Source organism: Tursiops truncatus, chromosome 20 (assembly GCF_011762595.2).
Source record: "Tursiops truncatus isolate mTurTru1 chromosome 20, mTurTru1.mat.Y, whole genome shotgun sequence".
NCBI lineage: Eukaryota > Metazoa > Chordata > Mammalia > Artiodactyla > Delphinidae > Tursiops > Tursiops truncatus.
In genome coordinates, this window is record NC_047053.1 from 39,220,451 (window position 1) to 39,342,670 (window position 122,220).

Here is a 122,220-nt window from a genome sequence, read left to right on the forward strand (position 1 = left end):
AGTCCATGGGATAACTTGGCAGCCTTCCCATATAAGGTCCTTTTTGCTCTTTTGGCCAATGTTCTTTTCTTATGCTTTCAACCAAATAACATTAACCAGTGCAATCGTATACGAGACACTGTTAGGCTCTGGTGACACAAAAATCAAGTAAAATATGGTCTCTGCCCTTCAGCAACAAGTATTTGAAATCTTACCCTGTGTTAAGGATTGTAACTCAAAAGCCCCCTTTCTCCTTAAGTTTCCCCATGTGCCCCAAGCGGATGAATCTGTCTTCGATGTACTGATGTTGCATTTTGTTTTACCTCTCTTACAATCATCACTTGGAGTTATTTTGAATATCTGCCTCTCCCACTAATTGCAAACTGTTTCAGATCAAGAGCTAGATATGTCGTCTTTGTAGTCTCTCAGCTCCTAGCACAACATCACAAACAGATCATCGGGAAAGAACACCTGTCGCTTTGTTGGCCCCTTGGCCTCTCTCCTTCCTCTGACAGCAACCCAATTTTCCTTTGGGAAATGAGCCTTCCTCCACTCTCAGTTCCACCTTGCAAGTGGGTTCTAGAAATGGTACATGACCTAGATTTGGTCAGGAGGCACAGTGATTTGAATATGTGACCTATCAGGGCCATATCTGAGATTCTGGAAAGATTTGGAAAGAAACCCTCTTAACTGAGGTTGTTGAGCTGTTAAGCCATAAGCCTGCAGCTATGGATGGTCATCTTTGCCAACACATGTGGAAAATCTGACTGTTAATGAAACAACCACAGCAGAGAAGAGGAGGCAGGAAGAGAGAGAAATTCCTAAAGACATTACATCAGAACTTGCAACCAGACACCCCTGGACCTATCACTGGGAACTTTTTCAATTACATTAATTCCCTCTATGCTTGTTTTCCACTTTGGTTTGTTTGTATGTTTGTTTGTTTTGTTTTAACATCTTTATTGGAGTATAACTGCTTTACAATGATGTGTTAGTTACTGATTCATAACAAAGTGAATCACCTATACATATACATATATTCCCATATCCCCTCCCTCTTGCGTCTCCCTCCCACCCTCCCTATCCCACCCCTCTAGGTGGTCACAAAGCACAGAGCTGATCTCCCTGTGCTATGTGGCTGCTTCCCACTAGCTAGCTATTTTACATTTGGTAGTGTATATATGTCCATGCCACTCTCTCACTTCGTCCCAGCTTACCCTTCCCCCTCCCCGTGTCCTCAAGCCCATTCTCTACATCTGCGTCTTTATTCCTTTCCTGCCCCTAGGTTCTTCAGAACCATTTTTTCTTTTTAGATTCCATATATATGTGTTAGCATACGGTATTTGTTTTTCTCTTTCCGACTTCCTTCACTCTGTATGACAGACTCTAGGTCCATCCACCTCACTACAAATAACTCAATTTTGTTTCTTTTTACGGCTGAGTAATATTCCATTGTATATATGTGCCACGTATTCTTTATCTATTCATCTGTCGATGGACACTTAGGTTGCTTCCATGTCCTGGCTATTGTAAATAGAGCTGCAATGAGCATTGTGGTACATAACTCTTTATGAATTATGGTTTTCTCAGGGTATATGCCCAGTAGTGGGCTTGCTGGGTCATATGGTAATTCTATTTTTAGTTTTTTGAAACTCCATACTGTTCTCCATAGTGGCTGTATCAATTTACATTCCCACCAACAGTGCAAGAGGGTTCTCTTTTCTCCACACCCTCTCCAGCATTGTTTGTAAATTTTTTGACGATGGCCATTCTGACTGGTGTGGGGTGATACCTCATTGTAGTTTTGATTTGCATTTCTCTAATGATTAGTGATGTTGAGCGTCCTTTCATGTGTTTGTTGGCAATGTGTGTATCTTCTTTGGAGAAATGTCTATTTAGGTCTTCTGCCCATTTTTGGATTGGGTTTTTTTTTTTGATATTGAGCTGTATGTAAATTTTGGAGATTAATCCTTTGTCAGTTGCTTCATTTGCAAATATTTTCTCCCATTCTGAGGGTTGTATTTTTGTCTTGTTTATGTTTTCCTTTGCTGTGCAAAAGCTTCTAAGTTTCATTAGGTCCCATTTGTTTATTTTTGTTTTTATTTCCATTTCTCTAAGAGGTGGGTCAAAAAGGATCTTGCTGTGATTTATGTCATAGAGTGTTCTGCTTATGTTTTCCTCTAAGAGTTTTATAGTGTCTGGCCTTACATTTAGGTCTTTAATCCATTTTGAGTTTATTTTTGTGTATGGTGTTAGGGAGTGTTCTAATTTCATTCTCTTACATGTAGCTGTCCGATTTTCCCAGCACCACTTATTGAAGAGGCTATCTTTTCTCCATTGTATATTCTTGCCTCCTTTATCAAAAATAAGGTGACCAGGGCTTCCCTGGTGGCGCAGTGGTTGAGAGTCCGCCTGCCGATGCAGGGGACACGAGTTTGTGCCCCGGTCCGGGAAGATCCCACATGCCGCGGAGCGGCTGGGCCCGTGAGCCATGGCCGCTGAACCTGCGCGTCCGGAGCCTGTACTCTGCAACGGGAGAAGCCCGGGAGAAGCAACAGTGAAAGGCCCGCGTACTGCAAAAAAATTTAAAAAATAAGGTGACCATATGTACTGTTTGTTTTGTTTCATTTTGTTTTTTCTGCTGAAGCCAGTTTGAGGTGAGTTTATGACACTTGCAATAAAGTCTTATAATTCATTCAACAAATGTTTATTGACATAGAGTTCTATGGAAGCCCTGAGAAGGAAATGATCAGTTTGGCTTGGGTGGAGCTGGGGAAGAGGTTGGTTTACGCAGGGACATGGAAAGAGGGAGGCCATTCCAGAGAGCGGTAACAACCTGAGCCAAGGCCCACGGGCCTCAAAGCGTGTGGTCCATTTCCTTCTTTTCTTTTTCTTTTTTTTTTGCCCATGCCACGCGGCTTATGGAATCTTAGTTCCCCAACCAGGGATTGAACCCAGGCCCTCGGCAGTGAAGTGTGGAGTCCTAACCACTGGAGGGCCAGGGAAGTAAGTCCCTGTGGTCCGTTTCTGACCAGCAGACTCCTAACGAGTATATTGAAGAACAAACAGTAAGGCAGGGACCAAACTCTCAAGGGATCCTGTGAGCCATGCCAAGGAGTTTAACCCTTTGGTCAAAGGAAGACATTTAAACCGTAAAGTATGTTTTCATTTAAAAAAATCTATATAAATATCTATATCTATATTTATATCTGTATCTATCTCTATCTCCATCTCTAACTAGCAGTAATGTGGGGAATGGATTGGAAAGAGCATCTAAAGTCATTTCAAATACTCCAGGTGAGAGCAAATGAGGTCTGGACCAGTCCAAGATTGGCTGCAGCTGTCTTCTCCTGACCCCAATGGAAAATTACCTCTTAGGGATAAGGACTTTGGAGGCACCATTTAGAGACCTGATAACTCAATCTGAGGCTGCAGAGGAACGTCCTTAGATCCCAGGCGTGACCTAAGAATGCTGCCTGCCATTATCAGTAAACAAAGGATGTTGCAGCCATCTAGCCACCATATTACAACTGCTCCAACAGTGAGCCCTGAGGGAACTCAGGATAGAAACAAAGAATGCCCGCCATCCCGCAGTCAACTGCTGCAGCCACCCCCAATGGTGCACCCTGAGGAGACTCAGGATGAGAAAACTCAGGATACTGGCCCCAATAGCTGAGGTGCATATCAAAGGAATGATTTTAATGAGCCCAGATTTTGCATCTTCCCATAGGCAAAACAGCTCTAATTTCATTAACTTGAGATGCCTGGATTTCTTTAATTAACAATAATCTTTTGATGTTCCAACTACCTGGCCTTTTTGCAAAACTCCTATATATCTTGGCTCTCCCTCTCGCCTCTTCGGAACAGTCTCTCAGTGTTATCTGAGATGCTGTGTCCCAGGCTTGAAGCCCTCATGTCTGCCGAATAAAACATAACTCAACTTTTAGGTTGTGCTTTTTTTTTTTTTTTTTTTTGGTCAACACAGGTAACATTTGATGGGATCCTTTGAGAGAAAATACCCCTAGTTTATTGTCTGATTCTAACCCATGGAAATAGTGTTAATGATGGATGGGCAAGCTCATGACCGGTTGGTAAAAAAGATGCTTCGTGGGAGTGCGACCTTGTAACGTTCATCGGTGGGCAGCTGTTTCTTTAAAGCCTCCTAACTCCCTTCAGTCGCAAGAGAAGAAAAGGAATAATTTCTGATGTGGGGAGAGCTTCTGGGGCTGCGGCCCCACGCTGTGACATAGAACTGCGTAGGGAAGTTACAGCAAAGTAACTTGGCTGGTATTGAAAGTGTGGTGGACCAGTGAGGGGGGTAGCTTGTAGAAACAAAGCGGGAGGGGCCAGGAACCTTGTTGCTGTGGGTAAGAGAAGTAAACAACGGCTTGCTATCCCAGGGCCCTTCCTCGTTTCCCTCAGGCTTATCTCTCCGCTGCTGGGGTGCTGACGTCATTCCCTGCTTCTCACAGCTGCACCTCTACATCCCAGAGGAAGGAGGATCCTTAGTGGGTTTCTCCTGGCTTTCCTGGCTCCCAGGCTCTGAATTTTCAGCCTCAATTTTCATTTCTTTAATTAATTTTTATCAGAGTAGAGTATAATTTCATTTCTTTTTTTAAATTAATTTTTATCAGAGTATAGCTGCTTTACGATGTTGTGTTAGTGGCCATGTTTTTTGGAGGAAAGCCGACTCTTTCTGGGGGATTTAGAACTCGAGACTGCTGTGCCTGCTGCTGGGGGCGGAGGCAGGGGAGTCCAAAGGAAACGTATGGCCCCTGAGGAAGGACTCAGCTTGTTTGAGGTAGCAGCAGGAGGCGGGGATACAGCCCCAGAAATGACATTGTTTTTATTAGGGACACCACTCCCCCAGGTGATTCTGATGCTGGCAGAACCCACATGATGATTTGTGTCCATTGCTCTAGGAAATCCATAACTTGTGGGCAGGTAGGGCAGGCTGCTCATGGGGAAGACAGGCTGTACAGACAATGAAAGAGGTGCCCAGGGACTTCTGGGGTGGTCCAGTGGTAAAGAATCCGCCTTACAATGCAGGCGACGCAGCTTTGATCGCTGCTCAGGGAATTAAGATCCCACATGTCGCAGGGCAACTAAGCCCGCACGCCACAACTACTGAGCCCACGCGCCCTGGAGCCTACACGCTACAACTAGAGAAGACAAAAAACCCGCACGCCACAACTAGAGAGAAGCCCACGCACCACAACAACGAGCCCGTGCGCCACAACGAAAAAGATCCTGCATGCCTTGACAAAGATCCTGTGTGCCGCAACTAAGACCCAACACAGCCAAAAATAAATAATAAAATAAATCTTTAAAAAAAAGTGGTGCCCATCCCAGGGCTGTGGGGAGAATTAAATATGCTGTGTGGTTATGACTGGCATCTATACCATGCACTGGAATCCCTTCTCTATGACATTCAGGCCTCTGAGTCAGCGCCTCTGACTTTTCCTCTCCCCTAGACTGCCTCCTCTAGGTCTGATTTGGCAGCGTGAATCTGAGGGAAGCTCAGGCTGAGTAGAGTTAACTGGGTGGGTCTGGAGGACTAAAGCTCTGACAGTGAGAAGCGCATCTAGACAGTACAAGATTACAGACACAGTTAAACAGACTAGAGCCAGGCTGCCTTAGAATCCCAGCTTCACAACTTACCAGCTACGTGGCCTTAGACCAGTCACTGTGTGTGTGTGTGTTTTTCCATTTCTAAATGGGGATGATAACAATACCCCACCCCCACTCCCCACCCAGGTAAGTGAGGCCCGTTTAAACCCAAGGTCCTCTCTCTCTCTTTCCCTCCCTGGTTCCCTCCTGTCCTCCTGGAACTCATCCTATGTGACTGCCTTCGGAGAATACAATCCAACACAGATCCTTTTAGAAAAGCAGGTTTATTGGTCGGGCTGCTCACCAGGACACAGCAACACGAGAGGCTCCCCAGAGCCCACAGGAAACTCTATCTGCCCACAACTCAGGCCCCTTCAGCCCATCAGCACCAAGGGACCTCGTCCCACAATCCCCATCCTCCCTCAGCCAACGTGTCTCCAACCATCCAGAAGAAAGAAGGGAACCAACAGGAAAAAAAAAAAAAAAAAAAGCAAAGCTTTGTATTGTAAAAAAGATGTGTCCCCAGGCTCCCTCCCTCCACCCCTTAAAAACAATTTGCTGCAATTCTATAATGCAGAGCAGAGAAGATAAAGCACAGGAGGTAGGGGGCGAACGAGGGAGCCTTCAGCCCTCCTCTTCCGACTGTGAGTTGGGGGTGAGGGGGGTCTGTCCTTGCTTCTGACAAGCCACCGTTACTGGGGAGGAACAGGGGGACTAAAGTGTCCTGAGGAGAACCTGATCAGAAGTCAGGCTTTTGGACTGGAAGCAGCACCCCTCTCAACCCAAAGAGTCAGGAGAGGAACCCACAAGGAAGTCCTGGCAAGTTCTGCAGCTTTATTATAACTAGCTCTAGGGAAGGATCTTGAGAAGAAGCTGCCAGGAGTGGGCCAAGTCTGGGCTGCTCTACACACAGGAATTCTATACTCTCCTCCCCTCCCCTCCAGCTCTCAGCTTGGTGGCCTGGCCTTTAGCACCTCGTTCTTTTCCCCATCCGTCTCCCTCCTACCTTGCAGCTCTCCGCAGCCTGGTGCTGCCCTCTTCTGGGACCCTAATTTTCTAGGCTTTGAGAAACGGGCTGCCCCTGGAGCACCATACCCAGTGGAGGCATGGGGTGGGGCTTACCTCTCTCTTCTTTGGATCGCGGATTTCTCACATTGCCCTCCCTTCTTATCCTGAAAATGGTCCTGCTGTCCTCGGAGAACCCCAGTAAGATGGGATTCTTGTGCTGTGTTTCTCACGCTGCTAATGGACATTCTCCTTTCACCCGTTTCCACCTTCTACTATTTCCTGTTCTCTTTCAAAGCCAGAGCCACGTGCTCCTGGGTGCAGATGCATAAACAGTAAGTGCCCCCCGCCCCCGCTCCCCAAGGGCTCTGCCTGGCTCCAGCCTTCCTTATTGGCACCTTTTGCAGATACAGCCTGTGCTAGACCGTCCTCCTGGGTCACGGCTCACTCTGCCCTCTCTCCCCCGACACTGCCCCAGATGCTCCCCAAAGCTGCTTTCACATCCTTCCAGTATGGGGTCTCCCATGTGAGCAAGGGGCCTCTTCAAGATTCACTCTTCCCTTTCACGGTAATTTTGGCTTTGAAGCCGCCAGGGATCAGGATGAGAAAGAAGAGCTCAGTGAGCAGGAATGACAGCAGCTGGGTGTGAGTGTTACGGAGAAGTGCGGGGAAGGCAGCCTGCCCAAGGGGGGCCCAATCATGGAAACGACAGCAAGTTCCTCTAGAATCCCCGACTTGGATCCCCAGGACGTGCATCACCGCCCTCTGCATTTCCACCCAGCATATGCCTAAACTGGGGCTGTCCATGGGGCAGGCTGCCTCCCCCTCCCGTCTTAACAGCCGTAAGACTCGGAGGGGTGCTACTTGAGGGGAGGTGTTCTCAATTTAGAAATATCCCAGCCCGTTTGGGGCAGAGAGAGAATGCGAAAGAGAAAGTTCGGAGAGAGAAAGGAATCGGGGGCGGGGGCGGGGAGAGGCGGGGCGGCGCGGCCTCCCGGGCACAGCCCCGCGCCCCGCTCAGTCGCTGTCGCTCTTGTCCACCAGCACGGCGTCCGACTCCTCGGTGATCTCCAGCAGCGTGTGCACGTCGGGGCTGCTCCCGCGCAGCAGGTTGGCCGCCTCGCCGCGCTCCGCGCCGCCCTCCTCTTCGTCGGCGCCTACCTCCACCATCTCGGTGGCCTTCAGCACCTCTACCTCGCCCTCGCGGATCTTCTTGACGTGGAAGGTAAATGGCGGCACCCTGTAGACCGCCGTCTTGGAGCGCGCGTAGACCACGTGATCGGGCGTGAAGGACTTCCGCAGCTTGTCTCGCGAGGTCTTGAGCTTCTCCCGCCGTTCGGCGGGGACGAGGCGCGTGCCCAGCTTGTTCATGCGCTTCTCCAGAGTGTGCCGCGTCTTCTCCAGGTTCTCCTTGGTCTTGAGGCGGGTCCTCTCCAGGTTCTCGCGGGTGCGCACCTTGGTCTTCTCCATCTTCTCCTTGGAGAAGGCCTTCTTGAAGTCGTCCACGCGCCGCAGGCCGCTGCGCTTGATGCGCTCGGCGCGCGACTCCTCGATGACCTCCTCCACCTCCACCGCCTCGTCCGAGGACAGCTCGAGCACCGCCGCGTCGTCCTCGGGCCGCTCGCCCTCGGCCAGCTCGTCGCCTTCCTTCTCGGGCAGCGCCTCCGACTCTTTCAGCGACTTGCCGATGCTCACTTTGGCCGGCAGTTTCACTTCATCCTAAAGGGAGATCAGAGCGAACAGATGAGGGGGCAGAGCCGGAGAACTGGGCGGGGACTTGGGGGGACGCCGGGCGAACCCGGGGCTGGGCGGTGGCACCCGTGATCCTGTGGAGTGCGTGGTACCCGTGAAATCGGCCTGGACTTGCTCGCCGTTGTATCCCCAGCGCCTGGCACAGAGCTGGACACCTCGTGGGCGCTCAAGAAATATGTATTGAATGAATAGTAACTATACAGACAGGGCGAGGAGGGAACCGAGCTTCGGATCGGAGTCTGGCCTATGTTTTCGCACTTCAGTTAAGTATCTCTGCGGCCCTCCAACCGTCTCCTTGAGCCCTGCGACTGCCCATTTTAAACCAGTCCTTACCCTTTGCGTCCCAGGGACCACAACTTAACTTTGGAAATGGGCAGAGCGCCCTCTGGTGCACTGAGCCCCACACTGCCCAAGCCAGGCCCAAAACCAAAGGGCAGAGTCGGTTTAGGTTGAGGGGTGCGGGTAGGGGGACGAGCTCACAGTCAATCTCAGGCGGCCCCCAAGTAGGGTAACTTGAAGGCAAGTTTACCATAAAGGGAGTGCGTGTCCCAGACTTCGTATCATTTCAGAAGAACCAGTATTAGGGAAGCAGAGCTGTGGCCCTATCTCCCTCCCCCGCCTCATACTGTTTGGCTCCACCAGTGGACATTCTCCACCCTCATGAAGAAATTGAGGAAAGAGGAGGAAGCTGGCTGGGAGCCAAGGACATGTTTTCTTCCCAACCTGGACGTTTCTTCTGGTTCTGACGTCCCTGCCTTGGAATGGAAGGGAGAGATTGCTTTTCCATTCTTGCTTTTTTCCCCCCAAACAGGAGCTCAAGGGACCAGGAGTAGGAGGGCAAGAGATCCTGGAGCTCAGAGCCAGTTCTTCCCTCTTGCCCTGGGAACACCTAGCACCAGCACTGCTTTCCATTCCGGGAAGATTTTCCAAGATCCTGACTCTGGACCAACATTTCAGAATCTCAGGATCACCTCTCACCAGAAGGTAGGGGAGATTGAGCACAGACAGGAAAAGGGGACATAACCCAGAATGTAAACAGGCTCTCCTCTTTGGCCCAGACTCTCTTTAGGGACTTCCTACAAAGGAATGATAGGCAGTACTTTTTCTAAAGGGTTTTCTAAAGATTGTTTCGCAGAATTGTAAGAAAACCCCATCTGAGAAAAATGAGGCAACACGAGCTGACCCGTCCCATGAACACACACACACACACGCACGCACATACACGTATACGTTGACTGCTTGGTATCTCTGTACCACCTGCTACAGAAATTCCTTCCCCAGCCCCCAACCTCTTTCCTCTTCCCTCCCATCCACATCCCCACAGAGTTTCCTGGTTTACATTGAAAACTAGGAACACCTCCTCCCAACTTCCTTCCCTCCCTGTCAATATTATTAGCAGGGACAAAGAGGGAATGCTGTCTCTACCTCTTCTCCCAAACTGGGCACCGGCTCTGCTGGGCACCAAGCCACCTCAACCTCTCGTTACTCAACTACATCTCCCAGCAGGCAAGGTGACCAGGGCTCAGGGCATGCTGGGACTTGTAGTCTCCACCTGCCACAGCTGGCTGGGTACTATCATGGGCATCCTGTGGCAGTCCGTCCATCCTCTGTTTCTTATCACTCATGGAGGCATTGAAGGGGTGTTTTCCTTGCTCTGAGTGTAGGAGGGTCCCAATCTCTCTTAGCAGTCCCTCTGATTCCCAGTTGTACCCTTTGGGTCTCCCTTTTGCAATCACTTCTCCCTGCCTGCTACCCGAGTGCTCTCTCTTACACACCATGTTAGGACTCTCTATCATCTAAACTCCCGGCTACTTCTTCATCCATCTCCACCCAGAATTTACCGGCAGCCCTAGTATCAAAAAATGTCAGCTCTGATCTCTCCTTCACAGCCTCCTAGTCTAAAAACCCACCCACGCTCCCCGACGTTTGAAGGAGAATGCCTCGTTTCACTAAGCTCAGACTATGTGGATGAATTAAGGGAAGGATTAAGCTTGATGGGTGGGAAGTAGTCAGGAAACAGTCCCTGCTGCTGGAAAACAGATCCACATTGTCTCCCTGCCCCACACCAGCACCCCTGATTCTCCCCTCTGCTCCACTCCAACCCATAAAGGCTGAGCTGGCTGGTTTTCCTGGCCTCTGGCTTCCTAGATAAAGGTCTTTGCCAGCTGAGTTTGAACGTGAACAAGGCTGGGGAGAGAGTTCCAGACTTCTTGTAGCCAATCGTGTCTTCCTAGTGCCTGATGAAAGGTCTCAAATACAACATCAGGGAGCAATCCCAGTGAGGGGAGGTTTATTCCTGGATCTGGGGTTGTCTCCCCCCAGTCCACAAAGGTACTTGGAAGCCATTCATTGTAGGCTTCCTCCAGAGTGATGGCTTACACCAGAGGAGCTGCCTTCTTGGTGGAAGGTCAGGGGATAGGGGAAGAAACTGTTTGACCTAAGTCCCGGATAATATCCAGTGGATTGGCGCTGGAGAGGATATACCACCATGACTTTAGCTTTTTGCCTCCATTAATGGATTTTGTCTTTTCTCCCCGTTTCCAAGCCAGGTTTTCCCTATGACTCACAGCTTTGGAGTGCTGTCTTGGGCCCACCCAGTTGGCCTGTTGCTACAACAACCAGCAACACAATCCCAAAACACCTCCCCCAACCCTGGGCACAGAGGCTGGGCACCCCTGTGCCACCCCTATTTCCCTGGCAGAGCTCCTAAGCTAAAGGAGGGGCCTCAGGGTGGCAAGGAGAGAGAGCTCTGTTTGTTCTGTTTCTACATTTTTATTAAACAAAACCACCAGTCCCAACAGGCTTAGTTTCCAGAGTTACCTTTAATGACCAGGTCTGAACAAAAGCATGCACAGCTTCCCCTGCCCCCCACCAAGCACACACAGCTCCCCAACCCAGGAAAGTGCCAGTCCAGGACGAATTTTAGAGGAGCCCCAGGATGGCTTCCAGCCCCTTCCTCTCCACTCCCTAACCCTGCTATATGAACTTAAGATCCTCTGACTTAGGAAGATTTTTATATTATTATAATTTAATTGAGCACCTACTATTTGCCTGGTCCTTGGCCAGGCACTTCACATTTGTCAGGGAGAAGGGACAGGTGTCATATGGCTCTGGGTAGAGCCTCTCTTGACTTAGTTCTGTACCCAGCCACTGCCTGTGAATGGCCAGAGAAGACATTGCAGAGGTCATTCAGAGACCCAGGATCTGGATCTGCTCAGAGACCATGTTAGAGGAAGGTGCAGATGGGGAGAGGTGAAAGAGAGGGCAGTCTTAAAAACTCAGGACCTCCACTTTAGGTTGCCAGGACAAGGGGGTGAAAGACACTAAAGGTAGAAGGGTCCTTCTTTTCTGCTATAGCATGATTCTCAACAGGGGGCATGTTGCCCCCAAGTGGGTGGAAATTGGTTCTTGCGGGGGAGGGCACAAATCTTAGATATTGCAATAGTTTGTGGGGCTCCAAAGAGTCCTGATATATAGTATATCTGTAGTGTTAAAATTTCATGGGAAATAGATAAGTAATGAGAACCTGTTGTATAAAATAAATAAAGTAAAAGAAAATTCAAATAAAAAAAAATTTCATGGGGGAGAGGACAATTAGGGGAAAAAAATGTCTAAAAGGACTCCTTAGGAGAATGCTATTAAACAAACAAACAAAAAGGTTGAGAAACACTGTGCCATAGGGAGGCCAGAGCCAATGAAAATGTGCCCCCTTCTGGCCTCCTGATTGGCAGCTTTTGGGTGCCCCACCCAAGGCAGGATCTGGCAAACATAAGGGATCGCTTTGCAAAACACTTGCTAAAAAAAACTGGAAAAAAATAAGCGTCAGTGTTTTCCCGAACTGTAGAGAGCGGCTAGAGAGGGCACAGAACAGACCCCAGGCCTGGGCTTCATGAGGGCCCTCTCCAAAGAGGCTTTGAGCCAAACTGGTCTGTCCCTGAGGAGGAGGCAGAGGGGGAGGGGAGGGGAGGGGGCATCAGAAGTGTGGGCAGTTGCAGGCTATCTCATGCAGGCAGCCGTGGGTGCAGCTCAGGTGTGGTGTCTGGAGCATCGACCGTTAAGACAGAAACCAAGACGTAGGGGATGGCCCTTCCCATCACCTCCCACCCCATTGCCTGAACTCCCCATAATGAGAGAGTGTTTTCACAATACCCATCACCCAGTCACAAGGGGCAGTGGCTTGGAAGAGACCAGCCACCCTGGACTGGCCACTGCTAAGCAGTGAGCTGGGGGTGGACTGGGTGTGTGACACCCCATGCCCACGGCCCCATGTGACCCAGGAGACCCTAAGTACCCCCACCGGCTGTTGGCTCCTCTGGGGTGGGCAGAGGCCCAGGCTCTGGGTAATAGGGCAGGGTCCTAGGTGTCTGGTCAAAGGGTGGGAGCTCAGGCACTGTCTCAGGCTTCAGGTCAAAAGGCTCAGTCTCAGGCAGAAGGTCAAAAGGCACGATCTTGGATGTGGCCAGGTCTGAGGGTACATTCAGCTTCTTCTTGGGCTAAGATGAGGAAAAGGGGTTTAAGTGGCGCTTGGGATGGGTGTGGACAGAGTTGGGGGAAGGAAGCCTTGGTTGGCATGCAGAGTTGGGGCTGGTGAGTAGAGGGGAGGGGAGCACACAAGGATTAGGATGGAAAGACACCACAGTTTAAATGCTTCAACAAGAGGGCCCCAGGGCCGAAAGGGGAGGGACAAACCCAGGCCCATGAATTAATAACCACAGTTTAATCAGAACCACCTCCCTGCCTCCCTCTAGAATCTTCCCCAGTCCCATCCTTGGCCTCCTACCTTCTACCCCGACCCTGCTGTGGTCGTGGGATGATGCTGTTGGAGGTTGCAGTGATGGGGGAAAGAAGCTGCTGGGGGCGGGGAAGGAGTTTTCTAAGAGGCCACTTGCTAGACTCCAACTGGGGAGTCTCCAAGGAGTAAAAGAGAAGGCAAACAACTTCACTGTCTTGAGTCAGATGCTGCTGATCCCAGTTATTCCCCAGGGCAGGGTGGGCGCGGGTGCCGCCCCGGATAAGGAGAGGGAGAGGCATGGACGAGGGACATCCTGGCTATTTCCCTTTGGCCACATCCCCACCTCCTGCCTCCCTTGCCACCCATCCCCCCCACCCACTTATGGGCCATCAGACACCCAGATGCACAGAGAAATCAGGATCAAAAACAAAGCTATTGATATTTTGGGGAATTCCCTGGCAGTCCAGTGATTAGGGCTCTGCACTTCCATTGCAGGGGGCATGGGTTCGATCCCTGGTTGGGGAATTAAGATCCTGCATGCTGCGCGGTACGGCCAAAAAAAACCCCCCCAAACCAAGCTATTTTTACAACCAGTGGGCCTATGTCCTGAGGCACCCAGCAGCAGCTCCCAACTCTCCCTCCTGAGTGGCTGAGGTGCCACTCTTGCTTTGGACAATCAGGAGAAGTCAGGGGAGAGGGATATTTAGGGGCACTACCAGACTCCAGCGACAACAGTGTTGAGTAAGGCGTGCAGCCACAAATACCCAAAGAAGCAGGTGCCTACCTTCCCTGTGGGATACAGGGAGAAGGCGTGAGTGGCAGGGAGGCTGAGGAGAAAGGAGCCAATGTGGTCCTCTCTTAGCCAGGGGACACCCCTGCTGGCCAGGGAGCTCCACTCCTTATACCCAGCACCCCTCTCCTCCACTGCCATTGGTGACCACACATTGCCTCTGCTTCAGCACCATGAGGCTGAGCAGCTAATGACCACCACCCGTAGCCACTCAGCTCACACTGCACGTGCGCGCGCACGCACGCACGCACGCACACACAGCAGCCCCGGTGCCAGGACTGTGCAACTATCTCCCTCAGAGAATGAAGGAGCCAGAACTAGCTTAGGGCTAGCCTCCTCCCTGATTTCTTCTGCACAGCCCGGGAACAGAAGGGGGAGGCCGGGAGCAGAAAGTGTAGCAGAAGAAGGGGTACACCTGGGCTCTTGCCCCAGCTTTGACCCCCAATCACTTGAATGACAGTAGGCAAGTGACTTCCCCTCTCTGGGCCTCAGCTTCCTCCACTACAAAATAAAAGAGCTGAAGTTGATTATCTCCAAGGCATCTTCCAGCTCAAAAAGTCTACAGTGACAGAATGATGAAATATTCACAATGGTATGGTTCAAAATAATAGCACAAACCACCACTCATCTCTGCAGTTGGTTGCCTAGCAACAATATTCCCTTTCCCTATCAGTTGCGCACTCTGTGCTATCTCCTCCCTTTTTGATTTTGACCTTTACAATAGTCAGACTTTACTTGCTTTAAAAAAAAAAATCAGAGAGAAGAATATGATTTCCTTTGGTCTTAGGAATACGTCTAAGAATATGCTCCCGTGCTCCCTGCTTTGGATCCAGTGACCAGGAAAAACAAACCAAAGCTAGCTCTTTGGAGGAAGGGTATGGTAAACACTCTCTCCATTAGGCCACCGGGGTACGGGGTGAGAGGGACCAGAGCCCCAAGTTGGGAAGAATTTTGGACAAAAGTGTGGGGTTCTTCTGGAACCAGATAGCCCTGATTTGCTTTGAGTCCAGGAAGGAGCTATAGGTTGGGTTAGGATTTGAGGAGGAGAAGCCAGCAGGCCCTCATTCCAGTCCTGGTATCCTCCCCTTTAATGCCCATGAGCCACCTAAGCCCTTAAATGCTTCCTGGTCCTGTCCTCAAGCACTTGGAGCAGGTCTGATGGGTCCATGGGTAGGACCCATGCCTCATCAAAACTACTTCGGAAAATGTTTAGCCTCCCTTTCTGGATTCTAGAAGAACTCTAACAATATCCAAATTAGTCGTCGTCTGGGAGAATTGGCTTCTTAATGACCACAGCTCCTCCTATTGCATGGTGCCCACAGTCGGCCTGATCTTCCCAGCGGTTCTCAGTCCACTACCCCTAGCTACTAGTAGAATTCACTTCTCTCATTCACTAGCTGTTGCCTAATGAGGTGTCACCTGACAGGATGGGATGCCAACTGCTAGTTTTTGTTTGGGAGACAGGAAGGGAAATGCCAAAGAAGGACAGTAATGACTCAGAAGTGGGTTCAAGGTGAGGGCCCTGATATCCTGTGATGGGAAGGGCTGAATTTCGTGTGTGTCTGTGTCTGTGTAGGGAGGTGTCAAATGCAAACATAACCCGTGAAATCATTATGTCTAGCAGTTCCCTGAATCTGGGTGGGGTCACACAAGGGATTCCCTCCTTTATTCCCCAGGAAGAAGGTGTGGGAGGCCAGGTGGCTTGATCCCACAGCTGAGGCCTTCCCACCCTTTCATGCTCCCTCCACCTTACCCCTCCTTGCCACATCACCACCTCCCACATCTGCAGTGGGGAATACCATACCACTTCCCCTGCTCCCACACTGGAAAACTCACATCATCCCAGGAGGCCTTTTTCCAAATCTCTCTGCCTGGCCACCCAAACATCCTACCCCCTCAGCCTGAGTTTATCGTAAATGTTGCTGCCCCCAATCTTCCCTATTAGGTCTGCCAAGGCCCAGAGCTATTTTTACCTCATTCTCTTCCCGGGCCTGCAGATCTCAGGGAGGAGCAGCCTCCAACTTCCTCCAGAAGCTGAGTACTCCACCCCCTCGCCCCCACCTGGAACATCTGCTCTGCAACTCAGGGAAGATTCCCTGTTGCTGGAATCTTTTCCTTACCTCTGAGCTCCTCTGTGGGTCGGGACCACTTTAGGTATTAGTTATTTCTCCTGTGGTTTGGGGGCTCAGGGTCCCCAGCTTGAGCTATTCCTTCTCCCTCAACTCTCTGTCCCCCACTGACCTTGATGCAGTCAAAGCCACCCTGTGATTAGACACCCTCCCCACGGCACATACACAATATACAGACACACAGTCCGTGCCAACTGCCGAGAGGCAGTAACAGAGACACGCCATTGGCCTCTGCACAGAAGTCTCTCTCCATACCTGTCCTCTCAGAATCTCCATCTTTGACATAAGGAGGTTTACCTCCAGGCTGAGAATTTTCCCAGGTTCTGCGGTCTGGGACATTTCAAGTGAGAAGGGTCACCCATCCAAGCCCTACATGGCTCCTCTCTACCACACCAGGCTCTGGAGAAAAGACAGAGCTGGCTTGCTGCCCCACACCCCTGCCCTGTTCTCCTTGCTTTGATGTACCCCAGCACTAGGCAGTTCTCTTTAAAAGTCACACACCACACACACACACACACACACACACACACACACCCCATCCTACTTCCTCGGAGCAGTTAAATTAAGTAGAAACAATTCTGGGCAAATATTTTCTATCAGATAGTGCTATATGGGGGAAGCAAACTGCGTAAAGGCCAAGTACCTCTCAGGAGGAGTCCCTGGGCGCTGGTGGGTTGGGGGAGCGCCACTTCAGCCTCTGTCCCACCACCACCTCCTCAGATAAGTGTCAGCTCACGTATGTCTACTGCCCCCAAACTTGTCCCAGTCTGCATTTCTCTTAGCTCCACCACACTGACCAAGCCAAGGACCTCACCACATCCCTGATGGTCACTCAGAACCCAGCGTACCAGGGCCTCTGGGCAGTCAGTGAAACCACAGCTTCCTGACAGAAGTCCTCTCCCTGGGGGGATGTGGGAAATCTGGCCTTCTTTTCTTTCCATTCCCTTCGGTAGGGGCAGGAAGGGGAAGAGGGGACATAGACTAACCCTTCCACCCCCACGATCTCACCTCCTTGGGTGGGAACATCAACCAGGCCCGCGGGAAGCAGAGAGGAGGCAAGGCTGGGCACATTCCCACGCCATCAAAGATCACAGAGCGCTCGGCTCAGACCCACCCCTAATGGGATTGGAGAGGCAGAGTGGAGAGGAATAGCAATGCCGAGATTCCCAGGTTTACATGGGGTTAGGATACAAAAACTCCATTTTCATCCAGGCGGGAGGAATGGGGAGAGGTGCAAAGGAAGCAACAAGCTGTCTGGGCGGAGCCTGGGGCGCGCCAGCCTCCAGCCGCCTGTCCTCCAGCTCCTCGGCCGCCCCCGCAGGCATGCGGGGTGACTCACCGCGCCCAGATCGCGGGGCCCCGGGTGTGGGGAGCTGTCCCCTCCCCTCCACCAGACCCTCTAGCACTCCTCAGGCCGCGGGCCACCCTCCCGCCGGCTGCTTCCAACAGACTGAGGGTACACGCACGCCGCGGGCTAGGGTGTCCACAAGGGCCGAAAGTGCCGCGAGGCGGGAGCAGATCGCAGCGAGGGGGCGGCGTGGGCGGCCTAGGCTGATGCGGGGTCCGCGGGGGCGTGCTGGCAGTCGCGTCCCTCGCCTGGCGCAGCCCCCGCGGTGCGTGCCTGAGCCCTGAATCACCCGCTATATCGGGCGGGCAGCGCCGGAGGCCCCAAACACGGGCCGCGCCGCCAGTGTCCGTTTACAGGGGGCCCCAACGGCCGCCAGGCACCGCGGCTCTCCCCAAAACTTCCTCCAAGTAGGAAGACTTTTGACAGAGCCGTGTCGGGAGCGATCTGCGAGGGGCAGTGTCCCCGAGTCCAGCCCCCTAACTCGGTTCCGCTACGCGTTTGACACCAGAGGGAGGGGCTGGGTGAGGGAGCGCAGGATGCAGAGCGCGCCCCTCTGCGCTCCAGGAGCCCGCCGCCCATCCCACTCCACCCCAGGAACGCTCGCTGGAAGGAGGGCGGGTCCCCCGAGCCGGGCCAGGCTGGCGGGAGAGCCGCGCCTCGGGTAGGTCCCCCCACCCCAAGCCCCGGGCGGGGGACGGCGGGCCTCTGGGCGGGGTCCGCCCGCCAGCTCACCTGGTAGATCATGACTTTAAAGTTGCGGCGCCGCAGCAGCTCGGCCTCGTTGACCTCCAGCTTCTTGATCTGGCCGGCCTGGCGTTCCAGGCTGCCGCGCACGGTCTTCACGTTGACGCTGACCTTGCGCACCTTCTCTAGCAACTTGCTCACGGTGTTGCTGGTGGTAGCGTGTGCCTTGCCCAGCTTGCTTAACTCCCCCTGTATGCTCTGCACGGCGCCCTCCATCTCCGCTTGCCGCTCCTCCAGCTGGGCTTGGGTCAGCTGGATCTGGTCGACGGCGCCAATGATTTTGTCCAGAAGGCTCAGTACCATCACGCCGTTCACCTGGTCGGATTTGATCAGCTCCTCAGAGCCGGCCCCCGACGGCTCCTCCGCCGCCGGAGCCCCCATGGTGGAGGACCCCTGGTCCCCGGCGTCGGGGTACCCGGGAAGCGGCTGCTCGATGATGTGGAGCTGGGTGTCCTCCATGGCTGCCCGGAGCCGTGCGGGGCCGGCCGGGTGGATCTGGAGCTGAAGCGGGAGACCCGGAGAAGAGGAAGAGCGGGAGGGGGCAGAGCGAGAGAGAGCGGATAGCGGAGGAAATTCGAGCCGCGTCCGTGCGCACCGGGATGGCGGCCAGAACTGTGGGGCGGGGGATCGGTGAGTTGCCCGGCTCCCAGGCCAAATCCCGGAGTCTCGTCCCCCATTGGTTGGCTCGGCCCCAGAAAGGGAGGGACCGGGGCAGAAGGGGAGACCGATGCTAGGGAAGGGGGGGCGACCCAGGGGGACCCAAGAGCCGAGCGCCCCACCCTTCCCAGGATGGTTGGAATAGTTGGAGCGGGAGACTAGGGCCTCCGCTGTTAGCGGAGGCGGCGGGAGCGGGACTGGGGCGGAGGAATGTGAGCTGCGGTAGGAAAACAGGTCCTAGAGTGTTGCTCTACTATTCCCTCTCGCTCTTTTCGCTCACCGGCTAACACACCTCCCCCCTTTTTAAGTTCTAGATTAGGTCGTCAGGTGGGACAGGATATCCTGAAGTTACGTGCAAAATATTGTAGTATTTGCCTGTGTCCAGTTTTTGAGAGGGAAAGGACCCATGGCTTCCACAATCTTTTCGAAGGGGCCTCTAACTACCCATCCCACAAAGTTACCCACCACTGTTCTAAAAGGTTGGGGGTCGTTTGTGGAAGGGAAGGGAGAACTTAAGTTAGAGTCACAGCGGTGGTAAGGGGCCACCAAGCTCCTCTAGGTTCCTCTTAGAATTATTCTAACAGAGGAAGATTAAGATGGGCAATAAAGTAAAAACTAAAGCTTTTTACTCACTAAAAATCACCTTTCCCTGTGTTTCCGCCTGCCCCAGAGCCCTGGCTGACACTCACCTCAGAGAGCAGGATTGGGAGTCATCCATCTCTCTGGAGCCCAGAGACTCGCACTCAGCAATCTGAGATATCAAAGGCCACCTGCTCACTTGACGGACCAGAAACGGAGGGCAGGTGACTTACCAGGAGGTTACCAGCAGGTTAGCGTTGGCTTGGCACTCAAACCAGGTGTCAGGACTCCTCTCTTGCACTTTCCACCTTAGCAGGCTGTATCTTTCACTGGGTCAGGGAGGAGCAGACGCTCACCCGAATGTGCCGCCAACCTGTTGGCCTAAGCCTTAACTACAAACATATTTTCAACCATGATGGGTACCGAGGAGCAGGCAGTTCTGAGCAGGATCAAGAAAGGCCCTTAGCTCAGAAGTCCGGGGGAGAGAGAGTGCCAATTCTCCCCCATTTTGCTCTCTCCCACAGCACTGGAGCAGTGAGTTCCCTGAAGTAGCACCAGCCCCCTTTCCCCCAGAAAAGCTGCAAACCTTTTCCCTGGTTAGGAAACCAACCTTGGGTTTCCCCAGCTGGGTAGATGATGGTCTTGGCAAAAGGTCAGTTCTAGTCTGGCATGCGTCATCATTAGGCAGAGTGAAAAACTGCTTGGTGGGGACCCTGGGCCCTATTAATCCAGTCAGAGAAGCCACCAACCCAGAAAGGTGCTGAAGAGCTCACTGCCTGGGATAGCGTGGGATCATCCGGAATAGTCCCAACAGCTATTGAACAAAATATTTCCCCTGACACTTCAATAGCTGTTTCCACAGAAACAGGTGGCTTTCGTATCTGAGATTCAAATAGAATGAACTGGTGTATAAATCACATGTATTTATATACTAGAACTGACAGATTGCCAATTTATTTTAGAATTTGAGAGAAAATGTGTTTTAGCAGTTTAAGTTCCTTCCACTGAGGATTGAAAAGACTTCTAGAGAGGAAGAAGAGTGACCGTAGAGAACCTTACTGGACCTTCATAAGGTTCTTTTTAAAATTGATTAGATTATTTTCATAGGTGACACGTAAGGTACAAATTGCAAATAGCACACAAAGAAATATAGTGAAAAGAAGTTTTCTTTCTATCCCTGCCTGCAGCAAACTAATTTCTGGCCAAGGAGACAACAGTTGTTATATTTTCTTGTGGAATCTTCTATAGAAAGTCTCTGCACACCATATATATATATATATATATATATATATATATATGTATATGTATATATATCAGCACTTTGCTTTCTGTCAGTTACTAATATATCTTGGTGATTGTTCCATATCAGTGCATGCAGAGCTGCCTTGTTTTCCAATGTAGGGATGAATTGATACTATACTTATTTAACCAGTTCTCTATCAGTGGACATATACACATTACAATTTAAACCTCACTTGGTGGGGGAGGGGTCCTGAAGTTTTAGTGGTTGATTTGTTTTTGTGGTTGCATGCTTGCTAAAAGGAATCAAGTCCATGCCATCTGATTTTCCCATCAGGAAAGTATTTCTATTCTTCAAAAAGGAATGTCCGTATTTGTGGAGTCTCTGACTCATTTGATGCCTCTTTAACAGAGAAGAATTTCGCAGAAAGAGCCCTACCCTCCCTGTTTGCCTATGTCCAAGAGAAGTATTTGCACCAGACAAAGTTTCTCTCCTGTTCCTCTTCTTACTAAATGCCAGCTAAATCCGACAGGGGGCGTGCTGAGCCTTGGTGCACCAGCTTTATCAACACCGACACCCAGAACTGGAGCCAAACAATCCTTCCCAGAGGACTCCACTCCATTTCAGTGAAAATAAGCAGTTTCTCTTCATTTGGAATTGTGTTCAGCATGCCGTAGCTTGTATTCAGGGTTGATGCTTTGCATTTTCCATTGCTCACTCTATCTGCTGAAAGGCACAGTGTTCCACTGTGTGCTTTCAGCTGGTGAGGCAGGGTCTGTAAAAGGGACAGAGAGATGGAAACAAACAACCCTTTGGCCCAGAAAAAGAACACCAGGATGCAACCCTGTCAGCAGCTGGAATCTCACAGCTCTCTATCGTGTTCCTCTATCCATCCATTTGTTCAGCAAAGTGTGACTATTTACCAGGAGCCAGCTACTGGGCTGGGGACTTCAATAAAGCCCAGTCCCTCCTGTTGAGAAGCTCATAGCGTAGCATGAGGAGACAGATGCACAAATAGTTTCTGATACAAAGGGGAAGGTGCTCTGGGAAGGTTCCCACTACTTCCTGGGAGAATAGGGAAGGGTTCACAGGGTACAGCCTTCCTCCCCACCCCACCCCCTACCCTTCCTGCAGTGACGTGAGGCGTGAAAGTACAGGCCGGGTGGGTGGGAGAGCAGCCAGGCATTCTCATCTCTTATCGAGGTTCTGCCTTAAATCTTACCAGCTTACACTGAGGGAGCCCACAACAAGGTGTGAGGGGTGCAGCGTGCAGTATATTCCATTCAGTTTGGGGTCGTGCTGGAAGAGACCCTAGGGAGACAGTGTGTTTTGTTAACAATAAATGCTTGGGATGAATGATGTGTTGTCACATCAGAGAAGCCATCCCGAATGGAAAACCAGTCTTCAGCAGCTGGCTTACAGCTGCCAAAGACAGCAGAGATGTTTTTCTCCCCAGATTTATAAGCACTATTCTTGCTTCTCTGACATATAGGAAAAGTGCCTATAATATTTATATATTTCTCTTCCTCAAAAATCCCTTCCTTTCTTCTCCTTCAAACATTAATATATAGGGTAGCTTTCCTGAACCAGAAAGCAATGAGAATTATTTATTAAGTGCTAATTTATGCATAGCATGGTGCTTGAAAACATTCAAAGAACACAGGGAATTTGCTGCAGGGTGAGAATTTTCGTCTCAGGGAAGCAGTGAGTCTGGCTGATAAACAGAAAAGTCACGAAAATAAGGGAATGGAAATGCCATCAAATCTCTTTTCCTCCTCTGCCTTCAGCATGCACTGGTCTCTTATCCTAAAAATAAAAAACAAACATAAACCAAAACTACAGTCTTAATTGGTTTTACCTTCCTGCCTTCCCAAGGCTGGGTCCGTCCATTTTCTCCTGTTCAGATTCATTGTTTTCTAGAACTGCTGCTACATATCCCTTACCCTCAATTCAGTCCTTAAATTTCTGCAGTTAAGCCAAAAAGGTGGCTTCCTTTCTACTAAAAGAGCACTTAAAAATCACCAATAAACTCCACATTCTACCAATTATCTCTCCTTTTCTAACGTTACTTGAACTCTCCACAGGATTTAGCACTGCTGACCAGTTTATTCTTGAGACTCTCCCTCTTGGCCTTTGTGAGGTTGTATTATTTTTATTTACAGTATTTCTCATCCCGCTTGCTAACATTTTTTTTTCTTTCTTTCATAGTCTTAAAAAAACCCAGCTTTTGAAACCACTCAAAAAATAAAAATAAAAACGACAACCACTAGCTTTACTGACATACAGCTCACATACCATACAATTCACCTATGTAAAGTGTACAGTTCAATGGTTTTTAGTACGAAGAGGTGGCAATCATAATCGATTTTAGAACAGTTTCATAACCCCCCAAATAAACAACCTGTCAAATAAAGAACAAATCCAGAGTTAGTAAAGAGAGACTTTATTAGAAAGGATTATTGCAGGGGAAGAAAGGGACTATGGCAGTCAGGGGAGGGGGTCTAATATAATAAAGAGAATGCTGTGACCATAAGATCTGCAGGTGTCTCAAGGGGTAGGCAAAAAAGGGTTTTCTTTTATAGAGAGGAGTAAACAAGGCTAGAAAGAACGAGGATCAGGGAATGGGATGAAAGGGTGGCATGATGAGAGAGCAGAGCAGAGAACGCTTTTCTCTGAAGCCAGCCTATCCTCAGGATGGGTTGTGTGTTGGCTCAGGCTAAGAGTGGGCCAAAGGTCAGGGGCCTGGAAGGAGATAAGTTTAAGCAAAGTTTTGATAATAAGCATTTTGTTCCGAGTGATCCGTGGGGACAAGCAGTGTTTATCAGTACACAATGGTTGCATAAAATCCTATTGTATAGTTATGCTACATGTCTGTATGGACAGTTGGATTGTTTCCTTTTTTTTTTTTTTGGCTCTTATGAAAAAGTCTATGAACATTCATGCTATTTTCTTTTCTATTTTTATTCATAATGCTATTTTCTTTCTTTTAAATTTTATTTATTTTTTTGGCTGCGTTGGGTCTTCATTGCTGCGTTCAGTCTTTCTCTAGTTGCGGCGAGTATGGACTACTCTTCGTTGCGGTGCACAGGCTTCTCATTGCAGTGGCTTCTCTTGCTGCAGAGCATGGGCTGTAGGCATGTGGGCTTCAGTAGTTGTGGCATGAGGGCTCAGTAGTTGTGGCTCACGGGCTTAGTCGCTCCACGGCATATGCGATCTTCCCGGACCAGGGATCAAACCGTGTCCCCTGCATTGGCAGGTGGATTCTTCTCTTTTTATTCTTTTTAAATTTTATTTATTTATTTTTGGCTTTGTTGGGTCTTCGTTGCTGCGTGTGGGCCCTCTCTAGTTGCAGAGAGTGGGGACTACTCTTTGTTGCGGTATGCAGGCTTCTCATTGTGGTGGTGTCTCTTGTTGCAGAGCATGGCCTCTAGGTGCGCGGGCTTCAGTAGTTGTGGCTCACGGGCTTTAGAGCGCAGGCTCAGTAGTTGTAGTGCATAGGCTTAGCTGCTCCGCGGCATGTGGGATCTTCCCGGACCAGGGCTCGAACCCGTGTCCCCTGCATTGACAGGCAGATTCCTAACCACTGCGCCACCAGCGAAGCCCATGTCATTTCCATTTCTTTGTCTCTAATCTCTTCCCTCCAATTCACCCGGCATGCACAGCGCTGCCTATTAATCTCCCTAAAAAGTTACTTTGATTGTTGTCTTCCCTCTGCAAAAAAAAAAAAAAGCCTTATGGGGAATTCCCTGGCAGTCCAGTGGTTAGGAGTTGGACCTTTCACTGCTGGGGCCAGGTTCAATCCCTGGCCGGGAACTAAGAACCCGCAAGCCCTGTGGCATGGCAAAAAACCAATCACCTTCTGTGGCTCCACTCAGTATAGTGGAGATTTATTCGTTTTTGGCTGCCGGATTTTGTACGATTTAATACAAGTTGATTATTATTGTTAATTCGTTCTATTCCTTTACATTAACTTCCTGCTATTCCAGTTTGCCTGATAGACCCTATTCCAAAGACATGCCATGAGCAACATCCCCTCAGACATCTCTTGCATTAGTATTTCTTTCTGTGTCTGTTTGCTCTCTTCAACTAAATTCTTATAGGCTTGGACTTTTCTGAAATCTATACAGCACCTATCACATTTTGTTATATTCAGAAGGCACTCAGTTTAGAATTATGGCTTGAAATCAGTGAATTATGGAATGTTGGCTCAGTAAGGGATCTCAGTAGTACAATGTTCTTTCAGGATCGTGAATTACCTTAGGGATCATCTGATTAAATGTTTTTCAGATGAGGAAACTAAGGCCTGAAGGGGTGGGGTACATAAATGGAAACTTGCTTCAATGTGAATCATTTTAGAAAATGAATTAGTAGAGTTTAAATTATGGAATAGTACACAATTTTGAAAAGAAATTCAACTTTATTATTTCCTGCTGTGTATAATTACTCTGATCGCAGAAGTTTTCCTAGTAGAGATTATGCTTAACCCTTCTATGATAAACAAATAGATGGAATTTGAAATTAGAACTATCTATTTGCGTAACAGCAATACTTAGCACAAATCCTTCTATAAAAAAGTTTTTTTTTTAATTTTTATTTTATATTGGAGTATCACTGATTGACAATGTTGTGTTAGTTTCAGGTGTACAGCGAAGTGATTCAGTTATACAAATATTTACATATATCTGTTCTTTTTCAAATTCTTTTTCCATTTAGGTTATTACACAATATTGAGCAGAGTTCCCTGTGCTATACAGTAGGTCCTTGTTGGTTATCTATTTTAAATATAGCAGTATGTACAGGTCAATCTCAAACTCCCAAGCTATCCCTCCCCTCACCCTTCTACCCGGTAACCATAAATTTGTTCTCTAAGTCTGTTTCTGTTTTGTAAATAAGTTCATTTGTATCATTTTTTTTAGATTCCGCATGTAAGTGATATCATATGATATTTGTCTTTCTCTGTCTGACTTACTTCACTTAGTATGATAATCTCCAGGTCCATCCATGTTGTTGCAAATGGCATTATTTCATTCTTTTTACTGGCTGAGTAATATTCCACTGTATATAGGTACCACATCTTCTTTATCCATCGTCTCTTGGTGGACATTTAGCCTGCTTCCATGTTCTGGCTATTGTAAACAGTGCTGAGATGAACACCAAGGTGCATGTATCCTTTCGAACCATGTTTTTTTTCCAGATATATGCCCAGGAGTGGGATTGCTGGATTATATAGATCTATTTTTAGTTTTTTAAGGAACCTCCATATTATTCTCCATAGTGGCTGTACCAATTTACATTCCCACCAACAGTTTAGGAGGGTTGCCTTTTCTTCACACTCTCTCCAGCATTTATTGTTTGTAGACTTTTATAATTTTATGTTATTATTTTTTTTATTTTTTTGCAGTACGCAGGCCTCTCACTTCTGTGGCCTCTCCCGTTGCGGAGCACAGGCTCCGGATGCGCAGGCTCAGCGGCCATGGCTCACGGGCCCAGCCGCTCCGCGGCATGTGGGATCTTCCCGGACCGGGGCACGAACCCGTGTCCCCTGCATCGGCAGGCGGACTCCCAACCACTGCGCCACCAGGGAAGCCCGTTTGTAGACTTTTTGATGATGGCCATTCTGACTGGTGCGAGGTGATATCTCTGATTTGCATTTCTCTAATAATTAGCATGGTTGAGCATCTTTTCATGTGCCTCTTGGCCATCTGTATGTCTTCTTTGGAGAAATGTCTATTTAGGTCTTCTGCCCAGGTTTAATTTTTTTAATGCGCCCAGTGTCACCTATAGGCAGAACTGATGGTAATAATGAGTTTCTCCTAAATAACTTGGAAATATAGCTATCCTTCGAGGGTTTAACAAATTTAATTAACACGCAGTATGAGTATCTCCTAGACTCTGGAGATAATGACTTGCTCCAGTTCAATCTGAGCTACCAGCACGTTAAAGAAAATAAACCTTGGGCTTCCCTGGTGGCGCAGTGGTTGAGGGTCCGCCTGCCGATGCAGGGGACACGGGTTTGTGCCCCGGTCCGGGAAGATCCCACATGCCGCGGAGCGGCTGGGCCCGTGAGCCATGGCCGCTGAGCCTGCGCATCCGTAGCCTGTGCCCCGCAACGGGAGGGGCCACAACACTGAGAGGCCCGCGTCCGCAAAAAAAAAAAAAAAGCCTCCCTGACCATGATAACAGCAAAACTTTATTCCAGTTCAAACTGAATTATAATAAACAGTCCACTTATCCAAAAAAGAGGAGGGCTCTTGTTAATTTAATAATTGGTTAATTGAATGTATAATCTGATTAGAATAGATTGTACATAATCTATTAGACTAGGAGAAATCCATTTTACACTACACATCTGATGAACAGAATATTTATTCACATCTGTCTCCAAATTGGTGTGATTTCAAGCGAATGACTTTCCTTCTCTTAGCTTTTCACCTCTCTCTTAGTTCTTAGTTTTTTCATCTACAAATGAAAAAAATAGGAGTATCTATTAGGATACCATATAGGATATCTGTATAGGAGTTCTAAGATTCCTTCCAGTTCTGATATTCTATGACTCTATGATTCTAATCTCTGATAACTCAGAAAGCCCTTTGGGATCTTATAGTACTTTAGAAAAAGTTCATTTTGAACATCATTAATTCAAGCAAACATTTAGCGACTAGTTACCAAGTACCTGTAAATTGCTAGTTCTAGTGCTACGAGTTGGGGACTCAAAGATGGAAAGACATGGTCTTCGCCATCAGGAGCTTATAGTGTAACATGGGGGCTAGATATGTAGCTCAACAATTACAATTTAGTGGGATAACTGCCATAAAAGGCAACATATACAAGGAGCAATGGAAGCTTAATTTCATATTAAGCTCCCATTGATATCACCTCGCACCAGTCAGGGGAGTGATTACGTTTGCCTCAGGGACACAGGAGACATTTCAGAGGAGTTGAGCTGTAGCTTGAAGAATGAATAGGCATTTGCTGAGCAGAAAAAGGGAGCTGGGGGTTGGGATTCTAAGCAGAGGAAAGATCTTGGTAAAGACATTAGGACGTCTGAGCCTATGGAAAATAGCTTATTGAGGCTGGAGCATGAGGTATTTGGAGGCAGAGAGGCTAAAGGTGAGGCTGAACAGGAAATGTTGTCCAATCACAGAGCATCCTGAAATCATGCTAAGAGGTCTGGACTTTATCCTCAAGGTTATAAGGCACAATTTAAGGACTTTAACCTAAAGAGGGAGAGGAACTGATTTTCATTTTAGGAAGAAAATTGATTTGAGGAAATGTAAATGATAGTTTGGAAGGGGCTGAGACTAGAAGCAGGGAGATCCATCAGGAGGCTACTGCAATAGTCCCAATAAGAGAAGATGATCATTTGAACTAAAGCAGTACAATGTTCATAGAGGGAAGAGGTCTGATGGGAGAACTCTATAGGAGGGAAAATCAATAGGGCTTGGTGACTGATTACATGTAGAGAATGAAGGAAAGGGAGAAGTCTAAAATATTACAGTTTTCATTATTTAGGAGTACAGATGTAGAAACTATAGAAGATTGGATTATGTATGTATTAAGCCTGTGCTATTCTGTGGAAATTTATTTTTTTATTGAGGTATAGTTGATGTACAATATTATATAAGTTTCAGGTATACAACATAGTGATTCACAATTTTTTTTCTTTTTCTTTTTTTTTTTTTTTGCGATACGCGGGCCTCTTACTGTTGTGGCCTCTCCCGTTGCGGAGCACAGTCTCCGGACGCGCAGGCTCAGCGGCCATGGCTCACGGGCCCAGCCGCTCCACGGCATGTGGGATCTTCCCGGACCGGGGCAGGAACCCGTGTCCCCTGCATCGGCAGGCGGACTCTCAACCACTGCGCCACCAGGGAAGCCCGTGATTCACAATTTTTAAAGGTTATATTCCATGTATAGTAATTATAAAACATTGGCTAAAATGTTGGAGAGAGTGTGGAGAAAAGGGAACCCTCTTGCACTGTTGGTGGGAATGTAAATTGGTACAGCCTCTATGGAGAACAGTATGGAGGTTCCTTAAAAATCTAAAAATAGAACTACCATACGACCCAGCAATCCCACTACTGGGCATATACCCTGAGAAAACCATAATTCAAAAAGAGTCATGTACCACAATGTTCATTGCAGCACTGTTTACAATAGCCAGGACATGGAAGCAACCTAAGTGTCCATCGACAGAGGAATGGATAAAGAAGATGTGGTACATATATACAATAGAATATTACTCAGCCGTAAAAAGAAACGAAATTGAGTTATTTATAGTGAGGTGGATGGACCTAGAGTCCGTCATACAGAATGAAGTAAGTCAGAAACAGAAAAACAAATACCATATGCTAACACATATATATGGAATCTAAAAAAAAAAAAGAAGTTTCGGAAGAACCTAGGGTCAGGACAGGAATAAAGACGCACACAGAGAGAATGGGCTTGAGGACACAGGGAGGGGGAAGGGTAAGCTGGGACGAAGTGAGAGAGTGGCATGGACTTATATATACTAGCAAATGTAAAATAGATAGCTAGTGGGAAGCAGCCGCATAGCACAGGGAGACCAGCTTGGTGCTTTGTGACCACCTAGAGGGGTGGGATACGGAGGGTGGGAGGGAGACGCAAGAGGTTGGGGATATGGGGATATATGTATACGTATAGCTGATTCACTTTGTTATACAACAGAAACTAACACAACAATGTAAAACAATTATACTTCAATAAAGATGTTAAAAAAATAAATAATAGGACTTCCCCGGTGGCGCAGTGGTTAAGAATTCGCCTACCAATGCAGGGGACACGGGTCCGAGCCCTGGTCCGGGAAGATCCCACATGCCGCGGAGCAACTAAGGCCGCGGGCCACAGCTAGTGAGCCTGCACTGTAGAGCCTGCAAACCACAACTACTGAGCCCACGAGCCACAGCTACTGAAGCCTGCTCGCCTAGAGCCCATGCTCCGCAATAAGAGAAGCCACCGCAATGAGAAGCCCGCGCTCCGCAACGAGGAGTAGCCCCCACTCGCCGCAACTAGAGAAAGCCCACACGCAGCAACGAAGACCCAACGCAGCCAAAAAGAAAAAAAAATTAAAAAAAAAAAAGAAACAAAAAACCCCCTATTCTGTTGCACACGATAGGACCCCTCTTCCTTTAAACTTTGCAGTTGGAACAAAGTCTAAATCTATAAAACAAGACACTCTCAATAAGCACAGTAAGTGCTTAGCAGCTGTGCACAGTTAGGCAAAACCATTTCATTTGTGGAATCTGGCTCTTTTCCCAGAAAACAATGTTTCCGTTTCACAATGTAACAGAACAGGAAGAGTGTGAACTCCTGTTACATGTAGATCCCTTGTGCTCCACTCAGATTTCCACATTTCCATTGTGGTCTGGTGTGAGAGTCCAGCTGTGCGTTGGTGGAGTGACTCATTTTTCCACCAAGATGCATATTTCTTTGAATCCCAGGGGCCATTGATTGGTGTGAAAGAGCAGTCAGCACAGACTTGGTTCCTGGATCCATCATATGACTTAAGAGATATGATTTAGTTTTTTTGCATGGGCTTAAATTGAAAGAGGCAATTCAACTATTCAGATAATTCATGCTCCAAAACCTTTAGTGTTTACAAGTGGTTATTAAGAGCAGCTACTTGATACCACAAGGAAATATAAAGGAAACAGAGGCAAAATTATGTCCTTTGGGTGTTTAATAATCTCATGAAGGAAACAGATGCATAAGAAGTATAAAGATTTCCAAATGAGTAGATGATATCCAGCACAAGCGTAAGTAAAATATATCCATCAATGTTTAGGAGCCCTAGAATAATAGAGTGATCAAAATGGAAAGAGGCTGTCTGGAAACTTTTTTTCTGTAATTTACAAAAAAAAATTTTTTTTAAATTAATTAATTTATTTGTTTATTTTTGGCTGCATTGGGTATTCATTTCTGTACGCAGGCTTTTCTCTAGTTGCGACGAGCGGGGGCTACTCTTCGTTGCGGTGCGCGGGCTTCTCATTGTGGTGGTTTCTCTTGTTGTGGAGCACGCACAGGCTTAGCAGTTGTGGCTCACGGGCTTCAGCAGTTGTGGCTCACGGGCTCTAGAGCGCAGGCTCAGTAGTTGTGGCACACAGGCTTAGTTGCTCCGCGGCACGTGGAATCTTCCCTGACCAGGGCTCTAACCCGTGTACCCTGCATTGGCAGGCGGATTCTTAACCACTGCGCCTCCAGGGAAGTCCTACAAAATTTTTAAATTATTTAAAATTTACAGAAAAGTTTCTTTTAAGTACAAAAAGATTATTTTTTTCTGAACCATTTGAGAGTAAATTGGCATCCTGATGTTCCATCACCCCCCAAATACTTTAGTGTGAATTTTCTACAAACAAGGACATTCGGATACATAACCACAGTACAACCATCAAAATTAGGAAATTGATATTGATGCATACCACCGTCTGGTTTTCAGCAACCTATCAAATTTCATCATTTGTCCCAGTAGTGTCCTTTATAGCTTAATGATCCAATCTAGGATCACGCTTTGAATTTAGTTGTCACATCTCTTTTGTCTCCTTCAATCACGAGAATAGTTCCTCATTTTCTCTTTGACTTTCATAACATTGATGTTTTTGAAGATTACAGGACAATTATTTTGTACAAGATTATTCAATTTGGGCTTTCTGATTTTTTTTTTTTTTTCATGATTGGATTTTGGATTTTACCTTTGGCAGGAATAGCATGAAAGAGAGGCTGTGCTCTTTTCATTGTATCCTATCAGATGGTACAAAATTTTGATTTGCCTTTTGCTAGTACCGTTAACTTTGATCAGTTAAGGTGATGTCTTTCAGACTTTTCCAGTATAAAGTTACTCTTTTCTTCTTTGTCATGTGTATTTTGTAGCGTGGTATTTTGAGATTAAGTAAATATTCCATAATCCAATTTCTCAAATAGTACCAACTACCAGAACTCACTCTATATGAAATAGTTCGGATAATTCTATAACTGTAAAGAAATTTATTTTGTAAAAGTCTGAAAAAAAGGTAATATCCAGGTCCATATGGTTTTGGTGGAGACTCTACCAAACATATAAAGAAGAATTAACACCAATTCTACATAATCTTTCCCAGAAATTAGAAGAGAATCCTTCCCAACCCATTTTATGAGACCAGTATAACGCTGATATAGAAAACCAGACAGGGACTTCCCTGGTGGTCCAGTGGTTAAAAATCCCCCTTCCAATGCAGGGGACGCGAGTTCAATCCCTGGTCGGGGAACTAAGAGCCCACATGCCGTGGGGTAGCCAAGTCCGCACGCCACAAGTAGAGAGAAACCCACGCTCCACAATGAAGAGTAGCCCCTGGACTTCCCTGGTGGCGCAGTGGTTGAGAATCTGCCTGCTAACGCAGGGGACACAGGTTCGAGCCCTGGTCTGGGAAGATCCCGCATGCCGCGGAGCAACTAGGCCTATGAGCCACAGCTACTGAGCCTGTGCGTCTGGAGCCTGTGCTCCGCAGCAAGAGAGGCCGCGATAGTGAGAGGCCCGCGCACCGCGATGAAGAGTGGCCCTCGCTTGCCACAACTAGAGAAAGCCCTCGCACAGAAACGAAAACCCAACACAGCCAAAAAAGAAAAAAAAAAAAAAAAAAAGAGTAGCCCCCGCTCGTCGCAACTAGAGAAAGCCCGCGTGCAGCAATGAAGACCCAACACAGCCAAATAATTAATTAATTAATTTAAAAAACATGAGAGGGGAGTGGCCAAGATGGCAGAGTAGGAAGACCCTGAGTTCACCTCTTCTCATGGGTGGACCAAAATTATAACGATTTACAGAACAACTATTGATGAGAAAGACCAGAAGACTAGTAGAAAAGATCTTCTACAATTAAAGATATAAAGAAAGAATCACAGTGAGACGGGTAGGAGGGGCAGAGACACAATATAGTCAAGACCCATACACCTGGGTGGGTGACCCACAAATGGGAGGGTAGTTACAATTGCAGAGGTTCTCTCCAAGGAGCGAGGGGTCCAGACCCCACATTGGGCTCCCCAGTCCAGGGTTCCTGCACTGGGAAGATGAGCCCCTGGAACTTTCGGCTTTGAAGACCAACGGGGCTTACTTTTGGGAGAGCCAGAGGACTGTAGGAAATAGAGTCGCCACTCTTAAAGGGTGCACACAAAATCTCACACCCTCCAAGACACAGGGAAGAAGCAGTAATTTGAAAGGAGCTTGGGTAGGAACCACCTGCTGATCCTGGAGAGCCTCCCAGAGAAGCAGGAGGCATCTGTAACTCACCCCGTGGACATAGACACTGGCGGCAGCCATTTTGGGAACTCATTCTCCCATGAGGACCCCAGTGCTGGCAAGATACATTTTGGAATCCTCTCTCTAGCTAATTAGCACTAGAACCTCGACCCAGCCATCAGCGCGTCCACACCAGTACTGGGACAACTCAGACCAAACAGCTAGCCAGAAGAAGACATACAGCCACCCACCAGCAGGCCAGCTTCCTTAAGACCCTCTGACGCCCAGATGCCCCAGGACCCAACCCTGACACCGGTGGGCTGGCACTAGCCCCAGGACCAGCCTCATCCACCAATGAGCAGGCACCAGCCCCAGGACCCCTGGGCCCTGGCCCCACCCACCAGTGGGCCAACACCAACTCTGGGACCCACAGGGCCCTGCAGTCAGAGACCCCAGGACCAGCTCCACACACCAGCAGGCTGACAGTAGCCCAGTACCCCCGGGCTGATGCTCAAAGCTGCTCAAAGAACTCAGGAGGAGGACTTCCCTGATGGTTCAGTGGCTAAGACTCTGAGCTCCCAATGCAGGGGGCACGGGTTTGATCCTGGGTCAGGAGACTAGATCCCACATGCATGCCGTAACTAAGAGTTCACATGCCACAACTAAAGATCCCACACTCAGCAACGAAGATCCCACGTGCTGCAGCTAAGAACTCGCACAGCCAAATAAAACAAAAAGAATTCAGGAGAAGAAAGGATGAACAGAGTGAGAAGTTAGAAATTTTTAACAAAGAGTTAGAAAATATAAAGAAGAACCAACTAGAGATGAAGAAAACAATAACTGAAATTTTAAAAATATGCCAGAAGGAATCAACAGTAGATTAGATGATACAGAGGAATGAATCAGCAAACTGGAAGACAGAGTACTGGAAGTCACTTAAACTGAACAGAAAAAAGAATTTTTAATAAATGAGGGCAGATTAAGAGATCTCTGGGACCATAGCAAGCCTACTAACATTCACATTATAGGGGTCCCAGAAGGAGAAGAGAGAGAAAGGGTCAGAACATATTTGCTCAGCTTACTAATCATCAGGGAAATGCAAAGCAAAAGCACAATGAAATATCATGTCACACCTGTGAGAATGACTATTATCCAAAAGGCAACAGATAACAAGTGTTGGTGAGAATGTGGAGAAAAGAGAACCCTCGTGCACTGCTGGTGGAAATGTAAATGTAAATGCAGCCACCATGGAAAACAGTGTGGAGATTCCTCAAAAAGTTAAAAAATAGGGACTTCCCTGGCTGTCCCGTGGTTAAGACTCCAAGCTTCCACTGCAGGGGGCACAGGATCAATCTCTGGTCAGGGAAATAAGATCCCACATGCCGCGCAGTGTGGCCAAAAAAAAAAAAGAAGGACTACCACACAATCCAGCAATTCCTCTCCTGGATATTTATCTGAAAAAAATGAAAACACTAGTTAGCAAAGATCACACCCCCTACGTTCATTGGAGCATTATTCACAATAGCCGAGATATGGAAGTGCCCATCAATAGATGAATGGATAAAGAAGATGTGAGATATATATATATATATGTCAATCATATTTGATATCTCTATATAGATATATATAGATACATAGCTCAGCCATAAAAAAGAACGAAACCTTGCCTATTTGCCACAGCATGGATGGACATAGAGGGTATTATGCTAAGTGAAATAAGTCAGACAGAGAAAGACAAATACTGTATGATTTCACTGATACGTGGAATCTGAAAAACAAAACAAATGAACAGACATAATATAATGGAAGCAGAGTCACAGATACAGAGAACAAACAGGTGGTTTCCAGAGAGGTGGACGGTATGGGGAGGGAAGAAATCGGTGAAGGAGATTAAGAGGAACAAACTTTCAGTTGCAATATAAATGAGTCACGGCTATGAAATGTAGCGTGGGGAATATAGTCAGTAATGATGTGACATCTTTGTATGGTGACAGATCCTAACTAGACTTATCGTGGTGATGATTTTGAAATATACTAAGCTATCGAACCATTGTGTTGTGTAACAGGAACTAACAGAGTGTTGTAGGTCAGTTATATTTCAAAAACAAACAAACTTATAGAACCACAAAAATAATTTGTGGTTACCAGAGGTGGGGGGGGGTGAAAGGAGGGGGAACTGGATGAAGGCAGTCAAAAGTATAAACTTTCAGTTATAGGATAAATAAGTGCTAGGGATGTAATGTACAACAGGATGAATTTAGTTAACACTGCTGTATGCTATATATGAAAAAAAAAAAAAAAGATTGATCTTTTTGTGACCTTGAAGGAAACAATTTGCAGAGAAGTGGTGGAATCACTACCAATGCAGGCAGAGAACAGACCAGGTTCATAGTCTGTTCACAGGCAAACACGTGCTCATCCTTTAAGACAACTCAAATTTCATCTCCTCTGTAAAGGTTTTTTTTTTTTTTTTTTTTTTTGCGGTACGCGGGCCTCTCACTGTTGTGGCCTCTCCCGTTGCGGAGCACAGTCTCCGGACGCGCAGGCTCAGCGGCCATGGCTCACGGTCCCAGCCGCTCTGCGGCATGTGGGATCTTCCCGGACCGGGGCACGAACCCGTGTCCCCTGCATCGTCAGGCGGACTCTCAACCACTGTGCCACCAGGGAAGGGAAGCCCTCCTCTGTAAAGGTTTCAAAGCATACTTAGTGATACCTTTATCAGTGCATCCATAGGACTATCTATATATTACTAATAAAATCCGTATTGTATTACAGATTATGAGCTCCTTCAGGTTAGGGCCTTGTCCAATTTCCTATATCTAGGCCTGGGTCATATCAAGCACAAAACCTTGTATTGAATGAAAAAATAGAAGAGAGGCATATAGAAGTTGACTGAAAAGCTCCTAAACTTCACTTACTTCGCAGATTTTACTCAAATGCAGTGTTGTCAATAGCTATTCATATTGCCAGAAAATTTTAAGGGCCCAAAGTATATTTTTTTAAACAGGAATAATTGTTCACTTGTATTCAGAATCTCTAAAACTCTAAGCAAAAAGAAACTTGTAATGGAAATACAGCTCAAGGCAATATCCAACTGAAGGTTCCCTCTTGGATAACTTTCTGCTTCCCCTAAAAAAAATTTCTCCTCTGAAGATGACTCCCTTATACATCCTCCCTACAAATTTCCTGCAGGCTTCCTTCCCCACCATTCTCCCTCCTTGAAAATACCACAAAAGCCTGGTAAGCTGCTTTTATAAAACAAAAACAACTGAAGTGTAAAGCATAGCAATCTCCAGCCTTAAAGAAGTACGTGATTGCAAATAACCTGCACCAGTTTGTCACAAGTTAAGATATTCCACAGTATGGAGGTTCCTTAAAAAAACTAAACATAGAACTACCATACGACCCAGCAATCCCACTACCGGGCATATACCCTGAGAAAACCATAATTCAAAAAGAGTCACGTACCACAGTGTTCATTGCAGTGCTATTTACAATAGCCAGGACATGGAAGCAACCCGTGTCCATCGACAGATGAATGGATAAAGAAGATGTGGCACATATATACAATGGAATATTACTCAGCCATAAAAAGAAACGAAATTGAGTTATTTGTAGTGAGGTGGATGGAACTAGAGACTGTCATACAGAGTGAAGTCAGAAAGAGAAAAATAAATACCGTATGCTAACACTTATATATGGAATCTAAAAAAAAAAGTTCTGAAGAACCTCGGGGCAGGACAGGAATAAAGACACAGACGTAGAGAATGGACTTGAGGACATGGAGAGGGGGAAGGGTAAACTGGGACTAAGTGAGAGAGTGGCATGGACATATATACACTACCAAATGTAGAATAGATAGCTAGTGGGAAGCAGCCACATAGCACAAGGAGACCAGCTTGGTGCTTTGTGACCACCTAGAGGGGTGGGATACAGAGGGTGGGAGGGAGACGCAAGAGGTAGGGGATATGGGGATATATGTATACGTATAGCTGATTCACTTTGTGATGCAGCAGAAACTAACACACCATTGTAAAGCAATTATACTCCAGCAAAGATGTTAAAAAAATATAAATAAATGAATAGAAAAGAAATTCCCAGTTTTGCTTTCTTTCTTTCAAAAATATTAAGTGTAGGGGCTTCCTGGTGGGTCAGTGGTTAAAACTCCGCCTGCCAATGCAGGGGACACGGGTTCGAGCCCTGGTCCAGGAAGATCCCACATGCTATGGAGCAACTAAGCCACACGCCATGGAGCAACTAAGCCCGTGTGCCACAGCTACTGAGCCTGCACTCTAGAGCCCACAAGCCACAACTACTGAACCAGCGTGCCACAACTACTGAAGCCCGTGTGCCTAGAGCCCGTGCTCTGCAACAGGAGGAACCACCGCAATGAAGCCCATGCACCCTAAGGAACAGTAGCCCCCGCTTGCCGCAACTAGAGAAAGCCCACGCGCAGCAACGAAGACCCAACGCAGCCAAAAGTAAATAAATAAATAAATTTATGTATTTTTTAAAATTTCATTTATAAAAAAATATATTAAGTGTATATCGAAGCCATGCACCAAGATAAGCAGTGAGAATACAAAAGTTCAAGGTGAATCTATCCCTTGACCATTAAATCAACCGGATTCAATGAACCTACTGGAATTTTCCCATGTATTTCTTTACTACAGATCTCACCTCCTATCTCCAAGTCACTAGAAACTCAATACAGAAGCATTTGCTAGATTCTCCACTTCAGAAATCTTGAGCTAGTTTCTTGTTTACCTGGGCAAATACTTCAGGTCTAATGTCACAGAGAGGTGTCTCTGCTCTCTGACACTCAATCCTTCCCATCTCCAGTTTTCTCAATTTGATTTCTTTAAGAAGTCTCTTTCCATGGCATTCTTTTTTTTTTTTTTTTTGACTCGTGAATTTGTTTTTATTTTTATTGGGCTATAGGGGATGGGTTGGGAAATATCTCTGTAATTTATGCCCTACTAGGGAAATGTCCATTCTGATTTTCCTGGGATAGCTTTCGGAGCTTTTTCTTTTTCTTGGAGCTGCTACTCTTACTGGCAGCAGCCTCTTCAGGTCCATTGCTGAGAGGCTCCTCCTTGGAATAGAATTTCCTCTTTTTCTTGGGGACCCTCTTGTTTCCTGACTCTTCAGGGTCACTATCTGGTTCCTCTTTGGGGAAAGATTTCTTCCTCTTGGTAAGACTTCCACTGCCAGCTGTCTCTTCAAGATCGCTACTAACCAGCTCCTCCTTGGAAAAAGATTTCTTTTTTTGGGGTTTGGAGGAGACAGATGGGTCTTCCATTCCATTCTCCGGAGGAGCCTCCTGGGGCTTTTGCTTTTTCTTCTTTTTGGGTCTTTCACTTGTCTCCTCACATTCCTCCGGGGTCCTACTGCTGTTTTCTGAAGACACCAGGGCAATCGCAGCCAGCCTTTTCTTTTCCTTCTTCAAGCGTTTCTTCTCCTGTTTCTCCAGCTTCCTAGTAATCTCAGCAGCCGCTTCCTCTGCCTGAACCATTGCCTCCTTCATGACATCCAGATTCTTTCGTGGAATCTCTCCAGTCTCATAGAAGGACAGCCGCTCCTCAACTTGTTGTCGAAGCTTCTCCCCAAATACACTGGTAGGTACCTCTGAGAAGCAATCAGTTCGTGAGGCAATACTGCATTTGTTTGCCAGGTATCGGGAGATGCGGCCTCTGTTCTTGGAAGCTGCTCAGCCAATGAAGGTAGAGTGGAAAATGAGTCCATATTTTGGGGTGTTGTCTTCAGGGCTCTGGAAAGTTGGTCCCTGTGCTGGGCCCAGGGAATCACTCAGACACCAGGACTGGCCATCCATGGCATTCTTAACTCCCACAAGTTAAGAGGCTTTTTGCCTCGTGTGGGTCACAAGAGTCTTAAGGGTTGCATAAAATGTCACATGCCTTAGTCTCATTCATATCCCCTCGTGGATGTAATCATTACCAGAGCTAAAGGAAGCTGACATTGCCTGAGCTTCAAAGGGAGCCTCAAGATCTATTATGAATGGATTTTTACTTAAAGACTTTTATTTGAAACATTGACAGGCTTTGCAAGTAAAACCACAGTGTTATGTTGAGGAACTCAGAGTGAAGCTGCAAAAGTAATTAACATGTTTCTGTGGAGACAAACTGCTAATCAGTATTTCAAGAACAATGGTCAAGGTCATGCCGGGTCACCTAAAGGTTGTGCAGGAGAAATCTCTCAACCAACACTCAAATCAGATCTTTGGTAGAATAGTTTAAGAATTAGAGTTCATTTTGATATAAAAGGGAAAAACAAAAAAATTATTTGACGGGACACATATGATCATTACACTGCACTGCTGTCACCTCAATGAATGTAGACAAGCAGAATTAACTTTTATTTATTTATTTTTAATTTTTAAAATAAATTTATTTTATTTATTTATTTTTGGCTGTGTTGGGTCTTCGTTGTTGCGTGTGGGCTTTCTCTAGTTGCAGCAAATTGGGGCTACTCTTTGTTGCAGTGCGCGGGCTTCTCATTGCTGTGGAGCACAGGCTCTAGGCACGCGGGCTTCAGTAGTTGTGGCTCGCAGGCTCTAGAGCACAGGCTCAGTAGCTGTGGCACATGGGCTTCGTTGCTCCTCGGCATGTGGGCTCTTCCTGGACCAGGGGTCGAACCCATGTCTCCTGCATTGGCAGGCAGATTCTTAACCACTGCGCCACCAGGGAAGCCCAGAATTAACTTTTAAATCAAAATTTTAGCTGCTAACTGCTTGCACTATTATGCAGAGCAAAATTTCCTTCCCCAAATTGGTAAGGGAAGTGTACTGGGTTAAATAGTACTCCCCCCAAATTTATGTCCACCTGGAATAGGTGAATATGTCCTTATTTGGAAACAGTATATTTGCAGATATGGGCAAGTTAAGATGAAGTCGTACTGGATTAAGGTGGGCACTGATCCAATGACTGGTGTCCTTATCAGAAGAGGGAAATGTGGATGCAGATACAGACACACAGAAGGAAAAATGCCATGTGAAGTTGAAGGCGGCCATTGGAGTGATGTATCCCTAAGCCAAAGAATGCCAAGGATTTTGCACAACCACCAGAAGCTAGGTAGAGGGAATGAAGGATTCTTCCCTAGAGCCTTTAGAAATATCATGGCCCTGTGGACACCTTGATTTCAGACTGCTGTCCTCCAGAACTATGAGAGAATACATTTCTGTTGTTTTAGGCTACTCGGTTTGTGGTAATGCATATGGCCGTTCTAGGAAATTAATACAGGAAGCGTATGGCAGAAAAAGACATGAGCAAATATGTTTTTCAAAACACTTGGTTTAACTTTAACACTCCCATCTAGGAATCTAAGTTGGATGAGCAAACATGAGGTGACCTTTCACTGGTGGAAATTTAGACAATTGCTGTGCATTCATTCAAACTAAAAAAGGAAGGAAGAAAAAGGAGGAAAAAACCATTTGTTTTAGTCATGTCACTACAGTGACAATTCTTGTAACTTTTTGAGACTCGGTTAGATCATTGCCTCTGTTCTCTCTTTTGTCTTGGTAGTAGAACTGGTTTTTGTAACTATTGTTTAGACATTTTCACAGATGCTAAGAAATAGCTCAGTTTAGACACCCAGAATTGTATTAGAGGCTACGCCTCGTATGGAATTTCTCACGTCTTCTGGGGCTGTGTGGTAACAACCTGTTTATACTGGATCTTGTTGGACATATGCTGTACTTGTTCAAATTACAGAAAAGCGTAAGCACAAGTTATTTCTTCCCTAGAGAAGCATACAGGTAACTCTAGATAAAATCAACATAAATGCCTGATTATTCTGTATCAAAATATTTTAGTCAGTTTTGGGCTAAGTTGATGTATTTGCTGACTGTGATGAAGACAACATCTGAATTTAGTTTGATATTAGTACTATTTCTGTTCTGTTAGCCTTTGCCTCCTCCTCTGAACAAACTTCTATTAATCCCTTAATACCCATCGCAAATGTCACGTCTTCTTAAAGCCTCCTGCAAGGCCAAACAGGATTAGTAACTCTTTTCTCTGGGCTTACATAGACTTCTACTTCAATTGCTGCTATATCATGTATGTTATACCACAGTTAGTTGTTTGTCTGTCTCTCCTGATAGACTGTGAGCTCCTTGCTCCTCTTTGCATTTCCAGTTTCTAACATTATGCCTGGTATAAAGTGTGCACTTAATAGATGTTTGCTGAAGGAATGATGGATTTTTGATGACTGAAAGCTATTTATTAAAGTAGCCATCATTGGGGAATTCCCTGCTGGTCCAGCGGTAAAGCCTTGGCACTTTCACTGCCGTGGATCTGGGTTCGATCCCTGATCGGGGAACTAAGATCCCGCATGCCACAGGATGAGCCCCACCCCCCCAAAAAGTGCTCATCATTGAAGTTAGAGTATTTTCCTTATAGAAATGTTCCAATGTAGAATAACTTTGGGAACTGTACATGGAATACAAGCATCAGCAGTATTAGTGTACTGAACTTGATGACTCTGTAAAAGTTTTCACTGACTTCACACACAGTTTCTGATTGTAGATTCTGCTTGGAAACTTTCCCTCATATCTCTGTCACAAGCATACAAGCATCTGTCACGAACTCTGTTCCCCACAGATAATGAAGTCCATAAAACAAAGGGGACAGAAAAAATGCAGGATGTGATCATATTCCTTTTTGTCTGATAGCTGTGTTCTTTTGTTGATAGTAGATTTCTATTAGGAGGTCCCCGTTTCTTTCAGGATCATCTACCCATTCACTATTCATTCAAGAAATGGTACTTACCATTGAATGAGTAGGCTCAATGCTAGGGGAGAAAAATCAGGTAGAAACTACTGTGTTTGGGGGAATCCCCTGGCAGTCCAGTGGTTAGGACTCTGCTCTTCTACTGCAGGGGGCACGGGTTCGATCCCTGGATGGGGAACTAAGATCCCGCATGGTGAAGGGCACGGCCAAAACAAAACAAAACCAAAAAAACTCAGTGCTCTGTAGTGACCTAAAGGGAAGCAAATCCCAAACAGAGGGGATATATGTATACATATGGCTGATTCACTTTGCTGTACAGCAGAAACTGACACAGCAGTGTAAAGCAACTATACTCCAATTTTAAAAAAAAAAGGAGAACACACTGCCACAAGGACCTCACTACTGACCCTGTACAAACCTTCTAGGCCTCTGTACAAACCTCAGAAGACAGACTTAGGGCAGATTTATTTTTAAGCTTAATATCTATTCTTACTTATTTAAAGTTTTATACTCTCTATACAAATTTTGTTCAAGAGAAAACTCAAGGGCTTCCCTGTGGCACAGTGCTTAAGAATCCACCTGCCAATGCAGGGGACACGGGTTTGGGCCCTGGTCCGGGAAGATCCCACGTGCCGCGGAGCAACAAAGCCTGTGTGCCACAACTACTGAGCCTGTGCTCTAGACGTCGCAAGCCACAACTTCTGAGCCTGCGTGCCTAGAGTCTGTGCTCTGCAGTGAGCCCGTGCTCCACAACAAGAGAAGCCACCTCAATGAGAAGCCTGTGCACCGCAATGAAGAGTAGCCCCCGCTCGCCGCAGCTAGAGAAAGCCCACGTGCAGCAACGAAGACCCAACGCAGCCCAAAATAAATAAATAAATTTAAAAAAAAGAGAAAACTCAACACATAATGTTGACCAATTAGACATTCTTAGACAATTATTAGAAGAAAACATTCAACTGAAAGTGAAATTTTTACAAATTATAGAGTGGTTGCTTGATTTTTCACAATATAAATAGTAGAAATTGTTCTCAGAGATATTTTAATATCCAACTTGTGTTAATTTAGCTTGTGTTAAAGTAAACAATGTTAGATAGAAAAAAAAGGATGGCTTAAACTTGGAGCCTGGGTAACTAGGAAAACAATGATGCCATTAGCAGGATTAAGGATCTCAGAGGAAGAGACAGTTTTTATTCAGTGAGAGCTCTAAGTCTTCAAAACTCGTGTCACCACCTCCCTGTAAACTTTTCTGATGTCCTCAGGCCCAATACTGAGATATAGTGTTTTGTATCTCGACAATAATAATGATGATGATGATGGCTAACAGTTTTTAAATGCAGACTGAGTGCCAAGCGTGTACTAAGTTCCTTTTCTTCCTTACAATAAACATATAAGGCAAGTACTATTATTAACTATTTTATAGAAGAGGAAACTAGGGCTTAGAGAGTCGTAAAGTGAGAGATATTAAATGACAGACCAAGATTTGAATTCGGGTTGGACTCAGAGACAGCACTCTTAGCAGAGTCAGAACAGTGCAGTACTCGAGAGCACAAGAAATGGGGCCTAACTGGCTGAGTCTGAATCCTGCTCTGCTATTCATTAGCTGAGTGACTTTTGGCAGATTAGTGTACCTCAATTTCACCATAACATCTGTTAAATGAAGACAATAATAGTGTCTGCCTCCTAGTACTGTTGTGAGGATTAAATGAGTTCATATTTATAAAGCACTTAGAAGAGTGCCTGGCACATGGGAAGTATTAATCTCATCTCACCTTTCTCTCTCTCTCTCTCTCTCTCATAATTGTTGGAACTTTATTTCTCACTGAGCTGTGAGCTCCTCTAGGGTAGGAAGAGTGTCTGTTTCATTTTACTATCTCCAGCACCTAGCACCATTTCTCCGATATAGCAGACTGCCTCAGCAAACGTTTATTGCCTGAATGGCATTATTCAGGCAGCTTGAAATTCCATTTCTGAGCCTTGGAGGAATGAGGTGGGTAGAAAAATAGGTATGTCTTACACATAGACATTTAAGCCTGACAATAGGCAAGACTTCCAAGGAAGAGAGCATGGAGGGAAAAGAAATAGAACACTGGAGAAAGATTGATGGTGGGAAATGAAAGGAGACAGAAAAGGAGCTCCGAGAGAAGATACTTTCAAGGAAGCCGTGAAAAAAGGGAATTCAAGGGCACCGATATGAGTCCAGATGAAAGGCTGTCTTAAAGGTAAGAGTATGAAAATTTGTGGTTAGCGAGCAGCTGACCCTGAGGTTAAAAAGTAACTTTCTTTTAAGTCTCAAAGGAAGGAAATGAGTCATTGTGTAATAGTTTATAAAACTTGGCAGGCTTTCTAATGTGGAACCCTATCAGCCTTGCGGGGAAAGTTGAGAGAACTAGGGAGCAATTAAGCTCACAGGGAAAGGGAGGGCCTGGGGCTCTCCAAGGTGCTACTTCTCAACAAAATCATAATGAAGTCGTTATATCTTCATTCACAATGTGAGATGAAAAATGCAAATTAAACGTCGGTATTTGCCCTTTATTATTTCCTTTAGGCTGGTAAAGCAAGATTGATGATGTTTTTGCCAGGTAGACATATCTCCGTCATTACATTTGAATCTCAGTAGGGTTCCACCACCCATGAAGTATGAATAACCAGTTTTCTGAGTTTTCCTGATATGGTTCTGGTTATGACAAACAACTTGGGATCCCCACTCTTCCTTAAAAGAAGGGCAAGAAAAGGGAATCGACATCAATAGTTGAGAAAGGCGTTTTTATAAATAATAGGTAGACGTCACTTAACGCGTTTTTAAAAACTTATTCTTTTACAAATTTTGAGGAATAGAAAACTTTTAAGTGGTCAAATGGGCGCACAGGAAGCCATCAAACAAGATTCGAAATTAACTTTCACAACACCTGGTCTAATAAGGTTCCTGACGAGGTCCGAACGCGGGTTGGGAAAGAATTTCCAGACACAAGGCAGAATGTAAGGAAGATAGAATTTATTAGAGGGAAGGGTCACTGCCAGAACAGCGGCCAACTTCCTAATAGCCTGGGAGAGTCAAGCCCCAACATGTGCTATTGATCAGTTTTTATAGCCAGAAAACAAAAGAAATAGTCCGAGGTGAAAATTCCCTTTACTGATTGGTCGAGGCACACATACCTTCCTTCTTAGGGTGGGAGTGGGACAGGGCATATGCCTTTCATTACTTGGGACAGGTCCCGTTGCCCAGGTAGGCATCGCCCAGGTGGTCTCACAAATTTCGTAACCATCGCAACATGGTGAGGAGGGCGATTAGGAGTCCAGTAGGGGGTGTAACGCTGACACTTTTTCACGCAGGGTCGTTCTTTGTCCTTGAAGCACCATTGTCCTTGAAGCACCACAGTTTCTCCCACTGTTAACTGGAGAAAAATAGAACCTGGACAGTTGCTGGAAGGACTGAAGCAAATACCTTTTTAAAGAGGGGTTCTCTATTCTTAAATGAATGAGCCCCCTGATCAAGGCTCCTCTACAGGATCTAGTACCTTTAGCAAGTCGTTCTCCACTCTAGGGCTCAAATTTTCTCCCCTGCATAATAAGGAAAAAGGGTGTGTGTGTGCGCGCGCGCGCAGAGCAGATTGCTCCGCTCGAGCTCCGCTCGAGCTCTCCAGTCATTTCATAATAATTTCTCTCCTTCTTGCTACTTCCCTCGAGGAGGAAGAAGTTGTGAATTAATTCCTCGGGTATGAAAATAAAGAAAGCAGGCAGTCTGGCCTCAAGGATACATATTAGTGAGAAAGGATTCTGAAGGGCTCAAGGACTTAAGGCCTAGAGCACCTGCACCGCCCGCCCCACACACCCGCCCTCCTGGGGCCGGCAGCCGAGGCTGCGGGAACAAGATGGCGTCAGCACGCAGGGTCTCGCCCACGCCCCCGCGACTCCGCAATGAGGCCTCCGGCCGAGTCCTCACCCCATTGGCCAACGGCAATGAGGTCATCGTGGGGGAGGAGGCCGGCGGCAGCGCGGGGGCGGGGCTTTGCGGACGCAAGCACGTCGAGGTGCCGCTGCTGGGAGCTGAGGAGGCTGCGGCGTTGGTCTGCGGCGGTTGCTTTGGCGGCGGCCTTCCCGCGGCCGGAGGTGAGCTGGGGCTGTAGGTACAGCGCGGCAGGGAGCGGCCTCCGAGGGGCACAGCAAACCCTTCTAACGGCCCCCTCGGTTGTCAAAGGAATTAGCAGGGGCTTCAGGTCTCAGAGGAAATGGGGGTTCACCCCTCTTCGGGCACCCCTCCTCTGGGCAGAGAAACAGGAGGTTCACTCCCTTTTGGAGGCTCCGATCCCTTACCCCATCTAAGTGGAAGGTGGAGGAACTGAAGGTTATTGGGTAGGCTGAAGAATCGGGGGGCTTCCTAAAGGGGCTCCCCATTTGAGGATTATCACCTTTTATTCCCCACTCCGGGAGGTAGGTGTGCCTGGGCTCGGAGAATTTCTCCTTCTCACTAGGTAGACAGGAAACGAGGCAGGTGAATTTGAACAGCTCGTTAGGAGGCGAGGACTGGATGACAGTCGTGAGGCAGGGCTCGGGAACACTTTATTTGGACTCCTCTTGCGCAGGATTACTGTTTCTTCATATTTTTTTTTGCGACCCCCACGCGCCCGAAGTGCTGTGGCCTTTTTAGTTTTCTCTTTGGTTCCAGTGGGATAGAGATGTTCTAGGGAGACTTGTAATCGTTAAAGAACAGAAACAGGGAGGCAACTCATTGGAGGCTGTCATTATCGGCAGCCTCTGAACTATGCTGGTCTGGCATAATTTTATGTGTTTAGAGGTTGTGGAATCTATTCTTGTTGAGGATAGTGTGGGATCTGTTAACAGCTGTTCTGGATGATTCAGGTGTAGGCAGTCTTAAAGACAAGCTACATGATCTCTTGAGAAATTCTTGCTTATATCTGAATGCGTGGTTTTGCTGCCTTGAACGTCAAATGCACAAAGGTTTTGTCATTCAGATTTCTCAAAATGTCTCCCAGGCTTCCGGAAGAATAGCTCTTCCTTTGATGCCAGTTTCACCTATCATTAGGGATGCCCTCATGATACTAAAAATACCTTACATTTTGTTGAGTTTAGATTCTGTACAGCCTGTGCCTTACAATAGCTGATTGAGAATAAATAATTGCAGTTTCAGGACCACTGATAGCGCCAATTGTCTTTCCTACCCGGTAACGGTAAGACCGACTGAAAAGGAAATCTTTATTGGCTTATTCATGCGAAGCTTTAACAGATGGAAGAATGTAGTTAATCTTGAAGGTGGGGATAAGAAACAGAAAGCTGCGGAGGTCCAAAGCTTATTCTCTGTGACTTAAAATTGCTTTGTCATTACCATGTATTCCTGTCATGCTTGACTTGAAATTGAGCTTAATGTGTAAGCTGTTTCTGTGTTTTTCTGTTTTTGTTTTTTAAGTTAATGCTTATGTGTTTAGATTCTTTTGGGAGAAAATGGTGTTTTCCGAGGAGTTTGGAAAGTTAAACCCTTTAAGGTAGCCGTACCTTTAGGGCAGTCCTGGGACTTTGACTGTTAGAAATTAGCAGTAGAGGATAGAAAACTAGATGCAGCGGAGACATGCTTTATGACAGGGTAACCGAGGTCTCTTCTGTTTGTTTCCTGACACAGGAAAAAAAAAATGTCAGCTGCCTCATAATATTGTGTCCAAGGTATTTAAAGAGCTGTTTCGGATTCCCAGTTTCTGTTTTTAATCTTAATACATTCTTATGTATTGAGATGTCCCAAATTATTGTCATTCAATCCTGACCTCGAGTGCAAAGGAAGTGACTGTTCATCAGACACTCTTTGGGAGAAGATTCAGTAACAGCCGTTGCAATTTCTCCTTTCTGTCTTTCTAAGAAGGATGTCAAAACAGTTGTTAAAGACCTGTCAGCATGGAGTGGAAGAAATGAAATGCAAAACGGAAGAGGCTTCCTGGGGTGTTGTTTGCTCTCAGTCCTCTTGATAATTCCAAGGTCATATAATTTTCTCTTTTTGCCTTAGGTTGGAGAGAAATCCAGGTACTCAGTTGACCGGTCCTTTCTGCTGCCATGGGGGAGCTTTTCCGGAGTGAGGAGATGACCCTGGCCCAGCTTTTTCTACAGTCAGAAGCTGCTTATTGTTGTGTCAGTGAATTAGGAGAACTCGGAAAGGTTCAGTTTCGTGATGTAAGTAGTTATGGGGCTGCTTCTTGATTACCGCTGAACTCTATTTTTCCTGTCATATCATGGCCAATTTGCCTTAAGACGAACGTTTTGCTTTTTATTTTCAAAAATAACATTATAGCACTGGCTTCTATTGGAAGAATGTACATTTCAAGTTGTCTTTGTAGAGATGAGAATGTTTTGTGCCAATCCTTCCATACTTTCACTAGCTACCGCTTTGAGAATAATCTTAAGCATTCTCAAGGTAATTGCTTGGGATGCAGGTGGAGGACACCAGACTAACCTGTTCAAGGCTTGCACTTTGCTTTTGGGCTCCTTAACACCCACAGTACAGTATTTTAAAAAAAGTGTCATAGCTCTTCCATACAATAGGACATATTTATTACAAAATCTGAAGCATCCAGTTACAGATATATAGTATATAAGTAAGCGTATACTGAATACCCATTGTTCTGAAGCATTATGCTGGGCACTTGGAGGAGATATCAGAAGAAAATGGGCAGTCTAAGAATATAAAAAAAGTATGACCTATGGGGCTTGCAATCTGAAGGCACAATCTACGCTGCTGAAAGGAGGGGGCAGGTAACAGTTCCTCGTGATGCAGTCTCAAAGCTCCATGTACCTCTCATTTATAACAGTCATCATAGTCGTGATTTTCCATTCATCGGTGCGACTGGCTGATTAAAGGATCTCTCTTCTACTGTGATCTAAACACCAGGAAGACAGAGACATTCGTTATTATATCCTTAGTGCCCACATAAAAGATAATCAATATTTGTTGGAATGAATGGATGGATGAAAGAGGAGTGGTCAGAAAGGGGTGGAATTAATCAGTTTTGGCTTCCTGGAATTGGCAAGCTTTCAGGAAGTTCTCAGTCTGAGCCGAAATTGCACAAATATAATCCAGTGATGTGGTCTTATTCCCTATTCGCTTTGAACTCTTTTATATCAACTCTCTTCAAATGTTCTCCTCCCTGACTCTGGTTCCTTTTCTTACCTTTCTGAAAACTCATTGTTATCTTCCACCAACCACTCTCTTATGTTCCTTACTCCTGCCATAGGTGTCAGTGTTCCCAAATCTCTTTTCTTTGCTCTCTCTGGCTAAGCTCTGTACCCACATCTTCCCTATCACTTTTTTTTTTTTTTTTCTTTTGGTGATCTCATCTATCCTCAAATCTTCCATCTTTACTCAGCAAGTCCCAAATCTGTGTCTCTGGTCCTGACCTCCGAAACACCATCCCTGAATTAACAACTCTCTAAGATTTCTGTCTAACACTACATTGTAAATTAACTGTACTTCAATTAAAAAGAATAAAATAAAATAGCTCAGAAGGCCTTTGTCCCCCCATCCCACCTCCCCCCAAAAAAGATTTTTGTCATCTCTGCTTCTCAAGCTTGTTATGTCTAAATCCCAGCACCTTGCCTTTTAACAAACTATTTCTTCATCCTGACTTTCTAAAGATGAGCTAATGCATCAATATTCTTCCAGTTTTCTAGACTTGAAACCTGAATCAAACCTAAGTCATCCTTAATTTGCAATCCTTTGTCTGGTACTATGGTGTCTCCCTACCTAACACCCATTGTGTCTATTCAGTGTTCTTAACTTTTACTTATGTTGTATTTCAGTCATACAAAACATTATAGGGACTAATACAATGAATATTTATTTTAGTTCCAGACCACTACAGTAAAGTGAGTATCTCAGTAAAGCTAGTCACACAAATTTTTTGGTTTCCCAGTGCATGTAAAAGTTATTTTGGGAATTCCCTGGTGGTCCAGTGGTTAGGACTCCACGCTTTCACTGCCGAGGGTACAGGTTCAATCCCTGGTCGGGGAACTAAGATTCCCACAAGTTATGTTTATACTGTAGGCTATAGACTAAACTGTAGTGTATTAAGTGTGCAGTAGCATTATGTCTTAAAAAAATGTACATATATTAATTAAAAAATAGTTCGTTGCTAAAAAATGCTAACCATCATCTGAGTCTTCAGCAAGTCGTAATTTTTTTGTAATCAAAAGATCACTGATCACCATAACAGATATAATACTGGAAAAGTTTGAAATACTCAGGGAATTACCAAAATGTGACACAGAGACACGAAGTGAGCAAATGCTGTTGGAATAATGGTGCTGATCAACCTTCCTCAATGCAGGGTTGCCACAAATCTTCAATTTGTAAAACAAAGTGATATCTGCAAAGAAATACAGTAAAATGAGTTATGCCTGTAACTATGTTTCTACTATCTGCAAAGAAATACAGTAAAACGAGTTATGCCTGTAACTATGTTTCTACTATCTAATTAAGAGAAACATTCCACAAATAATTGAAAGCTCCTGTGTATCCTTCTTCCCTGCCATTCATGTCTCTCTCCTCCCTCACAAAGGTAATCTCTACAATCTTTGCTTTTATCATTCCTTGTTGTTTTTTTCCACTTTTGCTGTGTATGTATGTATGTATGTATCACTAAATAATATATAGTATAATTTTATGTTTTAAAACTATGTATATGGTTTCATGTTGTGTGTATCCTTCAGCAAGTACTTTTTAAATTTAATGTTTGTAAGATTTAACCACGTTGATACAGATAGTGCTAGTTCATTCCTTTAAATTGCTATATAGTTATTGTAAGAATATACAGTTTATCATTTTTTCCTTTTAATGAACATTTTGGTTGATTGCAATTCTTTGCTCAACAGTGCTGCAAGGAAGATTCATATATATGTCTTGTGGTATACACGTGTGATAGTTTCTCCAGGGCAGTGGTTCTCAAACTTTTTGGTCTAAGGACCTCTTTAGACTCTTAAAAAATTGAGGACCCCAGAGGGCTTTTATAAGAGTTACAGTTAGCGATATTATTGTACTGGAAATTAAAACTGAGAAGTGTTTGAAGTATTTACTTATTAAATCATTTAAAAATTATAATAATAAACCTACTACATGTTATCATAACATTTTTATGAAAAATAGCTATGTTTTCCAAAACAAAAAAATAGTTTCGAGAAGAGGGATATTGCTTTTACACTTTTGAAAATCTTTTAGTGTCTGAATTAGCAGAAAGCTGGATTCTCATTTGCTTCTGCAGTCAGTCTGCTGTGATGTATCTCATGAGCCTCTGGAAAACTTCACTGAAACACTCATGAGAGAATGAGAATGAAAAAGGCAGATGATGTCCTAGTGTTACAAGAAAAGGGTATTGATTCCATGGACCTGCTGCTGCTCCAGGGATTATAACCAGGAGGCGTACTGCTGATGCATCCCTAACTGTTAGATGTTATCAGAGTGAACTTCAGAGTGAATGTACCTGTTCATGCTCCCATCGCTGGCAGAAAGAAATTTGCCAGTCTGATGGTTGTGAAGTGGTATCTTGTTTTAATTTGCATTTTCTAGATTAGTACATTTAGTATCTTGTTTGTTTATTGGACATAATGGGTTTCATTTTCCATGAATGTCTGTCTATATTATCTGCCTGAAGTTTTTCTATTGGGTTTGCTTGTCTTCTGTATTGACCTGTAGGATTTTTTTTTCAAGTTCTTCATGTACTCTGGAAGCTAATCTTTTTTCTAATCCTCTACTGATAACTTCTTCCAGGCTGTGGCTTGTCTTTTCCCTCTGTTTTTGGTATATTTTGTCATATATATAAAGTTTATTTTTCTTTTTTTGTTATCAGTATTTTCTGTTTTCCTAAATTTTTCTTTTTTCATTTATTTTTGGCTGTGTTGAGTCTTTGTTGCTGTGCACAGGCTTTCTATAGTTGTGGCGAGCAGGGGCTACTCTTTGTTGCAGTACGCAGGCTTCTCATTGTGGTGGCTTCTCTTGGTGCAGAGCACAGGCTGTAGACGCATGGGCTTCAGTAGTTGCGGCACGTGGGCTCAGTAGTTGTGGCTCGCGGGCTCTAGAGCGCAGGCTCAGTAGTTGGGGCGCATGGGCTTAGTTGCTCTGTGGCATGTGGGATCTTCCTGGACAAGGGATGGAACCCACATCCCCTGCATTAGCAGGTGGATTCTTAACCACTGCACCACCAGGGAAGTCCCTCCTAAATTTTTTTTTTTTGCGGTACACGGGCCTCTCACTGTTGTGGCCTTTCCCGTCGCGGAGCACAGGCTCCGGATGCGCAGGCTCAGCGGTCATGGCTCACAGGCCCAGCTGCTCCGCGGCATGTGGGATCTTTCCGGACCGGGGCACGAACCCATGTCCCCTGCATCAGCAGGCGGACTTTCAACCACTGCGTCACCAGGGAAGCCCCCTCCTAAATGTTTATCTTGAAAAATTTCAAGCCTAAATACTCTAATGTAGACTCACCAGTTGTTAACATTTTGCTACCTTTGATATAATCTTTTTTACTGCACTGTCAGAGAGTGAACTGTTTCTTTCAAATCCTTTTCCTTTTCTTTCTCTTATTTTACTGTATCCATTGGGACCTCTAATAACATAACTTTTTTTAAATTTATTTTTTAATATTTATTTGTTTATTTTGTCTGCGCCAAGTCTCAGTTGTGGCATGCGGTGGGATCTTCCTTGTGGCATGCGGGATTTTTAGTTGTGACATGTAGGCTCATAGTTGCAGCATGCAGCCTTCTTAGTTGCAGCATGCAGACTCTTAGTTGTGGCCCATATGCAGGATCCAGTTCCCCGACCAGGGATTGAACCTGGGCCCCCTGCATTGGGAGCTCGGAGTCTTACCCACTGGACCACCAGAGAAGTCCCAATAACATAACGTGTGGATGAAGAGTAAGAGCAAGCTAATACTGGTTAGGATTGTGTTTAGCTGTATGTAACTGAAGACCCAAATGTTAGGGGTGTACTCTTCTCATGTAACATGATGCCCAGCTTCACGCTGTCATCAGTGTCCTAAGATCATTCTGTGTTTCTTTTTGGCCATCCTTGATCATTTGGCCTTTGTCCTTATAGACGACCACCACAGCTCCCAGCATTTCTTCCATATTCTAGACAGGAAGAAAGAAGTGCAAGGAGGAGGGGGAAGTACTTACATACGGAGGAAAACAACTTTCCCAGAAATCCTCAGCAGACTTTGCTAATTTATCATTGGCCAAAATTATGGCATACTGTAGCTGCAGGAGAGTCTGGGAAATGTGGTAGTTTTCTTTTTTTTTCAGCTGAGCAGTTGCTGCTCTAAACAAAATTGGGATTATTGTTAATAAGGAAATAGGGCAAAGATGACCGGGGCACGAACCGTGTCCCCTGCATCGGCAGGCAGACTCTCAACCACTGCGCCACCAGGGAAGCCCTCACAGTGGTTTTGCTTTGCATTTCCCTCATGGCTAATGATGTGGAGCCTTTTTCATATGCTTACAGACCATTTGTATAGTTTTTTTTAAACGTAAAATCATCCTTGTATGCCTGGGAAACTTGGTCATGAGGTGTATTCAAAAGAATTTTAGGGTTCAATTTCCTAATAATTTTATTAGGATTTTTTCATTTATATTTATAAATGATATTGGTCTGTAATTGTCCTTTCTCAAACTATTCCTATCTTATTTTGGTATAAAGATTATACTAGCCGATCTCACTTATTGGTTGAGGAATGTTCCTTTCATTTGTCTCCTCATTGGAATAGTTTTTCTTAGCTTTGGGCTTATCTAGTCTTTGAAAGAACCTATCTTTAAACCTTCTAGGCCTGGTGTTTCTAGATGGGTATATTTTAACTATTGAAATTTCTATCTGTAGTGAACTTTTTCTATTCTTATGTTTATTTATGCCTTCTCTCAGTCTTATAAAAATTTGGTCCATTTTGTCTTTTTAAATAACCAGCTTTTAAGAAAAAATGATAACAAATAAAATGATAAAGAGGAATAAAAGAAAAAAGTCAGCTTTTGACTTTGTTTTGTTCAGGAACTTTTATTCATTTCTGCTCTTTTTTTAAATTTTTTTAAGTCTTTTTATTGAATTTGTTACAATATTGCTTCTGTTTTATGTTTTTTGGTTTTTTGGCCCAAGGCATGTGGGATCTTAGCTCCCCAACCAGGGATCAAATCTGCACCCCCTGCATTGGAAGGTGGAGTCTTAACCACTGGACCACCAGGGAAGTCCCAATTTCTGCTCTTTGTTGTTTTCTACTTCCTGTTATGTTTTTTTTAACTTCTTGAACACTTGACACATTAATTTTTTAGTCTTTTCTATTTGCATCTAAGTCTATAAAGTTCCCTTTAAATACCATTTTAACTGCATCCTACAAAGTTTGATCTCTAGCATTTTCTTTATCATTCCATTCTAAATATTTTAAGATATTTCAGGGAATTCCCTGGCAGTCCAGTGATTAGGACTGTGTGCTCTCACTGCCGAGGGCCTGGGTTTGATCCCTGGCCGGGGAACTAAGATCCCGCAAGCCACGTGGCATGGCCACAGGAAAAAAAAAAGAGAGATTGATTTTCGTTATGACTTCTTCTTTGTGCTGTGAATTACTTAGAGCTATTTTAGAATTTCCAAATATGTTAAGTTGTATTTTTGATATGGATTTCTAACTTAATTGCATGATAGAGAACATTTTATGGTACCAATTCTATACTGAGACTTGCTGTGTGACCTATTTTGTGGTCAGTTTTTTTAAAAGAACTCTTGAAGAGAGAACTATTGGATGCAGTGTTAGAAAATGTGTGTGTGTGTGTTAGATTAAGCTGATTACGTTGTTCAAATTTTCTCTGTCCTTTTATAATATTTAGTGGACTTGATGTATCAATAGTTTTAAAATTGTATTAAAATTTCTCACTACGTAGACAGATTTGTCAGTTTTTTCTTGTAGTTCTGTTAATGTTTGTTTGAAATATTTTGAGAATGCCTTGCCCACATATTTCAGGACTTCTTACCCAAAGCAGGCCATGGTGTGGCTACAGTTGAGCCTTGACTCTTGATTATGAAACCAGTAAAGTTACCATGAGTCTTGTGGCTACTTTCACTTCAGAATGTCTTGTTTATTGAAGTGGAAATTTCTGAATGAGAGGCTGAGTAGTGCCTGCTCAGTGAAAAAAACCAAAGCAAAACAAAAACAAATAAGCACTTTATTAGAGACACACAAGTTTGGAATTGTTTCCTTTTCCTGGGAATTGTTCTTATTATCATTATGTAGTGATTCTCTTAATCTCTAATAATGGTTTTTACCGTAGATTCCATCTGTCTAATATTAATGTAATACATAATACCAATAATTTACTTGCTAGGTTCTCTGTTACCAGTCTGTCTCTCTCTCTCTTACAGTTCATTCTTTTTTAAAACATTTATTTATTTATTTATGGCTGCATTGTCTTTTTTTTGAATTTTATTTTATTTATTTTTTATAACTTTATTTATTTTATTTATTTATTTTTGGCTGTGTTGGGTCCTCGTTGCTGCGCGTGGGCTCTCCCCAGCTGCGGCGAGCGGGGGCCACTCCTCGCCGCGGTGCGCAGGCCTCCCACTGTGGTGGCCTCTCCTGTTGTGGAGCATGGGCTCTAGGCTTGTGGGCTCAGTAGTTGTAGCACATGGGCTCAGCAGTTGTGGCTTACGGGCTCTAGAGCGCAGGCTCAGTAGTTGTGGAGCATGGGCTCAGCCGCTCCGTGGCACATGGGATCCTCCTGGACCAGGGCTTGAACCCGTGTCCCCTGCATTGGCAGGTGGACTCTCCACCACTGCATCACCAGGGAAGCCCTATTTATTTTTTTATACAGCAGGTTCTTATTAGTCATCCATTTTATACACATCAGTGTATACGTGTCAATCCCAATCTCCCAATTCATACCACCACCACCACCACCACCCGCCGCTGCTTTTCCCCCTTGGTGTCCATACGTTTGTTCTCTACTTCTGTGTCTCAATTTCTGCCCTGCAAACCGGTTCATCTGTACCATTTTTCTAGGTTCCACATATATGCGTTAATATGCGATATGTTTTTCTTTTTCTGACTTACTTCACTCTGTATGACAGTCTCTAGATTCATCCACGTCTCTACAAATGACCCAATTTTGTTCCTTTTTATGGCTGGGTAATATTCCATTGTATATATGTACCACATCTTCTTTATCCGTTTGTCTGTCGATGGGCATTTAGTTTGTTCCATGACCTGGCTATTGTAAATAGTGCTGCAATGAACATTGGGGTGCATGTGTCTTTTTGAATTATGGTTTTCTCTGGGTATATGCCCAGTAGTGGGATTGCTGAGTCATATGGTAACTCTAATTCTAATTCTTCATTGCCGCACTCGGCTTTCTCTAGTTGCGGTGAGTGGGGGCTACTCTTCGTTGCTGTGCATGGGCTTCTCATTGTGGTGGCTTCTCTTGCTGCAGAGCACAGGCTCAAGAGCGCAGGCTCAGTAGTTGTGGCTCATGGGCTTAGTTGCTCCACGGCATGTGGGATCTTCCCGGACCAGGGCTCAAACCCACGTCTCCTGCATTGGCAGGCAGGTTTTTAACCACTGCGCCACCAGGGAAGCCCCCCTCTTCTTTTTTATGGAGGTAAACTTTATATTCAGTGAAATGCATAGATCTTAGGAGTACAGGTTGATGATTTTGGTAAATTTATATACCCTTATAACCACCACCCGACTCAAGGTATAGAATATTTCCAGCAGCCCAGAAAGCTATCTTGTGCACACTTCTGGTCAGCCCCTACCCATCATAGGTAACCACTGTTTTGATTTCTACCATCATAGATTAGTTTTGCCTGTTCTTGAACTTCATGTAAATGAATGATACATTACAGACTCTTATGTCTGACTTCTTTCACTCAACCTCGTATTTTTGAGATTTAATCTTATTTATATATATATATATCTGTAGTTGATTCTTTTTTATTACTGGATAGCATTCTATGGTACGAACATATCACAGTGTCTTTATCCAGTCTCCTGTTGATGGCATTTGGATCATTGCCAGTTTGGGTCGATTATGAATAAAGCTGCTGTAAACATTCTTTTACAAATTTCTGTGGACATGTTTTCATTCCCTTTAAGCGGGTACCTAGCAGTAGAATGCTCAGTCATGAGGTAGGTAGATATATGTTTAACTGTATAGGAAACTGCCAGCAATATTTTGCTTACTCTTTAATAACGTTTATCACAAAAGTTGTATTGATTGGTTTGTGTCTCTCTTCTGTGGGGCTGATAGCTCTTCAAAGCTAGGTTATCTCTTATTCTTTATATTTATGCCAGTGCCTAATACAGTGTCTGGGACATATATGGTGCTCCACAAATGTTGAGTAACTAATTCTTTCTTTGTATTGCTTTTATGGAATTTATCACATGCTCTCTTATTGGTTGTATTCATCTTCTCTATTAGTTTGCAAGCTTCTTAATGAGTAGGAACTTGTTTTATTCTTATTTGCATTTCCCAGAATATCTGCCACATTGCTTTGAAAATTACTTGTGATGTATGATTGAATAAACCAGCCTATCACCTAGAAGGTGAAGACCCTGGGTCAAAAGAACAAGAGAAGTTTGCCTTCTGTCTCTTCTGATTGGGAAGAAGGAGAGAAGGAAAACCAGGCAGAGCTTCTATTATATCCATTGCCCAAATGTGGGAGGTGGTTGTGCTCACTGAGACTTTTGGCCCGGGAAGAACATTTTGTGCCACTGTGCTTGTCTAATCTGCCTCCATTCCAGGGATATGTTGCAGCAGTGAGGGAGGGGATTTTACTTTTCATTGGTGAGACTGGTCCCAAAGCAGGTTGTGTGGATCAGTAGAAAGTTTTAATTAGTGTCGCATCATACACTGACACTAAATTAGGTTTTCACTTTGCAGGATGTGTTGCTTATGAAAGAGAGGAAATGTAACATTTGAATATTTGGTATTCTGTTCTTATTTTGCAGTTAAATCCAGATGTGAACGTTTTCCAGCGGAAATTTGTGAATGAAGTTAGAAGATGTGAAGAAATGGATCGAAAGCTTCGTATGTGCATTTTGGCCTTGTCTGATGTTCCTCTAGTGAGCCATTTGTCTTAAATTAGAGTCCTCTTAATAAAGGAAGAAACTACGACAGGAGGAAAAGAAAAGAGGATGTAAAGATGAATTTCTTGTGCACGAGTAGACGTGTGGTGTTTGGGCTAGGTGGGGCTTAATAGAAACTTGGTTTGAGATGACAAGGCTGCAAGCTGAAACTGGGTTTTCTTTATGGGAAGGCTTTTATGGCAGTACTACACTGTAGAATTCTGAGAGGTAGAACCCAGAACACCATCAATTTTAGATGTCAGCAGAGCCCCCTTTTAAATTTTTTATTTTATTTTATTTATTTTTCCGGTACACGGGCCTCTCACTGTCATGGCCCCTCCTGCTGCGGAGCACAGGATCCGGATGCGCAGGCCCAGCGGCCATGGCCCACGGGCCCAGCCACTCCACAGCACGTGGGATCCTCCCGGACCGGGGCACGAACCCGTGTCCCCTGCATCGGCAGGCGGACTCCCAACCACTGCACCACCAGGGAAGCCCCAGAGCCGCCTTTTAATTTGAGCTATTTATGAGGGAAGAATCTAACATTTATTAAGGTCCTATTGAGAGTTAAGGTGTTCATATACTTTATTTTGTTCATTCCCCACAGCATTCCTTCAGGATGGGTGATTTAGTACCCATATTTAGTAAATGAAGAAACCAAAGATTAGAGAGGTTAAGTGACTTGCCCAAGAACGTAAGCTGTCATGATGGGATCGGTGTTTGAATCCAGGTTGTCTGTCTTCAAAATCCAAGATCTTGCTACTATACTATGCCAGCTTTCAGTTAGCTGTTAGGTGAATTTAGTCCCTGTGCTAAAAACTAAGTCAGTAATTATCACCTGACACACTTTTGTCTTCTGGTGTTTTGGGGCCTTATTCTGTGCTTTGTTTTTTTGTATTTCTTAAGTCAAAACTGACCTGTTTTCAAATTTAATGAAACCCATGTAGGCTGGAGTTGTCTCACTAGGGTGCTAAGTTTCAGCTATTCTACTGAATCGCACTCTTCTGTAGCTCCTCTCTGCCAACAGTATCTGTGCCCAGAACCATCATACAGTAGAAGTCACAAAGGGTAGAGAGCTGACACAGATGAGGACCAGTTTTAATATCAGAAGAGGGAAAGAAGACAGTAGTGGGATGATAAACCTGTTTGGGGTAGCTATGCTTTAGAGACAGTAGGGTAGGAGGAAGAGGAATGTGGAGAAAAAAGGATTTATACGATCTGCCTTTTTTATGTAAAAGTGTCTTTCTTAGAACGAAGCTCTTTTTAGCCAGGTTTGGGGTCTTATTATTTTTTTCCTCAAGTATTGGCAATTCCAGACATGTGCAGCTAGACATGAATGTTTCGATTCTGTCTTTCTAGGATTTGTTGAGAAAGAGATAAGGAAAGCCAATATCCCAATTATGGACACTGGCGAAAACCCGGAGGTGCCCTTCCCCCGGGACATGATTGACTTAGAGGTAAACAATTCTTCTGAGGAAGCCAGATAAGTTTCTTTCTATTTAAATGCAGAAAGTAATTTCCTGAGTAGTTGGAGAGTAGAATAATTCTTGCTGTCCTTGTCTGTTGATTGCAACAGCATTGTCTATTGATTGCAAGTTTCTTGTGGATGGGACTTAAATGAATTTGCTTTTTTATGGTATAAAAACCACTGTGGTATCTCAAATACTATCACATGCGACTAAATAAATGTTTATTGGCTTATTGAAACTTTATTGGATCAATGTTAATTTATCCAGTAATTTATTAATCTCATAGACTAAATGAATAGCCTTTCATTAACTTTTCAATAATTATTTTATCTATCCCAAGTCCCCTGAGGAATTTAACCAAGTGTACAACAGAATCTATAGACAAAGAAAGACCATTTTAAGCCAAAAAGTTTTCATGAAGAAAATTGCCCTGGTAAAAACACAATACAGTTGTCCTTCAGTATCTGAGGGGGATTGGTTCCAGGCCGTCCCTCGGATACCAAAATCTGCTGATGCTCAAGTCCCTTATATAAAATAGCTGTAGTATTTGCATTAAACCTATGTACATCCTCCCGTATACTTTAAATCATCTCTGGATTACTTATAATACCTAATACAATGTAAATGCTATGTAAGTAGTTGTAAATACAATGTAGATGCTAGGTAAATAGTTGCTTGTGGGCAGCAGATTCAAGTTTTGCTCTTTGGAACTTTCTGGAAAATGTTTTTCCCCAAATATTTTCGAACCATGGTTAGTTGAATCTGCAGGTATGGAACCCAAGGGTATGGAGGGCTGACTGTACTTGCTGTGTTGTTCAAAGATACTTTTGAACCATCTGGCTGGCGAGTGTTCTGTGGGATGGATGAATTCATCTGTCTTTCAGAGCAAGCATTTTGAGCTTCCTTTGAGTAAATTGGTTTTGTTATTGTTGTTGTTGTCTCTGTAGGCCAATTTTGAGAAGATTGAAAATGAACTGAAGGAAATCAACACAAACCAGGAAGCTCTGAAGAGAAATTTCTTGGAACTGACTGAATTAAAATTTATACTTCGCAAAACTCAGCAGTTTTTCGATGAGGTCAGACTATTGTTTCTTTTAATATTTGAGCAGCTGATATTACACCAGCAAAGTGGGCCATATTTTTATTCCAATAATTATTTTAATTTGCTAGTTTGAAAGCAGTACCATTTCTGCACCCTGTTTTATTTGAAGAAATGTCAGATTATGTTCCATTTTTCATGCAGTACACAGCCAGCCATGGTTTTGTATAATTTTGCATTTTCAGCAATTTTTCATCTCAAGATGGGGAAAGGAACCCTAAAATAGTTGTATAAACATAGTTAGATGAAATTTTTACATTTTAAGGTAAGTATATGCTTAAAGTTGAAGCAACAGGAAACAGTTATACATGAAATTATAACAAAGGTTTAATCTCCAAACCTTTTGTCGTTAAATTTAAATTTTTATCCTCTATGTTTGCTTGTCAACCTTTGAGCACATTTTTAAGTACTCCAGATTGCTCATCACACTTAATTTTTCAAGAGCTTTTCTTTATGTTGTTTGGAAAATTGGTAGGATGCCTTTTTGAAATTCCTGGATTTTCATATAAACTCAACTTTATTACCTTGTAGGGAAAAAATGTTAATAAATTCCTGGGTTAAAAATGTAGGTGACTAAGTTGCCAGGTGACAGCTTGCTGAGGTGATCCCATGGAAAGGATTGGAATAAGGCTTTCAGAAGGCTTCCTCCTCCTAATTAAACCTGAGAAGAAGTCTTAGCTTTCAGCCTGGACGTGCTTTTTCTGATGGCCTAAAATATGGGTAACTCTCTTTTCAATAGGTGTCTTTGCCACCAGATTAACAACATCAGACATTTCAGAGATTGTCCCAGTCAGTCTTCAGTGTACCTTCCCATAAGTTCTTTATTTCCTTTGCTCAACAACAACAAAAATTAGCAAAGCTTTTGAAAAATAGAAGGCCCATTTTAGTTAGCATCTTATATGTCCTCAGTTTTACTTGTAATTTCTGTCTTTTGAGGAAAGAATAAGTCTCACTAGCTCTCTAGACTGGAGCAGGGGGTTGCCAACTAGCAACATCAGCCTCACCTGAGAACTTGTCAGAATGCAAATTTTCAGTCCACACGAGACTTTTTCAATCAGAAACTCTGAGAGTGGTGCCCAGCCCAGCAATCTGTTTTCACAAGGTTATTCTGAAGCATGCTAGTGTGAGAACCACGGGGCTAGAGAAAGTCAGCTGAAGATGTGATACATTCCTTAGTAACTAAGGATGTGACTCAGAGAAGCCATGCTAATTAAAAGGATCTGTTGGAGCCAGGGAAAGGAGAAAAGCTCACAGGAATTTAATTGCCCAGTCTTCCTGAGAATCAGGATCTGGCTACATACCAGGAGAGCGTTGGTGTGAATATTCAGTTTGCTCACTGAGTTGAGAATTTTGAGACTGATGGTAACTTCTTTCACCAGTCCCCGATCTCACATTAAAGGGTGTGGGACAGTGTGATTAACTCTTTCCAGGTGTTACAGGTCTTTTGCAACAGGCACGGCCACTTACGCCCAAGGGTTTTGATAAACAAATAATCTGGAATTCCAGTGTACTCACTGTGAAAACATTATTGTGTTTATACTCATTAATTCACAGAGCATTTGAAGAGCACCTGCTGTTTGTAAAGCGTAAGATGGGTAAGACATGGTCCCTATGTTCAAGGAATATGTCACTTACTCATATCAGGAAACATCCCTGAACACAGTGCCTCCCTATGCTCACAGATGTGTGCTTTTCTATACATGTCCAAGCTGCTGCCCACAGATCCAAAGTAAATCTGGCCTCCAGGTCAAAGCTCAGTTACTTTTATCATTATTTGGGACTTAATTCTTTTACCCTCTCCCCTCTTTCTTTCCCTTTTGATATAGCCTTTAGTTTACTGCTGGGATGTTGCTGAGATGTATGAAAATGTTTTTCATAACCTCCTGAGTTTAAGGATTGGGATAGGCTTCCTAGTCTAGTTCATTTTGGTAGAAATTCTGAATAAAGACTGACAAATGGACTCCCTTAATGGAAATAGTTTTTTAAACCGTTAATTTTATAGTTAAAAAATAGTAAAAACAAAATAAGAGGAGATATAAAATAGATAACTAATAAGGACCTACTGTATTGCACAGGGAACTCTTCTCAGTACTCTGTAATGACCTATATGGGAAAAGAATCTTAAAAAGAGTGGATATATGTATGTGTATAACTGGTACCCTTTGCTGGTACAGCAGAAACTAACACTGGTACACTGGTACAGCAGAAACTAACACAACATTGTAAATCAACTATACTCCAATAAAAATTTTTTAAAAAATAAGAGGAACCACTTGGAAAGATGATATAAGATTTTAAAATTGTAGCTATGGGTTTAGGAATTTTCTTTGTGATTAATAGGTCTAAACATGAAATACTCATCCTGAGAAGGCAGACATGACCTTCACGCCCTATCCATTTTGCATTGTTTCCCCTCTCCTACTTGTGCAAAACGTTTGTTTTTAATCTCTGGAAGTACTTTTGAGCACGAGGCCTTGGCTGTGAGCGGTTCTTCTGTTGCTTTCGTCATCAGTCCCTGTCACTCCCCTGTGAGGAGTCTTCTGGCAAGCACCACTCCTCCTTTTCTCTACTAGTGCCCAGTCAGTGTCTTGCCCGCTCTTACCATTAGCTCTTAGTCTCAGCCAGGTCCCTTTCACTAGCCCCTGCCCTGCTGTGGCCATACAGCAGTCTCAGGCGTCACTGCCATGATAGGAGACAAGGCCTCACAGAGTTAAGCACATCTGCACATGCGAGTGCACGCTTTACTTAATGCAAGAGATAAGGAAACTTGGGACTCTCAAATCTCAGAGATGTGGAATTTCATGAGACTTTCTTCCATGCCTGAGATTATAATGTTTGCAAGTGGCCTGAAACACTACCAATTTTAAACCCTTCTTTTTAATATAATTTGGTGAATATGATCAGTAATTTACAATAATGAGTTAGCAGAAAATGGCTAAATCAGAAGATGATTCTTTGCATCTCCAGGCATAGGGGTTATGATTGGCCAAGTGTGTAGAAAGGGAGAAGTAAACATATATTGAATATTCTTATGATTTATAATGATTAAAAATTTGATTTAGCCATTTCTTATCCAGAGCATTTAAAATGACTTGTTAATGATTATCCTTTTCTCAGTCTTCTTGCTTATGAAGAACTGTAAGAGCTGGAGAGATTTCTCTGCATCTTTTACCATAAGCACCATAACATATGAGAGCGTAAAGAAGACTGGAAAAGTAATGGTTAATGGCATGCAGATCCCTGCCTTCCTTTCCTTCTGAGTTTTCCATCCATCTGCTTTCTTTACTTTTCTTTCCCATCTGCCATCTCCTTTGGGGCTTGAGTGAATACCTTAGGTGAAGAAATATAATTTCTTTCTCAATGTAGATGGAAACGGAAGTGTTTGCTCTTGGTAATGTAGCTTGAACTGGATGTGCCGCTTATACTGAAGTGCAGAAATAGAACTACTGAAATTCTGCTACTTCCTTTTTTCAAGGCATGGTTTTAGTATTCTGACTGGGGGAAGGGGTAAATCAGAGGGCATAGCAAGTAATTTAGAAGAACCTTGGCAGTACTTTTATTAGAGAACCCAGATTAGTATTTAGATACTTGATGACATGGTTTTCAATATTGCTTTAAAGGCCATCAGTTAGTGGTTGTGGACATCTAGTTTCTCATCAGGCACAGTTATTTCATTTGACAAATTTTAACTTTCCTCTCTAAGACTTAGGATTCTTAAGTATGAAATAGTGAAATTATTAATTAGAATATTATTGCAAATTTCTATTTAATTTTAATTCTGCTGGGTTTTTTTTTTTGTTTTTTTAATTCCCAGAGAATTCTGGATATGCTCTTTGGAGTAGTCTAGTTGCTAAACACTACTTGCTGTTCCATCAGTTTTCCCCTTTAGAGCACATATGTTTGCACCGAGTCTGATCTTTATGGTTTACGTAAACCAGGTCTTGTGAACCATGTAGGGAAGTAGACAGGAGGCTTGTGGGTAGTAATCAGTTTCACTGGTTTTTGGCAAGGGACATCCTAAGAGCAAGTTGAAAGGCAGTAGTCACCTGGATCCTCAAAACAAGTTGCCTGTGGCTTGCAGTCAGCTGATCTGATTTTAAGTAGAAACAAAAAGAGCCCCTAAGCTTCCATTTGAGGGCAAGTGGTAACCTGTGCCCCCATTATCTCATCTTAAGGTTTTCTAAATCTCATGACAGTATTTCTCTGCACTTCTGGTGTACCCAGTGCCTATCCTTCCTTTTTTTTTTTTTCCTTTTGGTTGTTGAGAGTAGATCCTGCTTCTAGAATTTACTTCCCAAACAATTGCTTTCACTTGTTTAGACTTTCAGACTTATCATCTGGTTTATACTCAGTTCCCCACCCACCACCCTTTGACTTTACATTTATGGTCCTATGACTTTATCAAGAGGGGTTCCCACGTGGCATTTTTCGATAGTGGGGTTGACAGAAATAGAATCAAATTGAAATTTAGAGTGAAAATGATAGAGAAAAATTCTCCTGATTTTTTGTTTAGTTTTGCTTTTGAAAAAGAAGATTATTCTGGCTTACTTCTAGTCTTTGGTCAAACACGTAGTGCATGGATATTGAAGTTGGGGAGGTCAGTCAGTGGAGAAGTCAGTTGGCCTTCATTTTTTAGGGTAGCTTCTCCTTCCTGATGAGAGGAAAGGTGGTAAGATGTATTATGAAGAGAGAGACTAGGAAATGTAGACCTACATCGGAGAAGGTCCTGCTCCTCCTTCATTTTATTGTATAAACTGTCATGGTGGAAATCATTTTAAATCTAAACAATCAAACTAGTCCACATGCTCTATATTGGCTTATTAGCTCTTACTTTTTCTTCACTTCGCTTGATTTAGATTGTTGGCTTAAGCTATGTTCTCAAGAATCCTTAAACTGTAAAGCGTACGTGAACTTTTTAATATTCCTAGATTCCTGGTCAGAAACTAGGACATTCAGATATGTTTTCACTTTTCCTTCCCTTTATTGATGCAATGGAGGCTCATGCCTGCCCAGCTATTGTGCTTCTTATCCTTTTGGACAAAGAAATACTCTTTAAATCCCATGGTTTGGAGCATTTTTTACAGTGGTCATGCTGAAAGTTCTCATGTTCTGAATTTTTAAGAGCATGGAAAACTTAGAAATCTGGAGATGGCCCTTCTATCTTTCTCCTGTTCAAGACGGTGACAACGCCTTGCTTTCTTCCTTAGAAAGAGAGTCTCCATCTTTTGCATTCTTACCCAGAGAAAATTCTAGCTTGTAGCTGCCTGTAAAGTTGGTGTTGAATGTTTCTGCAGAGTTGCCTTGTTTTTGCTCAAAAGGAAGAAACACTTCAGCTTCTATCCATATGCAAAGGTATTTCTTGGTACTTTCATGGCTCATTCAGGGAAACATAAGAGAAAAAATGGTTTCCACCAAGTAACAGATTTATACAGGTGATACCATCATTTAATGTTTTTTCCTTTATTCCTTATTTCTAAAACCATTTCCCCAGATGCTTTACTGGGGTAATTCTGCTTCCTTTACCTCTTGTTTCTTTCCTTTGTTTTCTTCCCCTGTTCTTTTTGTCTTCTTTTTGTAGGTATGTCTTCTCTTTTGGTGTTTTTTTTTTTTTTTTTAATCTTTATTTTCTGAACTTATCTCCTGGTTCCTCGTTCCCTGCATGCCACTAACTATTTTCATTAGATATTAATTGATTTGTGAATTCAGGCTGAATTGCATCATCAGCAGATGGCGGATCCAGACCTGTTGGAAGAATCCTCATCCCTCTTGGAGCCAAGTGAGATGGGAAGAGGCACGCCTTTAAGACTTGGGTATGTACCACTTCAGCCCTCTGTACTCAGTGGGGTCATGTTCATTTTTGCTTTTCAAAAGAGCGGTGTTGCTGGGCATTCACTTGCTTCCAGGATGCCCTCTCTTCTGAGCCCATTGCGAAGTGTTGCTAAGTTGCTTTGCATTCGGTTACTGAGTTGTTCTGTCAACCCTCTGCTGAGTCCAGGAATCAGACTTTGGCAGCCCTTTTTTTTTTTTTTTTTGGCGGTACACGGGCCTCTCACTGTTGTGGCCTCTCCCGTCGCGGAGCACAGGCTCCGGACGCGCAGGCTCAGCGGCCATGGCTCACGAGCCTAGCCGCTCCGCGGCATGTGGGATCTTCCTGGACTGGGGCACGAACCCGCGTCCCCTGCATCAGCAGGCGGACTCTCAACCACTGTGCCACCAGGGAAGCCCCTGGCAGCCCTTTTGACATAACAATGCATATCCTCCTGTTTGGCGTCTTTGCCCCCTGCTCTCACTTTCCTCCCATACCGTGGCGTGGAATTGTTCCCAATCTGGCTCTTCTCCCCACAGCTTCGTGGCTGGTGTGATTAACCGGGAGCGCATCCCTACTTTTGAGCGCATGCTTTGGCGGGTGTGCCGGGGGAATGTGTTCCTGCGGCAGGCTGAAATCGAGAACCCCCTGGAGGATCCTGTGACTGTAAGACAAGGAAATTGCGTCTCATGGAGTAGGTCTTGTAAAGGGAGCTCAGAGCAGTAACTCAGCAGGTGCCACCTGAATCTGACCCTCCCATGGAGGAGCCCTTAGGTTTACTCTGCTTTGATCTATGAATTTGAAGGACTGCTCTTTTCCTCTTTACCTCCATCACATGTGTACATACAATGTATATGTGACGTATACATATATACGTTCAAGCTTTACCCGTGTAGGTATTACTTTGATTAGAAGTGTGTTTTTTCCAGTTATTTTAAACTTTAGCTTTATATGTTTTCTGTTACTTATCTGGGACCAAAAGAAAATTAACTTTCTATGAAAATTAACTTAAAGACATCTAGTTCCAAGTCTGGTAACATCCATATGTAAAAAGAGGAGAGATTTCCTAAACTGTGATCTTTATAAGCTGATGAAACTTTAATTGGTAAAGTTTTTTGTCTACTTGTTTGTTGGGAGTTTTAGGAACTTAGTTTAAAGATTTATATTGTACAAGATGGGATGATCTTCCCCACCCAATGCTTTGGAAAGTAGGAATAGCTTAGCATCTTGGCATTTGACATAATGGGACAGAGTTCTTAGCATAAACCTACATTTAGAATGGTGAGTCCTAATTTCAGGGATGACAAGCAAAGAAGATTAAATGTTCTGCAAAAAATTTATTTCATTTTGGTATTCGTATTATTTGGAAACCTGGAGTTGGTTTTTATGTTCTCAAGTGTCTTTTGGGTTTCTTAAATTAGTATTCTTTTTTCTACCTAAGAAAAGAGGTTGAATTATAAGGCTTCTCAGAGTCGGTGGGTCATACAACTAGAAATGATCCTGGTAAATGGATCTTCTCCTCGGTACCGAGTAGGAGTGTGGTGACACTTAGGTTACAGTGAGTGTCTCCTTACACTGAGGAGCAGTGTTATAGTCTTACTGAAGGCTGTCCCTGGGTTGTAGAGACATTGTAGTCAGCAATCACACCTAGTGTGGAGCTGTTCTCAGGAATATTCAGCCAAGTTCCTGGGCAACAGAAACATTATTTTATCAACAAATCGAGTAAGGGAGGGTCTGGATATCTACAGCAGAGCAGCTGCACAAAGAATGTGCTCCAGTTTATTCCTAGAGAACTTAGGAATTTCAGACTCTTGAGCCTTACTTTCTTCACTCCTTCACTCTTTTTCCCTCTTTATCCTTCTATAATTTTGTTTGTTTTCCTGTAATAAAGGCTCTATAGGAATAGGAGAAAATACAGGCAACCAGAGACCATCCTGGTTGACACCCACTATAGCTTATTTTCCTGATCTTTCCTTCTAGCCTTTGCCTCATACTTCAGGTATAAACTTGGTATTTGGAATGGATTGCCTTCCGCCCTGCCCCCTAAGGTGTAAATGGGCATGAATCATGAGATTCTGCATCAACATTCTTCCCAACTACTCAGTCCCTTGTAGTTATTCATTCCCCTTTATCTGGAGTTTCTAAGCATGGGAATAAGCAGGAATGGCTTCCTTCTCTTTCCTCTTCTCTGTACTTATGTCATTTAGGCAATATAAGATTTGTTCAGTTTAAAGTTGAATTGGTAAGTAGGGCTAAATTGTTCTAAGAAGAGAATCATCTTTGCATCCGTGTCAATCTCCTGGTTGAGTTGAAAAACAAGTACAGAAAGATTTTTGTGAATCAGAGATTACAGGGCAAATGTTCTTGTAGTGGAGCTTAAGAAATGGATTGAGGGTAATGGTTAAAACACACAGTTGCCATACCCTTAAAAGATTCCAGTTGTTTCTCTGTCACCAAGAAAGTAAGTTACTTAAGAAGTTTTCTTCTGGATTATAAGTCTGAATTCTTGGTTTTTGGTTTGGGGCCTAGGGAGACTACGTGCACAAGTCTGTGTTCATCATTTTCTTCCAAGGCGATCAGCTGAAAAACAGAGTCAAGAAAATCTGTGAAGGGTAAGAGGAAGGTGCCTCCCCCTAGGGTGCATCCAAGCCACCTAACTATTATTAAGCCTAGAGAATAGAGAGACACAAAGCCTGTTCATCCACCTTGACGCGGTGAATATGTCTTTTAATAATGTTAAGGTTATTTTAAACAATGAGAAATGGCCTAAGTTTATTTTTTTAGACTGTCAAAATCACAATTTCCTTTTCTTAGAAAAAGTAGTTAGGACTCATGATTTATAAATTCTACATTGTTCTGGGACAATGGGTCTTCATACCTAGCAGTGTACCATAGGCACTGTGCCCTTAAACTCTTCTGAAATTCTGCCCATGAGATCTTTTTTCCATGCCATTTTTCTCCAGCAATTTATAATGTAATTTGTATCACCATTTCTTTTTCTTTTTTTTTTTAATCTAAAGGAATTTAATAGCTACACAGAATGTTAAAACAGTTCAAATGTTGCTGCTCTATCTGTAGGCTCCTTCTCATAAATAATTATTATTAATTAGTGCATCAGTCTGAACGAATCCTGTTTGGGTCCTTCTAGTAAGTTAACATTACTTTCTGAGATTACTTAAATTGGCTACGTTAAGGAATTTCAGTGTTTCTCAGGCTGTTTCTGCACATTCCAGGTTCCGGGCCTCAATCTATCCCTGTCCTGAGACGCCACAGGAGAGGAAGGAGATGGCTTCTGGGGTTAATACCAGGATTGACGATCTCCAAATGGTACACAGAGGCCTGGAGGGAATTTGTTTTTGTGAAATACTACAGTAGAACACCATTCTTCTTCCTTGAAACACGAACAGTTAGTTTATTAGGCACCTGCAGCAGCCCAGGATACATTTCTTTTTTTTTGCTATTTTTAATTCATTCCTTGAAACTTTTCCCCAGCTCCCATGGGGAATGACTTAAAAATGGCATGAATCATCTTCAGATGCTACGCATCTGAAATCGTTGTTGCCTAGAGTATTCAGTCCCCCTCCTCATGAGTCTGAGATACTTTTATAGTGAAGTGTGCTTAGTTAGGGAAAAAAATCAAATAACATAGAAGTACACATCAAGTCAATTCTGCCTCACACGCACTGTCTCCAGAGCAGCCACTCTTAACAGCTTGGTGTGGATCCTTCTGGTCACCTTGAATCTGAACCACAGAGTCTAGCCAGTGAGTCCTGGTGTAACTCTCATACCCAAGAAGAAACATTTCCCAAATTGCAGTGTGTGTGGTTTGCACACACCATGGTTATCACGGGGTTCTCAGTAGGGGGTCGTGATTTATGCACACATGGAAGGAAAAGGGTGCCCAGTGGGAGCTTTGTTCCCTATTGAAAGGATGTGATGATTGCCCCCTTGAAACGTTAATAAACATACTTAATCCCAGAGGCAGTTCTTTCCAGCAGTGGCAAATTGTCAGAGATGCGTTGTAACTCCCATTTCAGCATCGTTTCTCATCTTTCCCTCCAACCCCCTCTGTACGTGACCCGCCGACTTGACCTGTTGCCAGCTCCTTTCAGATACACTTACCTGTTTAACCAAAGGAAGAGTTTTTTTAGAACTGCTGGTGGGTGATAAGCCATGCTAGTACATTCTGGGTTCTAGGACTGTTCTACCCCCTCCTTATGAGGTAGGCTTGTGGTAGATTTTGAAGAGCATGTGCAATAGTCGTTATAAATGACTAGAATCTGATTTTTAAAACACCAAACTGTGTGAAGTAAAATTTTAAAAGGGATTGAATACCAAGGGGTGAGATGTGTGGGCGTGGGCTGGTGGGGAAAGAGAAAAGCAAATAGAACATTGCTTGCAAGTTTATTTAGCATCTTTCCAGAAGTTTAAATAGTGATTGTGAAATTGTCAACAACCACGAAAGAAAGTAGCTTTGTTCCTTTATTTTCAAGTGATACAAGAGTTTCCCTAGCATGCCATGGCTTTTTTTTTTTTTTTAAAAAAAACACCTCTCATGGAAGTTACTTTCTACTGCCCAAGACAGTTTCTCAGGGAGCAATGACGACTTTTTTCCCAAACTGACTTGAAAAGCTAGCTATGATGGAGACTTGAGCTAAAATGATTAATGTATAGTTTTTTCCTCTTCAAACAAATGTGATTTAAGGTAGATTGTCACGCACAAGTGTGAATGGTGGGGTGCTTGCCCAATTTTGGCTTAGCCCCTCTTCTGCTGTAGAAATCTTAATTATTTGGTGATAAACAAGGTAGTAGAATGTAAAGTGTTCCTGGCCCTTCCTCCCACTCTATTCTTGGCAATGTGATTCCTCCGAGGGAACTCTGTACTGGTTTCCAAAGGATCAGCCTTCTTGGGGGGAAAGGAAGCCTGACAGAAGAATCAAGCCTTATCTGCTCCATGCTGCCCGTGGTATGTGGCGGTGTAAATCCGCTCTAAAGGCCGTGTGTCTCGTCCTCCTGGCAGGCAGCCTCTCTTGGCAGAGGCAGATGCTGGTGTTCAGCGGCACCTCTGTCTCCCGGTCCCTGAGGCTGGCTGATGTTCAGGGTGCGCTGCCGCTTGCTGTGCTTAAGTAGGGATTTGACAACTCGGTCAGCTCCTGGGCCTGTGATGCTGACTTCTTTGACTCTGAGTTACAGGCTCCACATGGAAAGTCATTGCTCTTTAGTGAGCCAGATAAAAGCCAGTGACCTACATTGTTCTGCTGTGGATTTTGTGGTCAGATTAAATTTAGAGAGAAAAGCTAAAAACCACTTCCTCAGGTTTCTCTTCAGCTTGAAACTAAATGAATATGAATGTTAGTCATTGGAACTCTAATTTCTTATAATTTGGCCAAAAAAAAAGAGAAAATTCTAGCCAGAGGAAGAAAAAGCCCAGATCCCCACCTGCCCTTCTCAGAAAGCTGTGCCTCTTTGCCTTCATATCCTGAATTCTAAGACTGGTGTTAGAAGGAACCCTGTCTGCTCCTTTCTCTCCCAAAAGGTTCTGAATCAAACGGAGGATCACCGCCAGAGGGTTCTGCAGGCAGCTGCTAAGAACATCCGTGTCTGGTTCATCAAAGTGCGGAAGATGAAGGCCATTTACCACACTTTGAACCTGTGCAATATAGACGTGACCCAGAAGTGCCTGATTGCGGAGGTCTGGTGCCCTGTCACTGACCTTGACTCCATCCAGTTTGCGCTCAGAAGGGGCACGGTGAGTCCCCCACAGCTAGCAGTGCAGCCTACAGCTAGGAAGAGAGGATCCCATCCATAGTAACATGAACCAATTACATTTTTATGGCATTTTTAGTCTCAGAGTTCTTTAATATACTCATCTTGTATCCTGACAATACATTTCGTATATGCTTATTTTTCAAATGTAGAAATTGCAGTTGAAAAGAAGATTAAATGATTTGGTCATATACCCATGATCCTTCAGGGTAGCTCAAAATCAGAACATCAATTTCCTGATCCACTCTCTCTGTCCGTTAGACTAGTTCCATAATATAACCCTCGCAGTTCCATTTAGTAGTTAATTAGAGCTACTGCCCTATCCAAAGCACTGATCTAGGAGCCCGGAGGTACAGAGATGTAAAAAATAGGCCTTCAGGTATCTATGACTTATTTGAAGAGGCTGATGTGCATACAACACAGTCTGTGCTAAGAGTAGTTTATGTGTGTGGAGGGAAGGAAGGCACTAGCTTTTCCAACTAGGATGATTAGAAAAAGCTTCAAGAAGGTGGCATTTACTCAGGGCTTTGAAGAATTGGTAAGATGTTGACTGGCAACAATAAGAAGAAAACAGTATGGACAAAGGCAGGAAATACAGTGTGACCATGTGTGGTTGGGCCAGAACAGGAATGGTAATGGGTGAGCTGAAGAGCAGGAGGCAAACCTAGGTCAGGGAGACTGGAACCTAATTGTCAAGGGTTGTTTTTTTCTGTTTTGCTTTTTTAATTAATTAATTTATTTATTCATTTATTTTTTGGCTCTGTCGAGTCTTCGTTGCTGTGTGCGGGCTTTTCTCTAGTTGCGGCGAGCGGGGGCTACTCTTTGTTGCAGTGCACGGGCTTCTCATTGCAGTGGCTTCTCTTATTGCAGAGCATGGGCTCTAGGCACGTGGGCTTCAGTACTTGTGGCACACGGGCTCAGTAGTTGTGGCTCACGGGCTCTAGAGCACAGGCTCAGTAGTTGTGGCACACAGGCTTAGTTGCTCTGCGGCATGTGGGATCTTCCCGGACCAGGGCTCAAACCTGTGTCCTCTGCATTGGCAGGCAGATTCTTAACCACTGTGCCACCAGGGAAGTCCCATGAAGGGTTTTTAATGCCAGCTTAGTGGGTTTAAATTTTATCCCAGAGGGAGTGGAGAGACATTGGAAGTTATTTAGCAGTGAAAGGACATGATCAAAACGGTTTTAAAAGAGTAATCCAGGGACTTCCCTGGCGGTACAGTGGTTAGGACTCTGTGCTTCCACAGCAGGGGGCCCGGGTTTGCTTCCTGGTCAGGAAACTAAGATCCCATATCCCACATGCCTCGAGGCGTGGCCAAATAAATAAATAAATAGAATAAAATGAGTAATCCATTGATAGCATCTGGGTTGGATTGGGGAGTAGAGAGAGTCTACAAGTAGGGGTTCAGTTAGGAGGTAATTGTAAACACAGAGCAGTAAGTGATAATGACCCCTGCAGTTAAAAGCAAATAATGATGAATTTGTGAGACACTCTGAAGGAGGTATCAATTGGTATATTTGGTATTTTGCAATGTGCAGGAGAAGTACAAGGAGAAAAAACTAAAAATGTTTCTGAGGCATCAAAGCTGGGTGGCTGGTAGAACAATAGTTTCATTGATGGAAGTAAAAGTTCAGCAAGAGAAACTTATTGATCTGAGAAAGATGATAAGTTCAGTTTCAGTCACATTGAGGGGTTGGACAGAAATCCACATGGAAATCTCAAGCAGAAAATGGGATAGGCTCTCAAAAGAAAGGGCAACATGAAAGAGACGGGTTGCATGAGGTTGGAAGGGTGTGAGACCTCCAAGAGAGAAAATAAGGAGCTAATAGTAGAACGTTGGGGGCCCTGCAGTGTTACAGGCAGGGGAGGAAGAGCCAGCAAAGAGACAGGAAAGGCATGGTTGGTAAGCAGAAGAGGTAGCTCTCCAGCGTCAGGGGCTTGCATATAAGAGAAAAGACCTTTGGATCCGGTGATGAGCCAGCCACTTTGGCCAAGTGTGCTCTGCTAGACTACAAGGATTAGGGAGTTAAGAGTAGGTGGCAAAGGAAGAAAGTCAGAGAATAACTTTGCTTCCTCCATAAAAGGAGAAGAGAACAATGACACTTGTAGACAGGCAGATAAGGATGTCTCCAGAGTAGGTACCACATTTTCTTTGGTTACATATTTTAGAATTATTTTTTTTTCATGGTGAGGATAGTTTTCCTAAGACTTCATTTAAATCTTTCATTGTAAATTTTATAGCTAGTTCCAGTTTCCCCAAAGACCGGAAGGCTTGAGATATAATTTACATAAAAGAAAATACACATATTTTATGTGTACTGTTCGATGAGTTTTGATAAATATATATGCCTGTGTAACCACCATCACAATTAGGAGGGTGACCTGATTCTGAAATATGTGCTTTATGTTTCCCAGGAACACAGTGGCTCCACCGTGCCCTCCATCCTGAACAGGATGCAGACAAACCAGACTCCCCCAACCTATAACAAAACCAACAAGTTCACATGTGGCTTTCAGAACATAGTGGATGCTTATGGAATTGGAACTTACCGAGAGATAAATCCAGGTAAAAAAGCTTGAATCTTTTCCCTCTTAGAGGTTTTATTCTTTGTTATTTCTTTCAGTGCCTCACTCTGAATGCAATTGAACACAATTGGCTTAAAACTAAAGATGTTGTCAAGGCCTCAGCTGTTGTGTATTTCCTGTGAGGAGGTGCCTGTGTGGATGCAGGGAGTGAGGTTTATCGCTGGGTGGCACCCCTTTGGGAGGTGCTCTTATAGGAGTTTTGTAGGAATGAGCTCCATGGATTGGATTCCTCTCTGCCCTCGCGGCTGTACAGCGCCTGGCTTTCTCTTGCACACCATTTGCTGGGACTGCTTTAAGCAAAAAGTTTTCTCCAAGGTAATTGATATTTTAAAATAGCTTCCCTGTTCCAGGTTAGAGAAAATATAGCAATTGTTGACCATTTTAGGCACAAGGCAGATTTCTCCTCTGTTCAGAGAGTTAATGATTAAATCCGGAGTCTGAGAGTTCATTTTCAGTGGGAGCCTTCTGCAGGACCTGCTTTACTCCAGGTTCTGGGCTTTCTCCCACTCACCCAGTGGCTTTTTTCAGCTAGTTACTATACAAGGGAGGAAAGCTGGCCTGCCCCAGGAGCAGTGTCCCAGGGGTGAGAGAAAGGAATCAAAGAACAAATCACACTGGTGCACACTAGAGACAAAACTTTGATTTCTCGTGAGGTTCTTTGTTGAAAATGCGGGCAGTAGCTGGGATGCCACCAGAGCTGCTTTGTGAGGCTGTGCAGATCCTGCCGTGAAAGTTACCCCTGCGAGTCCCTCTGACCAACAGCTTGGGAATAAGTCACCTTATATTGATCTTAGATGATGGAGAGGGATGTGATATGCTCGGAATTGCTGCGGTTTTCTGTACTTGGTCTTTTTCCTTCTTTGGTTTCTTTATAGCTCCATATACCATCATCACTTTCCCTTTCCTATTTGCTGTGATGTTTGGGGACTTTGGCCACGGCATTTTGATGACCCTTTTTGCTGTATGGATGGTGTTAAGGGAGAGCCGGATCCTCTCCCAGAAGAATGAGAATGAGGTAATGTTTTGTTTGTTTTTGATAGAAACTCAGAAACATAAGGTAATTTTATTATTTTCTTGACATATTTCTAATATTTTTCTCATATAATCTTTGGCTGCTTTACTATCATTGTCTCTTCATAGGGCAACACATTTTTAATAATTTTGTACAGACAGAAGGATAATTCAGTCTTTCCTCTAGTATGATTGATGGAAGTGTATTTATTATATTTTTATTTTTTTATTTATTGAGATATAGTTGATTTGCAATATTATATTAGTTTCAGGCATACAAATAGTGATTCAAAACCTTTATAGATTATACTCCACTTATAATTATTATAAAATATTGGCTCTATTCCCTGTGCTGTACAATATATCCTTGTAGCTTATTTATTTTATACATAATAGTTTATACCTCTTAATCCCCTACCTCTATCGTGTCCCTCCCCACTTACCTCTCCCCACTGGTGACCACTAGTTAATTCAAGAACGAGGTAATGTTTAAGTTACATCTGTGTCGGTCTGAAACTTTATAATTTCTCAAGCATTCATTATGAAAATTATCTGGAAATCTTTGATCCATGAATTTATAGAGAAGTTATAGAGACTATTTAGAGAATAGAGAAGTTATTTTCATTTTAACACTAAAGAGGTCACGTGCTGTGAAAGTAAATTTCTTGTTAGCGTTGTATTTTGGTCTTTACTTCAAGCTCTCTGACTCAGAATGGGGTAAGAGTGGTGTGAGAGGAAGCGTCTAGTACATTATAAATAACACTGTCACGACATTAGCTGCATCTAATGAGTACATTTCATTGACCTCTTTCTCCTGGCTCCCAGATGTTTAGCACGGTGTTCAGCGGACGGTACATTATTCTGCTGATGGGTGTGTTCTCCATCTACACGGGCCTCATCTACAATGATTGCTTTTCCAAGTCTCTTAATATCTTCGGATCATCCTGGAGTGTGCGGCCAATGTTTACTTTATACAATTGGACGTAAGTTGCAAAGAAGCTGAAAGTCAAAGCTTATTCCTTTCGTGTTCAGCTCTGGTTTTCCAGACAAGTGGTAAACTAACACTTCTTTAGCAAGCGGTTGACACTGTCTCTATTCCAAAAGAATGTAGTGTCTCCTCTTATTTATGCTGCAGCCTGGGAAGTGCTTTGTGATTTGTTCATCATTGTTAAGGAACATTGATTCTTTTTGTAAGTTAAAAGCGGGTTCCCCAATTTCTCTATCTGGTCTTGTATGTGTGTTTAATTTTTCTTTTTGTTATTTCGGATCCCTTCTCACTCTCTGATGCTAATCCCTCCTCTTCTATTGAAGAGACAAAATAGCTATAGTATCAATGGTTTCTTTGGGGATCAGTTTTTGGACCCCAGTAATTTCCCTCTCTTGAATAAAAAATAAATGCAGCTTTTCTCCTAACATGGTAGGGAAGAGACGGTTCGGGGAAACCCTGTCCTCCAGCTGAACCCAGCTGTCCATGGAGTTTTCGGTGGACCATATCCTTTTGGCATCGATCCAGTAAGAGCACTTCTTTTCTATATGTCTGACACCAAATGTTTTAACTGAAACCCAGAAGTGAGAGAATGAAAATGAAGATAAATAGTTATTGGGTTTTAGTTAACATATTTTTAGAAAATTCAGTGTATCTGTCCAGAGCACTTTAAAGCTGCAAGAGATCCAGATGCCTTGGGGAGCCAAGGAATTTTTCCTGTACTCCTTATTTTAGAGGTGGCTAATAATACTGACTCTGGGAAGATTGATTTTCAAGACTCCTTCCCAGTTTATTTTTGTTTAACTTAGTTTGGTTTTTATTTTTAGCAGATGTTTTAACAAAGAAAAATAGCTCTTTTCTATGGATTTTAGATTTCCATTCTTATCTTTACATACTTAGACAAAAACTTATCCCAGAATTTTATTTTTTTTCAAATACTTAGGCAAGTAAAGTGTGATCAAGTCTTTTGTGTTATGTGCTTAAACAGGGGAGGGGGGGGCAGGGGAGTGTGTGGAATTTAAGCCTAAATGTTAGATTGTAAGGATTACAAAATTCCAGAGGAAAAGCAGATCATTATGGACCAGAAAGATTAAGTTTCTTGTAAAAAATGGGAATTAATCTGGCCTTTGAAAAATATTTCAGATTGTTATAGGTGAAGAGAAGTGTGTGCAAAAGCATAGACGTAGGGAGATAACAAAGTTAATTATTTTAATTGTTATAGAAATTAATGGTACTGAAATGCTTACTATAGCTCAGAGACTGTACTGAGCCCTCAGCATGTCTGATTTATGCCCAAACAATTCTATCAGGTAGGTACTGCTATCTGTATTATACAGATAAGGAAACTAAGACTTGGAGATATTTAATAAGATTTCATATGTGCATTTAACAGATGTTTACTGAATCCCTATTGTCTGCAAGGCATAGTGCCTGCTGGGGGAAACACGTAATTCTAACACACAGCTCCTGCCCTCAAGTAACTTGGAATCTAATAATAATATTATCTCACATTTAGGTAGTGTTCTGTAGTTACAGAGTTTTTTTTTTTTCAGACATCTCATTTGGTGCTTACAGGGTAGATACTGAGTTTAAAGTGCCTGTGGGACACCCGGGTATAAAAGTCCATCAGGCAGTTGGAGTTGCAAGACTGGGGCTGCAGAGAGAACCAGCCACAAGCTGTCAGGTTAGAGGTCACCGAGGATGAGCTCTTCATGAGGAGGCCAGTTCAGAAAAAAAGATGCTGGGCTAGATGGTGGAAGATCTGGCTTATCAGGGTACAGAGTTTGCACTTTATCGTAGAGATGACAGTAGGGGTTCTGGGAGGTTTTAGCACAGGGAATGACTGCCTCGGAGTCACGATTTAGGAAACATAATCTGATGGCCAAGTGGAGGCAGAACTGTCAGGAAAATTTTACAGGCATCCAAGCCTTAGGTGACAAAGCATAAGGCAATTAATGTTTAAAAATAGATGGAAGGACAGCACCACTGGGTTTCAGTCAGCAAAATATAGATTGTGGGAGCATCTACAAGATAAACGTCCCAATTTCTTCAACAAATCTTTTGTAATGAATAAAAAAGGAGAGCTGGAGGGAGAACCTATAGAGACTTAAAAGCTTTATCAAGCAATCATTGTTATAGACCTTGTCTGGACCCCACTTTGAATAAATGAATTATTTTAAAAAGTATGGATACAATTGGGGAAATTTGAATACTAATGATTCCAGGGTATTACAGAAACATCGTTAATGCTTTGGGGTATGATAACAGTATTGTGGTCATGTTTTAAAAATGAGTTCTTACCTTTTAGAGATCCATACTGAAATATTTACAGGTAAAATGACATAGTGTCTGGACTTTGCCTCAAAATAATATGGAGGTGGGGAGTGGGTTGGGGATATGATGAACACGATTGACAAGGAGTCAGTAAATAATCGTTGAAGCTGGGCCATAGGCACATGGGAGTTTGTTATGTTATTCTCTCTGCTTATGTATATGTTCAGCATTTTCCGTAATTAAAAAAACACACAACTATTTTTTAGAATAGGTGAATGTTTGAAAACTCTTTGTAATGCCTTTTTGTTTTCTTGGGTTGTGACAGATTTGGAACATTGCTACCAATAAACTGACCTTCCTCAACTCCTTTAAGATGAAGATGTCTGTTATCCTTGGTATCATCCACATGATGTTTGGAGTCAGCCTGAGCCTTTTCAACCATACGTGAGTCACTCTGTTTCATCATAAGAATGCACTTAGTTCAGACAGTGCTTTTGCCTAAAGAAATCATAACAGCTCTAAGGAGGGATTAATAACTCAGAACACTGTTCTATGTTAAAGAAATGCTTTTATAAAAATCTCATTTGTTTGAATGAAGCTTGCTTAATATTAGTCCCTTAACAATGTACAGTCATACTCAAGATCTTTTAAAAAGCCTTGTGTAATTTTCATCAAAATGAGAGTTATGTTCTTTTCCCTTGATGTGTAACTCACATAAACTTATGAACTGTGGTCTCAGAATGTACTAGATTTTCCTATCTCTTCCTCATGAGAGATTGGTAGGGGTGGTATTGGAGCTGTTCACGGTCCAAAAGTTTGGTAGTCATAGTTAATCCTGCTTGTTTCTGTTGCCTCCAGTTCTTCTGGCTTTTGCTTCTTCAAATGATATACATAGAGTTGAGGGAGCATTAGGTAGAAAATCTAGTATACTTGGTATAGGGGTGACCCTGGGTCTGTTCACCTTTAACATTTTTTTCTCTCTTACTTTTTAGCTATTTCAAGAAGCCACTGAATATCTACTTTGGATTTATTCCGGAAATAATCTTCATGACCTCTTTGTTTGGCTACTTGGTTATCCTTATTTTTTACAAGTGGACAGCCTATGATGCTCACACATCTGAGAAAGCACCAAGTCTTCTGATCCATTTCATAAACATGTTCCTCTTTTCCTATGGGGACTCTGGTAATTCGATGCTGTATTCTGGACAGGTGCGTCAACCCAGAGGTAGACTGTCTTAGGTGGTTTTCCTAGGTCAGGAAGCCAGATGTTTCTGTGACCCTGAAAAAGCCTTAGGGACTTCCCTGGTGGTCCAGTGGTTAAGACTTTGCCTTCCAGCGCAGGGGGGTTGTGGGTTCGATGCCTGGTCGGGGAGCTAAGATCTCACATGCCTCACGGCCAAAAAACCAAAACATAAAACAGAAGCAATATTGTAACAAATTCAATAAAGACTTTAAAAATTGTCCACATCAAAAAAAAAAAAAAAAGCCTTAAAAAAAATCCCCATCAGCCCACACATCCAAATCTAAATTCAGGCCATCCTCCTCCTTTGGGAGGGTGAACTGTAACTTCTGTATGCAGAAAGGGTAGAATTTATAACTCTCATCCTATGGGACAGTCCTGGGCTTTGCCACAACATCTGCTAATTATTTTGAGGTTATTTATTCATAAATCGGCAGGAAAGTACTATTTTAGAGGGAATTTGTGCCGGAGTTGGAAACTGCACATTTGATTAATGTGATGTGCCTTGTCCTTCTTACTTTGCAGAAAGGAATTCAGTGTTTCCTGGTAGTGCTTGCGCTGCTGTGTGTCCCTTGGATGCTGCTGTTTAAACCACTGGTCCTTCGCCATCAGTATTTGAGGAGGAAGCATTTGGTGGGTGTATTTCTATGGCTGAAAGTTTACTAGACTTTTTTTTAAGATCAAGGCAATTCCTCATTGGATATAATGAGTTGTGCATAGCCTGTATTCTCTTAAAATGCATTTGTGTTGTATCCCAGCATGAACACTAGACCTGCTGAAATGAAAAAAACCAAAACCAAGCATGTAATTGCTGCTCAGACATCCAGATTCAGCTTTGAGTAGCCCAGGTAGTGAGAACAAGTCATTAAGTTTTTACCTCCTGTTCACGCTTTGCTCATGTTGTGCTCAGCAAAATCCAGGTCTGGGCCTGTCTCGATGCAGCATCAGCCAAAGCAAGGCTGCAAGAGCTGCAGACAGGTGAACCCACTCATGTGGTTTGCCTGGGCAACCACAGGGCTGACACTGATATATTTTCTTTTAAAATGAGACCGTGATACTTTCACCAACCAAAACATCCGGGGCGGGGAAAGATGTGGTTTAAAGCACATTGACTTTTTTTATTTTTAGAAAACAGCATACATACTTGTGTTTACTTAATGTATGTATGTGTGCACCTGAATTACACACACATACACACACACACACTTAAGATGCCAGATGTCCATTTCTGGCTATGCGATAATGCTTACTTATTATATTGCCTGGTAAAGACCAAAAGATCGTGTTGCATGACTCATGCAGCTGTTAGATTGTTACTCCTGTTGGAGAGCAGCTGAGTTACAAGACCTGCCTTCTCCCTTTTCTGACCATCTTCATCCTTCCATGTGCCCTCATTCGTCTCCCCTTTCACTCCCTCCCTCCTTTGTTTCCTTCTCCCTTCCTCTTTTCTTCCATTCACTACCAGGAAGGGGCAACCTGTGGAGGCCCCAGTCTGCCCAACCCCAAGCCAACAGGGACTAGAGGCAGCAGCGGCTGCAACAGTGAGTGAATTAAAACCAACAAACCATCACGTTTTGTTTAAAGAGGTGGCAAACAGTGCAGCAGAATTCTTTTTAATTATATCGAGAGCATGGGACATGTGTGCTCTTGGGAAGTATGTCCTTGTTACTCATTGAGAGGATGACAGAAAAGATTTCCACCTCTTAGGAATAGATTCTGATTATCATCTTTACCATTGGTCCACTAAGGTTCCATTCAGTATGTAAGTACAGTCCTGTCTGTGGAAGCAGGGCGGTTGTTGTACCCTCTCCAAGCCCCATCATCTTAATCCAAGAGGGCAGCTCTTAGACTCATCCACTTTCATGTCTGCATTTTGTGACCATGTATTGGATGGTTTTTTTTAGCATGGAGTGAGAACATCTCTGTGATTCTTGAATTGATTTCCCTGCACTTTAAAGTTCTGCTTCAGAGTGATGCTTGGACATTTGGTCCATTTTAGCTATAACTTACTCTCTTTCCAGTGGAAGATTATATGTGTCTACTTTTTTGTGAGAGACTCAGAAGCCCTCATGTCCTCAGCTGTTCATTGAGACCTCCACCCTGCCATGTGTCTCTTGTGTACTCTGCATCTGGTGTAATAACCAAAGTCATCTTCTGTTTTGATCTTTCCTTCTTTCAGTACTAACTCGTGATTCGGTAACAGCACTTCGAATGTTAAGCATTTCAATATTTGTCCTTAAAACATCTCTTGACCAAAATCTTATAATGCACTAAGATCAAATTAGCCCAATCTATTCTAGGTAATGAATCTATAATATTTTTTAAATCTCACCAGTAGTGATTACTCATATACTGTTGTGTTCTCGTAGCATCATACTCCTTTAGATAAAGGAAATATTTAGATGATGACTGTTTCCTTCATTAGGTGTTCCCGATCATTTTAACTCAGAAACTTGCTATAATTATCCTTCTAGGACTAGTCTAAAAAGGCTGATATTTTGGTTCAGAAGATACTTAAATGTTGCTGCTTAAAATTATTTTCAAATGGGGACTTACTCTCTTCTTTCTAATGAGAGGAAAAAAAAACCCTTAAAGCACACACTGTCCGCATATTGGCGTTCTTTCCATGTGCTCTTCTTTCTGCTAGTCTTAGTTTATTTAAGATGTGCTTCTGCTGCATCAGTCTTGATACTTTTTTTTTTTTTTTTTTTTTTAGTCTTGCATCCTCTTTTATGATAATATCCAAGTTAAAAGTCCCTGGTCTGGAAACCTGCACATTCAGAGGGACTTCTTAGCGCACTGGTTCTTTAGCGGCCAAACATCTGTTTCTGGAGGGCAGCCCGAAGGCATCCGGATGATCATTCTACCACGGGGGTCCTAGATTCCTGACCCCAAGGGCTGAGGACATGAACACTGATCTGTTTTTGTTCTGTTCTCTGTCCTCTTGGTTGTCTGTAAGCAGTGTATCACAATTTAATATTTTCTTTTCTTCTTTCTGCTGCTGTGTGTCTCATCCCCCTTCCTGTAACTCACATCCCCTCTGTTCTGAAGCGACACTTATTCGTGTCTGGCTGGGAGGTTTAACCTGTCTGCCCCTCACTTCATCTGCTGATTGGGGGAAGCTTCAGAAATGGCTTTCTGCTTTAGGCCTTAAAGCCTAAAGCCTGCCTCCGCGACCCTGGGATCCATCCCAAGATACTCTGGAGTCCTCTCCTGTCACCAGTGTGGTGCAGAAAGTGCTGCAGAAAGAGCACCTGTGTTGCACCTTTAGTCCACCTTTTGTGGGTTGTCTGGTGTAATATTTGCATGACCTGGAGGTGCCAGGCGCTTCAGTGGCTCCCAGATCTGCCTACACAGCAGAATCACCTGGTGAACTTTAAATTTGTTTCTTAGGGCATTAAGACAGAACAGACAAGTGGAGGAGAACATAAAGATTGCCTGTAATGCCATGATCCAGACAACCCCCTACTGACATTAAAAACTAAAATCAAAGCAATAGGTGCACTTGTTAGAGGTGCAAATAGTACTGACTGTGAAAGCCTCCGCATCCCCAGCCCTTCTCCCCCACCTTCTCCTCCAGGGTATTGTTAACAGGTGGGGAAGTTTGCCTTAGAATTTTTTTCTGCAGATATCAGCATATATCTATCATCTATTGATAGAAATATGTATATATGTACGTACATATATATTTAAAACACAAATTAGCAGTTGTGTTGTAAATTGTAGCACTCTGCTGCCCCTTGATTAGGTTTTTTAAAATTTAGTGTCCTTAGAGATTGTTTCGTAGTGATACTCTTATAGTTGCCTAGCATTCCATAGAACATTCTGTTGGATGTGCTTAAATCATGTAATCATTCTCTTATTGATGGCTCTGTTGGTTGTTCCCAGTTCTTTGCTATTCCAAATAACACAGGGAACGTCCTTGTCCTTGTATCTTGATAAAACTTCCCAGGCACAGATGTTCCCAGCAGTGGACTTGCTGTCTCAAAAGGTGCAGGCATTTTTTTGTGCGTGCCTTTTTTTCTTTTTTTTTTCACTTGTCATCATTTAATGAATCTCCCACCATGTGGCTTCAAGCTACCAGGACACAGGCCCACCCACACCCTTAATCTTCTCCTCAGCTCTTCTGCTGAAGAATTTGGCCTTAAGGATGACAGCCTGCTTTGGGAGCTTTCCCTCCCCCAGAACTTTGTAGTAACCCGATCGCACCACATCAGTGATAGGAGCAGCTCCAGTCTTGCTCTTGGCGGCATTTACCCGTGTCTGCTCACTGACCAAGGTCCACAGTTTATCAAGGTTGATGCTTGGGCAGAAGCTCTGGTCCCTCTTTAAGTGGTAATGCCTCATACCAACTTTCCCAAAGTATCCTGGGTGATATTTGTCGAAGTTGATCCTGTGATGATGCATGCCACCAGCATTACCGCGGCCTCCCGGGTGCTTCCGGTGTTTGCCGATGCGGCCGTGGCTGTGGCTCACGTGGCCCCTAAGTTTCCGGGTCTTCCTTATTCTGGATGGCATGTCGGCGGCCGAGACCAAAGAGCTGTGCATGCCTTTTCCATTTTGATAGACACTCGAAATGATCATACAGTTTGTACTTGGGGAAATATTTTTTTAAATACAGATTTTCTAGGCCCCATCCCAGACCTACTAAATTTACAATTTCTGGGGGTGGTATCTGAGAATCTCTGCTTAATGAAATGCAACTTTCAAGGTGATTCTGATGCAACTGGTTCTCTGACCACTGCTAGAAGAAGAGAGAGAATCTGCCCAAACCCTGAGGGTTGATGGTTGTATGCTGTGGTCATAGATGCACGCCAGAGGTGAAGCTGCGAGGAGGGACCTTGGGGCAGTTGGCCGAAGCTGCGTGCACATTCTTTGTGCTGCTGCTCAGAGGCCATTTTGCAGGAGAGCAGTCTTTGAACTCTTGCCTTGTTTGACTCCCCTGACAGAAACCACATGAAGTGGGTCTTGGAGCTGTTTCTTCAGCTCCTTTTCACTCTATGGCAGGTTAGCACTAAGTGGTATCTGTCAGACTTAACCCCAGTTCTGCCTGGTTTTCGTACCCAAAAAGTCCTTTTGCCTCAGCAAACCCAAACTTTTCCAAGTCAGGTTGACTTAGAAATCCTGGTCCTAGGGACCCTGCTGAAAACTGCCTGGGGAGTGAGAGGCAGCAAGCAGCCAGTCGGCCTCCGCCCACCTGCCTGTGGGAGAGCTGTGTTGACACTCCAGAATCCTCCATTGAAGGATAGGGTCAGGGTTGCTTTGGTTTGGTTTTGTTTTGTTTTAAGTCAGTATTCTCTAGCTACAAGCTAATGTACATTAAGGTTTTTTTTCTTCTGTGACCTGGGAAGTCCTTTGTTCCTGGGCAGAGACCTGGTGCGTTTCAGGGAGAGGTTGCTGGAGCTCTCGGGCTCCTGTTGAAATCTTAACAGATTCGGTTGCAGTCACCATGTCATTTGGCTCTCCTCCCTCTTAGAAAGTCTAATCTTTAGTTCCAGAAAAACTTAGGCCATTGAACTCTTTACACATAGAGCTGCGCTTGTCAGGAGACTTTGTTCGTATTAAGCTTTTCACGCAAGCAGGACTCTCAGTCGGCATTGGCCAAGGCAAGGTTGGTGTCTCTTGGTGCAGCAGGAACTGCCTGTTGCCTCTGATCAGCATGAGGTGCTAAATGTAGTTCGGGCTGGGCCTGGGCGGTGGTAGTTGGGATGGGAACAGTGGCTTGGTTTTACTTAGCTGTTCGATCAGTGGGTTTTGTTTTTGTTGTTAGAATATATGCTTTTCTGAGGTTTGTATGTACTAACCATCGCCCTTCCCCACGTCACAGAATGTCACATTAAAGCCCAGGCAAATTCTACTCTTTCTGTTCATCTGTGTAGGGAACTCTCAACTTTGGTGGGATCAGGGTGGGCAACGGACCGACAGAGGAGGATGCTGAGATTATTCAGCATGACCAGCTCTCCACCCATTCAGAGGACGCAGAGGAGGTAAGATCAGTGGTGCGGGCTTCCTCTCCTCCCACCTCGGGTCAGCCCTAGTCTTGTGTCCCTAAGTGGCCTCACTCCTCCGCTCCTTGAAACAATGAAAAGACTAATACTGAGGATCGGCTTGCTTTCTGGACCTCTGAGGGCGCTACAGCTTTTTCCAGTGGCCCCTGCTCTGAACGCCAGGTGTTGCCTGCAGAGCCCGCAGCAGTTGTGTTCTGTTGTCCGGCTTCCTGAGTTCCAAGCGGCCCACAGTACCCTGCACGCAGATCTCAGTTATTGACTGCTCCCCTCGGGGCCGAGGCAGAGCCAGCCCCAGCGCCCCAGCTCTTACTGCCAGAAACCCAGGCCACTTACGGCGGCTCCTTCATCCCTTGCCCCTGCCCAGAATGGTTCCCGTTGGAACTTTAATCAGCGGGACTTTTGAATTCCTGTTCCACTAATGTGCTCTTGTTGCAGACATTTTATTGAGCCTTTTAAAAATGTGACTTGCCTGCTTTTTAGCCAAGTTTAGTCTAGTTTAGCCAAGCTAGACTTTTCCTTAAACCACCATTGGATTTTTTAAAATCCAATCTCCTTGCCTGACCGTTCGTACCACAAAGCCTCTGAGCTGAACTTTTGAACCTCATCTATTCAGTATATTCTTTTTAAAACAAATAGAAAAGGAGTTGAGGACCCAGGGGACTGGACTTTGCAGTCTGACTGACCGCGTCTGCTATGTGTATGACTTTAAAAATAAATTGCAAGGCTTGAGATGCCTTTTAAAAATTAAGTATCAACACTCTTGGTCCTGCTGACTTTGCTCTCCGTTTGTGCTGAGGAGGCTTGCCTCCAATGTCAGACCATTTAACATTCACAGTCCCCACGCCCCCGCCCCCAAGAAGCAATCAGTAGCCTTGTGCTCATGACTTGTGACCTTGTGTGTGGCATGGCTTCCCACTAAGTGTAAATTTGTGTTTTCAAGCCTACCGAGGATGAAGTGGTAAGAAACAAGCTGGCTTTAGCTTCATGTTTATCTGGGGCTTCTCTTCCCGTCCTTGTGATCACTCTGCTGTCCCTGCTGCATCCTGGGGCCACACATGACACCCATGTATTCTGCATCTCACTGGCCATTTCTAACCAGTTTGTGAACCCGTGTTCTGAAAAAGCTCATCTCCATTAACTGCATCTCACGTCAGTCACCTCTGTCTTTGTTTCATTGACTTTGCTGATCTAATGCCTTGAGAATGGCTTTAAAGGAGCTACAAGTAATGTCTGCACTGGCATTCTTGAAGTGACTCCCCTTGGGAGTTAAATCCCATTGGCCCCTGCCTTCCTCTCCTGTGTTGTTATGTATGGTCGCTCTGCCCCGGGAATAACTGTTTCCTCCCTGCTCCTCTGAGTGCTTATGGGAAAGCTTGCCCTTCCTCCCTGTCTGAGATGCAGCCAACCTCTTCCTGCTGCCCTCATCGGCTTGATGATGCTTGGAGTGAGAATGCTGGACGTTCGCTTGGGGTCAGCTTTACCTCCACGTGACCCAGTTGGGAGGTAGACAGTTTTCAAAAGGAGGCTTTGCCTCTCAGATGCATCCCAGAAAAAACAATCCATCTGTGTGAAAGGAGTTCATGTTATACCAGTCACACATAGAGGACAACAGAGAGTAGAAAGAAAGTTGGCTAAATATTCTGGCCACAGCCAGAGAAGAAGGCCTTCTAGCTCAGCAGTAGTTCATTTAGCAATATACAAGCTTTGAATTGGGTTTTTAAAATAGGCCTTGCTGCACTGTTTGCATCTTCCCCCCAAATTTCTCTCTTAAAATACCCAGACCTGTGAACCTTTCCCTTTCCTGGCTTTCCTGGTCCTCTCTAAGGGGGCAGTGGGATGGGAATGGGAAAAACCTTTGCTGTTCTGTGTGAAAGCAGACAGTTGTCAGTCTTCCAGAAGGCCGGAGAGGCTCCTTTGCTGGCATCTAGGAGCTTCTGCGTTCCTCTGGACCACTCATCTGTGCAGAGCCACAGGCTGAGCCGCCTGGAAGGTCCCTGTCAGCACAGTCCTCACGTGTAGCCACGTCCCAGGGGAGTTGACATCCAAACAAGATGGACTGGAATTCAGCCTCCCCAGTCTCTGGCCCCCCAGCTCCATCAGAGGTTCAGTTTCCCACAGCGTCCTAAGTAGTGAGGACATTTTATCATCGTTAGGTACATACACAGTCTAGTTCTCTACAGCCAGGTTTAGATAGCTGTCTCAGTTACCTAAATACGTCACAGGTGGAAGCAGCAGTCCCTCTCCCTGGGGCATCAACAGTCCAGCTGCAAACCAGAGCCAGGCTCGTCAGTTGTCTGGGAAATTTTTGAAGGCCGTAACCACTCAGCAGGGGTCAGTGGGACCTCTCCCCACTGTGTCATCTCTCTAGGTACATTCATCCAACCCATCCATTCATTCACCCTCCATGTGCCAAGCACTCTGTTTAGAGCTGCAGGAACTGAGAGAAGAAAAACAAGTCCTTGCCTTCAAGGAACTCCCAAATTTAGGACACAGTCTGTGATCAAGGTGTGCCCAGGATGCTGTGGGAGCACAGGAAGAGGGCACCTGACAAACACTGGGGTGGGGGTAGGGAAGAGGAGGCCTGGAAAGGGCTCCCTAAGGAGATGATTGCTGAGGTTAGCTTGGTCAAGGCGGTGTCTCTGGAGGGAGAGGGAGGGAATGCGGATGCATCAGTATGTATAGTTATCATAAAGATACAGAGGCTGCGTCATCAAGATGCATTTCGGGGATAAACAAGTATTCAGCTTGGCTGGAGCTCGGAGTCAGGAGTTGAGGGACTGGTGAGAAGTGAGGCTAGAGGTTGGAGGACACCAGCCGTAGTAGAGTGTTTGGGTAAGAAGGAGCGTCAGAGGGCAGTGAAGCTGGAAGTGACACAGCGCATGCCATTGCTGAAATACCCTAGTGGCGGGTAGAGGGTGTATTGGGTGGGGGAGGGGCACAGTCTGAGAGGAGTCGGGAAAGAACTGGGAGGCCTGAAGGCATTTGCAGTGGGAGTTGGAAAGGAAGGGACCAGTATGAGCTGAAGGAAGTAAAAGCTGCAGGCCCCAGCGCCTTCATGAATGTAGGCAGTGCGAGTGAGTGAAACGTCAGGCTCGACTTCCAGGTTTGGGTGCCTGGGGCACTAGTAGTGACCCCCTGTTAGACATGGGATGAGGAGTAGAAGTAGGTCTTGGTGGGTCAGAGGAGAGCAATCGATGAGTTTAGTTTGGGTGGCATCGAGTTTGAAGCACCTGTGCTGCAGCAGGAGGAGATGTGGCACAGCTGGTTGGAAACGGGCAACACGGAAAAAGAGGTGTCCATTTGTAAGCCCCTCCCGGCGTGGCCACTGAAGGCCCGCGTGGCAGTGCTACAGGAGAGACGTTAAGGGCTGAGGCAGGAACTCCAGCACTTAAGGAGGAACCAAGAAGGAGGCTGAGAAGGAGCATCCAGAGGTAGGAGGAGAACCAAGAGGAGGTGAGCCTTCTCAAGAGGGGCCAGGACAGGGCAGTAGTGGCGGACACCGCAGAGGCTCAGGTCACAGGATGTCTGTGAGACCTCCCGGCTGGGAGGTGAGGGGAGCGCGCGAAGGAGGCGCGCGGAGCCGAGGGGGCGCAGGAGGTGAGGGGCAGGCACGGTGCGGCAGCGGGGAGGTGGTAGAGAGTTAGACGGGGCGTCTGCAGTGGTTCCGGGTCAGTCGTAGCGGACTCGCATGGGGCAGTGACAGACCTCTAAGCGCTTGCCTGGGTTTCTCGCTTAATTCTCGCCCCACTTAATATCTCCCCCCACTACGTAGATAAGAAAACTTACCCAAGGTTGCAAAGCAGGAAGTTGGGAATGGAGGAGAGGAAAAAGCTAGAGCAGTGCCTGGAAGGGAAGCTGTTCATGGGAGAAACTCAAGGTGGAATAAAAATGCTGCAAGGGGCTGGTTCTGAGGGAGCCCCGCACTCGCTTCTTTCTCAGAGCTCTTAGTTAAAGCCCTGCGCTCCTTGGAGCTGGGGGCCTGTCCTTCCTCAGAACGTGGGCTTTGGTGCGACGGCGAGCAGTGGTGGCAAAGAGCTCTTAACGGCACGTTGGGGTTCTGGTGACTGTGATTATCCTAGTTTTCAGGGTAACTAGGAGACTTGGAAGAGCCTGTTTCAGAAGAAAAACCCAGAAGTACTCTGGGTGTAGATAGTCAAAGGTGAGGGAAAATGAGGCAGAAGCCCAGAGATGGCGAGTTGGAGCGGGCCCCTCCCCCCACTGGCCATGCCTGTGAGGCCTGGGCCGTTAGCGCCTTACCAGCCAGCCCTCCTCTCCTGGCCCCATGTGATTTCTCAAGACTGTTCTTTCTGGTATCTTTTGGGGATGAAGTCATGTGAGTCTGCAAAGAAACTGGTGAAAAATAGACTCTGACCTGTGGGCAGGGCAAGCTGGGGAGGCCCACTGGGCAGTGGCCCTGTGCTCCTGGAGTCTGGTCTGGACCACGTGGGGAGGGGCGGGGAGGCCCCAGGGAGGGGAATGGCCCACCTCCTGGCCTTCAGTGGCTGTGGCCCCACCCAGGAGAGTGAGGCCCGGAAGCGTGCCTGCGGCTTCTCTAGCAGCCTGGCTTGGGGCAGCCCTAACAGGGAGCTCCCGGAAGCTCGCTCCAGCCCCTCTGCTTTATGCTGCAGATAATTTCTGATGTTGAGACAAAAACTGGAAGAAAGGGAGCGTGAGGAAAACAGAAACAACAATACACGTTCTGTTAGTCTTCATGTGTCCAAGTAGGAATTTGTAAAACTTCTGCTAAAACGTCCCTGTGTGATCTTTTCAGAAGTCTCAAAAGTAAAAGGAGGTTATCTTGCCGCCAGCGTGTTGTGAAAATAAGAAGTGGCTGCAGAGGCTTAGTCTCCAGGCGGTTTCCAGCCTGGTGGCCTGTCCCCTGACGTACGACCCGGGGAAGAGCCCTTTCTGCCCTCCTGGCTCATTCAGAGGAGGGTGCTCCGCTCTCAGGCACCGTGAGGTGGAAGTCAGCCAGAGCAGGTGCTCCCAGACCGCTCTTACCTCGACAGGCAGCCACTCCGGAGCTGACAGCCTAGTGGGGAGAAAAAGCAGATGTGTTGAGAAGAGTCTCATTAAGATGTAGTTCATTAAAATGTGATGTGTTGAGGGGCATGGGGTGTCCCAGTCGGGGGCTCAGCCAGGCAGGATTTCTGGGGACGGCACGGCTGAAATCCCCACCAGGAGTTCAGCACCGGGGGCTCCAGGCCCATGTAGCCGTTCGTGCCAGCGCTCAGAGCCCTGCACACGCCCCTCCCAGCCTTATATCTTCTCTCTGATTTCCTCCCATGACAGTTTGATTTTGGGGACACCATGGTCCACCAGGCCATCCACACCATTGAGTACTGCCTGGGCTGCATCTCCAACACCGCCTCCTACCTGCGGCTCTGGGCCCTCAGCCTCGCTCATGCACGTGAGTGTATTTCTCTCAGGTCAAAAACTATGTTTCTCCCCTTCTCCGGGCACTCCCTCAGGTGGGGGCTTAAAGAGAGTGGAAATTATGTAAAGCCTCTGGAATTATTGACTCCTGAATCCAGAGAATGATGTACAGGTGGGAGGATCAGTGCTTTTGCCAGGTTAGCTGGTAAGGTCGCAGAAAGCCGGGGGCAAGGAAGACTGCGATTGAGGGAGGCAGAGCAAAACGCAAGGCCTGCAGCACCCCTGGCCCAGCTGAACCGGATGTCGTGTCTCCCCCCGTTCCGCAGAGCTGTCTGAGGTGCTTTGGACCATGGTGATCCACATCGGCCTGAGCGTGAAGAGCTTGGCGGGAAGTTTGGCGCTGTTCTTCATCTTCGCCGCCTTCGCCACCCTGACTGTGGCCATCCTCCTGATCATGGAGGGCCTCTCAGCCTTCCTCCACGCGCTGCGGTTACACTGGTGAGGGGCAGCGCGGGGCCGAGGGTGGGGACGTGTCCTTAGCTGCACTGAGGGCAGTTTTACTCCTGTCCAGAATGCAGAGACACTAGGAAGTATCTTTCACATCCTCATACCCAAGGACGTACTTGGTAGTGAGCCTCAGGAAATGTGCACAGAAGAGCACAGCTCACTTCCACAGCTGCCAGGGAGGGTTCTCTGGTGAGTGTTGTCACAGTTGCGCTCCCTGTCTTCAGCCTTCTTCAGTGCTCTTGATTATGGCTTAAAAGATCTGCTGGGGTTTTTTGTTTGCTTGGGGGTTTTCGCACTGGCATATAACTCTCTCCTGTCTTCAGAGCAGTGAAAGCAGCTCTGGAACAGATTCTACGTCCAGGAAAGTGCTAGAGCACACTGCCCTCATTTCGTCCCCCTCATTCTGTCATCGTGCCGGTGTCTTTGGGTAGGACCCCTGGCAGCTCTGTGGGAGTAGGGGGATTCTTGACTCCATAGCACGCTAGCTCAGTACACGGAAGCAGCTTCTTCTGAAGGGCAGGTTTTGGACTTGTTAGTTTTCTTTAATGTCGTTTTTGGCTCTTAATGGCTCTGCATGGAGATAGCTCCGTCCCAGGGAGTGGGAGATCTGGGGTCTGGTCTGGACTGTGACTCCATGACCTCAAAGTAAGGTTGCCAGGTTTAGCAAATAAAATTACAGAGCACTCAGTTACGTTTGGATTTCAGATAAACAGGGAATATTTTTTTACTGTATTTCCCGAATGTCCATGGGACATACTTGTACTAAAAACTGGGCATCCGTACTTTATCTGGCTACCCTACCTCAAACCCTACATCTTCGCGTCTCCATTTCCCCCTTCACATTATGATTCTCCCTCTCTTTTGTGGTCCAGTGGCTCTGGAAGCTCTAGACCCTCTCTTCAGAGAAACACCCCCCTCAATGTGTGCACACACAGTTTTACCAGTTTAGGGGCTCACAAACTCACTGACCCTACCTTAGGACTCCCTAGACGAGATGATCTGTGGTGTTAATGACCTCAAGGTCAGAAGAGAGCCATGACTGTCTCTCTCCATCACTTCTCGAAACCTGAAGAAAACCAAAATCTGAACCTGAGAAACCTCTTCCCCACTCCCTTTATCTTTGATTTTTCTCCTGGCTTGTTACAGCTGAGCCTGCTCAAAGATTCCGCCGTTTGCTGTTCTAAATTACAGAGGGGAACATGAGGTGTGTAAGGGTGAGCCGTGGCCGGGACTTACTCTTCCCTCAAAAGCTCCTTTAGAAGAGTCCGTCCTGCTGCGTCAGTACACGGTGTTTTCTCAGGCCTGGCCCTCTCCTCCTGCCTCCCGTCCCCTCCCCGCCCAGCTGTTGTTTACTGGGAGCCAGGAGGCTGGCCACGCTACCGCTACCGGCTCTCAGCTTATCAGCGCACGCTCGCCCCAGCACACTTCCTACGACTCAGTGCGAGGGGACGTCTGTGCTGCCGCCCTGGGGTGACTCACTTTTTCTTGCCCTCTTGGCTTCCTTTCCTATTCCCTTCCCCGCCTCCTGAGCCCTGGGCTTGAGGGAACAGTTACCACGCCACCTTGACTCCAGCCCAAGTGGGGAGCCTGTTGCATCCTCCCTGGGTGGGTGGGAGCAGCCAAGGAGCTGGAACGGACCTGTGAGAGCAGTGAACCAGGCACCACGGAGCACGGAGGGCCGCCTGGGCTCAGGCCTGTTGTCCAGAATGAGCTGAGGCGGTTGGGAGGTCATGCTTTGCTGCCTGCAGGATTACTTCTTCCTCAGGCTCACCTGCGGCCTTCGAGTGAAGGTGTCTTCCCACGTCCTCATGCACGAGCCCAAGGAAGTGACAAGTGGCGAGAGAGCAGGCTTCAGAATCGGGTGACCCGAGTTTAAATTCCAGCTCTGCCGGTGCTGGCTGGGTGACCCTGAGGAAAGGACTCACCTCTCTGAACCTCACTTGCTCTCATGTGAAAAGAGAGGATAATGTCCACGTGACAGGGTTGCTGTGATTAAGTAGGAAATAATGCACAGACCAAGTGACTGCCACGGTGCCCTGGCACACCGTAAACCTGTGTTCAGTTGCAGACGCGGCTGCCCTGCGGAGAGGGCTGTGGCCCCTGTAAAGATCTGCTTCCAGTCTGTTAGAGAGAAGGGAGACCCCAGGGGGATGCACATGATACCACTTGAATGCCTCGCAGATGCAGTTTGCAAGGAGTAGTCTGGTCAGACATATTGTACTTGCAGGGTGGTGGGTGGTTGCTGTTGTTTGGTAGTGGAAATATTGGGTAGAAGAGAAAAAACAGTGAAAACTCCTTTGTGCAACTTTCAGAATCCCATCACTGGGGGCCTGTTTGGAGCATCTCCCCCACCACCAGAAAGGAGTGAATGAAATTGGTGCTCATGCACCCCCTCCTGGCTTAGTGTGGACATGCCTCGAGGATTCCTGGGTCTTAGTCCAGCAGGACTGCAGGAATTCCGAGTTGAGGCCATCCTCTTGCGGGTGGGAACAGCTGGGCCCACTGAAGATGGCTGCAGGGACATTGCTGCAATTTTTCCTGGCGTCCAGCCTAGGCATCTTCATACCTGTCACTTTACCCCTGGTGTTCAGCTGGGGTTTCTTGATTCTGATGCAAGGGCTGCCCCATTACACAAGTTCTGGGTCTCTTTGGTGGGGACAAGAAGAAAAACCTGTGATTTGAAAGCAAGGATAAACCACAGGTCTGAGGTTCATGTAGGGTCGTGAGGAGGCAGGTGACATCTGGAAACAGCAGTGAGCGGGTTTGTGCACCCGCCTGCTAATTCTGTCTCCTCCCGAGTTACGTCTGTCTCTTTTCCTCCCACCAGCTGTGTGTATTGTGCTTGGTCTTCTTGGCTACCATAATGAGATGTCTTTTCTTCCTCAGAAAAGGCAAAGGCAGGGGTATGATTTGTGGTTTTCACTGTGGACACCGGACTGCTATTAGCAGAAAGACCGTCGCCCCATGGCCCGCCTTCACAGCAACCTCATCCCTTCCTAGCTAACGGATTCCACATGAACACTCACAGACTGGGGGCTAAAGGGACAGATTTGGGGACCAGTTTGTTGTAAGGAATTCAGTGGCGCCACAGCAGGACCCCGCGGGGTGGCTGCCCAGGAGAACGAGAACACCTGAAGTGTGACCTCATGGCCTCGGCACTGCTTGGAGAGGGACAGAACCATCTTTCTAGAACTGCCTCCCCTCGGTCACATCCCCACAGGCAAGGGAGGAGGCCCAGGCTTTCCCCTTCATTCACTTGAGAAGACATGGTTTCTGTCGTGGGGCAGGAGCACTCTCTGGACTCCCAGTTAGTCCTTCTGGGCCACTGGGTTGCCTTTTCCAGGTGCGGGAGCTGGCGGGGGTGACAGAGAACCCCCTCTGACTGCCTGAGGCTCTCCTCACATCTACTGAATCCTGAGATGCGTTTTAGTGGCCTGGGGCGTGGCGGGGTCCATGGAGGTGCCCCGAGCAGAGCCCCTCAAGAAGGAAGAACTTGCAGGGCAGCCAGTGGGGCCCCGCTGTGCCCCGGCCCAGAGAACTTCGTGTTTATCCTTTCTCAGGAAGCACCCAGCTCCCGGCTGGGAGGGAGGAGAGGGCGGGGAGACCAACAGGGAAACTGCTTCCAACTTTGCGCCGGGAGGGTGAGGTGAGCACGGCTGAGAAGGGAGGCGAAGTCAGGCTGACGCTGAGATACCTAAGATGTCCCTGGTGGGGGCCACCCTAAGTCACCTCAAGCAGCAGCTGGTGGGCAAGGTGGTGTCAGGTGGTGTGTCCGAGGGAGCGCCCATCTGCTCACACAGCAGAACTTACGTGCCCCCGTCCCAGGCGTGTGTCCCCTGATGTAGATGAGGCAGGCAGGGTGATGCCAAGAGAAGGGTGGTGGTCCCTCAGGCGTCTGAGAACGTCTGCAGCTTCTCCATTCACCCAGTCTGAAGTTGGAATTGTTTGTGTGATGAGCCAGCCAGAGGTCAGAGTTCCAGATACCTCACAGACCCCAAGGTGAGTTGCCCACCGTCTGGCTGTACGCTGTTGAGCAGAGTGAAATACCATCGCCGTGTGCAGACACAGCGTACCCAGCGTGGAGGATTCAGTCGTCACAGCAGTGGGCAGGAAGCAGGAACCTGCCCCCATCCCCACCGCATTCCCCCAGAGGAGGCCTCAGGAGCTGGGCCCTCTTCTCCAGGTGTTGGGGCTCAGGGCTGAGTCCTGTGACTGACTGCAGTTTGAAATACCCTCTCCTGGATCGCATTTACTCTGAGGGAGGCTTGGCCGAGACACTGATGGGAATCCTCCACGGGCCGGGAGGCTTTGGGGGCCTTGGTGTGGCCCCCAGAATGTAGGGTCGGGGAGAAGGCTGCCTGTTCTTACGCCCGCACAGAAAATTCTGTTCCCCTCTTCTCCCCAGCGGGTGGAGCTGGCCGCTCTGCAGTCAGCTCCTCAGCCAGCGCCCCAGGGCTGAAGGGGCCTCTGAGGACATCTCGGGGCTACCAGCAGACAGTCCTCTTCCCACTCCCTTTTCCCTGATTCCTCCCTTATCTCGGAGGGAGGCCGCCCTGGCTGAAGGCTGAGTGAGGGGCATGAAGGTGGAGAGCGTCTTGGCGCCCTGCTGTGCAGTCACAGTCAAACTGCTGCCTGCGGCCTGCCCCAGGGATCTGGGGCCCCCAGAGTCACACAGCACTGAGTGGAAACTATTCCTCAGGGCAGCTCTCCTTGGCTTTCTTATCCTCTGAATCATGCATTTTTCTGCCCATATTTGGTGGTGATTTGGTTGCTGGGCAGACATCCAGGACGAAGTCGCAGCCTGGCTCTGCATACAGGCGTGTGCTCCTTCCTGCCCCCTCAGAGTTTGAAGGGCCCAGGGAGACCATCGGGGATGGATGCTGGGCTGCCGGGGAAGGGAGCTAGAGCTGTTTTTCCTTTCAGTCCCCAAGAGAAGAATTCTTTCTTAGATGCTTTTGTAGTTGGAGGATGTTTTTGCCGTTGCTTTGAGAAGACTTCCCCTCCTAACTTCCCCCTTTCCTGGGAATTTCCTCCCCTAAGTCGAAAGCCTCCACTGTTCACTAGCAACCCTCCCTTCTCCTTCCTCCCCCAAGAAGAGAAATAAACAAGAAAACAGTGGCGCCTGCCAGGGTTCCTTGCGCTGAGCTGGTGGCTACTCACAAGCTTCCCTTGGAGGTCCGCTGTGGGCCCTGCCAGGAAGGGGGTGTTGGGGGGACTCTTTTTCATCTTTAGAGGCTCAGGCCAGCTGAACGTTTTTTGCGCATGGCCCTCTGCAGAGAGTTTTGCATAAACACACTCTCCGCTGAGCAGGACGGAGCAGGAACTGAAGCCAAACCAGCGCACTGGTGTGCACTCTTGCCGAGGGCAGGCCCTGGGCGACACGAGTAGGAGGTTGTGTTAGGATTAGGGTTGTGTGTGCCATGAGCAGGCCAAGGTCTGGGCTTTGTGGGCGGCAGGAGGCTCGGGGAGCTTGGGGTTGGGTCATCTTTCTGGCCCAACTGTGGAGTCCCAAAAGGTTTCTGTGGAATGATGAGTCTCCTCTTCTCTTTCTCCAGGGTGGAATTCCAGAATAAATTCTACAGCGGGACGGGTTTCAAGTTCCTACCCTTCTCCTTCGAGCACATCCGAGAAGGGAAGCTTGACGAATAAGCCCCTCAGGGGGGCTGTGCGCCCTCTGCCCTCCCCACTCCCTCCACAGTGATTAGCTGTGCTCCGCTTGCCGTTGGTTGTGATCCCTGGGTATCAGGGCATCTGAGTCATCCCTGCCACCCTTCCCCCAGCCACCTGTGAGTCATTTAGATAGACCCAGCCCTTCCTGGGTCCCCTGCCACCTCCAGCTTTGTGTGTTGTAGTGCAGTGATTTTTCTGGAGAGAAGCGGGCCCGAGCGGTCACTCAAACCCACTCCCACTGGGCACCCTCCTTGCCCTTCCAGCCTCTGTCCAGCCCTTCCTCTGCCCCCTGGTGGTGAAGCCGTTTGTGCATTTACACAGGAGCCCAGAGCGCTTGGAGGGAGCGCCTTCGCTGTCCGCACCCAGACTTTGAGCCCCTGCTCCTGCCACTCTCCTTCCTGGTTGGGGATGGAGTGCTCTTGAACACTCCCCACTCTTGGATTAGCAGGGGTGGGTCCAGGAAGGTGGTGTTTCTGTCCTCTGCCCATCCCCTCTGGTCTTCAATGTGCTCGTTAATCAGGAATTCAGCTGGACCCAACTGTGCCAGCGTGCGTGGCTTCTCCCTGGCAGCCCCAAGGGCCCCTGGATACCCTGCACCACCTTCCTGACCCCCACCCTAAACTCACACCCTTTCCTCCTCCTTCCCAGAATGCCCCTTTAGCACCCAGCATAACATACACAGCAGGGTGGACCCAAAGCAGAGGTCCTGGCTGGCTCCTCTGGTGGCTGCTTCTCAGGCCATGCGTGGGCCACAAGCACGCCCTCGGGGCAGAGGGTCCAAGTCCATGCTCTTTCCTGGTGCAGACCCGGAGACCTTTCCCCACCCCCAATCACGAGTCTTGAGTGCGGAACTGTAGTCATCAGGGCTGGTTCTGCCTGCAGACCTGCCTTGCTCTGCCCACCGGCGCCCCTCCCCACTTCCACACCGACCCCAAGTGGAGCAAGTGGGTCCTGGGCAGGGAAAGTCAATGTCATTTACCATTTGCTGATTGGAGGCAGCTGGCAGGGCCACCAGTGCGTGCAGTTGTGAGAGCTGCGTGGCCCTGCCCTGTCAGGGCTGGTGGGGAGTGCCCCCAAAGGGCCACCACCCCTGTCGCCCCCACGCCAGGACGTAGATCTTGGGGCCTTTTAATCATGCGTTGGCACAGCAGCCCTGGCTGCCTCAGCTAAATCGATCCCCGTGCCTTCAGTGAGCAAGAGGACCCCCCTCAATTGGCCGGCCCCTTCCCACCCCACCCCTACTCCCTGCTTGTCTGGGAGCTGCTTAGCGCTGCTCACTGGACTCTCCCAGGCTGGGCCGCCCGCCCCAGCTTCACCGTGCAGTAGCCAGTGTGACCCGACCCAGCCCTTGTGCAGAGCCCCCTTCCTTCTGGTCCCTGTGGTTTACATGATGATCTTTGCTCTGTTTACGGCGGGGGTTTGAAGCAGAGTTCTTTATCACGAACCCTGCCCAAGGCCCTTCTGTTCAGACATTCCTGTGCGGAATAAAGTGTGTTTGACTCTGTCAGGGAGGCTGCTTGTCTGCGTGCCTACAGCCCCTAGCCCCTGCGTCACTCAAGGCTCAGCCCTCCTGAGCCCACCTAGTATCCTTACACCTGCCACTTCCCTCTGCCAGCATTTCTGCTTTTTCCTCTGATCAAAGACCGCAGTTGCAGTGGCCCTGGCCAGGCAGTTAGTTTGTGAAATTCTCACCTTATCTCAGGTTTCCCAAGGGCTTTCCCACTCCCTGAGCCCCACTCCCTGAGCCAAGGCAGCTTTTCAGACACTACCCATGTTGGGGGGGGGACTTGGGGACCCATCTCTGTCCTGCTTTCTGCACCACACGCAAACAGCCAGGGCAAGCAGGGACCTGGACGCCTGCCCACCCTCCTCTCCCTCTTCTGTGAGCGTGCTCTCCAAGGCTCAGCAGCCTGGCTATTTTGAGCCCTGATTGCCTCTGGCCTTGGTGTAGGCGGAGGCTCGGCGTAGGGTTGGTTCCTGAGGGCAGCTGGAAAATTCGAGGTGCTGAGGCAGGCAGCCCAAGAGCTCAACGGGCTGTCCTGGCAGGCGGGGTGGGCCAGGGCGGGCGCCTCCCCCTCCTCACTGCCATGTAAGGTGACCACATTCTTTCTCAGCCCTCCCTCTCCATTCCTCCCTCTTGGGGCCTCCAGGGCAGGGGCTGCCCAGGAATGTGAACAGCAGCCTACCAACTGCTGCTCCAGGAGGAGCAGGAACACCCTGTTCATTCCATGCTCCTCAAACCCTCTCCTCCCTGACAGGCCACCTTCCCTGGAGCAGCCCTGGGTACAACACCCAGCATCCACTCCTCAAAAAGCTGAGGGTGGACATTCAGGTAAATGAGCCCTTTTAACCTCTTCTCTGTTACTGACTCAGATAGATAACTAGGAATCAATGGACTAGAATTGAGAGTTCAGAAACAAACCCTAACATGTATAGTTGACTGATTTTCCACACAGGGGCCAAGATAATTCACTGGGGAAAAAACAGTCTTCAACAGATGGTGTTAGTACAACCGGGTACCCACATGGAAACAAATTTGGACTGCTATCCGCTATATACAAAAATTAACTCAAAATGGATCGTAGACCTAAACATAAGAGAAGTCTCAGAGGAAATCATAGGAGTACATCTTCCTGACCCTGGGTTAGGCAGTGGTTTTTAGATACGACGTCAGAAGCATGAGTGATAAAAAAGAAGATAAAAGATAAGTTGGGTTTTAGCAAAATTAAAAACTTTTGTGCTTCGAAGGACAGGATCAAGACACTCCTCACACTGGAAGAAAATATTTTCAAAGCATGTATCTAATAAGGAACTTGTATCTGGAATATATACAGAACTTTTACAACTCAGTAATAAAGACAAATACCTCAATTTTTAAAAGGACAAAGGATTTGAACAGGCATTTCTCCAAAGAAAACACGAATAGCCAATAAGTCCATGAAAAGGTACGCAGCATCATTAGTCATTAGGAAAATGCAAATCGAAACCACGAGGAGACACCACATCACACCCACTAAGAAGGCAATAATTTAAAAAAGACAATTACAAGTGTAGAGACTTCCCTGGTGGTGCAGTGGTTAAGAATCCACCTGCCAATGCAGGGGACATGGGTTTGAGCCCTGGTCCGGGAAGATCCCACATGCCACAGAGCAACTAAGCCCATGCACCACAACTACTGAGCCTGCGCTCTAGAGCCCACGAGGCACAACTACTGAGCCCGTGTGCCACAGCTACTGAAGCCCGCACACCTAGAGCCCGTGCTCCGCAACAAGAGAAGCCACCACAATGAGAAGCCCATGCACCACAACCCGTGCACAGCAACGAAGACCCAACGCAGCCAAAGAGAAATTAAAAAAAAAAAAAAAAAAGCTTACAAGTGTTGACAAGGATGTGGAGAAACTGGAACCCCCGTCCACTGCTGGTGGGAATGTAAAATGGTGCAGCAGCTTTGGAAAGCAGCCTGGCAGTTTCTCAAAATGTTAAACGTAGGATTAACTTAGGACCCAGCAATTTGACTTCTAGATATCAAGAAAAATGAAAAAATGTGCACACAAACTTGTGCACAAGTGTTCGTAGTGGCATTATTCATAATAGCCCTAAATGGAAACAACCCAAATGTTGATCAGCTGATGAATGGGTAAACAAAGGCAGTATATCCATACCATGGGTATCATTCTACAATAAGAAGGAAGGACGTGCTGATACACGCCGCAACAAGAATGGACCTCAGACACAAGGCCACATAACGTATAATTCCATTTCTGTGAAATGTCTAGAAGGGGCATATCTGTAGAGACAGAAAGCAGATGGGTGGTTGCCTAGGACCAGCTGCCGGATGGGGTTGGGGGCAGGGTTTCTTCTGGGGGATGACGAAATGTAAAATTAGATTATGGTGACAGTTGCACAACTCTGTGGCCATACTAAAAAACTGTTGAGTTGTACACTTTAAACTGGTAAACTTTCTGGTATAGATCAATAAAATGGGGCAGGGGAGGGAGGACTAGGACCTGCCCGGGAAGAAATTCCCCCCTAGCCTGGATGAGAAGACCTGGGCCAGTGGGTCACTGGCTAAGCTGAGCTTCCAGGATCTAGGGCCTTGGGCTGCCTCCAGCCCAGCCAGCTAAAGATGGGACCAACTGGGAACTGAGCCCTGGAGGGTGTGGGAATTCCCAGGAGCCCTGGGGTGGGGGTGGGGAACAGGATGGCTCCATTGCTCCTATTTTTAAGAGTCTTGGCCTTTACCCTGATCCCCTTCTGTGGAATCCCTGGACCCCAGCATCTGCTTAGTGAATCTGTGCCCCCAACCAGCGAATGCTTCCCATCCTAGAACCAATGTGAAGAGGGTGACTTTGGGCCTGCTCAGTATTATAAAGATAGGGACAATTCCATCACCACCTTCTGAACCGCCACCCCTCCTTTCCTGTCCCTCACTGGGGACCTGGGCAGGATTGTGTCTCTTTCTACCCAGGAGCCCTGGGTGGAAAGGGCATTGGAGCTCCCCTCAGATCTGAGCCTGTTTGCCTGCCCTTCCCTCTCCAGCCTACCCAAGGCAAGGCGTAGGCTGCTCCCTGGTGGCCAGACAGGGAAGGACTCATTCCTCCCCCCAGGTAAGATGGGTGGGATCCTAGCAGGGCTGTGACAGGCAGGCAACTGGATTGGCAGGGCAGACGGACAGGGATCTGGAGGGATTCTGGGGTGCATAGACAGAGGGGAGGCTGGCAGGAACGAAAGAGATGAGATAGGAGCGGAGAGAAAAAGTAATAAAATGTAGCACGTGGTAAAAGGATCAAACAGTACAAAAGGCCCTAATATAAAAGTAAGTCTTTGGCTCCAGCGTCCCAGTACCTTATCCAAAGCGAGCACTATTTACATAGCCTTAAACACACACACACACACACACACACACACACACACACAAACGGGACATACTTTACCCAGTGATTTGACATCTCTTTTTTTTTTTTAAAGAAGATGTTGGGGGTAGGAGTTTATTAATTAATTTATTTTTGCTGTGTTGGGTCTTCGTTTCTGTGCGAGGGCTTTCTCTAGTTGTGGCAAGCAGGGGGGGGGGGGCCGCTCTTCATCGCGGTGCGCGGGCCTCTCACTATCGCGGCCTCTCTTGTTGCGGAGCACAGGCTCCAGATGCGCAGGCTCAGTAGTTGTGTCTCACGGGCCTAGTTGCTCCGCGTCATGTGAGATCCTCCCAGACCAGGGCTCGAACCCATGTCCCCTGCGTTAGCAGGCAGATTCTCAACCACTGCGCCACCAGGGAAGCCCCTGATTTGACATCTTTTTTAATTTTTTTTTTTTTTTTTTTTTTTTTTGGCCGTGGGCTTGTGAGATCTTAGTTCCCCGACCAGGGATTGAACCCCGGGCCCTCGGCAGAGAAAGCACTGAGTCTTAACCACTGGACCACCAGGGAATTCCCCGACCTCTTTTTAAAAAGTACACTTTGCAGAACATTCCGAATCAGCACCAACACATCTTCCTCACTTTTCTATTTTTTTTTAGCAAATGCTTGGTATTTCATCCTATTGATGCAACTTAATTTCTTCAACCAGCCCCCCTATTGTCCTCAAAGAGTTCCCAGCTTGGTGGGGAAGACGAGAAAGACAGTGTGACACACCTGGAGTAATCGGTGACACTCTTGCCAAGCACCCATGAGCTCAGGCTGTGAATGTGCTACCAACCCCCCGGGATGGTGTCCCCAACCTGCTGCCCCTGCCAGCATCCGTCTGCCATTCTGGATGAATCCAGACCCCACAGAGAGGCACCCTGAGCCTGACGGTGGACCTGCAGCCCAATTCCCCCAAGCAATGTGTTCCCTAAGATCCAAATTGCTGGTAAAACAGGTCCTGGGAGGAGGAGAGTCTGACAAATCTCACCTGAAGCTAGAGGTGTTTGGAAGGGGGTGTTGGAGGGAGTGTAGAGAGGCCTGGGGGGCTACAAGCTATAGTTCCATGAGGACCCATCTCTCTGGGCAGGTCTAGGAGCTGCTCTCTGGGAAAGGCTGAGAGCCTTCTGATATTAGGAACTAGGTGGAACAGGGTTGCACCTCCTGAACTAGCTGCTTGCTGAGCTGGGAACAAGGCAGGGGGCACTGCAGCTTGAGTCTGCAGCTGGGGGCAGGGGGCAGAGGGGCAGAGCAAGCTCAGTGGACTCCCATGTACTCTTTCAGTCCAGGCTCTGGCAACCCTTCTCTGACCCCTTCCCTGTCTCTAAGCAGCTGCACTCAGGCCTGACAACCTGGAAAAATCTACACCTGCCTCCAAAAGGACTCAGAATCCCTTTAGAAAGTGCAGTCTTCATCAAAGGGCCCACCACTCCTGGCCATCACACAGCCCCACTCAAACCCTCCCTGCTGGTAAGCAGCCTGAAAAGTTGCATCTCTTGGGGGATAGTGGCAAAAACACTTATCTGAGAGTTAAGAGTTCCTGGTTCTAGTCCCAGACCTGCTGTCTTACTGGTCACTGATCTTTGCAGAGTCACTTCCTATCTCTGGCCCTCAGTTTCCCAGGATGTAAAATGAAGATAACTCCCATCCTGTTCAGCTGCTGCTACCGCTTACAGATCACATGAGAGCCCTGGTCACACCCACTAGGCCCCGCCCCATGGCCAGTCCAGGCTCACACGGTGCATCCCTCCTCCAGCTTCCTGACCTTTTAGTTCCTCAGATCTGCTCAGCTCTTTCTTTACCCTTCCTGGGTCTTCATATATGCATTTTTTTCTTCACAGAATGGTATTCCCCTCCCTCTTCTCCTGGACAATCCCAACTTAATTCGGATTAAACGTCACTTCCTTTTGGAAGCCTTTGGCTGGGGACCGTACACAGCATCACAAGTACAGTGGACCCCTGAACAACACGTGTTTGAACTGCCGGGTCCACTTATACAGGAATTTTTTTTCCATAAATACGTGCTACACTACTACATGGTCCGCGGATGCGGTACCCTGGATACAGGAGGGCTGACTGTAAAGTTATATTTTGGCTGCCAGAGGGTCGGCCCTCCTAACACACATGCAAAGTTTAAGGGTCAACTGCATAATGTAAATCTTTGTTTATATAAGTACTTGGTTTGTAGGTCTCCCCGGAAGAGGGGTGGCAGTGCCTGGTACAAAATCAACTTCAAATACTTATTGGGTGGTAGGATGGACGGAAGGAAAGTGATCTGCATGTGAAAGCGCGCTGTATCTGAAGGCATTTGTGAAGGACTACGAGTCACATCCGGCCCCGGACTTTTGACGTCACCAGGGTCACGCGCTCTTGCACCACGTGTGATCAGAAAACACCCTCAGGAGCTGGTGTGGAACCGGGAAGCTGGTCTCTCAGCCGCCGGCCGGTGCTTTACCTTCAGTTCCGCGTGACCTGAGGCCCTCAGCTGATTGGACGCGGCCGTCACGCCCCTGGTCCCGAGTCCCCATTGGTGCCCGGCAGGCTGAGACCGGTGGACCATGGAGACCGTGGCGGTGGCCGCGGCTCTGGGGTTCCTGCTCCTGACCGCGGCGGGGGGCTCGGCCGGGGACGAGGCCCGGGAGGCGGCGGCCGTGAGGGAGCTGCTGGTCCGGCTTCTGGGACCCGGGCCGGCGGCCTCCTTCTCTGTGTCGGTGGAGCGCGCCCTGGCGGCCGAGTCCGGCCTGGACACCTACCGCCTGAGCGGCGGCGGCGTCGGAACGCGGGTGCGGGTGCTCGGCTCCACGGGCGTGGCCGCCGCCGCGGGGCTGCACCACTACCTGCGCGACTTCTGTGGGTGCCACGTGGCCTGGTCGGGCTCTCAGCTGCGCTTGCCGCAGCCGCTGCCCGTGGTGCCGGAGGAACTGACCGAGGCCACGCCCAACAGGTACCGCGGCCGGACCGCGCCCCTCGGCTCCCTTGCAGCTCCCTGCCGCTTCCACCCACCCGGGCGCCAGCCCAAGCTGAAGTCCCCGCCCCTCCCCACCCTCAGCGCCGGGCTGCCAGGAAGCACTGGCCTTAGGGTCGCACGACCTGGCTTCAGACCCCAGGTCTGATTCTAAAAGCCTTGTATCTTTGAGCAAGTCACTTAGCCTCTCTGAGCCTCGGCTGGCTCATCTGAAAAATGGAAATAATGTCATCTACCGTGCAGTGGTGCCGCTTTGATTGTGAGGATTTGCACGGTGCGGGGTGTAGAATTTGTGGTGCATAATCGGTGATCGGTAAATGCCATTACTTTCCTCCCCCACCTCTCTCTTCGAAGATGCTTACTGAGGAATGACCCCCAGCCCTGTCACAGGCCTCTGTTCTAGCGTTTGCCCCACTACACCGAGGCGATGCATTCACACAGCTGCCTCCCCATTAGACTGTGGGGAGAGGGATTTCCCCCCTCTTCAGGACAGGGGCCAACTTTGCCATATGGCACTCAAACGCTGTACACAGAGTAGGAATGAAAACGGAATATGCTCTCCCAAATATCTGCGAGGCTAGGGAGCTGAGTGCTGGGCGCAGGTGGGTGGGCACCTTCGGAAGCTCAGACTCCACCTGGAGTGGATCCTGGAGTGAAGCAGTAGAGCTCACGTCTGGAGCCACGTCTTTCTGGGTTAGATCTGGGTGGTGTGGAGAGCTGTTCCAGGCCCGGGATGCCCTCCAAGTTCTTCCCCAGGCTGTGGACCCTCACCCTCAGCGGTGAGGGACATTATCTTTGCCTCCAGGGCCACGCCCCAGCTCACGCCCCTGCCTGCAGGTACCGCTATTACCAGAACGTGTGCACACAAAGCTACTCCTTCGTGTGGTGGGACTGGGCCCGTTGGGAGCAGGAGATTGACTGGATGGCGCTGAACGGCATCAACCTGGCGCTGGCCTGGAGCGGCCAGGAGGCCATCTGGCAGCAGGTGCGTGCCCACCATACCCCAGGCATCCCGCCTCCCCCCCTGTATCTGGCACATAGAGAATAGGGCTCCAGGACTGTTGGTAGCAGGAGTGATGGCTCCAGCCTCCCAGCTTCCATGGTTGAGACAAACACACAGGAGCACTTACCCAGGGCTGGACCCCAGCACCCTACTGTAAACACTCTAAGAAGCCGGCCTCCCCTCTCTCCCCACCCTCACGTGGGTCAGTCAGCTGCCTCTGTGGATTCTGTCTCATTAGCAGCTCTTGATCTGCCTTGTCTTCTCCATCCTTATCCATGACCCCAGTTCAGGCTCTCATCCCCTCTGCCTGGACCCCAGTCTGCCAGAGCCTCTGAACAGCATCAACCAAAAAATAATGCAGGAGGCTGCAAATAAGAAGAGTTTATTTGGGGTCTTTACTGACTGCAATTTGGGAGACACGGGCTCGGGTAATCCTGAAAGAGTGTCCTGAGGAAGAAAAAGAGGGGCTAATTTTTTTTTTTTAAGCCATGAGATTGTTAAAAATTGCCTCGTGAGAATTGTGACTGACTCTGACGTAAGCTGGAAAATATTTGTTCATAAGGAATTGAGAGTTATTTTAGGGTAAGAGTCCAATAAGTATCTTGAATTTCTCGCAGGCTCTTTGGATAACTTGATCAGATCAAAAGGTCAGATTCCATCCAGTCTGAGACGTGAAAAGTTACACTGCCTTAATGGCCTCCCGGCCATGAGAGCTTAGAGAGCTCTCTAAGCAACATTTTCCTTTCAAAGCAAGACTCCTCACTCTCCAAGTTCCACCAGAGTGTCCTTTCCGAATTGCAAATCTGGTGGAGACCTTCCACTATTAACGCACTCAAGAGCTCCCCATTGCCTTCAGGCTTTGCCCGGCCTGGGAGCTTCCATACCTGAGCCCTGAGCGCTCTGGCTACACCTGGGGCTGCTTAAGCTCCCTGCAGAGCTGCCCTCACCCATCCTTCTAGCCCTCCTTGCTCCATGAAGCCTTCTAAGGCCCCTTCCACATCTTGGGGAGAACCCCTTTGTGCCTCACCTCACCCATGCAACAAGGGTGACATTCCCAAACTCACCTGGTCACGGATCTGTTTCTTCCAGACTTTGGGCTCCTCGCAGGCAGGGATCGGGTTTTGTCTTAGTAACCGTAGGGTGCAGCCCAGAGAAGAGATGAACGTGCGTATGTTGAGTGAATGGATCAATGAATAGAGATAAATGATTTACAAGTGTGGGGCTCTCCCTCCTCCTCAGGTGTATCTGGCCTTGGGCCTGACCCAGACAGAGATCGATGAGTACTTCACTGGTCCTGCCTTCCTGGCCTGGGGGCGCATGGGCAACCTGCACACCTGGAGTGGCCCCCTGCCCCCCTCCTGGCACCTCAAACAGGTTTACCTGCAGGTAAAAGGATGGGGAAGGGAAGGAGCAGAATTGGTGCTGGACAGGTACAGGCCTGGGGTTGGGGGTGGTGTTTGGCCCACCCCGGGGCCCTTAACTGAATGGTGGGGACTCCGTGTGCCCCGAGAGAGTGAGGGCCTCCCGCCTCGGGGGACCGTGCTCACTGCCGCCCCTCCCGTTCCTCGCAGCATCGGATCCTTGACCGGATGCGCTCGTTTGGCATGATCCCCGTGTTGCCAGCGTTCGCAGGGCATGTCCCCAAGGCTCTCACAAGGTGAGGTCCCCCCTCACCCTCCATTCAGCTCAGAGAGAGAATTTATATTCCCCTGCCAGGCACGAGTCAAAGAAAAATAAGCTCTAGATGTAGGCCTGCGCTTGATTCCTGGCTCTGTTACTGACTAGCCACGTGACCTCGGACAGATGCCGTGACTGCTCTGTGCCTTAGTTTCCTCACTTATAAAATGTATATATGACTTGGCATGTAGTCTTAGCAAACGGCAGCTCTTAGTGATGGTAGGGGTGCACTGGTCTCCTCTGTCCTTCCTGCCCCTCTGTTCCTCTGTGCTACCCACCCATCCTCTGCTGCGGCTGGCAAAATTCTTCAGGGCCCAGCTGAGACCTCCCCTCCTTCAGGAAGCCTTGCAGGGGGTGCCCCCAGCATTGGTTACCACCTCCCTCATGCACATGAGCACCTGGTTCCCACCACTGTCAGCGCTCAGCACGCGTGGCCGGCCTCACTGGCCACTCCTTGGCCTCCCCAACTGGACAGCAGGAACCTCATTCGTACGTTCAGCCAACGTTTGTCAGGCTATCCGGGGCTGCCCAACCAGGCCCTGTGCTGGGGCCTGGGGATGCAGCCACAAAGGTGCACAGAGGCCCCGCCCCCAGCGGGAGATACGTTGCCAGGGGGATACAATACAGTGATAAGGGCAGGGATATATGTGGGCCCAATTCTCTGTCAAGGTCACTTCTGCTTGGGGAAGGGAGGGTGCAGCAAGGGCTCAGAGCAGAGGTGATGTCATTTGTTTCAGCCAGTGGGAGGGGGAGAGACAGCAAAAGCTTTCCAGACAGGTGAAACTTAAAGGATGTCGAGGAGAAACCAGATGCATAAGCGGGGAGGGAGGAGGAAAGGGCTCCAGGCACAGGGCACAGTATGTGCAAAGGCACAGAGGCAAGAACGACCCAGGAACTGCAGAAGTTAGTGAGGCTGGAGATGACGACTGGTCAGCCTCCAGTAAATGTCTGAACTGTCTCACACACACACACACACACACACACACCCCCAACTAGGGTGTTCCCTCAGGCCAATATCACCCAGATGGGCAGGTGGGGACATTTCAACTGCTCGTACTCCTGCTCCTTCCTCCTGGCTCCGGAAGACCCCCTATTCCCCATGGTGGGGAGCCTCTTCCTGCGGGCGCTGACCAAAGAGTTTGGCACGGATCACATCTATGGGGCCGATACTTTCAACGAGATGCAGCCACCGTCCTCGGAGCCCTCCTACCTGGCTGCAGCCACCGCCGCTGTCTACCAGGCCATGATTGCAGGTTCGGTGCCAGGGGAGGTCAGAAAGGGAAGACCCCCCCCCCCCCGAGACCCTCAGGGAGATGGGGGTGGCAGAGGTCAGTGGGGGGTGGGAGGCAGGACTGGGAATAATAACACCTGACTGTGACACACAGCACTTTACAGTTTACCAAGCACTTCTACACACACACATCATCTTATTTAATGACACTGTGGTTGAGAGGTGAGCTCTGGAGCCGATATCCTGCTCCAACGCAGGCACTGCCACTCTTCCTGCCTGTGAGACTTGCAATGAATCACCTCCCCGCCAGTGCCTCCCAGTGCCTCAGCTGCTTCATCTGCAAAATGGGCTACCTCATAAGTAGAGTAACGCCTGGCCCAGAGTAAAGTGTCGTTAAGTGCCAGCTATTGAACATATTTTATTTGGTCTCTACCTCCATGCTGAAGTAGGTAACACAGGCCAGAGGTTAGGGGATGCGCCCCAAGCTGGTAGGTGCCCTTCTAGATGCACAAATGTGAACCCAGCTCTCCTTCCTGCCACTTACAGGGGAAGGGCAGAGAGGGGCCAGGTCAGGAATGGCTTGGGGAGGCCTCTGTGTCAGCCAGAAAGGAGCATATTGGCTCAGGCTTTGCACAGCAATGCTCCAGGTGTGACCCGGGACGGCAGCATCAGAATCACCCTGGGGCCTGTCAGATGTGCAAATTCTCAGCACCTCCCCTACCTCCTGAATCAGAATGCCTGGGGCTGGGGCCCAGCCCTCTGGGTAATTCTGATGCTCTGTAAAGCTTTACAGCATACCCTGGCACTCCCAGTGGGAGGAGGAGGAGATGGGAAGGACTCGTGCTGTGGAATGCCCTTCTGGCCGCGGTGGGGCGGGGCGGTGTGGGTTTCAGGGGAAGGAGTGTCCTGTGATAGAGTCATTTAACTTCTCTGGACCTCTGTTTCCTCATCTGTACAATGGGGTGAATGCTCTCCTGCCCCCTCTCCTCTTACCACCCTCTTTTCTGTCCCCACTGCCCCACCACAGTGGACCCTGACGCCGTATGGCTGCTCCAAGGCTGGCTCTTCCAGCACCAGCCCGAGTTCTGGGGGCCCGCCCAGGTGGGGGCCGTGCTGGGGGCCGTGCCCCGTGGCCGCCTCCTGGTTCTGGACCTGTTTGCTGAGAGCCGGCCCGTGTACGTCCGCACAGCCTCCTTCCAGGGCCAGCCCTTTATCTGGTGCATGCTGCATAACTTCGGGGGCAACCACGGCTTGTTTGGGGCCCTGGAGTCTGTGAACCGAGGCCCCACAGCCGCCCGCCTCTTCCCCAACTCCACCATGGTAGGCACGGGCATGACCCCTGAGGGCATCGGCCAGAACGAGGTGGTCTACGCCCTCATGGCTGAGCTGGGCTGGCGGAAGGGCCCAGTGGCAGATCTGGGGGCCTGGGTGACGGGCTTTGCAGCCCGGCGGTACGGCGTCTCCCATGGGGACGCAGAGGCAGCGTGGAGGCTGCTTCTCAGGAGTGTCTACAACTGCTCTGGCGAGGGCTGCAGTGGACACAATCGCAGCCCGCTGGTCAGGCGGCCGTCCCTACAGATGGTTACCGACGTCTGGTACAACCGATCAGATGTACTGGAGGCGTGGCGGCTGCTGCTGACAGCCACCCCCGCCCTGGCCTCCAGCCCGGCCTTCTGCTACGACCTGGTGGATGTCACTCGCCAGGCAGTCCAGGAGCTGGTCAGCTTGTACTACGAAAAGGTGAGGACCGCCTATCTGAACAAGGAGCTGGTTCCCCTGATGAGGGCAGGAGGCGTCCTGGCCTATGAGCTCCTGCCCGCGCTGGACAAGGTGCTGGCTAGTGACAGCCACTTCCTGCTGGGCAGCTGGCTGGAGCAGGCCCGGGTGGCTGCCGTCAGTGAGACTGAGGCCCGCTTCTATGAGCAGAACAGCCGCTACCAGCTGACCCTGTGGGGGCCAGAGGGCAACATCCTAGACTACGCCAACAAGCAGCTGGCGGGACTGGTGGCCGACTACTACGCCCCCCGCTGGCGGCTCTTCACGGAGACCCTGGCTAAGAGCCTGGTCCAAGGCATCCCCTTCCAACAGCACCAGTTTGACAAGAATGCCTTCCAGCTGGAACAGACCTTCGTCCTCAGCACAAAGAGGTATCCTAGCCAGCCCCAAGGAGACACAGTGGACCTGGCCAAGAAGCTCTTCCTCAAATATTACCCCCGGTGGGTGGCTGGCGCCCTGTGACAGATCAAGCACCCTTGGGCCATGTTTTCCCCAAATTCCAGGCCTGGGCAGGTTCCCAGGGCCTGGGGCTAGGCAAGCAGCACAGGAGTTCCCCAGGCCTGGGTGAAGGAATTCATGCTGATGGCATCAAGCATGGAAGGTTTGGAGGGAGCCGAGCCGCCTTCCTCCACTATCCCAAATGTGGGATCAAAGTACTGTTTTAATACAACTTAATAAACTGATGAATCACCTGGACCTGTGTGTCAGAATGTCACTGCCATGATGCCGGGGAGGACTCAGGGCTATAGCATGGACACTGGTCAGGTCAGGCCTCCCTGTCCCCTTACCTCAGCTTCCTCGGGTGTTTTGTTTGTTTGTTTCATTTCATCAGTTTTGTTGGTCATATATCCAGAATTCATTATATAAATCTTTCAAAATAACTAGATATTACAAGAATATCTACAATTCAGCTCTGATTGTGCAAATACTTGACACAGGAAACCTTTTTTACAAATAATTATTTTTCTTATAAGAATACTTTAGGGCTTCCCTGGTGGCGCAGTGGTTGAGAGTCCGCCTGCCGATGCAGGGGACGCGGGTTCGTGCCCCGGTCTGGGAAGATCCCGCATGCTGCGGAGCTGCTGGGCCCGTGAGTCATGGCCGCTGAGCCTGCGCGTCCGGAGCCTGCGCTCCGCAGCGGGAGAGGCCACAACAGTGAGAGGCCTGCGTACTGCAAAAAAAGAAAAAAACAACAAAAAAGAATACTTTAGTACAACACTGCTATATTTAAAATGAATAACCAACAAGGACCTACCATATAGCACAGGGAACTGTGCTCAATGTTATGTGGCCGCCTGGATGGGAGGGAAGTTTGAGGGAGAATAGATACATGCATATATATGGCTGAGTAGCTTTGCTGTGCATCTGAAACTATCACAACATTGTTAATCAGCTATGCTCCAATATAAAATTAAAAGTTTTTTAAAAAGAATACTTTAGCACAGAAAATAAGTCTCTATATATCTTACAGCAAATTTTATGCAGTGTTTTTTACCAATTCAACCATCATTTCAGGTTTCCTATCATAGCACGTCCATCACATCCCATAAACCAAACTATAATCTGCTGCTGCTTCTCATTGTCATTTACCACTGAGAGTCACATTGTTAAGAGTTTTTAGGCTTCTTCTTCTAATCTTTCCTGATCTGAAAGAATTCATGTATTCAGGCTAGAAGAGGTAATTTAAACAACATTCCTTCTAAATCTAACTTGTATTGGGTTAATCGCTGTGCTCGGTGAAGCATCTTTTCACTTTTCTCTTAGGCTAGACTGGCTAGTAGTCCACCCCTGCTGTATCAAGCAGAAGGGATAAAGTCCTAATATTCCTAAACGTTTCTAAACTGCAAAAACAAAACCCTAGAAACAAGAGTTAAATACAAATATTTAGAAAGCTAAAACATTTGCTAATGATGAGAAGTAGAGAATACTTTCAGATTTGAGGTCTCTCCTAGGTTGAAGAAGACATAAAAGAAAGTATAAGGATGTGGCAGTAGTTTTATATTGATAAAATATTGAAAAACTGAAAAAAGGAATCACTTAGCTCAGTGGTGTGGTGTTTCCACAGTGCCAGGAGATACAGGATCTTAGACTCTGTGGCTAGCTGAACTATTTGACATTCTTTGGATGCTGTGACTTTAAAATAGCCTAATAAATACCTTGGTCAGAACAAGTAATCATTTAGGCCAGGGTAACTTTACAGAATACTGACCATGTTTCCCTGAAGAGACAGGACACCTCCCCAGGGGAAACATTTAGTATTCGCTCCATTCCTTCAGTTACTGAGAAGTATGTCCAGTTAGCAAAAGCTTGTCTTACTTTGCAGGTAGCATGCATTAAAACCAAGAGCCTGGCAGCCATCGAGTTCCTGAGTGCTCAGCTCCAATTATCCAATATTCTTTTTTTAAATTAATTAATTAATTTGTTTGCGGCACGCCACAAGTGGGGGCTACTCCTTGTTGCAGTGCACGGGCTTCTCATTGCGGTGGCTTCCCTTGTTGCGGAGCATGGGTTCTAGGCGCACGGGCTTCAGTAGTTGTGGCGCTTGGGCTCAGTCGTTGTGGCACGCGAGCTCTAGAACGCAGGCTCAGTAGCTGTGGCTCACGGCCTTAGTTGCTCCGCGGTACGTGGGATCTTCCCGGACCAGGGCTCGAACCTGTGTCCCCTGCATTGGCAGGCGGATTCTTAACCACTGCGCTACCAGGGAAGCCCCCCTCAGTTTTAAACTAACCCCTGACCTTTGAACTGAGAACGCCCTTCCAAAACATTTACTTTCACACCCTCAGCAACAAACTTTGGCAACTATAATTGTCCCTGTGGGACAGAGGCTTGCCAGGCAAAGATCTGCCTGGGGCGCTCAGTGCCCACATGGGAGCCCACACCTCCTGTTTGCAAAGCTTCACCCTCCCTCTGACTAGCAACTTAAAGAAGGGGTGTTCTAAGTGGTAGCCTCATCTCTGCCTTGACCTAGAGTAGGTTGGGGAGAGAAGGCCAGGGATCCACAGTAGGTCTCAGCCTTGAGATTGTGCTGCAGACATAACAAGGGGTGGGGACCCACGCAGGCAGGGGCGGGGCGAAGCAGGTGATATCCATCCCAGAGACCAGCGCCCAGCATTCCCGGGGCCTCTCCCTACACAGCACAGCGCCATGGACCGCACCGTGGTGCTCATCACCGGCTGTTCCTCCGGCATTGGCCTACACCTGGCCCTGCGCCTGGCGTCCGACCCATCCCAGGGCTTCAAAGGTACATGAGGGGACTGGGGTGGAGAGACCAGCTCCTTCCTGGTCCAAGGGGGCCTAGGTAGGGTTGTAAGCCCGAAATTCAGAGCCTCGTCCTCTCCCTGAACCTCCAGTGTACGCCACGCTGAGGGACCTGATGGCACAGGGCCCACTTTGGGAGGCCGCCCGGTCCCGAGGGTGCCCTCCCGGCTCCCTGGAGATGTTGCAGCTGGATGTGACGGACGCAGATTCCATAGCCGCTGCCCGGGCACGCGTGACCGAGGGCCGCGTGGACGTGCTGGGTGAGTCTCCCTGCAAAACTAGTGCAGGAGCCTTCCTCACCCTGTGTCCAAACCAAGACGTCCCGAGGCCCAGGGAGCACGAGGGGACAGGCGGGGAGGAGGGCCGTGCATGAGGCGAGCGGAGTTCGGGCTCTCTTCCCGCAGTATGTAACGCAGGCCGGGGCCTGGTGGGGCCGCTGGAGGCACACGAGGAGGGCGCCGTGGGCTCCGTGCTGGATGTGAACCTGACCGGTACCGTGCGGATGCTGCAGGCCTTCCTGCCGGACATGAAGCGGCGACGCTCGGGACGCATATTGGTGACCGGGAGCGTGGGAGGCTTGATGGGTGAGTGGAAGCCGGGGAAGAAGCAGAGGCGCGCAGGAGGCGGGGCTCAACGGGAGAGTCGGGGGTCTAATAAAAGGGGTGGGACCTGGTGAACCTGCCCCGGGCCCCTCCCGCTCCCCGCGGCTCCCCTCCTCGACGCACCTCAGCAGCCTCCTCTCGCCTCCAAGCTCTTCCCTTCAACGCCGTTTACTGCGCCAGCAAGTTTGCAATCGAGGGTTTGTGCGAGAGTCTGGCGATTCTGCTGCAGCCCTTCGGGGTCCAGTGAGTCACCGCCCCGCCCCCGGGACCCTCTGAACACTGACTTTGGGAACCCCAGCACCCTGTTTTGTTGGAACCTCTCTCAGGCGTTCTCCCTGGCCCCTCCTTAGTGCGGCGCCCGTTTGTTGTGTGCCAGGCACAGTACTGGGCGTTTGGCACCTGCCCTCTCACGCCACCTGCCGACCTAGCTGGTGAGGCGTCGGTATTGTTAGTGGGAAGCTCAGGCCCAGAGAGGTTCGGTGACTGGCCCAAGGTCACACAGCTGTTAAGGGACCCAGCCAGGGTGGCATAATGACGCCAGAGCCTCTCTCACACACTCTCCAAGGGACGTGGGGGCTCTTTTCCGGCAGTAAACCTCTTTCAAATGCTCGGGTTACCCTAAGCGCCCGCCAGCCGGGCGCAGCCCCCCTCCGGCCCTCCCTCCCGGACTCGCATTCGCCCCCGCCCACCCGCCGCTCTCCCGCCGGCAGCTTGAGTCTCATCGAGTGCGGCCCGGTGCACACCGCCTTCCCCGAGAAGCTGGAGGGCGGCCTGGGCGGGGTGCTGGACCGCGCGGACGCCGAGACCCGCGACCTCTTCTCCCGCTACCTGAGCCACTCCGAGCAGATCTTTCTTGAGGCGGGGCAGGACCCGGAGGACGTGACCGAGGTGAGCGCCGGGCCGGACTGCGGGAGCGGGGGCAGCGCTCCGGTTCCCCAGCCCAGCCCCGGCCAGCGCGCCTCCTCCCGCCGCTGCAGGTCTTCCTCCAGGCGCTGCGCGCCCCGCGCCCGGCCCTGCGCTACTTCACCACCGAGCGCTTCCTGCCCCTGATACAGCTGCGCTTCTCCGACCCCAGCGGCTGCAGTTATGTCGCTGCTGCGCACCAAGCAGTGTTCGGCGACCAGGCCGCCGAGGGCTCAGACGGCGCCGGGGCGGAGGCTGGAGCCGGAGAACCGGGGGCACCTGAGCTCGGAGCTCCTCTTGCCGCCCCGAAATAAAGGCCTGGTTCGCCGCTGTCTCCCGCGCTCTCCTTTGCGGCCCCGGGTTGTGCGGTCTGGGGATGAAAAGGGGCTTTTCACTGCACCGCACCTGTGTGATCACTGGCGCGCGCGACGGGTGGATGATCCGGAAAGAAGGTGTTAGCCCAGGTTATACCTACGGAAACCGAGGTCCAGAAAGGGAAGGAGCTAGTCCAAGGTCACGCCTCAAGTGCGCCTCAGGGCAGGGAGAGTGGTCCCTGGATTCCCGAGGGGTGTCTGCAGCAGTAGGAGTTAGGTGGACTTGGGTGCGGGGACAGTCGGCTTGTGACTTGGCTCCCACGAGTCCTGGGACCTTAGGCAACGTCCTACCCTCTCCGAGTCCATTCTCGTGCCCGCAAAACGGGTATAATACCTATGTCGTGGATTGTGATAAGAATTAATTGAGATAATGCCCAAAAGTGCTGGTATAGAAGTCTTAATAGCAGGCCCTATTATTATTACTACTAGGGGTATTACTATTGTGATTGTGTTCCCATGTGGAAGCCAGATAGTAAGGAAGAAACAAGGCTAAATGAGCCCAAAGGAGACAGCCCCACTTACCCCTCTCCTTGCCCCCTGCCGTTAAGACAACACTCAGCAGGAGAGATCCCCCCTCGCCCAGAAGACAACACTCAGCAGGAGAGATCCCCCCTCGCCCAGAAGCTGCCTCTCACCAGGAGGTCAAGCCGAAGCTCCAGGTCTGCCCTGTGGTCCACGTCCTCCTTCCGGAAGCCAGCAAAAGGAGCTGGCGTGGCAGCAGCCACTTAAAGGGCCTGCAGGGTTGCAGAGCCAATCTCCCTCTAACCTCCTCTGAGGTTGGGTGCCGGAGGAGGGGTGGAGATAGAGACTAGGGGAGGAGGTTGCAGGCAGAGGAAAGCAGTAGGGGTGCCGCAGGAGGGGCTTAGTAAAGAACATACATTAGCAGACTCATCAGGTTCACAACACTCTGGGTAATGGCACAGGTGCCTCCTTGCGTGGCAGTGATAATGTCCGAAGCCATCCTATTTTGGAGGACAGCTTTCTCCTTAGAGGCCTAAGGATGGGCTTTGTTGGTTATCATTTAAGGCTTGCTGGATGCAGTTAGTTAGGAAGGGCACCTGTGTGTGCTGTAACATCCCCCAGGCCGATGGAGGGAAACAAGACAGCGGCCAAATGACTGCAACAGTGGAAAACAGAACGTGCCCACCTGGCCTTGAGGAGAGGGAGGTGGCAGCTTTAGGCACTGGACCTGGTTGTGCATACCATACACGTTGGCTGGGGAGGCAACACTGTCAGTTGTGAGGATGGGGGCGGGGGCGGGGGCCGCGTGGCGGGATGTGCCAGACCAGACCTTCACCTTCTCCCCTCTTTTTTTTTGGCCACGTGGCTTGCGGAACCTTAATTCCTCAACCAGGGATGGAACCCATGCCCTCAGCAGTCCTAACCACTGGACCACCAGGGAATTCCCACCTTCTCCCCTCTTTTTCCATTCCAAGTGTAGCGTGTTTCAGCAACCAACCCGTCACTGGTTGGGAGCTCCGATGCACGGCCCAGACTCCTTTGGCAGTTGCTCTGGGCATTGTTTAGAACACATAGGTCATGATGTTACTGCATTAACCAAGTCACCATATTTCAAGGGCAATCAGGTATCCTTGGCAATATGCCATCCCATACAGGCTTTGCATTGGCTGTTTTTTCAATGCACCCAATCTGCTGTATCTACTGAAGGGTCAGTTGCTAGGGCTTGTATCCTGGCTAGGGCATCAGCTTCTGATTGCCAGGGGATGTCAGTGCCTTATGAGCCAGGATGTGGAGGACAGTGAGGACTGCCTCAGACTCGCGGATGAACTCAAATGTCTTTTCACACATCTTGTACAAGGGCTGATTTCTTTTTTTTTTTTAATTTATTTTTGGCTGCACTGGGTCTTCATTGCTGCGCGTGGGCTTTCTTTAGTTGTGGTGAGCGGGGGCTACTCTTCGTTGTGGTGCACGGGCTTCTCATCGTGGTGGCTTCTCTTGTTGTGGAGCACAGGCTCTAGGCACGCGGGCTTCGGAAGTTGTGGCACGTGTGCTCAGTAGTTGTGGCTTGCGGGCTCTAGAGCGCAGGCTCAGTAGTTGTGGCGCACGGGGCTTAGTTGCTCCGCAGCCTGTGGAATCTTCCCGGACCAGGGCTTGAACCTGTGTCCCTTGCATTGGTGGGCGGATTCTTAACCACTGCGCCACCAGGGAAGCCCGAGGGCTGTTTTCTGATCAGCCATCTCTCAGCTTCCCTTTGTCCAAACCATAGGGTTAATCCCTTTAGAACAGCCCAACTGTTCTGAGTTCAGCCCATTGGCTGCTGCAGTTCGTTCCTGTTTCCAGCCAGATGGTGTCAGTGTTGGGCAGAATAGCAACTGCAGTCCATGTAGGTGGGTTGCCCCGACTAGACCCAACTGTATACCAGGCATCAGCGGGGATCCCTGCCCCCACCCCGCCTCTCTACAGGCTGCAGGGGACACCCCAGGTATAGAGGCAGGGGAATTTGGAGGATTACATACTCTTCAGGGCCTAGTAGCACTTGAATTTCTAGAGACAGTGGGCTGGCAGGCAGGGTGCCCCTCTGTTGCAAATGGGCCACTTAGACAACGTGGGGGTTGAGCCATGGCAGAGGTGGGTCCATAGAACATAGTCTCAACCCCGCCCTTGATAGGAAGGGACGTTCTCACCATGATATGCTGTTCTTTCGTGAGAGGCTGTAGCTGGTGGGGTGTTCTGTGTACATTGCAAGGAGCTGTTGCTCTATGAGGGGTACATTGGGGTTTCTGTCCCCGCCCCCCCCCCAGAGCTGGGACCAAAATCCTAAGGGTGCTTTCTTCTCCTGTTGTCTCTGCCACAGTGTGTTCGGAAGTCACAGACACATCTAACAAACGGTTGCCCTGCTGGGGAGGCGCCCAGAGCTGCGATCAGCTTCACTAGTACTTTTTCCATCTCAAAGGCAGCTTGCTGCCCTGATCCCCAGTTCCACGGGCGCCTTCTCTTCATCAGGCGGCATAAGGGATGGAGGCACTGTGCCAGGTGGGGAGTAAAAGTCCCCCCAAACCCCAAAATCCCTGCAAAGGCTTGCACCTCTTTCTTTTATATATATATTTATTTATTTATTTACTTATTTGTGGCTGCGTTGGGCCTTCGTGGCTGCACGCAGGCTTTCTCTAGTTGTGGTGAGCGGGGGCTACTCTTCGTTGCGGTGCGCGGGCTTCTCATTGTGGTGGCTTCTCCTGTTGTGGAGCATGAGCTCTAGGCACGCAGGCTTCAGTAGTTGTGGCACGTGGGCTCAGCAGTTGTGGCTCGCGGGCTCTAGAGTGCAGGCTCAGTAGTAGTGGCACACGGGCTTAGTTGTTCCGCGGCATGTGGGATCTTCCCGGACCAGGGCTCGAACCCGTGTCCCCTGCATTGGCAGGCGGACTCTTAACCACAGCGCCACCAGGGAAGTCCCGCTTGCACCTCTTTCATATTCTTAGGGGTTGGATAGGCTTGTACCTAATCAATCACAGCTTCTGGGACAATGCACGTCTTACCCCACCAAACAACTCCCCAAAAACTTTACGGGGGTGCCTGTGCCTTGAATTTTCTGAGGGCTCACCACCCATTCTCGTCCTCACAGATATTCCAGCAAAGTCTGCAGAAGGTCCTGCAGCAGAGGCAAGTCTTCACATGTTAACATCATCTCATCAATGTAACAAGCCCATTTTACTGATGTGGGGAAGGAGAATAGGGACAGGTCTTGGGTTACCATCCCATGACATGTGGTGGGGCTGTGCAGGTGGCCTTGAGGAAGCACTTGAAAGGTCCATTGTTGCTCCTCTCGCATGAAGGCAAATTGATGTTGTGACTCGGTGGCCAGGTGTGGACTGAAAAAAGCATTCGCTAAGTCAGGTAGCGCATGGTATGTTCCTAGGATGGCGGCCAAGGTACCGAAGGCGGTGGCACTGTTGGGCACAGACACATGGATGGGGCTTGTTCAGCTCTCCGTAGTCCACGGTTATCCGCCATGAGCCATCTGGCTTTTTCACCAGCCATACCAGGCTGTTGAACGTACTATGGGCAGAACGTACCATTCCCACTCAGTGCAGTTCTGGGATAGTTTCTTCTATTCCCTTAAGCCCCACCCACCCAGGCAATTTATATTGTTTGACAGTTTCCACTCTTCCCGGGGGGTGGCAGGCTTACCGTTCCCAGTTGGTGTTCCCCTCATCACTGGTCTGATTACTCTAACCCAGAGGCAGCATTCGCAGACATAGGTTTGCAGAGCTTGACCTTGTAGGATATCAATGCCCACTATGTTCTCTGGTATTAGTGATAAAAACTCTCATATTCTCTCTAGAAAAATGGTACAGATGAACCAGTCTTCAGGGCAGAAATAGAGACACAGATGTAGAGCACAAACATATGGACACCAAGGGGGGAAAGTGGCGGGGGTGTGGTGGTGGTGGGATGAATTGGGAGATTAGGATTGATATATATACACTAATATATATAAAATGGATAACTAGTAAGAACCTGCTGTATAAAAAATAAAATAAAATTCAAAAAACAAATCTCATATTCTAGGGGTGTGGAGGGGCAAGGAGAATGCCCAATTTGCTGTGTGAAAAGGACTTTCCTGACTATAACCATTTGCGCTCTATAATTCAGTGGCGCTGAGGGGGCCAGAAAACTTCTGAGGGTGACCGTGTATTACAGTACATCCGGGGAAATTCCCTGGCGGTCCAGTGGTTAGGACTCGGTGCTTTCACTGCTGTGGCCCGGGTTCAATCCCTGGTCGTGGAACTAATATCCGGCAAGCTGTGCGGCACAGCCAAAAAAAAAAGGAAGAAAGAAAAAGATATTAGAGTACATCCGGCTCCAGGATCCACCAGAGCTGTACTTTTTTTAAAAAATAAATAAATATTTATTTATTTGGCTGCACCGGGTCTTAGTTGTGGTATGCGGGGTCTAGCTCCCTGACCAGGGATCGAACCTGGGCCCCCTGCATTGGGAGCGTGGAGTCTTAATCACTGGACCACAGGGAAGTCGCCAGAGCTGTCACCTTCTGTTTATTTCTGGAAGATCAAGCAGTAGTGAGCTCCACAGGAGGCCTCCGATTGCCTCCAGTGGGCCTCACCTGGAAGCAGTCTTGGCCTGCATCCTATAACCTGGGCACGTGGGAGGCACCCACCTCAAACAGGAGAATCCCTGAGGCCTCTGCTGGAGCGGGCAGGGCGTCAGGGATGGTAGGGCCGAGTGGGCAGTTCTGAAATGTTATGCAGGTTTTAAGGCTTCCCACAGGCCAACCAACACAGCACTGGATGGCCGATGTATCTTTTCAGTTGCGTTCCCAGCAGCAATGAAGTCAAACCACGTTTGTTTCCGGGTTACTTTTACCAAACCCTTTACAGCCCTTCAGGATAGCCTGTTGGCTTTTTGAGCTCCCTCTCTGTCTTGGGTCTTTCCTGCAGGCCAGTATGTAACCGTTCCTGGGATTTGTTGGTTTCCTCTAGATCAGCAATGGATTGCCCAACATCACAAATGTCTTGTCCCACAACTGGGCTCAGCGTGGATATTACTGTCCCATACCAGGTGATGGGGGCAGTCTGGAGTATCTTGGCTTTCATTCCTGCAGTGAATGTGGCCTGATCAGGCCCTTCAAAGATAGGAGCACAGATGGCCTGTCTCACTCCCAACTCCCTAAGCAGTTGTTGCACCTCCTCTATAGATTTCCAGGGTCCCACATGCCCAGGGAAACCCCTCATATTGGGACAAGCCTCCCTGCAGGTTAGAATAATCCAATCTATAAGGGAGTGAGGACCTCGAGCCGCCAAGTCCTATGCAGATGCTTCAGGAGGGCCGGCTGTGTGGTGACGTTGCTCATTTTCTCTGCCTCCTGCCCAGTCAGGGAAATCATCCCCACACCCCCCAGTTCCAGAGCCATACTAACCATGCTTGGATACTTTCCCTGGCCTTTTGCTGGAATTCGGCAGCTGTATCACTAATCTCAGTGGACGTTTATTCTCTCATCGTGAACGTTTCCTGAATGGGGGCTGCCCTGCTGGCTGGGATGGTCATCACCTGGTTTTTGTTTTCTTCTGCATAGGGGTCCTATGGCATGGGGTGTTTCGTGTGTTTTACTGTCAGTCACCACAACACCCCCCCCTTCCCTCTCTTCACTTT

General features: G+C 47.2%; 5 protein-coding genes across 20 annotated transcripts; 3 read left to right on the forward strand and 2 right to left on the reverse strand.

The window, feature by feature from the left end:
* Nucleotides 1-5,854: 5,854 nt before the first annotated feature.
* Nucleotides 5,855-18,548, reverse strand: CAVIN1 (caveolae associated protein 1). The gene is made up of 2 exons (XM_033847242.2): nucleotides 18,078-18,548; nucleotides 5,855-8,313 (listed from the first exon to the last, which is right to left on the reverse strand). Exons 1-2 carry the CDS (start codon nucleotides 18,546-18,548, stop codon nucleotides 7,612-7,614), a joined length of 1,173 nt encoding a protein of 390 aa, XP_033703133.1. The 3' UTR covers nucleotides 5,855-7,611.
* A 34-nt stretch (nucleotides 18,549-18,582) lies between these two features.
* ATP6V0A1 (ATPase H+ transporting V0 subunit a1) lies at nucleotides 18,583-104,171 on the forward strand. Of its 15 annotated transcripts, XM_073798377.1 has the most exons (23): nucleotides 45,497-45,642; nucleotides 47,543-47,706; nucleotides 57,498-57,576; nucleotides 58,974-59,071; nucleotides 60,031-60,159; nucleotides 65,910-65,992; nucleotides 66,528-66,654; nucleotides 68,518-68,600; nucleotides 69,222-69,315; nucleotides 71,525-71,737; nucleotides 74,170-74,320; nucleotides 75,216-75,355; nucleotides 76,177-76,334; nucleotides 76,773-76,863; nucleotides 78,936-79,054; nucleotides 79,603-79,819; nucleotides 80,376-80,483; nucleotides 81,320-81,391; nucleotides 85,730-85,837; nucleotides 86,799-86,816; nucleotides 91,151-91,268; nucleotides 91,561-91,732; nucleotides 97,297-98,915. In XM_073798377.1, the coding sequence occupies exons 2-23, from the start codon at nucleotides 47,590-47,592 to the stop codon at nucleotides 97,388-97,390; spliced, it is 2,589 nt and encodes an 862-aa protein (XP_073654478.1). In that variant the 5' UTR covers nucleotides 45,497-45,642; nucleotides 47,543-47,589; the 3' UTR covers nucleotides 97,391-98,915. The 15 variants fall into 15 exon arrangements, 13 of the variants coding, with proteins under 13 accessions (XP_033703125.1, XP_073654478.1, XP_033703128.1 ...); XM_033847234.2 differs by lacking the exons at nucleotides 45,497-45,642; nucleotides 81,320-81,391; nucleotides 86,799-86,816 and adding exons at nucleotides 18,583-18,719; nucleotides 19,417-19,575 and having other exon boundaries at nucleotides 65,889-65,992; XR_004523768.2 differs by lacking the exons at nucleotides 81,320-81,391; nucleotides 86,799-86,816 and adding an exon at nucleotides 94,628-95,740 and having other exon boundaries at nucleotides 65,889-65,992; nucleotides 97,297-97,434.
* On the reverse strand, nucleotides 83,913-84,403 carry LOC101332799 (large ribosomal subunit protein uL15-like). The gene has a single exon (XM_033847243.2). The coding sequence runs from the start codon at nucleotides 84,396-84,398 to the stop codon at nucleotides 83,928-83,930; it is 471 nt and encodes a 156-aa protein (XP_033703134.2). The 5' UTR covers nucleotides 84,399-84,403; the 3' UTR covers nucleotides 83,913-83,927.
* Nucleotides 104,172-104,315: 144 nt separating the features above from the next.
* NAGLU (N-acetyl-alpha-glucosaminidase) lies at nucleotides 104,316-111,867 on the forward strand. Its single transcript, XM_004319143.4, has 6 exons — nucleotides 104,316-105,249; nucleotides 106,108-106,255; nucleotides 107,513-107,659; nucleotides 107,845-107,930; nucleotides 108,947-109,203; nucleotides 110,209-111,867. The coding sequence occupies exons 1-6, from the start codon at nucleotides 104,864-104,866 to the stop codon at nucleotides 111,417-111,419; spliced, it is 2,235 nt and encodes a 744-aa protein (XP_004319191.3). The 5' UTR covers nucleotides 104,316-104,863; the 3' UTR covers nucleotides 111,420-111,867.
* A 1,738-nt stretch (nucleotides 111,868-113,605) lies between these two features.
* HSD17B1 (hydroxysteroid 17-beta dehydrogenase 1) lies at nucleotides 113,606-116,070 on the forward strand. 2 transcript variants are annotated; one of them, XM_073798378.1, is made up of 6 exons: nucleotides 113,606-114,198; nucleotides 114,308-114,475; nucleotides 114,620-114,799; nucleotides 114,967-115,060; nucleotides 115,528-115,705; nucleotides 115,893-116,070. In XM_073798378.1, exons 1-6 carry the CDS (start codon nucleotides 114,102-114,104, stop codon nucleotides 116,001-116,003), a joined length of 828 nt encoding a protein of 275 aa, XP_073654479.1. In that variant the 5' UTR covers nucleotides 113,606-114,101; the 3' UTR covers nucleotides 116,004-116,070. The 2 variants fall into 2 exon arrangements, with proteins under 2 accessions (XP_073654479.1, XP_019794896.1); XM_019939337.3 differs by having other exon boundaries at nucleotides 113,608-114,198; nucleotides 115,795-116,068.
* The last annotated feature ends 6,150 nt before the right edge of the window (nucleotides 116,071-122,220 follow it).

Excerpts from the sequence above, each read along its gene's own strand:
- CAVIN1 (XM_033847242.2), bottom strand. The coding sequence starts at position 18,548 with ATGGAGGACACCCAGCTCCACATCATCGAGCAGCCGCTTCCCGGGTAC. Across the intron at positions 8,314-18,077 it reads TTAAAGTCATGATCTACCAG|GATGAAGTGAAACTGCCGGC; the intron begins GTGAGCTGGCGG and ends ATCTCCCTTTAG.
- ATP6V0A1 (XM_073798377.1), top strand. The coding sequence starts at position 47,590 with ATGGGGGAGCTTTTCCGGAGTGAGGAGATGACCCTGGCCCAGCTTTTT. Across the intron at positions 60,160-65,909 it reads CTCAGCAGTTTTTCGATGAG|ATGGCGGATCCAGACCTGTT; the intron begins GTCAGACTATTG and ends CATCATCAGCAG. Across the intron at positions 75,356-76,176 it reads CCCAGAAGAATGAGAATGAG|ATGTTTAGCACGGTGTTCAG; the intron begins GTAATGTTTTGT and ends CCTGGCTCCCAG.
- LOC101332799 (XM_033847243.2), bottom strand. The coding sequence starts at position 84,398 with ATGCACAGCTCTTTGGTCTCGGCCGCCGACATGCCATCCAGAATAAGG.
- NAGLU (XM_004319143.4), top strand. The coding sequence starts at position 104,864 with ATGGAGACCGTGGCGGTGGCCGCGGCTCTGGGGTTCCTGCTCCTGACC. Across the intron at positions 106,256-107,512 it reads AGGAGGCCATCTGGCAGCAG|GTGTATCTGGCCTTGGGCCT; the intron begins GTGCGTGCCCAC and ends CCTCCTCCTCAG. Across the intron at positions 107,931-108,946 it reads GTCCCCAAGGCTCTCACAAG|GGTGTTCCCTCAGGCCAATA; the intron begins GTGAGGTCCCCC and ends ACCCCCAACTAG.
- HSD17B1 (XM_019939337.3), top strand. The coding sequence starts at position 114,102 with ATGGACCGCACCGTGGTGCTCATCACCGGCTGTTCCTCCGGCATTGGC. Across the intron at positions 114,476-114,619 it reads GGGCCGCGTGGACGTGCTGG|TATGTAACGCAGGCCGGGGC; the intron begins GTGAGTCTCCCT and ends CTCTTCCCGCAG. Across the intron at positions 114,800-114,966 it reads GAGCGTGGGAGGCTTGATGG|CTCTTCCCTTCAACGCCGTT; the intron begins GTGAGTGGAAGC and ends CTCGCCTCCAAG.